This window comes from Kogia breviceps, chromosome 11, assembly GCF_026419965.1.
Source record: "Kogia breviceps isolate mKogBre1 chromosome 11, mKogBre1 haplotype 1, whole genome shotgun sequence".
NCBI lineage: Eukaryota > Metazoa > Chordata > Mammalia > Artiodactyla > Physeteridae > Kogia > Kogia breviceps.
Window position 1 is genome coordinate 41,319,631 of NC_081320.1, and position 119,882 is coordinate 41,439,512.

At 49.6% G+C, this 119,882-nt stretch overlaps 1 protein-coding gene across 8 annotated transcripts; it reads left to right on the forward strand.

The window, feature by feature from the left end:
• Positions 1-1,164: 1,164 nt before the first annotated feature.
• Positions 1,165-119,178, forward strand: SFXN5 (sideroflexin 5). Of its 8 annotated transcripts, none has more exons than XM_059078887.2 (14): positions 1,165-1,334; positions 12,760-12,828; positions 25,342-25,419; positions 40,547-40,573; positions 41,065-41,119; positions 43,091-43,116; positions 61,910-61,963; positions 62,980-63,036; positions 64,505-64,570; positions 75,080-75,170; positions 91,774-91,889; positions 93,889-93,974; positions 100,082-100,199; positions 116,043-119,178. In XM_059078887.2, exons 1-14 carry the CDS (start codon positions 1,221-1,223, stop codon positions 116,118-116,120), a joined length of 1,035 nt encoding a protein of 344 aa, XP_058934870.1. In that variant the 5' UTR covers positions 1,165-1,220; the 3' UTR covers positions 116,121-119,178. The 8 variants fall into 8 exon arrangements, with proteins under 8 accessions (XP_058934870.1, XP_066863492.1, XP_066863494.1 ...); XM_067007391.1 differs by lacking the exon at positions 116,043-119,178 and adding an exon at positions 106,300-108,019 and having other exon boundaries at positions 1,182-1,334; XM_067007393.1 differs by lacking the exons at positions 91,774-91,889; positions 93,889-93,974; positions 100,082-100,199; positions 116,043-119,178 and adding exons at positions 76,611-76,761; positions 88,085-88,149; positions 88,621-88,846 and having other exon boundaries at positions 1,182-1,334.
• The last annotated feature ends 704 nt before the right edge of the window (positions 119,179-119,882 follow it).

Below are 119,882 nucleotides of genomic sequence, written 5' to 3' on the forward strand. Positions count from 1 at the left end.
AGGTTCCTAAGGTCAAAAACCAAACATTTCTACTGTCCTCCGGGCAAAACAGGCAGCTGTCCCTCAGTCATTCCCATAGCCCTTCCCCCCAGTCTGGCTCACTGACCAGATATTTCAGCTAGGAATCTGCTACTCTAATCTGCATGGTTGTTTATTATCCCTGCTACTGCCTTGCTTTACAGTCTGCAGTACTCCCCCCTTACCTAAAGTCCTTGTAGCTGGCGCTTGTTAAGCACTTCTGAAACCCCCCCTCCCCCATCCCAGTTCTCTTCCAGCGCAGGAACTGGGCCCAGGAGAGATCTTCGGTTGCCCAGAGGAAGTGAAAGCTGCCAAGGCTCTTAGGTCCTTGCTGTTTAACTCATACAGCAACAAATACTTGAGTCTCTGCTGTGAGCCCTCTCAGCTAGCACTAAGGACTTAGCAATGAATCCAAAAGTCACAACTCCTGCCCTGTGGACCTCACAGTAGGAAAGGCAGATAGTCAAAACCACAAATAATTATAAATGGGCTGCGAAAAGGAAAGTGCTGGCTGCTATAGGAATATGTAGTGGATTTTGCGGAAGCAGGGCGAGGATTGGCAAATGCAATATTTAGGCTGAGACCAGAAAGAGTCAGCATCAGGCTAAGATTAAAAAGTTAAGGTCTTTTGGGTCAATGGCGCGGCGAGCGCCCAGCATGCGCCAGGAACTGAGTTGGAGAGCGAGGGTCGAGGGGCAGGGTGGCGACGGAAGGACCTGCATGAAGATTCTGCAGTGCAATTCTCTGTACAAAGTTTTCCAGGATTACCCTATTGCCCAACTGGTCCAAGGGTCGGACCCACTTCAGTAGGGCTCTTCTGCGCTGCAGCTCCAGGAGCGACGCCCACCGCAGCAACTCAAACTTCTAGGGGCAGGTAACCAGCGAGGGGTCGCCCGATGGGCCCCTATCGAGACCTTAAGAGTCGTACAGCACACTCCTCCCGGACTGCCGACGCCTGCAAAATTAGCGGCGGGAACCGAGACCCGGTCTGAGTCGGTTTAACTCTCCGCAGTCTAGGGTTGTCGAGCTCCGTGACTCTCCGCAGTCTAGGGTTGTCGAACTCCGAGAGTGTACTACACTCCCCACAACCCCTTGCGCCTCCGGCTTGCTGCGGTTGCTTACGGCCAATCGGGAGAGGCAGCTGTGGCGGGGGCCGAGGAGGGACATTTTAAAAGGGCCGGAGATTGCGGGCGTCAGTGGCCATGGCGGATACAGCGACTACAGCATCGGCGGCGGCGGCGGCGGCGGCAGCTAGTGCCGCTAACGCCTCGACCGATGCACCGCCTTTCCAGCTGGGCAAACCCCGCTTCCAGCAGGTGAGGACCGGGCTGTGGCTTGAAGGTCGGTGGGTCGCATAGGGAGGGCGAGCAAACTCCTCTCCAAAATCCTCTTTAGCCCTAGGGTCTCCGACCCGCGGCCACCAGGGAGCCTGCCGCTACTGCCTGGGGGAACCTCGGCCACAGCCGCCTTGTTCCCATTGGTCAGCGGGGTGGGCGAGGGCTCCCACCTTGGCTCACTATTGGCCATCGGCGCCGTCACTCCCCATCCGCCCGTGCCCTCCGGTCCTTCCCGCCAGAGGCTCTCTGTGATTGGCCACTGCCCGCCGCGGCCCGGGATCCGAGCTCTCGGGTCCCAGCCGATTCTGCAGGGTCTCTTGGGCAGCGCAGCCGCCCGCTTCAGACGGAAAGTTCGAGTCCGGCCCTGGGTGAGAAGTTGGCGTGGCCGAGATGCCTTCTAACTTTTTTCCCAGGTGGTGACCGACATTCTTTCCGAGCTGCCCGCGGAGCCTCTGGGCAACATCCGTGCCCCGCGGCCCCGCTCCCAGCCCTCCACCCCAAGCAGGTTCCGCGGTGGGGATGGGTGAGGGCCGCGAGCCGAGGGATACCCGCCGCCCGGCGACCCCTCTCTCCCCTCCGGCGGGCATTCACTGACGTAGCGAGTCGGCCGGCTGGTGCCTTGACGGAGATGGAGCGAGGACGTTCGGGGAGAGCCGGGGTGCGGAGGAAACGCTGTGTCATCCCAGGGGACTGCCGGCCGCTTGGAGGGTCCGCGTCCCCGGGAGCGTGCCCCAACCTCCTATCCCGCTGCGACCTCCACGGAGCGCTCTTCTCTGTCCGACCCGATATGGCTCTTAGGGGCACGGTGACAGTCGTCCTTTTCCTTCGGAACCCCAGACAGGGCGTCTCTAACTCGCCCTCGGCCCAGGAGACGGGGGATAGGATCCGCAGCCGGGACGTGCGGCCCGGGCTGGGGGTTGGGAAGGGCCGTCCCCACGCCGCATTCCCGGTCCCCCGCTGCCTCCAGCGCTGAGGAAATGGACTTTGTTAGGAAAAGGGGCAAAGAGACTCGGCTGAAGTGAACCAGGCTTGCCGGGGGTGGGGGGCAGTGGAGGCGGACGGAACGAAGTTTGCAGGAAGAAAGGGAAGTGTACAAAGGTCGGTGCAGTGGTTGATTGGTTGGTTGTTTTCATGATGGTGGGAGAGGGCACTGGTTCCAGCAAAGTGGTGCACCGAGCTTTGCTGATAATTAAGGAGTTGCGCTTATGAGCCTTCTGAGAAAATGTCCCCACTGTTTTTAAACAGGACTTTAATTCCTTTAAAAAATAAACCATCTCAGCATGTAGGTATCTGAGGCGAGACTGGTGTCATCCCGTCAGTGTAGGGTGCCACCTGGAACTGCCTGTCAGGCGTTCCTCTGCCTGGACTTGAGTGACACTTAATTAGCTGACCCCCTTCTCCGCCCTCCACACACATTCTGTTATACTAGTCCTTCAAGACTCAGGCCCTCCTCCTCCTAAACACTTCCTCCCTTCTTCCCCTTACCCCCTGGTGGGCCCAGGTTTCAGACTCCCTCCTGCCTGCCTCTTTGGCCACCCCAAGTGGGATCCTCAAAGGTCAGCCTTTACAACAGGCTGCCCTGTGGTTCTCTAATACTTCTCTGTGTGGTTACTTGGTCTCCTCAACACTTGTGAACATCTTTTGAGAGGAGGGGCTGATCTTGCCCTTCCCTTGTCTCCATCCTACCCTGAGGTGGGGCTTGGCGCATAGTAATGTGCTGAATAAAGATTTGTGGGTTCATTTTTTCCCATTACCTGTCCTGGGACATTCAGTCACTCAACAGATATTTGAGAACCTCCTAGTGGCTTTAATGACTGAGCCCTTTGCTGTGATCACCTCTGGAGCCGTAAATGCACATTTGAGGCTACTGTTCAGGCAGCCATTGCTGGTACCTCTTTTTGGCACCACTCCTGAGGGTAGCAAGTGTTTGTTATATTTGCTTTTGAAGCACCTCTCCCCAAGCATAGTGACCTGCATAAAGCGCAGTGCATGTGAAATTCATTCATGTTAAGGAACTTCCCTTTCCTCCAGATCTGCTCCTCCACACTACTCCCTGGTTGTGCAAGCAGCCCAACCTGCCACCCAGATGACTATCAAGAAACTGGGAGTCACCTGTATACTTGCCTTCCTCTCCTTCACCCTCTAAATGCAACCAGAGGCCCAGGGTTCTCATCTCAGATAGCTCGCAAGTCCACTTGTCTCCACTGCTGGAATCCTAGACTCAGCCCCCATCATCTATCTCCTGAGCCACGGCAGAAGCCTCCTAACAGGTCTCCCTACTTGCACTCTGGCCCCCTTCCAATCCCTTCCTCTTCCGCATGGCAGAGTCCCAACAATGCAGGTCTGATCAGGTGACGCCCCACCCTCTTGCCCAACACATATGTTCTTAAACACCTTCCAATGGCTTCCCCTGCTTCTGAGATAAAGACCTCTGTTTGGAAGGCCCCAAAGCCCTGCATGGCCCACCCCTGCTGACCTCTTCTTGCTCCAATGGAAACCCCACGCATCCCCTTGAACCCTGAGTGGCTCATAAACCAGGGCTCAGTCCCAGAGCCCAATCCAGGGACACCACTCTCAACCCCCAACCAGTATCACTGCTTTCTGCAAGACTGGGCAGGGTCTTTCCTTACTCCCTGGGGTCCCCCCAGAACCCTTCTTCCTTTCATTCCTCAAGGATCTCCCTGTGCAGGGGGTAGGGGGAGGAGGGGCACTGAGCAGTGTCAGAGGGTGGAGAAAGATAGCTTGCCTCGATGGGCTTTGGTCTGTTACCGTCTTTCTCCCCATAAGATGATAATGCTAGCCAAGCATCGTTCTAACCTTTTTGTGCATTGACCTCTTTAATTTTCATGACGACCGTGTGAGACAGGTACAGTTATCCCATGTATTATAGGTGAGAAGACCGGCACACAAACAGATTCAGTTACTTCCTAGGCAGTCTGGCTCCAGAGTCTACGTTTGTCTGTTTATTGTCAACTTTTTTATTATGCAGGCTTTCAAACACGCAAAAGTGGAGGCAATCGCCAATGAACTCCTGTGCACCCCTCACTCAGTTTCAACAGTTGCCAGTGTGAGGCCCACCTCATTTCACCTATATGCCCCTACCCCAACCAATGAATTATTTTAAAGCAAACCCCATTATTTCATTGTACCTGCTGTAGGTATCTCTCAAAAGTAAAGACTTTTTTGGTTAGCTTTTCTAAATAAACTTTAAAATTTTTGAAATAATTTTTTGTGTACAGAAGTCAAGTAGCAGAATTCCTGTATAACTTTCACCCAAGTTTCCCCTAATGTCATCATCTCAGATTACCACAGTACATTTGTTAGAACTAAGAAACCAACATTGGAACATTACTATTAACTACACTACAGACTTTGTTGGATTTCACAATTTTTTACACTAATGTTATCTTTCTGTTCCAGGATCCCACATTCCATTTGGTCATCATGTTTCCTCAGTCTCCCCTCGGGTCGATGACAGTTTCTCAGACTTACCTTGTGTTTGATGATCTTGACAGTTTTGAGAAGTACTGGTCAGATATTTTATAGAAGGTCTCTCAATTTGGGTTTGTCTAGTGTCTTTCTCATGGTTAGATGGTTATGGGTTTTAGGGGGAGAATGTCACAGAGGTGAAGTGCCTTCTTTTTCACATGGTATCAGAGGGTTTTTTGATTAGTTTTAACATAACCATCATACCACTAACACACCTGAAATAATTATTTCTTAATATCATCAAACCAGTCATTATTTGTCTTAGTCTGTTTGGGGTGCTATAACAAAATACCATAGATTGGGTAGCATATAAACAACAGAAATTTATTTTTCACAGTTCTCGAAGCTGGAAGTCCAAGATCAAGGCACTGGCAGATTCACTGTCTGATGAGAGTCAGCTTTCTTGTTCATAGATCACATCTTCTAGCTGTAACCTCCCATGGCAGAAGAGCGGAGGGATCTTTCTGGGGTCTCTTTTATAAGGGCACTAATCCTAATCATTAGGGCAACCTCATCACTTCCCAAAGACCCCACTTCCTAAAACAGTCACCTTGGAGGTTAGCATTTCAACATGTGACTTTAGGGCTGGGGTGGGGACAAGCATTCAGTCCATTGCACTATTCACATTTCCCCGATTGTCACATCATTTTAAAAATAATTGGTTTGTTTCATTCAGGATCCCACAAGGCCCACACATCATATTTGACTGATAGGTCCCTTTCATTTCTTCTGTTGGTTCTTCCCTCTTTCTTTCTATTTGTTGAAGAAACTGCGTTGTTTGTCCCGTACAATTTCCCTATTCTGAATGTGACTGAAAGTATTTCTGTGGTATAAGTTAAGATGTTCCTCTGTCCCCGGTTGTTCCTGTAAAGTTCAAGTCCATACTTTTAACCACTGCCCCATATTGCCAGGTGAAGGGAAGATGGCAGGAGTGCCTGGGGGAGCTCTGTGAACTGACTGCTCCCTTTCCTCCTGCTTTTCTGCTCATTTCCTTTCCTGAACCGACTCTTTTCTTCCTTCAGGCCCGACACCGTTTTTGGCAATTTGGGGCCCCAGGACAGGGAACAGACACACATGATTCTTCCCATTTGTGATTCAGTCTATCCAGAAATAAGTTTGCTTTATTTTTTTTTAAACTTCCTTGTTTCTTCAGGAATCTCACTTATCTGCTATGACGACTGGGGGTATGGGTGTGCTGTGTGTGTCCTGGGTCCAAAATCCACCAAGGCCTATGATAGCAGAGCAGGTGGGTTGCATAGGGCTCCCTCTGGGGTCCAGGGAGCTTGTGGGCTGGAAAATGTACTCTTCACTTCAAGATGGAGAGGTTTGTGTGGGCTGAGAGTCAGGAGGCAATGGGGAAGTTCCTCATATAGATTGCCTGAAATAAGTTATAAAGTGAAAATGCCTTGCAGGTAGTTATACATTTACGTTCTATAGGCTAGAGAGCGACTGTTTCCCTGGGCTGGTCCTGGGGCTTGTTTGTGCTGTGGACACGGTCAACACCTTCCAGTCCAGTGGCTCTCAACCCCTGCTGCACAGTAATCACCTGGACAGGTTTCTAAACAGACACTGATGCCTGGAGCCCACCCCAGGCCAATAGCATTCGAATCCCTGGGTGTACAGCCTGGATTTTAGAAAACCCAGGTGATTCAGTGTGTAGCCTGGTTGAGGACTACTGAGCTGGTCCAGGCTTTCCGCCTTTGGGCTGCAGGTTCAGTGATTTAGAGGTCTGGGTGCAGGCGGGCTGTCAGTTTCTTCTCAGGCCTTTGCCCTCAGCTGCTGCCTCAGAGGCAGCTCTCTGGCTCTGCTCTCCTGGGCCAGGCCCCGGAGTTAGGAAGGCAGCAGGCCTCGAGCCCCTGCTGAGAATTAGCTGACTCACCTTTCTTGTAAAGGGAAACGGAAGGAATTACTTGGCTGACTCATTCTTCCAGTGAAGCAAAAGGGAAGGAAAAACATCCACTGATTATCTGATGGGATAAAAGTGGGGTCTGAATTTTGGAGAGCAAAAAAAGGTCATACATATTAAACTGTTGAGAAAATAATAAAAACTAATCAGGCCGAGAAGGTAGAAACCTCCCCTGCTGCATTGTGCATCAGGCTGGAGGACAGACACATAAGGGCAGCTATAAAGAAGAGTGCTTCTGACTAGGGCCTACTCAGCCCTGAGGTATCCCAGCTACCTCCTTCTTTGGGGAGCCACTCTTTCGTACTCACTGAGAAATCACATTCTCCAAGATCATAGATTGCCAGAAACTTTGCTGTTTAAAATGTATCAGTAGTGTCAACTTAAAAAAAAAACAAACAAAAAACCCCCACAAAAACACAGAATGTAAGAACTGTTTATTTAGTGTCTTACTGAGGGCTATAGTCTGGAAGACACTGTCTCACAGAGCTCTGAGAAACTGCTCGGAAGAGGTAAAGGGGGAGGTCAGCATGTATATGATTTTGGCGAAGGGTACTTGTAATCAAGCACACATCTCGGGAGAAGGTTGCTGCCACCCATGAGGAACAGATATCTTAGTTAATGGTTTTAGTGCTTTTCTAAGTATGGGAAGATGCAAGAATCCATGTTCGTAAAGGATTTCTCCTGAAAATATTTAACTCTCTGAAGGCCTGTTCTGCCAATTTTCCCAGAGCACAGAGAGCCTCCTTCCTGATCTCTGCCCTGAACTCCTTTCAGGGTGTCTTGAAGGTTAGAGACTGCAGTGGCTAATGGCTCCATCATTGTAGAACCAGGTGACAGTAGGAATGACACATCTCCCTTTTGATTGGTGGGCCTATGGCACTTTGACTCAGAGAATCAACGCAAATGCAGAGCTTCAAATAAGGAGCTTTAACTTTATAGTTTAAAAAAAAAAAAACCCAAAAAACCCTACATCTACTTCTCAGTCCAGACCTATGTGGACCCCCTTCCCCACAGCCCTGCTTTGCTTCCAGCCTGTTAATGTATTGCTTCATTTAAATTTTACTCTACCTTTCCCCAGAATTCTGCACTAACTCAATTTTTTCCCTTTGTTGGACAAAATGCCTTATAGTTCCTCTACTTTGTGGCCTCCCTCATTGCAGTGAGTCAGTCAGCCTGACTTTGTCCCGGGGTAGTGGGGGAGGTTAGTCTGATTGGGTTAGGACATGTATGCCTAGCATTTCCAACTCAGAACCCCTTTCTTGAATCTCAGGCCTATATGTTTAAGTGTTTGATGAGAGGTTACATCTGGCAGGCCCTTTAAGTATCACAAGTGTACATGACCAATCCAGAACTGTTATCTTCCTCTCCACTAACTCAGTATGCTTCTTGCTTTCCTTATCCTGGTTAATAAGCATTAGTGTCTGACTAGAGATCTAGGCATTACCATGACTGTGTTATTCCTCATTCCCCTAGTCAGTTAACCTTGCTCTACTCCCAGGACCTAGCACAGTCTTAGGCACACAGTAGGTCTTCAGTAGCTATTTGGTGAATGAATGAAGAAACCACAGGAGCCTGGTGTAGTTTCTGACCCGAGCCTTCGTGCCTTTGAGCTCTTGCTGATACCCTTCTCTGTTAGGTAAACTCATCCATCCACTTATCACAGCTCCTCTGGGAAGCTTCCTGACTCACTAGGGAGAAATAAACTGTGTCCCCTGTGCCCATTATGATGCCTCATTTAGGCAGGGATCACAGTGTTTTATAGTTATCTGTTTACTTGTTTGTCTCTCTTGATGGTCTCAGCTCCTTGCGGGCTTGTTCGTCATGGTGTTCCCTCAGCTCGCCCAGTATGGGTTTGCAGGTATCAATGGAGCAGAATGTTTTACTTAGGACTCTCTCCCAGTGGCAGTGGTGGAGAGTAATACAAGAGGGCTAGAAGGGTCGGGACAGGATGAAGGCAGTGACAGACCACAGGGCAAGTCAGAGGCTGGATGTTTGCACTGGATCATCTTCAAGAAGCTGCTTCCCTCAGGCCATTCTCCTTCAGGCCCTTACCTCTGCCCCTGCTGGTCCTTTTCCCTCCTTGGGCTGCTAACTGCTATTTTTTTTTTTTTTTTTTTTTTGCGGTATGCGGGCCTCTCACTGTTGTGGCCTCTCCCGTTGTGGAGCACAGGCTCCGGACGCGCAGGCTCAGCGGCCATGGCTCACGGGCCCAGCCGCTCCGCGGCATGTGGGATCTTCCCGGACCGGGGCACGAACCCGTGACCCCTGCATCGGCAGGCAGGCTCTCAACCACTGCACCACCAGGGAAGCCCTAACTGCTATACTTTTGTCCCTTTCAAATCCTACCCTTCCTTCAAAGCCCAGCTGGGCCTCCCTCACTCCAGGAAGCCTCCAGGCCACTGACTGTTCACCGGCCCACTCATTCATTCCTGTGGCCAGTGTGTTTGTGGAGCCTCTTCTAGGTGTGTAACACAAGACCAGGAGCCAAGGAAGATAATACAGAAAGAATATCCAATGGCCCACATCCTTCAGGAGCTTATAATTGAGTAATAGACCAGTTTGTATTTTAATTTAAATACATATTTACAAAATAGAATATTACTTATTTATATTATACATAATACTGATTTATTTTTCATTTTAAAAGCAATATAAAAGATATGGAAATAAAAATCCTATTACCGAGAGGCAATCTGTTAACATTTTAATATACATTCATCTAGCTTTTTAAATAATATGATTTTGAAATCCTAATTTTGAAACAGTTTCAGTCTTACAGAAAAGTTGCAAGAAGAATACAGAGAAATTCCATATACCCTTTGCTTAGATCCACTAGTTTTTAACATTTTATCACATTTCCTTTATTATTCTTTGTTTACAGATGATCATAAAGTCCAGAAACATAGCAGATATACATGTTACCAAGAACATCTTCAATCTGTAAACAGAATAATAGTGCCTACATTTCCAGATTTTATTACCACCCTGTATATTTACACGTTATTTATTTATTTTAATATTTATTTATTTATTTTGGCTGCACTGGGTCTTAGTTGCAGCACGTGGGATCTTTAGTTGAGGTAAGTGGACTTCTTAGCTGTGGCATGCATGTGGGAACTAGTTCCCCGACCAGGGATCGAACCTGGGCCCCCTGCATTGGGAGCGCGGAGTCTTATCCACTGGACCACCAGGGAAGTTCCTATGCATGTTATTTTTTCTCAGCCATTTGAGAGTAGATTATATTCATTTATCCCATAATACTTCAGTGTATCCTTAAGAACAAGGACATTCTCTTACATCTCTTAGTCTGTTTGGGCTGTTATAATGAAAATACCATAGACTGGGTGCCTTATAAACAACAGAAATTAATTTCTCCCAGTTCTGAAGTCTGGGAAGTCTTAAGACTAAGGCACTGGCAGACTCAGTGTCTGCTGAGGGCCTGACTCCTGGTCATAGACAGCTCACTGTGCTCTTACATGGTGGAAAGAGCAAGGGATTTCTCTGGAGTCAGTATAACGGCATTAATGCCATTCATGAGGGCTCCCAAAGGCCTCACCTCCAAATACCATCACCTAGGGACTTAGGCTTTAACCTATGAGTTTTTTTTTTTTTTTTTTAAGGGAACTTTATTTTTATTTATTTATTTATTTATTTATTTTTGGCTGCATTGGGTCTTCGTTGCTGCGCAGGCTTTCTCTGGTTGCGGCAAGTGGGGGCTACTCTTCATTGTGGTGCATGGGCTTTTCATTGCTGTGGCTTCTCTTGTTGAGGAACACGGGCTCTAGGCACGTGGGCTTCAGTAGTTGTGGCACAAGAGCTCAGTAGTTGTGGCTCGCGGGCTCTAGAGTGCAGGCTCAGTAGTTGTGGTGCACGGGCTTAGTTGCTCCAAGGCATGTGGGATCTTCCCGGACCAGGGCTCGAACCCGTGTCCCCTGCCTTGGCAGGCAGATTTTTAACCACTGTGCCACCAGGGAAGCCCTAACATATGAATTTTGAGGGGACACTAATATTCAGTCTATAGCAATAACCACAGTACAGTTATTCAGGAAATTTAATTTGAGTACACTACTTTTAGTAATCTATAATCCTATTCCAATTTTGTCAGTTTTCTCAGCAATGTCCTTGAGTGCATTACCCCCTCTAGTCCAGGATTCAGTCGAAAATCATGCGTTGTATTCAGTTGTCTTGTCTCTTTAAGTTTCCTTTAATGTGGGGGCAGTTCTTCAGTCTTTCTTTGTCTTTCCTACATTGACATATTTGGTGAACAAGGCCAGTTATTTTATGGAATGCTCCTCAGTTTGGGTTTGTCTGATGTTTCCACATGATTAGACTCAATGCCTTCAGAATACTATGTGAGTGCTATTGGGAGCTTCTCAGAGGCACACAACGTCCATTTGCCTCTCGTTGGTCCTTTGAACATGCCCCATCATTTTGGGGTGTGGCATTTCGTTACTTTCTAGCACAACAGTATGTGCCAGTCTCATCGTGTACCTTCCCTGCCCCTGCCCTGGAATCAGCCACTTCTCTAAGGAACCCTGGCTTATTCTAGTGGATGTTATTCTGTCTCTTTGCTATCCATTTAATATCCATCTAGCTCTATTTATCTCCTATTAGGTTGGAATCATGCATTTTACATGCATTTTACAAATCATAAGCATTTTTGCATGTCATAAACATTGTCTGAAAACATGATTTTAAATGGCTGTGTAGTGTTCAATCATGTAAATGGATCGTCATTTTAATAATCTGCCTTTATAAATAATGCAGCAGTGAGTGTCCTCAGCATATACCCCTGACCACACCTCTGAACGTCTCTGATTGAGCATCATGTATAAGTTGGGAAATAGTTTGGGCCATTTGAGTTATAAGCAGTTAGAGAAGCAACTGTTTTAGTTAGGAATGGTGTGGAAGCTTGATGGGTCTGTGAAAGGCTGGGGGTGGAGAGGCTGCTCCATGCAGGGGGTGCCATGGTGAGCAGAGAGATGGAGGTGGCATGGGGCCTGGTGTGTGCAGGGGACCTTTTGGTGACCCGGGTCCTACTGTGGTCTTTATTGGGAAGCAGAAGGAGCAGAAATTGGCTGCAGGGTCTGGTGCCCTAGTGAGAAGGAAAAAGAGTGTGGAGGCTTCTTCCTCAACTGAGCGGAGGATGAGCTTGGAGAGCTGTGGGGCTCCAGGGAGGATTTGGGACACAGCCTGAGTGTAATGAGGCATGAACCCCCGGCGTTTGCAGCTTTCCCCTTTGTCCCCTAGCTCGGTGCCCTCTCTCCTCCCCTTGAGCTTGGCTTTGCCAAGCTGGCCCTGTCCTGAGGGCAGAAGGCCCAGCAGCAGTGTTGCTTGGTTTCTTTTCATTGTGCTCTAATGCCTGTGGCCTGTTTAGCACAAAGCCCCCTTTTCCAAGGCCCCTGCTCTGGGGCAAGGATAGGGGAGCTGGCCCCTTGTCCTGGGCCTCACAGCAGCAACGGGGCTATGGGGGAAGGAAGGCCTGAGGGCTGCGAGCTGGGCGCTACCGTGTTTGAGTTCCACCTGTGGGGAGCTTTCCCTGGGGGCAGAGCCTGTGCTGGACTTTGGGGAGGGACCGTACCTCACTCGAGGGTCCTAAGTAAAGCAGAGAGGCTGTGGTGGGCAGGAGAGACTGGGAGAGGGCTGGGCACCAGACCTCCCCTCCAGCCTGCGTGCTCAGTGGTGCCCGGGAGCTGCTGAAAGGGTTGGCGTAGATCTCAGGGTGTTGGGAGGAGAGGGAGGAGAATGGGAGGCACGTGGAAGAGACTTTGGGACAGTCACTGAGTGTCTTAATGGTCTTTCTGAGTTGACTTTAGAAAGCCCTCAGACCTGGGAAAGCTGCCCTCAGGTCACTGAGAAGCAAGGCTTCATTGGTGTTCCTCACCCGCGTGGGGAGTCCTGGGGACTGTGGGACACTGCAAGTAAGGATGAGCTGGGGGTGGTGTTCCCCGTTGTCTGGAGGATGGGGTACAGAAACTTATCCAGTCTCCTCTCCCACCCCTTCTCCAGACATCCTTCTACGGTCGCTTCAGGCACTTCTTGGACATCATCGACCCTCGCACACTCTTTGTCACTGAGGTGAGTCGTGGCTGTCACTCTCAATGGAGGCCCCTTGGCCTTTATACCTTGTGACTTTGGAAGGTCCACAGGTCATCTGTGTGTTTGCCTTGTACACATTATCTCATTTCATCTGACTCTCACCACGTCCCTTCAAGGTAGATATATGTCATTCTTACAAACTTCAATAAAATTATTACCAAGTACATGGATTATATTACAAAAGTTCATGCTGTACAGATGCATTTAAGTAGAACAAAAAAGGATCCTTCATACCCTCTCCCTACACAGTTCCCTCCTCGGATAGGTAAGACTCGGTATAAGGTATAATTTACCTTTTATGTGTGAACCATCCTATGAGTTTTGACAAACATATTGAGTCATATCCACACCATGATGAAGATGTAGAACGTTTCTATCACCCTAGCACATTCCTTTTGCCCATTTATAATCCATGTCCCACACCCCATGCTGAGCCCCTGGCAACCATTCATCTGTTTTCTGTCCCTGCTGTTTTGCTGTTTCTAGAACGTCATATAAGTGAAATCCTACAGTATGTAGCCTTGTGTGTCTGGCTTCTTTCCCTTAGCATGGTGCTTTTCAGATTCATCTATGTTGTTGCATGTATCAGTACTTCAGCCCTCCTGACTGCTGAGCAGCATTCCATTGAGAGGATGTTCCAGAATTTGTCTATCCATCCACTTGCTGATGAACACCTGGGCTGTTCCATTTTCTGATTATTATCAATAAAATTGCTCTGAGCATTCTTTGTGTGGACATATGCTTTCATTTCTCTTGTGCGAATAACTAGGACTGGGATTGCTGGCTCATACTGTAAATGTGGTAAGTATGTGTTTAACTTCATAGGAAACTGCCAAACTATCATTTAAAAATTGCTGTACATTTTACATTCTCATCTACAATGTTCTAGTTGCTCCACATCCTCACCAATCCTTGATATTATCAAATTTAAATGTATTGTCAGATTTATTTGAGCCATCCCAAGAAGTGTGTCTTTATATCCTTTGTATTGTATTTACAGATGTGTACAGGAATGCATACACATGTAAAGCAGCTAATATTTATTAAGCATTTTCTGTGAGCAAGGCAGTGTCATAAGCATTTTACATGTATAAACTTGTCAGATTATCTCAAAGCAACCCTATGAGGTAGATTCTATTCTAAGTTCTATTTTACAGATGAGGAAACAGACAGACAGAAGTTAAGTCTCATGCATATGGTGCTGGCCAGTGATGGAGCCAGGGTATGAACGCAGTTAAGCTTGTCTCCAGAACCCTTTGCATTCCTGTTCAGGTAACTTAAGTTTAGGGAACCCTCCCAAGATTACTCAGCTGGAAGAAGGCCTGAGCTCCCACTCTGGGTCCCCACATACGCTGAGGCAAGTCATTGAGCCTCTGAGTCAGCCCCCTGAGTAGACAGCACTTCTCTGCTCATCTTCTCTGTGCTGAGCATTGGCTTGCTTCAACTCTTGGAGGGAAAAGAAGCACACAGCCTGCTAGGTACCTGGACCTAGAACCATTCCCATTGTTCCTGGGAGAGCAGCCCAGTAATAGGCAATGTGGGAATTACCCTGATATGTGATTTCCTCCTGTATCTCAGGAAGGATGAAGGACTCAAGTATTTAACTGGCTGACTTTACCCCTGGATGTACTGCCTCTTAAGGGCAAGGCTATTGTACTTCTGGGCCCTGTCTAGATTCTCCTAAGCAGTAATCAAAGTGATTCCATAAAAATTTGGAAGAGCACCAAACTAGAGAAACTACTTACCTAGCCTAGGTTATGTGTCTTTCTTGAAAGCTCCCAAACGGTGCACAGCTAGATAGAGTTGCAACACAAATCCCAACATAAATGCCAGCTGCTTGATGGAGGAGGCAGTAAAGGCCAGTGCTTATTAAGGGTGGACTTCGAGGCACGTTGAGAGATGGTGGAGGGAGCCTTGGGAGGTCCGGAGGTTCTTCAGGGCTCCCCTGATTAACAGAAGCAGGCAGGGACTTTGGGGACGGGTGGGCAGCTGCAGAGCAGCACGCCGCCTGTGCTGCTGACAGCCCCCCCTCTCCAGTCCACCCTCCTCTCATTCCCAGACCATTTATTTTTACTGCTCTCTTCCTGTACCACATTTTTTTCTTCAACTCTTGCATTTTGAAAGGTCCCAGCATTCTTGTATATCACTAAACCATCTTTTCCCTATTTCCCCATCAGTAGATTAAAAAATCTCATACATTTTTTTATTATTAATTGAAATGTCAAGGAAACTTAACTATTTACTGACTAGGAAATAACCAGTGCAACAGAAATTTTAGAATATTTTTCAAATTTCACATGCTTCTTCCCCTCATCAAAGATTCTGATAGGCTTCCTGGAAAGAACTAGACCTCTCCCTCCTGCATCCCAGCTGGGAACTGTTTCCAATACTACTTGCTGGCCTTTTGGAAATTTTCTGCCCACAGAAAATCTTCTAGGCCCTAAAAAATCTGGAAGGGCCACGAGTGGGCCCTTCATGCCCTCCCTGGCTCTAGTCCAGGCAGGTTGCTTAGCAAAGCCATCTGCATGGAAACAGTGAGAAATTAGAGGCACCAAGAGGAAAGAATCTCTTACCTGAGCCCCTCCCCCCAAAACTATGGTGCTACCAGGAGGGCCAGTTCCCCCTCCTGCTGGGCTCAGTCCACAGACCATGGCTTATGTCTTCTAAGCACTGTTTCTCTCCCAGGGCCCTTGGCTGGTTGTCCTGGGAGGGAGCGTGGGGTGGTAGTTGCCCAGGGGGAGGAGATCTGGACAGGCCTGTTCATCTGTGAGGACGGGAGGAGAGTGGAGAACATGAGGAGGTGGCTCTGGAAGCCAGAGTGTCTTGAGGTGGAAAGATCCTGGGCAGCTTGAGCCTTCTGGTGACCCGGTTCTGAGGGACATTAGCTGAGTCAATGGATAGACTCATCTTGAGAGAGTTTTGCAGCTGTTTGTTGGCAGTTTATAACTGACCAAGCTTTAAAAGGATTCCAACCCTTGTATGTGTAATGAGGTGGAGCAAATTTTATTCACCATAATTTCTCTTAGGAAGAAGGCTGTCATTGTTCTAAGAATGTCTTGAGCAAGGCTTCAGAAAGGGAGGAGGTTGCCTGCTTGACAGAGGGGGAAGAATTGTGCTTTTTGATCCTCCCAAAGAGAGGAGAGAGAAGGAACAAGAGGGAAAAACAGTGGGAAGGAGAGTGAGTAACCATGATGAACTGAAAGGCTAGTGTCTGGGGGCCCTTTTGAGATTGGTCATACATGCTTTTGAAAGTTGCTGTCCCCTCTACCATCATTCCTGTGATATTGTCATAAAATCTGGTTCCTGAAGCCTGGTTCCTGAAGTCCAGCAAGAGTGAATTCTTTGGGGGATCTTGGGGGGCTGTGAGTCTACTGTCAGGGTGCCGTGTGTGCCGGATTGGGCCTGAGGAAGGAAACCACCAGGACCTGGCAGAAGCCCTAGATTTGTCCTTCCACATAGGTCATGGAATTAGATTTAGATCCCTAAGGGCAAGGCTGTACCAGCTGACATCTAAGTTACTTTAAATTATGAACTGAAGATGAAAGGGGTTTGCTGTTCTGAATTCAATAATTATTTAAGAGAATGAATGGTTGGCAGATTATCATTCTGAAGGACGTAGAAAACCAACTGAAACAGTGTTAATAACACCAACTGATTATTAGTATGGGTGTAGTAATCTGAAACTATTTTGGGTGTATCGTAGGACAGAATAAATCGTTATATTGATGTTGGGAACCAGGGTTCTCACCATGGGAGTAGGGAGGTACAAATATGGAGTAGGGGAAAAGACAAAAACTATGTGATATTGTATGTGAATTAGAGGTATCAATATGAACTTATGATTTATACACACACACACACACACACACACACACACACACACACACACACACACTTACATTTATATTTCTCAATTTCCTGGCTCTGTTCACTGAAAGGTCCATGATACCCCAGTAACAATGAACACACTTAGCACTCAGATCTTGGTTTCTAAATACCATTACTTACAAAAAGGACCCAGGGCTTCTTAGAGAGATGGCCAAATCCACACCCAAGGCAAAGAGACTTGCTACAGAAATTAAGAAATTGTTCATAGACTGATGGAGACACAGGAACAGGAAGCGGCTGCATCCCACTAGCCACATTTGGGACAATTCGAACATTAAGAAAAGGAAAAACAATGGATTATAATACATTGAATAATAAGAAAAAGAATCCATGAGTCCATAGTAAAACTAAAAATGTGAAAGAGGGAAGCTCATATTCACAGAAGAATGTCAGCTAATAAATGTAGAAGGAAATAAACATTGTGTAATCCTCAACAAAATAACTGATTTTGACAAGGATCATTAATGGATGCTATTTTCATAGAGTAAAAGTTGCTGGGAAACAGGATATTCTTTTGCTTTCAGGTAAGTCTCACCTCCAAATATTATTTAGCAATTACTAAGGGGAAAAGGTACCTTTACAGTGGAGAGCTTGGAGGACACCCCTTTAACCAGGTGACGAGGCAGCATCACTAACAATGAAAACAACTGATATTGTGGGCCTCTTGATGTGATGTGGGTAGTGATCTCTAAATATTAAAGTCTAAAGAAGAAAATAAAAACTGCTCATTATCTCACCTGCAAGAAATAATCACAATGAACAGTCTGGTATATGTATATGTACAAAATTAGGATGGTTTGTATAATGTGTATATAGATATAGATATAGATGTATCTATATCTCACTCTATCTCTGTACAGACAGTCCCCAACTTAAGATGGACTTTATGGTGGTGTGAAAGCGATACACATTCAGTAGAAACCATACTTCAAGTTGTGAATTTTGATCATGTCCCGGGCTAGTGATATGCGGTACAATACTCTCTCGTGTTGTTAGGCCATGGCAGCCACAGGTCCCAGTCAGCCACGTGATCACGAGGCGAAACCACCGATACACTTAGAACCATTCTGTACCCACACAGCCATTCTGTTTTTCACTCTTAGTACAGTATTCAATGAATTACATGAGATATTCATCATTTTATTATAAAGTAGCCTCTGTGTTAGATGATTTTGCCCAACTGTAGCTAATGTAAGTGTTCTGAGCACGTGTAAGGTGGGCCAAGCAAAGCTATGAGGTTCGGTGGGCTAGATGTATTAAATGCTTTTTCAACTTAAGATATGATATTTTCAGGAATTCCCTGGAGGTCCAGTGGTTAGGACTCCATGCTTCCACTGCAGGGGGCACAGGTTCGAACCCAGGTCGGGGAACTAAGATCCTGCATGCTGCGTGGCATGGCCAAAAAAAAAAAAAAGCTATTTTCGCTTATAGTGGATTTCTCGTGATGAACGCCATCATGAGTCAAGGAAGATCTGTGTGTATATTATGTATATATATGTATACATACATAAATATATATATTTAAAATCATATGTGATATATGTATACATGATATATATTGTTTTTTTCCATGTAGCTTATCATGAGCATTTTTCCTTGTCATTAAATGTTGTTTCAAAATGTGTTTAATAACTATAGTAATCCATCATGTGGCTAATTCTCTAACAATCATTTTCTCAATTGACCATTTGGGTGGTTTCAAGTCTTTTGCCATTATAAATAATATTGCAATATATATCCTTTGTACGTAAATCTCCCCATATTTCTCTTTATTTCCTTTGGATAAATTCCTGAAAGTAGAATTTCTGAATGAAAGGCATTTTAAGGCTTTTGATATATATTGCCAAATTGCCCTGTAAATTGTACCAACCTGTACCAAGATTATATCAGTTTATGCTCTCAGTAGCAGTAAGTAAGGATGTCCATTTAAATGCATTCTAGACAGCATCAGATAGTCTAATTAAAAATTTTTTTTTCTACTGCCTTTTTAAAAAAAAATTTATTTATTTATTTTTGGCTGTGTTGGGTCTTCGTTTCTGTGCGAGGGCTTTCTCTAATTGTGGCAAGCGGGGGCCACTCTTCATCGCGGTGCACGGGCCTCTCACTATCGCGGCCTCTCTTGTTGTGGAGCACAGGCTTCAGACGTGCAGGCTCAGTAGTTGTGGCTCACGGGCCCAGTTGCTCTGCGGCATGTGGGATCTTCCCAGACCAGGGCTCGAACCCGTGTCCCCTGCATTAGCAGGCAGATTCTCAACCACTGTGCCACCAGGGAAGCCCTAATTTTAAAATTTTTAATGGAATTTTTAATTTAAAAATTTCCAAATGTCAGTGCCTTTATACACTTTAGGTTTTTGCCCATCTGTATCTGTTTTTGGCATACTTATTACATTGAACACAGACTTTTTATCATCTATATCCAGGCCTGTATAATTTTGGGAAATCATGTCTTATAGTTTAAATAACCATCCCTGTTAGACTTTTAGGTCTAACAGGTAGGTTGTTTCCTACCTTTTGCTTTCCTGCATAAGATAGTCTCCGGCAAATCATTTTTCATTTCTGCTAAATTTATTTTTTAGAAAAAAATTCCCAAGAGTAGGGTATCCAGGCTGGAGATCATGATTGTTTTTATAGTTCTTGGGGTAGCTGGACAGATTTATTTTCTAAATGGCTGTACCACCTGTCATGCTGCCAGAATTATATGGGTTTACCTCACATCAGTGTCCTGAAGGTGACCAGAGGTCGGCCACAGGGAAACAGAGCTCTCCCCATGTGTCCCTGGTTTCCCCTTCCCTTGGGCCTCCCAGAGGGTAGCTCCTTCTTGGTGGGAGCCAAGAACCAGTCTCAGCACAGATAACCCCGTGGGTCCGCCGGGAGGGAAGGTGAAAGAAGGGCTTGAGAGTCTGCATGCACAGAAATCATTAGCTTTGGCCCCCAAATTCCACTACTTGGGAGCCACAAAGAAATGGTTTAAGCTGTGGTTGCAGACAAGGTAAGCATGCGCGGGCCTGCCCTTGTCAGATGCAAGACTGGCCCAGGTGAGAGCAATCAAATACTCAGCATCAGGGCAGGACATGAGGTAATCTGCAGGCCCCGCCCCCCGCCCCCGCTGCCAATTCATTCTCCCCAGACCATTGACACTCCCCTTCCTTCCTTCCTCCCTCCCCCCCCTTTTTTTTTTTAAAGTTCTGCAAGCTTTGAGTCTCCCTAACTTTTGACTGCCTGAAATGCCATGTTTCAATTGTACCACTTTCGCTAAACATGCTGTGCAATTTCTCTGTGTGCAATTTCTCCTTCCCTTTCTTACCTGGGGTGCCCGGCCCCAGTAGGCATCAGCTTTTCAGGATGCAGGCGTTGCTGTGGTTTCTCTGGGAGACCACCCCTCTCTCAGTTACGGACTGTCATGAGGACAGGAGGCTCTTCTGTGTTAATGTCTCATAGAAATGGCCCAGAGCTGGGATTGAGGGGACTTGGTGTTCCTAGGTGCCACCCACCCACTCTGTGACCCTGGGTGCCAAAATGCCCTTCCCGCTCGGGCCCCAAATGTCTCAGAGAAAGGAATGCCTACGGGATTCTGTAATATTCACACACAGGGGTATTCTCATCCACATCCTTTGTGAACTGGACATGCATGGCCTCTTGGAATCCCAGGATTCTGTAAAACCAGCATCATCATTGAGGAACTCTGGCCTGCTGCTTTGGAACCTGGATCCCTAACCCTGACCATACCCTTCACTTCTCCCCCCCAGCAGTCTCAGTCATTCCTTTTTGTTAAATGCTCATTATGTGTGGCCCTGTGCTGGTGATGGGCTGGGGTAGGTGTGTCCTGTAGTTCTGTAAAGATACCTAAAACCAGTCCCCTGCCCCCTGCACCTTGCAGTCTCTGACAGATAACATGGGCACATGCTGGTAAGTGGTCAGGGACCTCAGAGAGGTGCAAACCAAATGCTCTCTGGCTGTTCAGAGGACGGAGAGAACATTTCTGGAAGATTCCTGGAGAAGATGGCCCTGAGCCTTGAAGGATGGATGGGGATGGGGATAGACTGTTGGGGAGGAAGGATGTCCTTCTCCCCAAGGGGTGGGGGGGAACAGTATAGGCAAGATCAGGAGGTGGGAACCTGCAGGTGCCACCTGGGGAGTGGGTGCGTCCTTTATCAGAAGTGGAGGTGAAATGTTTCTGGGTGTTCCTCACATCCTGACCAGGTGCTGTCACTCCCATCGTATGTTTTAACATATTAAATATTATAATAAATATTTAAATCATTTTGACATCCTCCCTAGACAAGCATGGATTATACTCAGTCTCCATTGAGCTTGGGCATGGGCTACAGGGTACCCTCTTCCCTCAAAACTAGATTAGCTTTGCTTCTGATGACTTTCCTCATCTTTCTTTTCTGTGCCTTTCCTTCCTGTGTCCCACCATCCCCATTCCTGTCCAGCAGGGTCTCCTGCCTCTCTGCCACCACCCTAACACTCCATGCCTGCCCTTTTGCTTCTTTCTTCCCCTCAGGGCCTTGGAGTGGGACCTCTGTTCAAATTCTCTGCCCTGAAACAGACCTCCCAGGTGCCTGTTTCCTGAAGGAGTTTCCGGAGACCATGCCCCATCAAATACACGTGCTGTGACACTTTCTGGCAGTCTGGTGATGGAGTCTGGGAAGCAACATTGAGCCGTCCCTCCCCCAGCCCAGGGCTCCAGAGAAGAGCCTGCAGCCTTGTCTCCAAGCCAGCTGGGCCCCTCACCATCTTTGCATTGAGGGCCTAGCTGCCTGTTTGTTCCTGGTTGAAAAGACCTGCTACAAAGTTCACCCTGCCATTGACCTCCAGCTTTCCCCATCCCTCTCAAGCATCACAGTGCACTGGGGTGAGAGGAGGGTTTTAAAGCAAACCTATCCTTTAAGTCTCCCTGAAAACTATCCCCTTCTCTGCTGTGAGGAGTCCAGCTCCCAGGACAGCCAGCCCTCAGGGACCTCTCAAGACAAGTGACCTGGGGCCTTGCCTGTCCCACAGAGGCTCTAGGAGCCCCAACCCCTCAGCCTCTGACCTGGGGGGCCAAGCTGAGGCTTAGCAAGGCCCAGAGGCAGAAAAGCACATTCTAGCTTTCCCCAGTCCTGCATTCGCAGACTTGCCTTGAGAAACTTTGGATTTGGTTCTTTCTCAATGCATGCCAAGATCAGGGCTCTTTGGAACTTACTCCTGAGACAAGAGGCCTCCCTTTGATGACCGTGTCAAATGAGATGGAATCTGGCCAGGTTCTTAGAGGAACTCAGGAGAATCCCTGGAGTGGGAAAATAATGAGAAAGCGGGGCCATTCACCATTCAGGGTGGAAAGTAGAGCATTCATTGTCGGGGCAGAGGCTGAGGCTGGGAGGAAGCAGGCTTGGGGTGGGGAGCTGGCTGCATCACTAGGAAGTTTTGGGGGGTTACAGGGACAGCAAGGGTCTGACTAAACTCTGGGCTTGAATACTAAACCGCTCACTTTCTGTGTGACCCTAAGCAAGTTAAAACCAACAGTCAACATGAAAAACAAATGTATTAAGTCTAGAAGGAAAATCATCACTTTTGCAAGTGGTGTGTTTACAGGTGATTAAAATATTTTTGTGTGCTTTCAATTTTTCTGCCATTTTCTCTAAACAGCATGGGTTACTAGTATAACTGGCAAAACAAAAACAAAAAACACAAAGCTATCTGTACTTTGGAAACAAACAGATTCTGGGAAAGGACTCTGGAATGCAGGGATTGATATGCATATATTTGAAAGGGGAGAGGCAGTGCTTTCCAGCCGTCAGGCTACACCCAAGTGAGAAGTGTTCCTGGCCCTCTGACAGCCCGGCTGGCTTGTCTGGACTGGCAGTTAGTCCTGCTATTTCAGTACAGGAGGTGGCTGTTCATTTCCCATCCTATGTGACCACTGTCAGCCTGCTCAGCAAATGCCCCCCGGGGTGCCCTCCCTGGGGCTGCATGCTGCCTTTAGACCAGGGGCTTCTGTTGAGGTCTCTCTGTACTCCCTTCCTTAGCCAGGTTTGTCCCTTGGTCAAAGGGGAACACGGTGGCTTCCCTGGGTTTCTTCCCCCACGATGAGCATCCCTGACGCCTGGGTTCCTCATCTGACCTTGACATAGGCTGCCTTCTCTCACTGTTGTCACTGTTTATTGTTGATTTTTTGAGCTATAACCTACATTCAGGAAAATGCACAAATCTTAAGTGTATGGCCTAATGGATTTTGACATATGTTTATACCAAGTAACCACCAGTCAGATCAAGACATTGAACATTTCCATTATTCCAGAGGGTTCCCTCATGCCCTTTCCAAGTCAGTACCACCACCCCCCGCCCCACCCCAACGTAACACCATAATGACCTCTACCACCATAGCTGCATTTTGCCTGTTTTTGAATTTTATATATACTTTATTTATTTATTTATTTATTTAGGCTGCCCTGGGTCTTAGTTGCAGCACGTGGGATCTTCATAGTGGCATGTTTAGTTGTGGCATGCAGGATCTTTAGTTGCGTTGTGGCATGCGTGTGGGATCTAGTTCACCAACCAGGGATCGAACCCTGGCCCCCTGCACTGGGAGCGTGGAGTCTTCTTACCCACTGGACCACCAGGGAAGTCCCATGAATTTTATATATACTTTTCTGTGTTTACCTTCTTTTGCTTATCATTATGTGTATCAGCCTTCTATTATTATGTAACAAATCACCCCAAAATTTAGTGGCTTGAAACAACAAAAAGCAATTCTTTTCCTCACTGATCTTCAGTTTGGCCAGGGCTTAGAGGGGATGGTTTGTCTCTGCTCCATGCAGCTTCGGCTAGGGCAGCTTGACTGGGGAAGGTCCATTTCAAGATGGCTCACTTTCACGGCAGGCAAGTTGGTGCTGACCATTAGCTGGTGGCTTAACTGGAGCCCCAGGCCCTCAGTTCTTATCCATATGGGTCTCTCAGTAGTCTGACTGGGCTTCCTTACACTATGATGGCTGAGTTCCAAGAGAGTGAGCATCCCAAGAGAACAAGGTGGAAGTGCAAGGCATTTTTATGACCTAGCCTCAGAGGTCACATAGCCTCACCTTGGCTATACTCTATTGTTGAGGCAGTCATAAAGTCCTGCTCAGGATCAAGGGGAGGGGACATAGACTGTACCTCCGGATGGGGCATGTGGGAAAGTTCTAGAAGAATATGGGGGATGAGAGATATTGGGGTGCCAATCTGGAAGATTGTAACACATCCACATTGTAACATATATTTGTAGTTTGCTTTTTTAAATGCGGTATAATATTTCATTGTGTGCATAAACCACAGTTTACTTATCTAATCTACCACAGTTTACTTATCTAATCTATTACTGACATTTGAATTGTTTGCAGTTTGGGGCTGTTTGAAGAGTGCCACTATGAATATGGCAAGCCTTTCACTTACACAAGTCTTTCGGTGGATAAGGGCTGCCTTCTCTTACTGTTGCTGTCTCTTTAGCTTTTAAGATTTTTTTTTTTTTTTTTTTTTTTTTTTTTTGTGGTACGCGGGCCTATCACTGTTGTGGCCTCTCCCATTGCGGAGCACAGGCTCAGGACGCACAGACGCACAGGCTCACGGGCCATGGCTCATGGACCCAGCAGCTCAGTGGCATGTGGGATCTTCCCGGACCGGGGCATGAACCCGTGTCCCCTGCATCGGCAGGTGGATTCTCAACCACTGCGCCACCAGGGAAGCCCCTAAGATTTTAAAAATCATAACAATTCTATCCTTTTATTTTTTTCTTTCCCCATCAGTTACTGTGGCATATGTATTTTAGTATGTAAATCTCTGCTAGTGTCTTTTAAATGTTGGGGAAAAATTATATAAGTATTACATAAATATGTTCTCTTTATAAAAACATTCAATATTACAATTAAGATTAAAGTTCCTCCCGACACCGCTTGCCAAGTCTGAGCCCTTTCCTCCTACCCTGAGGTAACCCCTGTTACCAGTTTGGTGGGTCTCCTTCTAGAGCATTTTTTTTTTTTTTTTTTTGCGGGCCTCTCACTGTTGTGGCTTCTCCCATTGCGGAGCACAGGCTCCGGACGCCCAGGCTCAGCGGCCACGGCTCACGGGCCCAGCCGCTCAGCGGCACGCGGGATCCTCCCGGACCGGGGCACGAACCCGCGTCCCCCGCATCGGCAGGCGGACTCTCAACCACTGCGCCACCAGGGAAGCCCCTAGAGCATTTTTGATGCATCTTCTCACATAAGTATTCTCATAGGAAATATTGTTTTCTATGTGTGTGTGTTTTGTTTGTTTGGTACAATGAACGGCATCATACAGCTCTGCAATTTGCTTTCTCACTTAAAAAAAAATCTTGGAGATATGGCCATGTAGATCTACTTTACTTTTAAACTGTTGAATAACGTTCCATAGTATTATTATGCCACTGCCATTTAGCCATTTCCCTATGAAAGGACATTTAGGCTGTAGCCTTCTTTAATGTTTTGCGTGAGTCCCATGAACCGGAGGGCAGTCCTTGTACACTGTAAATATAGTCAGTGCTTGATCAGTACTGATGCACCCCTGCAAGGAAAGGGTTGCCGGAGCCCTGGATGTGTGTCCCTCAATGTCCCTTTTCTTTGCCTGCAGAGACGTCTCAGAGAGGCTGTGCAGCTGCTGGAAGACTACAAGCATGGGACCCTGCGTCCGGGGGTTACTAACGAGCAGGTAACTCTGCTAGAGGTGGGGAGGGAAAGGAAGGTGGCAAATTCACCACCCCCTCCCTGCAGCCAGAACCACTTCTCTTCCCTTCAGAATGCACTTCTACTGCTGCTCCATCCCTTGTGGACTTCTGGCTTTTTGGAAGGGATATTCAAGTCTCTCCTGTAACCTGGGTCTGGTAGGGAGGCTGATAAGGGCTAGAGAGGCCTAAGGCAGTAGTTTGCTGGAGCTAACGTGTGCATCTTTTCCCAATTCCACATTCAGTGACATCATAGTGATGGCTTGAAATAATCCACAATAGGAGAATTTACACCATGGAAATTGGCAAATACTATAAATCAGGACTTTTTTCTCGAAGGATCAAGTATTAAACATTTACCAGCATACCACTACCCAAAAGTTCAAATTGAGGGTGGGAAAGATTGGGGAGGATGGTGGGGAAGAGGCTAAAACACTGTAATTTCATTTTTTTTATATCATGTAGGAACTTGAATTAGAACTAATTGAAATGTTGATGGTTTTGTTTAGTTTGGGGGAAGGGTAGAGAGATGTAGTTTAGACGGCAGCTCTAGAGCTCTAGTGACTGTAGAGACAGATGGTTGATGTGCTGAAGTTTTTCTTTTTGTTCATAAGCTTTATTTTAAAATCTATTAAAAATTAATTTCACAGTTTTTTTTCAAAGTAGTCTATGTGCATAGTTCAAAAAGTCAAAGAGTACTAAAACACTTGTAAGGAAAAATAGTATGTTGCCCCATCCCTCCTCAATTCCCATTTCTATTCCCCAGAAGAAAATACTGTTAGCTGTTTCTTCAGTTAGAAACCTATATTTCAAACTAACATGCTTATCTATACCGCTATTTCTCAAGTAGTTCTTTTGTATTATCTATTATGGTAGTTGAGGATTCAGCTCTCTTATTATTCACTCCCATAAACACATTTCTCTCCCCTACCCTCATCACCCTCCCCAAATAGTTATCATAGTTTTGGGGTTTATGGATATTCAATATTCACATTATTACAATTATATGAGTAATATTACAACGTTGTTGTACATGATTATGTTTCCTCTCCTTTTTGACTTTATGTTGTACCTGGATTTAATAATTGCCTCACTTTTTCTCATTAACATAGTTTTCCTTGTACCATCTCAAATTCTTACTGCACCCTGTAGCAGCCTTTTGATATTTTCAGTGCCTCCTTTCAATCTGAAGACTCCTGTCCTTCAGTTCCATTATTTTTCTCTGAAATTTTCATTTCTGCAGCCCACCTCCCTCCAGCTCCAGGCCTTCCTTTTGGTATACACCTTCATTTTGGTGGAACACCTCTTCTGGTGGCTTCCTGAAAAAAAGGCAAATGGGAAGAAAATTTTGAATCCTTTTAGATCTGAAAAAAAGGTAATTTGTAATTGTAATTCTGCACTCAGCTTTAACTGACAGTTTGGCTGAGGAGAAAATTCCAATTTTTAGGTTGATAATCATTTTCCTTCAGAATTTTGAAGACATTGCTCTTCTGGCTTCCAGTCTAGCTGTTGAAAAAGCCAATGCTATTTTATTCCTGATTCTTTGCAAGTGACCTGTTTTCTCTCTTTTGGAATGTTTAGGATCTTCTCTTTATCTATACAGTTTATTTCTAAAATTCCACAATGCCATCTCTTTTAAAATTCATTATTTTGGGTTCCTGGTGACCTTTTTCAATCTGAAGACTCCTTTCTCTCAGTTCTGGCAACTTTTCTTATACTGTTTCTTTGATGATTTCTTCCCATTCTGGAATTCCTATTAGTCAAATATTCAACATATTAGCTTAACACTCAGATTTTCTTATCCTTTTCTTCTCTCCTATTCCTTCACTTTGTCCCTCTGCTTGGCTTTACAGGAAATTTCCTTGAGATTATATTCAACATGTCTATTGAATTTCTAACTTCAGCTAGTATAATTTTAATTTCTGAGAGCTATTTGATTGTTTCTTTTCTTTGTTCTTTTTAACAGGATCCTCTTCCTGTTTTGTAAATACAGTATCTTCTCATTGGTCTACATTCTGGAAGGCAAGTAGGGGAAGGAGGCTGGAGTCCCAATATTCACTTTGCAGATTTTCATTAATTTCCCTGCTTGTAGACTCACCTGCTCCCGCTCTCCACTGGGCTAGTGTTCCCAAGTCTGGAGTCACTTGGATTCAGTTTCTCCAGAAGGTTGATAAACTTCCTTTGTCTGGGGGATACAGGTGAGGGCGGTAAGAGTCACCTAGCTGTGTGGGGAAGGCCGAAGGGTTCTACTGCTTTGAATACAGATTTTCAACCAACTCCCTGTGTTTAGCCCTATGATTAACTCTTTGTTCCTGGGGTGCTTGGTCCCTCCAAGTCCTGAACTTTGCTGGTACCCTGGGGGTGGTGGCCTGGCTTCTTTTTATTTTAAGATTTTTTTTTTGATGTGGACCATTTTTAAAGTCTTTATTGAATTTGTTACAATATTGCTTCTGTTTTTATGTTTTGGTGTTTGGCGGCGAGGCATGTGGGATCTTAGCTCCCCGACCAGGGATCAAACCCGCCACCCCCTGCATTGGAACGTAAAGTCTTAACCACTGGACCACCAGGGAAGTCCCATGGCCCAGCTTCTTAAGTGTACCTTCTGTGGGCATTGAGGGGAGGCTTCCTCCTCTCTGCTGGATCAGTTACTAAAACTCTACTCATTCTCCATCCAAAACATGTTGCTGTCCCTCCTCTGCTGTTGTCTTCTCTTCTGTTCTGTTGGTGACTCTTTGAGACACCGCCCCTGCCTTCTAGCACCTTTAGGTACAAAGCCCAAGCTGCCACGTGACACACTAGTACCTGGTGGGGTGTTCCATAGGGTAGGTAGCTAAGCCATCAGCCCTCCCCAGTCCAGTTTGTTTCACTATGTATTTATGGAGCACCTACAGGCCAGTGTTGGTGCTAGGGCCTGGGGAGAGAGGAGGGGAGAAGCTAGAGGAGGGTCCTGCCTCGTGGACTCCCCAGAATCTAGGCAACGACAGTGAAAACACATGATGCTGTGGGAGAACGGAGGGAGGAGTAACCTGCCCAGACTAGGGGAGTCTGGAAGAGATTTCTAGCCTGAGATTTGAGGGATGAGCAGGGTCTGGTGAGGAGGAGGTGGTGGATAGGAGGAGTCCAGGTGAGGAAGCACATCATGGACACAGAGAGAATGGGGCCTCCAGAGGAAGGGACAGGCGAATGTGCTGGACTGCAGCCCACAACATGGAGGGAGGGCAGAGGTGCCAGCAGAGGCAGCCCCTTGGCCAGATGTCCTTGTGCGGGGCCCTGGAAGTGACGTGAGCCGCTGCAGTGCTGGTAAGGCAGGGTCCGTCTTCAGGTGTCTGCGCTGCCTGCTGAGTTGGGGGCAGCCGTCAGCAGGGAGGGCAGGCTGGGATCTCCCCATTCCTGAGCGTGGTGCTGCCCTCTGGCCGTGGGCACCGAGGAGCCTGGGTGGTGTGACCTGACACGCCCCCCTCTAGGCCAGAGTAGTCCTCAGACTGTGGCAGCTCCTCGTGCACGTGTCAGGGGTGGTCCAGCCTCCCGGCCCTTCCTGATCCTGTGTCTGCTCCTAGCCCAAGCTCCCCTCTAGCCTGTCTTCGCCCCTTGGGACTCCTTCCTGCTTTCAGAGTTTGGGGAATGAGGCCATGTTTCCCCTCTTTGCTCCCTTCAGTAGCTTAAAGCTGCCTGTCTTGTTTTCTGGGCCTCCTTTGTTTTCTATCCTGAAAGCCCCCATGTGCCTCCAGGGAGCTGAGGGGAGGGGAGGGGAGAGGGGAGAGGGTGGGGGGGCCCTGGCACTAGCTGTACTTCCCGGTTCTGGCTCACGCTGGTAATGCCTGCAGTGTCCATCTGGAGGCTGGGTAGAACAGTGCTCTAGGTGTGGGCCTGCTTCTCAGTCCCCCTAAGAAGCAGATTGCCCATCCCCCACCCTCCTGGCTCCCCAGAGCATTGGGATTGGGCTCTGCTGCAGATCTCACAGTGCTTTCCTCACTGGGCCTCATCTGCAGAGCCACAACCCCTCTGGCTTCCAGAGCCACAGGAAGAAAGGATGGGTGGTGACATACCAGCTCAGGATCTGGGGAAGCCTCAGCGGTCGGGAATTCATGAAGTCCCCATTCCTGGTTCAGGCTGGCCCTGCTCAAGGGTCATGCCTGTGCTGTCTGAAGAGGCCCAGGATGGTTCTTGACCTCATTGTGGAGGGCGGCCTTGTGTGTTCTTGGGCTCTGTGCCTGCCCTGATGTCCTTTTGCAGGTGTGTGAGTCAGAAGCCCGTGGCTGTGTCTTGATGCCTGTGGGCCTGTCCCAAGGTCATGGGCACCACTGGGTATCCTATGCGCTAATTTGTTATCTAACCTGCCCTCCAGTTACAACATCCCACCAGGGGGTTTGTGCAAGCAGATTGATAGTTTATTCTCCCCTGATGGCCTTGGTTAGCGGGTGACTGATATCTCCTCGAGAGACTGTTAACTTGTTGAAAGGTTGCTATACCGATGAAAAATTAGTCGTGAGGATAAAATAAAAATAAGTATAATTTACTCTTTGGGCTTGACAGGTAGAAATTTGATGGTCTAGGAACCCTAATAAGGACTGCAGCTATCAGTTAAACAACAAAGCCATAGATGAGAGCAAAAACGTAAGCCCGGGCAGCTACGTTTCTGGATGTTTGCTGTGCTGTGTGCATTTTATATGCCAGGGCCTTGCTGGAATGGTTTGACATGGATGGAGATGGATGGGGTTCAGTATGGAACGCTCCCACCGGGGTAACGAGCCACCACTCACCGCGAACTTACCAAGGGCCAGGAGCCGTGTTAATATTTACACTTTACAAGTATTATCTCAATTAATCTTCACAGAAACGCTGTTTGGTAGATACCTATATTAACCCCATTTTAAAGGTAAGAAAACTGAGACTCAGAGAGATTATATTACTTACCTCAGGTCACATAACTAGTATGTGGTGGGACAGGAACGCTGGGCCTGGAAGATCCAATGCCCACCTCTCACCCACTATCTGAAGGTGGATTTGGAAGGGAAGGTGATACTCTGGAGTGGAATGTGTATGCTAACGTGGGACGGAGTGAGCGGGTGGGGTAGGGGTGCTGTCAGAGGAGCTTGGTGTGTGTGCGTGTCTCGCAGCCCTAGTCACACCGTGCAGTTAACTCTGCCAGGCCAGGTCATGGGCATCTGCGGGGCACCTGGTACGTGAAAGGCACTGCAGCAGGTGGGCGCGGGGCAGGTCCCTGTCCTCACGCCGCCAGCTCCCACGCAGGTGCACAGGTAAGCAGATGCCTGGAGGTAGGCTGGTGGCGAGGCAGTTTGGAGTTATGCTACGGTAGTAGGAGTTCAGTGGTGAGAGACTCCTGAGAACGCAGGTGCTGAGGAAGGGCTTCATGCAGGGGAACGCAAGTGGTTGGATGTAGAACGTAGGGAGAGACCCAAGGCCTGGGAGGGATGTCCCCGTAAGTCACAGACAAAGGCCGAGAAGTAGAGAGGAGAGAGAGAGAGAGAGAGAGAGAGAGAGAGAGAGAGAGAGAGAGCGTGATGAGAGGAAGAGAGAGAGAGGGAGAGAAGTTGAGAGAGGAAGCTGGGAAGTTTCGGGCCAGGCTGTGAAAGTTTTTGAAACGCAGAGAGATGCTGGCTGTGTTGTACTGCAGCAAGGGAGGAGCAGGACAGTGGAACTGTGATCAGATCATTCTGTGCCAGGTAGATGGGGAGGGGTAATTGCCTATAAGGAAGCCAGCTTGGGAGCGACTGGGGTGGTCTGGAGTGAGGGGGCGGGTCTCTGGGGAGCCACTGTAGGTTTCTGAGTGGCTGTTCTGACCCATCATTACACATTCCCCAGAGGCTGGGAACCTGCCCACCTTACTCCGAGCCTACGCAGCACCCAGCATAGCATTTTGGTTGCTCAGAGGCCCCATGGAGATTGGATTCTGCCGGCAACCTGCCAAGAAAGGGCAGCAGAGATGTAAGAGATCCTGCCAGTCTCCTCCCCTGGCAGAGCAGAAATGGGGTCAGCTGTGTTTGGGCTTTGCTGAAAATAGAAGAGAAGATACTGGAGAGTTAAAAATACTTGCACCCTGAATCTTCTCTGGGTATCAGCAGGATTGTCAGAAGCTTGGCTGACATCCACCTCTTACCCTGACCCCTAGCCAGAGACTTCTGAGGTCCTGATCAGCACCCAGCCCCTCTGGGGCAGCTACAGGTTGGGCCTTATTGTTAGCACAAAATAGGCAAGTGATTAGTATTAGCTGAAGCATATGTATGATGTGCTAGGAGTTGTACTAGGTACTGTAGACTCATCTCTTGGCTGGGTCATTGTGGTGGCCTCCCGGGTGGTCTCCCCATTCTACCTGGGCCCCCTCTGCTCTTTCCCAATATAGTACTCGGGGTGATCTGTGAGAATATACATTACACGGTTCTCTGCTCCAGGGTTTCTCGGCCTCAGCACAATTGGCATTTGGGGCTGGATGGTTCTTTGTCGTGGGGGCTGTCCTGTGCACTGTAGGACATTTAGCAACACCCCTGGCTTCTACCCACTGGGTACCAATTAATGACAACCAGACATTTCCAGATGGCCCCTGGTGAAAAATTGCCCTCCTGTTAAGAACCACAGCTATAGTACTCAGAGTAAAAGCCACAGTCCTTAGCACAAGCTGCAACACCTCAATTCCTCTCTCATTTTGTCTCCTACTACTCTTTCCCTTATTCAGTCCACTTCAGTCACACTGGCCTCCTTGATGTCCCTCAAACATGCTTGGGAGGCCCACTCTGCCTCAGGGCCTTTGCACTGGCTGTTCTGCTGGACAGAATAATCTCCAACCAGATATCTGCATGGCTCACTCCCTCCTTCAGGTATTTCCTCCAAAGTCACCTCAATGAAAACTACCCTGACCACCTTACTATACATCATCCTACTTGAGAATTTCTCCGGGGAAAGAAAAGTCAAGGGAAGCAAAAGAAGGAGCCACTAGGGTCAGAGGCAGGACAAGAGATGGAATTTTGGGGGCCCATGGCCAGTGGGGGGGATCCAGGGACTAGAGATGCTTCTGGGGGTGGGGAGATGCAGCCTCAGTGTCTCCCCCTTCCCTCTACCACCCCAGCTCCAGCCCTGGTCTTTTCACCCCTCTCCCCTATGACAGGAGCTGTGGCCCTGGTCATGTCACTGTGTTCCTGTGTCCCCCGAGTATTCCCCATCCTTCACCCCTCCTTTTGCGAGGACCCTACTGCAATAAATTTTTTTAAAAATCCATCCTTGCTACTAGTACACACTCCCTATCCTTACCCTGTCCTACTTTCCCATGTTTCTTGAAGCCCTCATCCTTCTAACATATGAGAAAATTTACTTTTTATAGTTTTTATTGTTTGTCCACACAAGCATGTGAGCTCTACAGAAGCAGAGATTTTTGGTCTCTTTTTTCACTGATATATTCTTAGTGCCTAGAGCAGTGCCCAGCAAAAATAACAGGTGCTCAGTAAATATTTATTGGATAAATGAATTTTCTTTAATCGTCACAAGAACCTTGAAAGTAAGTATTCATATTCCTATATCACAAATGAGGAAATGGAGGCTCAGAAAGATTAAGTAAATTGCCCCAAATCACAAGTAGGAGATCTGGAATTCCAATTCCCAGAAAATGGTTTGACTGCAGGGTCTGGCCTCTTAAGAGAGAGAAGCTGTGTGTACACGGAAGTCGCGACTGCTAATGTGTGTTGTGTAGCAGAATGAGTGGGGATGTTCTTTCTCCTTTCATCTGTAGAACTGGGGAGTACCTTTGCCCCACTTAGATATGCATTTGTATCTATTACCTGGGAGTAACCATGGCAGCAAAATTAATGGTGAGGAATAATGGGATTGGCCCAAACGATAAATTATGAAGATTTCTTGTTGTTTTACGGAGGCATCCTCTGCCTTACAGAAGGATCCCCTTCAGGCTCTGTTTAATTACCTTCTGGAGGTTGTTTTAAATAGGCTCTGTCTTTGCTCCTTCAGAGGTTTGGAGAAGCATCTCGGAAGGAACCAGACTGGGGACAGGGCCTGGGCAGTGACTCCTCCATCTGGGGTCTGGGCACTAGAGGTCTCTGCCCTGAGAAGGCAGGGCTTCTCCTCCTGAAGCTTGTTTGGGGCCCGCTCTCTACCCCTCCCTTGGCTTCCACACTGGGTTTCTAATAGGTTCAGATGACAGCTCAGCTGAGACTTAGGCCATTTCTGAAATCAGCAAACTTCTACATTGTTCCAGCAACCTCTCACCCAACTATTTCCCCACACCCTCTGTGTCCTCATTCTCCAAGTTGAGAAATCAAGAAAGGTCCAATGTCTCACATCCACATTAGTTTGTCGCTGCAGCCAGTAAGTTCTAAGGGGTCAGGGCTGCACTTTTTAATGTTCAGCCAGAGGCACAGAGAGAGATGGCTGAGCCCAAAGGAGATCAGGTCACACTGAGGAATTGTACTTTAAAGTGGAACTGCTTTGGTGGGCTGACAGAAGACGCGGGGGCCTCCCCGTCCTAAATTCTCAATGTGGATGGACTGTCCATTGCATCTCCTTTGGCCTCCCATCAAATGCTTTACATTCCAGGACTATCCTTGCTTGTAACCTGTTTGCAGGGCTGGCTCATTAAACTGCAAACTAGCAACCAGCTCTTGGCTTGTGGGTGGTATCTGCTGCCATTTCTGCATCCAGCATCCGACCCATGGGTCCAGCTGGTTCCAGGGAAAAGCCCAGACCCAAAGAGTCAGACCTGAGTCCTTTTCCTGTGCTCTCTGTAAGCTGAGCCTTGCATCATCAGACGAGAAGGGACCCTGGAGGGACTAGCTTCCACCTCCTGTATGATTAAATTAAAAAAACAATGTAAGTCTAAGGAGTGAGGTGACTTGCACAGGAGGACTATGTGAGTTAGTGGCTAAGCCGGGCCCCAAATCTGCGACCCTGACTATTGTTGCTGCAGCCTGGAGATGGGATGAACCCAAATGAGATCAGGTCATGACTAGGAAGTTTAATTTAAAATGGAGCTGTCCCTCCCACCTCACCCCAAAACCTCCTGAGGTGGGAGCACTGCCAGATGCCATGAGAAGAGCCTCAATACTACTTAGTGCTCATTCCTTCCTCTCTCCGCTGGAAATGCTTCTCTGACATCATGGGAAACAGTTTCCCAAACTCCAAATGGATTACCTTAGTTAGGGTTATACTAACTGCTGTAATGAAATGATCTCAAAACACACCAGCTCAAATAAGATAGACGTTTATCTCTTCCATGTAATAGTTTGAGTTCCAGGTGGGCAGGTGGCTCTGCTCCACAGGATCATTCAGGAACCCAGGCTCCTTCCATCATGTTTCTCCACCATCTTCTTGGGTCCTCCTCTCTGCACAGCCCAGGCTGCACTGCAGCCACATCCTTGCTCTGGCTCACAGGCCGGTGACAGCAAATATAGGCCGGGAGGTGCTAGCCAGGGAAAGGCACATCTCACTTCCCCTCGGATGCCACTGGAGGACTCAGTCACATGGATAAGCCTAACTGCAAAGGAGGCTGGGAAATGTAGTGCAGCAGGTCAGCCACCTGCCCGCTACCTTTCTATTACTGTGGACGAAGGGGCATAGGTTTTGTCGGAAAGTTAACAGTCTATGCCATAGAGGTCAATAAGGGGCTTGGAAGTTGTGCCTGCTATTTCTCTTTTTCTAGTGGTTACTCTTACATTTTTAACAATCATTTTTGAGTAGGTAACATGTGAACAATCTACGGAATTCTAAAGCTATCAAAAAAGTATAGAATAAAAAATAAGTTTCCCTTTCCCTGTCTCCCAGTTTCCCACTTCTTCTTCCTAGAGTAACCATCAGTTTCTTCTGTATCCTTCCAGAGATATCTGCATACATTTATCCTTTTCCTTTAAGTGCTAATGATATAATAGTGACAACTCCAGGGACATTCAGTGGAGCATGGTTATAATAGCAAAAATTGGGACAGTCACAAAAGGACAAATATTGTATGATTCTACTTATATGAAATATCTAGAGTGGTCAAATTCACAGAGACGTAAAGTAGAATGGTAGTTGCCAGGAGCTGAGGGAAGGAGCACTGGGGTGTTAGTACTTACCGGGTACAGAGTTTCAGTTGGGGAAGATGAAAAAATTCTGGAGATAGCTGGTGGTGTACAACAATGTGAATGCATTTAATGCCACCGAACTGCCACTTAAAAATGGTTAAATGGTAAATTTAATGTTATTTATATTTTATCACCATAAAGAAAAGATGGGAAATAGTTTAAAAGTCCACCAATAGGGTGCAGTTTGCAATATATTCATTCAACGTGTCTGTTAGGAAGAATAAGACTGCTCTCCATGCTCTGATGTGGAAAGATCTCCACATATATATACTAGATGCCTAAAGGGACAGAACAGTATGCACTGGTATGCTAGCATTTAGAGATGGCACATGGGGATTCAAGAGTGGGGGTTATGGAACCGGACTGCTCGGGCTCAAATCCCAGTGCTGCCGTGGGATTTTGGGCAAATCACTAAATATCTCAGTGCCTCGGTTTCCACATCTATAAAATGGGTGATATACTAGTCCCTGCCTCATAGGGTTGTTGAGGAGATTAATAAGTTAATATGTACAAAGCCCTCAGAAAGGTGTCTGACACATAACACTTATTCACTAAATGTGACTGAATGAGTCTGTGTCCCAGGTCACGAGCTGTAGTTCTGGCTCCACCTTTGAGACCCTGGGCGTGGCTCTGAGCTTTACTTGCAAACAGATTTCTGAGTATGAGACTCAAATAGTTAATGGGACCATTGCCACTTATCTGTGACACTAGCCTGCCTGGGCGGTGTGTGGAGGTGTCATCGCGGTTGGAGAACACGCCTGTGAGCTCTGTGCTTCTGGCCTTGCCTGCTCACACCTATGCTGAACTTCTGCCTTTGCTGCCGAGCCGGTGCTGCCTGAGTCTCCATCACTGCTCTCTGGGTGGGGGCGGAGAGGCAGTCCTTTAACCTGAGGGACACAGATGCAGCTATGGATTACAAGGGCTGCTTGGCTGGACTTGGGCGGGAGGGGAGGAACAGGTGTTGGTGTTGGGGAGGAGCATCTGCTGCCCGGCTGCAAAGGGAGGTTCTGGGACCTCAGATGATGTCAGCCAAACTTCTTCCTCTTCTTGTGCCTCAGGCCTGGCTGTCACCCTGGCCGGACCAGACATCGGTGTGCTCCAGAGGGCCTCTGGAGAACAGGGGGGACACAAGTCTGGAGGCAAGGAGGCTTGGGTGCCCATCTCCATCCTGCCACGAGGCCCCTGGAACCATGACTGAGTCACTTAGTCTCTCTGAGATGAGTTGCCTTTTCTGAAAGTAGTCTACCCACCTCACAGGCATGTTGTAAGAATAAGACAATAGAGATGAAGTTATTTTGAAAAATAATTAAGTCCTTTTAAAAAATACTGCTCGGGCTTCCCTGGTGGCGCAGTGGTTGAGAGTCCGCCTGCCGATGCAGGGCACACGGGTTCATGCCCCGGTCCGGGAAGATCCCACATGCCGCGGAGCGGCTGGGCCCGTGAGCCATGGCCACTGAGCCTGCGCGTCCGGAGCCAGTGCTCCGCAACGGGAGAGGCCACAACAGTGACAGGCCCGCGTACCACAATACCGCTCATTTGACCGACTTCCCCTCTATGTTAGGCATTTATGGAACATGATCTAGGGGCCAAGTATTTCAGCTATGCATGTCTCGGTGAACCTCTGTATCGGTCGGTATAAGCCAAGTGCTGTAACAAACAACCCCTGGATTTCAGAGACTTACACAGTAAGGTCTGTTTCTCACTCGTGTCAGAGTCCAGTGCAGCTCAGGAACTTGGCACATGCCATTGTCCAGGGGCCAGGCTCCTTTTACCTTTGGCTTTACTGTCTTCTAGGGCCTCATTGTCCTCCTCTGGATCCTCTGTGGGAGGCTTTGGGGCCAAGCCTGGAAGTGGTGAACTCCACTTCCACCCACAGTCCATTAGCTAGTACCCGGACATGTGAGGCCATCTGACTGTGGGGGAGGCTGGAACGCATAGACTTAGCCGTGTGCCCAAAGTGAAATGCCAGCTGCCAGGAGCACCAAGCATAGTTCCCGCCCTGCCCTAACAACACCCCATGGTACTAATGGAGAAACTGAGGCATGGAGGCAAAGTAATTTGCCCAGGGCCACACATCCAGTAAGTGATTGGAATGCAGGCTGTCTGGTCCTAACACCTGCTCTTTACACTGTTCTTTAATGTCTTAGATCAGTGTTTTCAGCCCAGGCTGTTCGTCAGAATCATAGGGACTTTTTTCCTTTATTTATAAGAATTGTATGAAGAGACCTTGAGTTGTTTTTAAAAATAAATAGCTTTAGATTTGCTGTGTGCATGGCTCTAGGAGATGGTGGGGGCCGACACTCAAAGGCAGGCCCCTGCTCTGAGGAGCTGGGCTATGACTGTACAGGGTGAGGGGACCCGGACCCAGGAGATTCTGATTTGGGGTGGAGAGCGTGGGGTGTTAGGAGTCTGTGCCCAGGGCCTGGGGTCGCGCCTGGGATGATGCTGGGACGTGGTGAGATGCACTGCAGAAGGCACTTTCTGAGCAAAGAAAGATCAACCTTTTATCATTTTTTTTTACCTCTCTGCTGTTATGCTCTCACATACCATCTTTGGCTAACAGTGATTCTACATTTGGTTTTTCTTTCTTTAGTCCCCTCTGTTCCTCAAATATAATTAAGAAAAAAAATCTACTGCCGGGCTTCCCCGGTGGCGCAGTGGTTGAGAGTCTGCCTGCCGTTGCAGGGGACACGGTTTCATGCCCCGGTCCGGGAAGATCCCACATGCCGCGGAGCGGCTGGGCCCGTGAGCCATGGCCGCTGAGCCTGCGCGTCTGTAGCCTGTGCTCCGCAACGCGAGAGGCCACGACAGTGAGAGGCCCGCGTACCACACACACACACACACACACACACACACACACACACACACACACACACACAAAATCTACTGCCTCTAATCTTTCTGGGTCTGGAATAGCAGACAATCAAATATGTTTGAAATGTATCTAAACTCAGAGTGATTAGGCTGTGAATTAGGCTTAAGGGACCGCTGTTAGTAAAATGCATAAACTTTAATACAGATGGTCCTTGACTTACGATGACTCAACTTACAATTTATAGACTTTATGACTGTCTGAAAATGATATGTATTCAGTAGAAACTGTACTTTGAGTTGTGAATTTTGATCTTTTCCTGGCTAGTGTTACGTGGTCTGATACTCTCGTGATGCTGGGCAGGCAGCGAGCTGCATTTGTCAGTCAGCCACGAGATCGAGAGGGAAACCGCCCATACACTTAGAACCATTATGCACCCACACGACCAGTCTGTTTTTCACTTTCAGTACAGTATTCAATGAATTACATGAGATAGTCAGTACTATATTATGAAATAGCCTCTGTGTTAGATGACTTTGCCCAACTGTAGGCTAATGTAAGTGTTCTGTGCACATGTAAGGTGGGCCAGGCTAAGCTATGACGTTTGGTACTTTTGGTATGTTAAATAATTTCAACTTACAATGGGTTTTGTTGGCACATAACCCCACTGTAAGTCGAAGAAGATCTGTATATCAATTTTATAACTCTTATCGTTACCCAGTAGCATTCTGCAGCTTACTTTATATCGCAGATGACAACATTGCCGTATAAATGAAACATAACTATTCCGTTTTAGGGAATAGTTATAAACATCAATGCTGACCACGTCTCCCCTCTTACCTCATGCCCTTCTTGCTCTGTTAAAAATGCACTGGCCTTTGGCTTGCCCACAATGTAAAATTTTACTTGCCATATTTTCTTGATTCTAAAAAGGCTATTTTATCACATTTTATCATCTCTTAAATGGGATGAATCTTTTAACTGATGGACGTCTTGGCATTATGCCACTGTTTTTTAAAAAATTAATTAATTAATTAATTAATTTATGGCTGCATTGGGTTTTCGTTGCTGCATGCGGGCTTTTCTCTAGGTGCGGTGAGTGGGGGCTTTTCACTAGTTGCGGTGAGTGGGGGCTACTCTTCTGTTGCAGTGCGCGGCCTTCTCATGGCGGTGGCTTCTCTTGTTGAGGAGCACAGGCTCTAGGCACATGGGCTTCAGTAGTTATGGCACGCGGGCTCAGTAGTTGTGGCTCGTGGGCTGTAGAGCGTGGGCTCAGTAGTTGTGGCAAACGGGCTTAGTTGCTCCGTGGCATGTGAGATCTTCCCGGACCAGGGCTCAAACCCGTGTCTCCTGCATTGGCAGTCAGATTCTTAACCACTGCGCCACCAGGGAAGCCCCATAGTTTTCTTTCTTAGTGGCACATAATAGTATGTCTTAGGATCAACGATGTCTTAGAGTCAATGAAATGCAGTATTTTTATCATTTGAAGGAATTGACAAATTGTTCTCCAGCCCATCCCCACCATGCTATGCTGGAAGAGACAACCTCCTCAATCATTTGAAAGCACACAACCTTCTTATAACAATAACAAAAATAGGAATAATAATATATACAAGATTTAGCACTTGTAAAGCAACTACTATGTGTTCAGCACTGCTCCAGGCACTTTTCATATGCCTCTTCAACAATGTTAGAGCACAGCTATTATCTCCATTTTACAGATGAGGAAATTGAGGCTCAGAGGTAGAAGTGGCAAATCCAGGGATCCAGGCAGTCTGTGTAGCTCTGAAAAATTATGCTGTGCTGCCTCTAGTGATTCTGGGAGACAGCTGAAGTATCTTCATTTAAATCAGGGCTTCTTACCTGGCCACACCTTAAAATGAACTAGGGAGTGTTAGGAAAATGCTGGAAGAATTCTTCAAGTAATTTTACAGCGCAGCCAGAGTTGAGAACCCTTGGTTTAAATAATCTGTGTGAGATCCCCCAGCTCTGCTGTTCTGGGATCTCTGGCCTTCCTACCTACCCCCTGATGCCACCCTGCCTCCAGCCCAGGGTAGCTGCCAGACCTGGGGCAACCACGACAACCTGAGCCTCTTAAGGCCTTTGGAGCTGGATCCCTTGGTTAGAAAATGTGGCTTTGAGACCTTAAACTGATATGTGCTTTTAATCTTTGTTTTTTCTTTTCTTTTCCTTTCTCTCTCTCTTTCCCTTCCTTCCTTCCAGCTCTGGAGTGCACAGAAAATCAAGCAGGTAATTCAATTTTGGATTCTTTTCCTTCCCTTCTGCTGTTCTCAGAGACCCTGCCCTGCCCTGCCCTGGCCCGACCCCCCTTCTTTCTTCCCCAGCACCAGGGTCTGAATTTCTGAAGACTAGAGCTAAGGTCAGCCTGCCTTTCCCTGGGCCCCCTGAGCTCCTTCCCCACGGGCTCCTTCCACAAAACCCTTATTGTGGGCCTGTTGTGTGTGTGGCATGGGGGACAGAGGGCCTGCAAGGTAGACATGGTCTGCTCTGTGCTGCATTCAGCTTTGAGCACTAGTTAGGAGGAGAAGCTCTGTTTATGGCCCATGTTTGGTTTTCTCTTGCCCCAAGTGGTGGGAAGGATTGACTGGCCACAAGGCAAGGTGGGATACGGCCATTGGCCACCTAAGTCTTCCTGGGGGAGCTGTCCTCCCCCTCCCCTCTCCCATATCCCATCTCCCTCCCCAGCTGTCACCCTGTGCTCTGTTCCCGGCTCTTGCCAGGCTATTCTACACCCGGACACCAATGAGAAGATCTTCATGCCCTTTAGAATGTCAGGTAAGCCCTTGGGAACCTCTGGTTCTGCCTAGCCTGGGCCAATTACAATGGTCACAGCTCCAGGAGTGTCCAGATGCGCTTGGCCTGAGGGACGTACAGAGCCTGTTACACACACGACCACACTCGCACCTGCATGGTCACTTTGGCTCAACTATACAGGACTGGCCAGCCTCTGGAGCTTTTAAAATGTGCCTGTCTGCCTTTTCTGCCTGAGCAGTTGGGGTAGAGTCGAGGCCTCCACAGGTGAATCTGGTGCCCCCGATGCCAGGTTACACCCCACTCACTCAGCAGCAGCCCCAGGGTGACGCCTGCTAGGGCAAGCCCTGCCTTCCATGAGCCACTCCTCTCTTACTTGTGCACACTGCATGCCTTCCTTCCAAGCCCTGCTCCCTACTCAGTCTTTTCATGCAGTTAACCCCCAGACTAACTCCCTTGTCTCTGATCCTACTTTTAACCTGCGCTTCTGAATGTATGCACTACATTTGTACCACTACACACACAGGGAGGTGGATTCCCGTTCTTTGGAGACCAGTGGGCAGAGAGGGTAATGAGAGAATGGGTGTAAGATCCCTGCCCCCAGGAAGTCCCTACCCTGTGGTCACTAGAGGGACAGCTCTGTAATGTAGAGCTTAATGGCCTAGAAAGCACTTGCCCGTACACTGACTGGTGCCGGCGTGGTTGTCCTGCCTACGGTTCTGAGAGGCTAAGGGCCTTGTCCAGAGTCACACAGCGGAGGTCAGACTCACACCAGCGTGCTGATGCCTCCTCCATGCCGTTTCTCAGTGCAACGGAGTGTATCCCCCACCCCTGAGTCACAGGGCAGGTGGGAGGGCTGGTGGCTGCTGCCTTGGGAAGCCCTCAGGCGGCTGGAGGAAGGGTCCCTACCAGTGGGTGTTCTCAGTCCAGGAGGTTAGTCAGGGTCCCCACCCTCAGAGAGCCTGAACTCATGGGGCTGAGAGAATAGACAAGCACATGATGTCATTGTGCAAACGGGCAGTTAGTGCCCGGTGACCCTTGCTTTGCCGTGAGGAAATCCAAGGCGGTGAAGGCGCTTGTAGCTGTGGCTGTCGGTCCTCCCCAGTGCTGCGTGGGGCCATAGCAGGCTCTCCCCCTGAGACTGGCTTATTCTGCGACTCTCTGATCAGTCTTTGGGCCTCTCCCTGGAGGGTTGCAGGTAGGAGAGTGGAGGCTCATGTGTACAAATATGCACACACAGGACACCAACCTTTGCTCTAGATGTAACCCGTGCAAGTGTGGTTCCCTGCGAGTGGCTGCCGTAAGTTAGCGGCTGGGACAGGAGCATGCCCACCTACAGCAGTGAGGCTGGGGGAGGGGGCCTTGCCATAGTCTGGGGGCCCTGAGCCGTGGGGAGAGGGCCAGGGCCCAGCTGCACTTCATGCCAGCCCTTTCCTGCTCTGCTGAGGATGTCCAGCCAGGGCCCTAGAGATTCAAAGAGCTCTGGCACTTAGAGGCACACATCTCAGGTAGGTAGGGAACGCCCTTTCCAGAAATGGTCATGAAGCTGGGAAAGTAAGGGTGTGTTTTAGAAAGACAGGCTGAGGGAAGGAGGAGGACGTCCCAGGGCCTCCAGAGACATTGTGGTGAGGCTGGCGGGGCTTCGTGGCTCCCGGAGGAAATCGTGGGAGGAGGACCACCAAGTGCAGAGTGGCGGCGCCCCCGCTGCAGGTGCCTCCTTCAGGAATGTGCCTCTGGCTTTGGGGGCGAGTGAGGACTGAGGGGAACAGAGACAAGGAGGTCGGGGGACACAGGGGAGCCCTCTGTCTTGGGGAGGGCTGGGCTGGGAAGAGGTCTGGGGCTAGAGGTGCCTCCCGCTTAACTGACCTGAGCCCTCTCCCTGGGGCCACTGCCAAGACCAAGGCCAGAATTCTCTCTGGCCTCCCAGTTGAAAGGCAGGTGGGGCAGAGTCAGGTGGGATTATAAAACCCAACTCTCCTCTCTGTCCTCTTACAGGTTACATTCCTTTCGGGACGCCAATTGTAAGTATTACCTTCAAAGTGTTTTCTTTTCTAAAAAAATTTTTTAATGTATAACTTTACATCTCTGTTCATAAATATTTGAGTTGTTGATTTAGGATAAATTCCTGGAGGGGACTCACTGGAGAAAATATCATATATTTATTTTTAATTCTCTTGATGTGTATTGTCAAACCTCTTTCCATAGAAGGTGTGGCAATGTGCACCCAACAGGGCCTCAAAGTGCCTTCATCCCTGTATATTTCCCATTCCAAGTATTGTCGTTAATTAGGACATGCTGGTTTGTTTACAGGGAAGTTTTCCCAGAAAGCTTGGGAAGTCAGAAAGTAAGGGTGCCTTCTGAAAACTGGAAAATTCTGCATTATTTTTGTTCTGTTTTGAAGTCAGAATTAAGCTTACTGTTAATCTTTTTATATTGGAGTAAAACAAATGTACAGAAAGGGTGCATTTGTCATAAAGGTACAGCTTGATAATTTTCACAAAGTGCGCTCATCTAAGTAAATATCACTTAGATAAAGATATAGTGCATTACCAGTGTCTCAGATACCTCTTATGTACCCCTCTCAGTCACTAACCTCACAGGGAACCACTTTTCTGACTCCTTCATTATATTCTCATTTTGCCTGTTATTGAACTTTATATAAATGGAATCACTTATATAAATGTACTTTTTGGGGACTTGGCTTCTTTCATCCAATTGTTTATGAGACTTACTGTTATATGTAGTATTAGTTTGTTCTTTTTTGTGGCTGTATAATATTCCACTGCTATAACTATATTGAAATTTCTTTATTCATCCTACTGTTGGTAGACATTTGGGTTGTTTCCAGTTTGGAGTTTACAACAACATGCTTTGAACATGATTGTACAAGTCTTTTAGAGGATATATATAGAGATACACACACATGCACACACACATGCACACACACACACACACACACACACACACCCCTACACACATCCTCATTTCTCTTGCATTGTACCTAGGAGGCTAAAGAGATAACAACTAAATGCGGATTGTGATCCTAGAATTGGGATTGGGATCAGGGCAGGTGTATGTGGAAAACGGTATTGCAGTTTCTTATAAACATACACCTACAATGTGAGCCAGCAATCCTACATTTATGTATTTACTTCAAGAGAAATGAATACATATGTCTACACAAAGATCTATATATAAATGTTTATAGTAACTTATTTTCATCTTAGCCTAAAGCAGGAAACAGACAAGAATGACCAACAGATGTTAAAACCACTAAGTGAAAAACTGATTGGGAACAGGATATTTGCCTAGTCTGAAAGTTTCCTATATATTTCATAAATATCATTCATTCTATATTTATTAATTGGCAGCCTCCTGTAAATAAAGGTCTTCCCTTCTGCCTCCCATTTTTCTTGTTTTTTAAAACTATCAGTATGGTCTTGTATATTTTTTGTATTCAGTGGATAGGAATTTGCTTTTTTCATTATTCATTTTTATATACAAATTGTACCAAATTTGACCAATAGAAACCCTTTAAAGCAATTTCAGTGTCCATTTGACATGCCTTTTTTATGCTATGAGTACGTACTTCAATACTTTCTGGCACAATATATGGATATTCCAAACTCATCTTGTAGTTTCTCTGCCCCATTTCTCCAAAGAGCCCTGGTTCCTGTTAGAGGGGAATGGTATTTAGAAACCAAAATCTGGATAGTTAGGTGTGCTCATTGTTACTGGTGTGTCATTGTTTCTAGGCCCTCTTAGCAGACAGAGCTAGGACATACAACTTTTTAAAAATCATGACTTCACATGTACCAAAATGTTCATTGCAGCTCTGTTTACAATAGCTAGGACATGGAATCAACCTAAGTGTCCATCAACAGATGAATGGACAAAGAAGATGTGGCACATATATACAATGGAATATTACTCAGCCATAAAAAGAAATGAAACTGAGTTATTTGTAGTGAGGTGGATGGACCTGGATTCTGTCATACAGAGTGAAGTAAGTCAGAAGGAGAAAAACAAATACCGTGTACTAACACATATATATGGAATCTAAGAAAAAAAAATCTCATGAAGAGACTAGGGGTCGCTTCCATGTCCTGGCTATTGTAAATAGAGCTGCAATGAACATTTTGGTACATGACTCTTTTTGAATTACGCAACCTAAGTGTCCATCAACAGATGAATGGATAAAGAAGATGTGGCACATATATACAATGGAATATTACTCAGCCATAAAAAGAAATGAAACTGAGTTATTTGTAATGAGGTGGATGGACCTGGAGTCTGTCATACAGAGTGAAGTAAGTCAGAAGGAGAAAAACAAATACCGTATGCTAACACATATATATGGAATCTAAGAAAAAAAATGTCATGAAGAGATTAGTGGTAGGACTGGAATAAAACACAGACCTACTAGAGCATGGACTTGAGGATATGGGGAGGGGGAAGGGTAAGCTGTGACGATGTGAGAGAGTGGCAGGGACATATACACACTACCAAAAGTAAATTAGATAGCTAGTGGGAAGCTGCCGCATAGCACAGGGAGTTCACCTCTGTGCTTTGTGACCACCTAGAGGGGTGGGATAGGGAGGGTGGGAGGGAGGGTGACGCAAGAGGGAAGAGATATGGGAACATATGTATATGTATAACTGATTCACTTTGTTGTAAAGGAGAAACTAACACACTATTGTAAAACAGTTATACTCAAATAAAGATGTTTAAAAAAAAAAAATCTCATGAAGAGACTAGGGGTCGCTTCCATGTCCTGGCTATTGTAAATAGAGCTGCAATGAACATTTTGGTACATGACTCTTTTTGAATTACGCAACCTAAGTGTCCATCAACAGATGAATGGATAAAGAAGATGTGGCACATATATACAATGGAATATTACTCAGCCATAAAAAGAAATGAAATGGAGTTATTTGTAATGAGGTGGATAGAACTGGAGTCTGTCATACGGAGTGAAGTAAGTCAGAAGGAGAAAAACAAATACCGTATGCTAACACATATATATGGAATCTAAGAAAAAGAAATCTCATGAAGAGACTAGGGGTAGGACAGGAATAAAACACAGATCTACTAGAGCATGGCCTTGAGGATATGGGGAGGGGGAAGGGTAAGCTGTGACGAAGTGAGAGAGTGGCATGGACATATATACACTTCCAAACGTAGGGTGGATAGCTAGTGGGAAGCAGCCGCATGGCACAGGGAGATCAGCTAGGTGGTTTGTGACCACCTAGAGGGGTGGGATAGGGAGGGTGGGAGGGAGGGAGATGCAAGAGGGAAGAGATATGGGAACATATGTATATGTATAACTGATTCACTTTTTTGTAAAGCAGAAACTAACACACCATTGTAAAGCAACTATACTCCAATAAAGATGTTAAAAAAAAAAAAAGCTCACCAAGAGGTGGCTGATATGTAGAAAACAGCTAATTTGTATATATGCTTACACATATAGAAAAGAGAATAAATTGCGTTGATGCATTGAAAAATAAAAATAAATTTTAAAAAATAAAAATAAAAATCATGACTTCTTACTAATACTTCTAATTCCAATCCAACATCTCAGAGTTCTTCCCCTCCTTCCAGTCCATATCTACATCTTCTCCCTGAATGAGACTACAACAACATTGTATTTATTAAGTTACTAAATCTTATATATACAAATAAAATAATTTCAGAATTGCTACATTAATGCCACTCAAACATGTATTAATCCCCCCCCGCCAAATATATTAAGTAAAACTTGAGATTTCTTTGAAGTTCTTTTTGTCCATTGAATAGATCCTACTGAGAGTATACAGTCAGAGAACTGTGTTCAAAAGTTATTTGAATTTTTTTTAAAAAGTTATTTGTATTAATTATTTTCTTCTGTGTGTATATGTTATTTATTTGATATGCAGTTAGGTTTATTCATTTTTGTTGCCACTGAATTTCAGATGTTTCCCCATTCTTATTGATTTATTTTGGGAACCATATAAAATGTCAACATAGTTCAAAAGTCAAAAGCTATATAAAAAAGGCATAATAAAAGTCCCATTTCCCTCTCTATCCCTTCTACCTCCTTCCCACCTATCCTCTCTAAGTAAATAATTTTATCTTTCCTATTTCTTTTTGTAAAAATAAGCAAATACAAATACATTTCCCTTTCTTTTTTCTATAAAAAGTACCATATTATATAATCCTTTTGCACAATGGTTTTTTTTGCTTAATGACATATCCTGGAAATCACAGTGTATCAGTTTATAGCGATCTTCCTCATTCTTTTTTTAAAAAAATAGCTGCGTAGTAGTATACTACATGGAAGTACCATAATTTATTCAACTATTTTCCTACATATGGACATTTATTTCCATTATTTTGCCAATATGAATAATGCAAGAATAGATAGTCTTGTGCATGTGTTTTGATATTGTTGGAGATATATCTTGAGGGTAACTTCCTAGCTTCTGTGTAAGGACTAATTAAATAGACATTTCTGGCAATACTGGGCAAGAAAAAAGAGAGAAGATACAAATAAAAAATACTAGGACTAAAAAGTATAATAATTACAGATATAATAGAAGTTTAAAAGATCAAAATTCATTGAACAATCTGGGGCAGTAAATTTGAAGACTTAGAAAAAATGGATACATTTCTGAGAAAGTACAGGTTACCAAAAACTGCCTAGCAAGAGGAAATATAGAATTTGAAAAGACCTGTAAATAGAAAGAAATTAGATCAGTTGCTTAAAATATATGCACCAAAGAAGTAACAAACAAATCAAAAATTACCGCTAGGCTCCCATGATCTTTCAAGTGACTACACTCAAAGGAATAGCCAAACTCAATCTTTACAAAAGTCTTTAAAGAGAATAAAAAAGAGGAAATATTCCCCAATTCATTTATGAGGCACTTTGAAACCAATACCAAAGAAGTAAGTATGAGACAGAAAAATTATAGGCCAATATCACTTATGAAATTACACATAGTCTAAATGAAATAATAGCAAGTTGAATCCAGCACTGTATTAAAATATATCAAAAAAGATTTACCAAAAATGGTAACATTAGAGAATGTATTAATATAGTTCATCACATTAACAAATTGAAGGAGAAACATGATGGTCTCAGTAGATACAGAAAAATCATTTGATAAAACATAACTCCATTTATACTTTTTCTAAAGAGAGAAGGTCAGTTAGGTCTAAAAGGGAGCTTCATTAACTTAATACAGTATCTGTCAAAAAAAAAACAAAAAACAAAAGACCCCAACCCCATAGCAAGAACCATTCTTAAAGATGAATCAGATAAAGGTAAAATCTTAATGTCTGGGACAGGGTAAGAATACCTGATAGTAGTGCTTCTATCCAGCATTTTCCTAGGAGACTAACAAGTACAATAAGACATGAAAAAATAAATGACCAGTATTAGTATTGGAAAGGAAGAAACAAAATTTTTCATGAGAATAGGCAAACTATTGGAACTACTATTTTATAAGATTTCTGGATGTAAGACAAGTATACAAAATAATTGCTGTATGCCTGTAAACCTATAACAAACATCTAGAACATGATATTTTTTTTAAAAGAAAGCATTTATAATAGCACTTAGAATGATAAGTTACCAAAAATAAATTCAAGAAAGGATGTGCAAGATCTTTATGGAAAAACTTATAAAACTTTATTGAAGGACATTGGAGATCTAAATAAATGGAGAAATATATCACCTTGGGTGGGAATATTCGTTATCATGAAGATACCCATTTTCTTCAAATTATATTTAATTATATTCAATAAAATGCCAATCAAAATCTCAGCAGGATTTTTCATGGAACTTGACAAGTTGATACTAAAAATTATATGAACAAGCCAAGGGCCAAGAACAGCCAAGACAATTTTCAAGAATGAGGTGGTGGGACTTCCCTGGTGGCACAGTGATTAAGAATCCGCCTGCCAATGCAGGGGAAGTGGGTTTGATCCCTGGTCCGGGAAGATCCCACATGCCATGGAGCAACTAAGCCCGTATGCCACAACTACTGAGCCTGCGCTCTGAAGCCCGTGCGCCACAACTACTGAGCCCACGCCCAGCAGCTACTGAAGGCCGCGCGCCTCCAGCCTGTGCTCCGCAACAAGAGAAGCCACCACAATGAGAAGCCCGTGCACTGCAACGGAAACCCAACGCAGCCAAAAAAAAAAAAAAAAGAAAGAGGTGGTAAGAGGAGAGTCACCCTACTAAGTAAGTATAAGACAGTTTGGTTTTGGTTTGGAGATAAGCAAATAGATCATTGCAACAGAATAGAAAGTCTGGAAACATGCCCATACCCATATGGAAGCTTGATATTTGACAAATCAGTGGAGAAGAAGGATGGGCCATCTAACAAATGGTGCTACCTATGTGAAAAAGAAATAAAGTTAGATTTCACCTCATACACAAAACACATTAAATATGAAAAGAAAATATTTGCAGCATTGTTTATAATAGCAAAAAAAAAAAAGGAAATCACTGAAATGTCCATTAAGAGAATAGATATTTATGATTTAGTCATGCAATGGAATACTTAACACAGGAAATAAAATAATGAACAGGGCTACATTTATCAATATTGATAAATCTCAAAAACAATGATGAATGAAAAAACAGTAGCAGAGTAATAATACTGTCTGATGTCATTTATATAATGTTTTATTATGCAAAGCAGTATTATATATATATTTATGGGTATATTTTTCAAGGATCCATAAAAACATTCATGGGAACAGTTAGCAACAGATTCATGATACTACTTACCTCTGGAGAGAGAGAGAAGGCAATGGAATCTAGCAGAACAGGAGGTGCTTCATTTGTATCTGTTATGTTTCATCTTTTAAAAAGATAAAATTTTCACAAAATGGTAAGATTTGGCAGTATGTGGATATTCATTGTAGTATCCTCTAGACTTCTCTGTATGCTTGCAATGTTTCATTGTATACATATATTTTAAATATATATCAACATGTATAGGGAATATCATTCTCATCACGATCCTTCTGTAGTTTCCCTGAAACTTCTACATTGTTCTGAAATATTCTGAGAAAGTATTATGTTTCCCCCACTGTAATTGTGTGCGTTTAATTTCCTTGCATTTCTTATAGTTTTTGCTGTATATATTTCAGTGCAGTGGGGTTTGGTGTGTTCATGACATTTTTTACCTTCTTGATGTTATAATCTCCACCTTCCCACCTCTCTTTCTTTCACACACACGCACACACGCAATATCCTTGTTTCATTGAATATTGTTGTCTTGAATTCGACTTCATCTCATATTAATATTTCTATTCCCATTTTATTTGCCTCGTAAATTTTTTTTTTTTTTTTTTTTTTTTTTTTTTTTTTTTTTTTTTTTTTTCGGTATGCAGGCCTCTCACTGTTGTGGCCTCTCCCATTGCGGAGCACAGGCTCTGGATGCGCAGGCTCAGCGGCCATGGCTCACGGGCCCAGCCGCTCCGCGGCATATGGGATCTTCCTGGACCGGGGCACGAACCCGCGTCCCCTGCATCGGCAGGTGGACTCTCAACCACTGTGCCACCAGGGAAGCCCCTGCCTTGTAAATTATTGCCTACACATTTATATCAGAGTGATATTTAGTTTCTGTGTATATGTCACTTGTAGACAAAATTGAGCTGAATTCTCCTTTTTTTTTTTACCCAGTTTGAGAAACTGTCTTTAACTTTAATAATTAATGGAACCCATTCATATTTATTCTGCCACTGGTTGTTGTGAGCACTTATCCCAGCCATCAAGTAGCTTGTTTGTTGGTTTGCTTATCAAGTTTGTTATTGTTTCCATTTATTTTCCTGATTTGTACTAGAGTGGTAATTTTCATCGGTCCTTTTGATTTCTTAAGTAGTTTGGAAGGAGAGCATCCTAATCCTCTCTAATTACCATTCTCCTATAATATTTTATGAAGAGATTTCGCTGTATCTACCTTATCAATATCAATAATTGAATAGTAAATAGGACCTCCCCAACCCTACCCATAAAGGAAGAGACATTTAGCATACCGTTTTACCCTACTCTCTACCATTTCACCCGTACACACCTGTCAAGATTTTGGAAATAATCTGGAATCTCACCAGTTTTTTGAATCCTTGCTTAACACCTATATTAAACTTCACAGTTTTTTAGGCTTTGTGTGTGTGTGTGTGTGTGTGTGTGTGTGTGTGTGTGTGTGTGTTCTCTATGTTTTGCTAGAGTACTTCTTTGAATAATATTGAGTGTGTGGGCAATACTTTCTGAGTCCTTGCATATCTGAAATGACGTTTTTTCCCTCTTATACATGAACAATAGTTGGCCTGATTCTCTTTTTCTTTATGGGTAAACCTCCCCCATTCCCTTTGGGAGCTTTTGGTATTTTTTCTCTTTATCTTTGGAGTGCAGAAATATCCTTAGGATTAAAAAAAAACTTCTCCATGTATTTTATAAAATTATACAAGTAATACATGAATATGTTCTTTGGAATTCAAAAATATCACCAAGAATATTTTTAAAGAATATTTTTAACGTTATACAAGTAATACATGAATATATTCTCTCAGCTTAGAATTCAAACAATGCAAAAAAAAAAAGTAAAGTTCCTCTGACGACCCTCAACTCCAAATCTATTCCCAGACGTAACCTCTGTGAGAAGTCTGGTGTGAACTTTCAGGCTTTTTTCTAGGCATTTGCAAAGATATGAATCATCACTAAAAATTTGTTTTTAGATAGATATATTTTATAAGTAAAAATACACTTATTTATCTACAAATAGCTTAATTACACTTAGCAGTTTGCCTACATAAGGATCCCTTCCCTCCCTCCCTTCCTTCCTTCCTTCCTTCCTTCCTCCCTTCCTCCCTCCCGCCCTTCTTCCCTCCCTCCCTTCCTTCCTTCCTTCCGTCCTTTCTTCATTTTTCCTGCTGAGTAGCATTCTCTCCCATAGTGATGGATTTAGATTGTTTCTGATTATTTGCTATTAGAAATAACAGTGCTGTGAAAAATCCTTATAAAGTTCTTTTTGCACAAGTATGATGATTTCTTAAGGGCCCATTCCAGAAACTGAGTTTGCTATGTAAAAGGTAATGCACATTTCCCTGAACACCAAAAAGATCTCACTTCTTTTCATATATTTCTTGGCTATTTACATTTCCTCTTCCATGAATTAGCTGTTAACATCCTTTGTCCATTCTTCCATTTGCTATATTTTCCTAATTGATTTGTAAGCATTCCTTATATATTTTGGATATTAATCCTTTGAATTATCTATATTACAAATCTCTCTCCCAACTGTTCTTCCTTTACTCTCTGGTGTCTTTGTTGTAGAAAAGTTATAAGTATTGATTTTTAAAATATAATGATCTTTCCTTGGATTGAGTTTTGAGTCTTGTCCCCACTTCTCACCTCCATCTCCTTTATTAAAATAACTAGATTTGTGAGAGTTGTGTCTGGGAATCAGCTCTTAGATGTATCTATCAATTCTTCTGGTTTCATTTTCTAATTTATTCATTTTTGCTCTTGTTTTTATAATATCCACTTTTCCTCTTTGATTTGTTTGTGGCTGGTTTTTTAATCTTTTGCCTTGAATTTATTCTTATTTATTCTCATTCTTTCCTTCTAATGAAGCTGTTTAGGGCTCTGAATTTGCTTCTGAGTATATCGAATACTTGGCTATGTTTAATACATTTTCATATATAGTGATCTATGTTTTTATTTTCTAAATAAGTTTGAAATTATAGCTTTGAATCCTCTTTAGTCTGTTAGATAGTCAGAAGAATGCATTTTAAATTCCAAATGACTGGGTTTTTAAAGGATATATTATTTTGTTATTATTTTCTAGTTTATCTCATTTTCAGAGAGAGTGACCACTACAATTTTGCCATTTGAGATTTATTATGGTTTTCTTTGTAGCATAGTATATTATTATATCAGTTAGGAGTAGGACCACTTGTATATAACAGAAAGTTCAAAATAACAGTACCTTAAACAAAATAATTTCTTTCTCTCTCATACCAGAGAATTTTGGAGGTAGGCAGATCCCCACAGTCATCAGGAATCCAGGCTTCCATTTTTCTACACCATTCTCAGTGCTGCCTTCTAGTGTCAGTCACCTCATAGCCCAGAATAGCTGCTGAAGTTCCAGTCATCACAGCCACATCCCAGGGAGGAGAAAGAGGGAGAAGTAAAAGGATGTACCTCCTAGCTGAGTCATTTCCCTTTAAGTAGTCTTCTTCAAAGCATCACAGAACAGTTCTGTTTATATTCCATGTAGAACTTAGCTGGATATATAGTCAATCCCTAATTATAGGGATTCTGTTAGTGAGAAAGAAGTGAAGAATAGCTATAGGTAGGCAAACAAGAATCTGCCATAGTAATTTTAATAAATATTCCATCAATGCTTAAAAATAAAAAGATATATCTTTTGGCAGTATCATCTCTCCCAAGCGAGAGAAGTTGAGTTTGGGGCTTATTCCTCATAAGAGGCCAACTGGACCCTTTCAAAATTAATGGCTGCCATCAACTGGGATAAACTAGCTAACCCAAGGGATGCCAGCACTGTGTCTAGTTCACAGGTGTTATTGAGGACACCCCATATTTTTCCACTCTCTCCTCTTTGTAAGACAAATCAATCACTTCAGGGTCACTATGGCCTAGGCTTCATGGGAACTTGAGTGCTGATCCACTCCCATGCTGTTCAGAGGTTTACTGCTGAAGTAGACGCTGTGAATGTCCTATCAGGACTAGTCCTCTTCCAGCCTGAAGCAAACATCCCTCTGTGGATAAATGTGTAGGATGTGAGAATAGGAATCCCTGGAATCTGAGATCCTGTATGAACACTTGACTGAGGCGAATGGGCAGCATGACCTGGGATGGCGTCAGTGGCAGCCAGAGCCAAAATGACAGGCTCACCTAGCCTCACTCCCTAGTCCCGAATAGTTGTATATTGGGATTCAGAACAGCTGGGCCAGAGGCCAGGTCCCAAGAGGAGCCACTGGTTGTGGAGAACCTGTAGCCTTCCATCCAGGCACTTTGACGTGGATAAGCAATGTGAGGACTCGTTGGTCCCACTCCCTCCCGGGGCCACTGCCTCACCCAGTAAGGAGAGAGCACTGTGGCTGTCCCGGCACTTCCACCCAAGGCCTGGCTCCCACCAGCCACATCAGCTCCCCTAAGACCCTGCTGTCGTCTGGTAGCACTGAACATCTCAGCAAACGCCTGGTCTGAAGGCGAGTGAAGGTTCCAGTCCATGCCTTAGGGAAGCCCCTGCTGTGATAGAATGGGTAAGAAATATACACATGCAGAAACCACTAAAATGCTTACCAAAATAGAAATGGGGTGCCAGCGAATGTGCTAGAACTGGGTCCCTGAGTGATAAAGGGAAGGAGTGAGTAAGGCTGGCAGGTGCCTCGACTAAGATGCTTCTGGAAGCAACATCTAAACTGCCTCCTGCCCAGGTGAGCATCCCTGACTTGACCCCCCCCACGCTGTTGTCACCTTGCCTGAGAGTAACCCCGCCCCTACCCTGCTCACTCCCAGAGCTCAGGAGAAACGAGCTGGTTTTTTCCCAGAAGCTGGTGCCAGTTTAGTCAGCAGATTTCACAGATCTACTGGCACCCATGTAGTGTCTTATTTTAAGCTTAACATTTGAAGATGGAAACTTTTCCCCCTTTGATGTGTGGCAAAGAGATCCCAATTTATACACAAGCATGGCGGCTAAGCCAGTGCACCACCAAGGCTGTTCCCGAGGCTGGTGCAGTTCACGGCTCCCCTTTTTCAGGTACCTTCCCAGAAGAACCCCATCAACCGTGGTCACTTCTTATAATTGGCATCTCAATTCCCATGTTTCCCCTGAGAGGTGTGCAGCCCTGTCCTTTCCGGGCATGTGTGGCTGGGGAGAGGCAGGGCCAGGGTCCAGGCCCCCATCCCGTCCTCTCTGCATTTCCCCAGCTGCCAGCCTTTACCCTTGGCTCCCGTAATGTCTCGGGGCAAGGAGCTGGGTTTCTCTTGTGGGCCTGAGGTTCTCCCAGGTGACATCGTGCCTCCCCTCTCAGCCCTGAGCTCCCTGACACTGCTGTCCTCCTCTCCCCTCCCCCTGTCATTCTGGAAGTCTCAGAACTTAAGGCCAGAACCCCGCTATCCAGCTGGGAGACTGAGGAGGGCAGATTGGGAGCATTCTGTCAGTGAATCCAGAGGCCTCGGGTTATGTCCAAACCAGATTTCTGTCTTGGGACATTTGGAGCTTGGACTCTACTCTGAACCCTCTCATCTTAACACTGCAGATGATCGTGTGGACTTAGAAACTCCATTTCTCCAAAAGTGCTGGTGTAAATCAAGTCATCTCTGCAGGGAGGAAAGGTGGACCATGGAGGGTTCACTTATGTGAGGATTTGGCTGAGTCCCAGGGCCTTCCTGACACTTTCCAACCCTCCTCATCCCAGACTTGGATACCAGTTATTTTGGCTTAATTTATACCATCCAAGAGTTGTTGCTCATTAAGCTGGAATTGACCAGTCAGGGACAAACATTCATTTGACAAAAGATATTTTCTTTAACTGGTTGGGATCCTTTAAATAGCAGCACCCCTAATGCACCAAAGTGTTACTTTTCGATCATTAGCTATATAAATCAGAAGGTGGAGACAAAGTAGAAGGAAACAACAGGCAAATTGTTGAGTACTGGGGCCCATGGAAGGTCTTTTGAAAAGTAAGAGGAACATTTTAGAATTGAGTGAGTCAGTGTGGAGGAAAAGGGTATGATGCCAAAGCTGTTGCTTTGCCAGTGAGGACTCCCAGGTATTTGAGAAGTGAATGTCATATGGTCTCACCCCTCTGAAGCTTCTGGAAGCTCTCAAGGAAGATAGAATTTAAACAGATATTTACTACTGAGATGAATACTGCAAAGAAGGCAGGCAGAGTGCTGAGAGAGCATATAATCTAACATCATGTTGAGGGCCAGGGAAGGCTTCCTGGAGGAAGTGACAACTAAGCTGAAACCTGGAGGTTGAGGAGGGATTAGCCAAATGGAGATGGAGTGGAGGGTGGGAGGACCAGTTATTTCTGCCATTATCTTGCCAAGCATGGCAATTCTGTGCCCTGTGGTCTTCCGCTGACTTAAGTTTCACCATCCAGTTGTTTTGGCACACACCCTGCTTCCCCTCTGGATTTTTAAAATACTTTTAAAAAGTTTTCTTTTCCTTATTGCTTGAGTCACTTTCTTATGGGGTAGGGGGCTGCTCAGTTCTGAGTCCCAATATTACAGTGCACAGAATTGTGACCAGCGGCCTTGCTTCCTTGTCCTTGTCTTCAACTGTTCATGTCCCACTTCTGGCCAAGCAGATTGAGATATTTGGTGGTGCCTCTCTCTCACGCTGAGACCTCATCTCTCTGCAGAGGTTAGAACACTCTGACCGTGGAGGCCTGAAGCGAAGATGTGATTTTTCTTGTGAGCCAATTGCCATATGGGTGCAATTGGCCCCATTCCTGATTCTGTCCTGAGATGAGGCTCAAACACAAACTTCCCTTCTTCCTGGAGTAGTCAGGGAGGCCGCAGAGTTGGGCCAATGGTCACCAGGTGGAGTGGGTAGATAAGCTAGGCTGCTCAGGAACCAGTATCACTAGGGAAGATATAATTCAAGGTGCATTAGTAATGGTAAAGAATTTTTCTCAGAGAGGATAGCATATTCACTCTTCATATGTAGTAATCCGTGTATCAATCAGCTCTTGCTACTATAATGCTGTGTAACAAATATCCACAAAATTTCAGTGGCAGTCATAAGCATTCATTCTTAGGGATCTGCAGTTACCCAGGGTTTGGCTGATCTAGACTGGGCTTGACCGAGGCAGTTTTGCTTCTCACTGCAGGTCTGGGGTCAACTGGGAGTCAGCTCACCCAGGCTGGACTCTGCTCCTCACATCTTATCCTCAGATGAGGACACTAGTCAGGGAATGTCTCCTCTTGGCAATGTTAGGAGCACAGAGGGCCAGCAGAAACATATGAGGCCTCTGAGGCCTGGGCTTAGAACTGGCACTCTGCCACTTCCTCCCACATGCCATTGGCCAAAGCAAGTCATATGGCCAAGCACCACCAAGAGCATGGAAACAAATTCCTCCCCTGGCATGGGTATGGATGCAGGGAGGAGTGAAGAATTGGGACCAAAACTCAATTTGCCCCCCTCTCCAAAGACCAATAGTCTCATGCAATCAGACTTTAATAAAAGGACTAAGGAAGAGATGGGTGATGGTGGTCATTGTCACAATCCATCATGGATCTTTTCCCTAGCCGAGAATGAATTAATGTTCTTAATAATGAATTAGCAATGTTCTTCCAGTGTGTGGTGTGGGCCCAGCTTTGTGCTGAGTGCTTTGGGGGACATCAGAGAGAAAAGCCCTAATTCTACCATCAGGAACTTACTATCCTTTATGGGATAAGCCTTGTGTTCAAAGACAAGATTGGGGCTAAATGGTGCTCAATTGTGAATGTAGACTGTGGAGTTCAGAGAAATGAGAGACCAGCAAAGGCTAGAAAAGAATGAGGTAGAAGGAAAGGAATGATACTAGCATTTAACACCTAGTGAGCACGTGCTGTGTGCCAGACACTGTGCCAAATTCTTTCCACGCCTTACTTCCTCTCTTGATCATCCAGAGAGGTACCAGGATTGTCCCCATTTAACAGATGAAGAAACAGAGGCACAAAGCACTCAAGTAACTTGTGTGTGGTCACACAGCCGGTAAATACTAGAACCAGGATTTGAGTCCAGCTCCTCCCACCACCAGAGCCTGAGCGATGATCATCAGGGCCCATGGCCGGCCACCCAAGGGGAAGGGGAATCAAAGGCAGACAGATGTGCGGAGAGGACAGCTGCCGGGGGTGGGAGCTGTGGAGGGGACCCCAGTAGTGTTATGAACTATAAATGGGAGCAAAGATAGGATGTGCGATTTGGCCGAGGTCCTGCAGCAAGATAGGGTGCAGGCTGGGCTGGGAATTCTGGCTGTTGGCTCTCCTTCTACGTTCCCCGGTCCCAGCCGCTTTCTGGGCTCTCTCCACCCGCCACGCGGCCACGCCTGAAGCTTCTCCTTGGAAGAGGTGCAATCCACTGGCATTGAAGCCGGCGGACTGGCTCCCTCTCTCTATTCATCTCTTTCCTCCTTTCCCCTGCCATGTTCTGGAAAGGGCAGCATGAGGGAATGTGGGCAGGTTGCACCAGAGATATACATCTGAGAACTGAAGGAACATTTATTTTTAATTTAGACTTAAAAAGAAAAAAGGAAATTATAAAATATCTGCTCTTGCTCCTGGGATTGTGCAGATGGTGCTGCGTGTTGCCTAATAGGGAATGGGGCTGGCACCTGCGTGCTCGTGGCCCCACCAGCCTGATTGTAGGACCTGGAAGGCAGGATCCCTGTTCCTCTTGCCTCAGCCTCAGATGGCTCCCTGGGACCCCGTTTGGCCAATGTGGCATGGTGGTCCTCTGCCTTCTCACCTCACCCTCTCCGGACTCCCGTCTGCTGATTTCCTGAAGATCCAACTTCAATGAAGCCAGCCTCTCAGCTGTTCTTGCTCCCATGAGCACACACATGCACACCTCAGCTCCATCCTATCACCTCCTTTGGCAGATAGCCAGACCTCTCCCTTCCTGAACTCCTGCTTTGGATGTTAGAATTTATCAATTTTACACACATCCAGATACCTGTTTAAACCATCTTGTCATTTTCATGCCCAGGAGTTATAAAGGACATTTTCCTGTTTGGTCCTTGTGTTTATTGTGGTTAGATGCTACATATTCATCTCTTCTGGTAATCTCCACTGGGAGCGGTATGGGACTCGGTGCATAGAAGATGCTCGAAAATGGGCATAGAATGTGACTCTTCTTTTGTATTCAGGAGGGCGATCTGGAGAAGGAGCCCCTAAAATCAGAGAGTTGGGGCCCCCAAGCCAGGAATCAGGAGACCTGACTCTCTAACTTGCTTTAAAGCCTTGGGCAGATCACTGAATTTCTCTAAGTCTCTGTTGCCCCATTTGCAAAATATAGAAAGTAATCTCTATTTTATCTGAGCCCCAGAGTTATTTTTAATTTTTTTTAGGACATTATCATTTCTTTTTTTTTAACCTCTTTATTGGAGTATAATTGCTTTACAATGGTGTGTTAGTTTCTGCTGTATAACAAAGTGAATCAGCCCCAGAGTTATAATAAGGATCATGGCAAATGACATAAGGAGAAGCGCTTAGCAAAATCAATCAATCAATTCTTCTCTTTAAGAAAGCATGCGGAGTCAGAGGTGCCCAGCATGGACATCAGGCCCGTGTTTGGGCAGAAGTTAGGGACAAGAGGCTGGTCAGGTTGGCCAACAAAGTGAAAAACTCACTGGTTACACTTTGTGTGTATGTGTATTGCATAGCCTGGGTATTAGTTTGGTTTAGTTTAGGGCTACGGTTTGTTCTGAAAAAAACTTAATATCACATTAAAAAAATGCATGCCACAAGAAAAAACAAGTAAGATGACCTGGCCTGGGCATCTTGACAGTCAGTGCAAAGAGGGACACAGTTGAATGTCCAGTGTTTGCAAGACAGATGCAAACCAGATGTTCAGAAGTATAACTTTCTGATCCTGAGATCAGAAAAATTTCCTCCACGTGGATTCATAATGGGGTCCAACGTAATGAGCAGTGAGTGTCCTGGACAACAGTTGTCTGGTAAATACGAGTCCATGGACCACATCTTATGACGGTCCTGGTGAGCCAAGCACAGTTCAGGGGGTGCAAAGGGGATTGAGGGGGAGAATACAATGTAGTTCATAACACACCAGTGTTATATAAACCAACGGATTAGGGGGAATGATGTGCTGAGTTCCCAACAGTGGAAAACAGCTTTTATATCCTCAGGCTTTGTGAGGCAGTCAGACAAGCACATGTGTATACATACATCTACATGCATGCGAATGCACACACACAAATTCACACACACACACTTGCGGGCTCATGCTGTCTCTTCCCAGCTTTAGGCCTCTCTAGGCTCAGCTTCCTCACTATGGTCTGGCTCCTGACTGGGGCGCTAGGACGAGGCCCTGGGTCCCCTCGGGTTACTTCTTGGCAGGACTGGTGGGAAAATTCCCTTTACAGACGATGGGACCATCTGTACTGACTTCACACCTACTACCTGGAACCTGAGAATAGAATTTAAACTGAGACAGGACCTCCAAGGTCAACCTCTTCACTCTATAGGGGAGAAAGCTAGAACCCCAAAGGGGCATGTCTTCTGCTGGAGATCACACAGGGATGGAGCCTAGGCTAAGACCCAAGGTCTCCTGATTCTCACTCCAGCACTCTAAGCTGTCATTGCAAAGAAAAATCAAGTTGGGATCTTATTTTGGGGAGAAAAATATCATAAGGTAATTCTTCATTGGACTATGGAATGGATTTACATTATGTAATTTTATTCAAACTGATATGGGCCAATAAATATAACTGTGTGTGCGTGTTTGCTGTTTTAAAACATTTTAATGTTTAAAACATGATTTACTAATGCTGCTAAGGATGTCTAGAATTTGATTTACTGCATAGAATTGAATGTTTACACATTCCTTACAGAAATTCTTGCCAAAGAGCCATTTTATCTACAAGAATAATAAATAAGTCAATATGTGGATGGCTGTGCACATTTTTTCATATACAGCAGCACTTGGTAGATGTTATTTTGCACACAAGCACTCAAAAGGTAAATTTGAGAGACACACATGGATCCCCAAAGTCTAAGATTTGGTAAGTGTCAAGATCAGGCAATTAATCTTGACTTAAACCAAAAAAAACAAAGTCACTGAGTCTAGGTCTTAGGTGATATTTGGGCTTTGGGACTAATGGATCCACACTTAATGTAACCAGACTTGGTCATATGCGTGTATTTGTTCATTCATTCGCACACTCAACAAATACTTATTAGACATCTATGTTTCATTCAATAGCTTAAACATAGTGTAGGTGTTGCTTCATAGGGGCCCAGAGATAATATATAAATTTCCCTACTTGTCTCTGTAAAGCACTTAAGGCCTTTGAAATGATTCTTATTGAATCCTCACAAAAATCCTATTGGATGGCTAGGGTGTGACGGAGCCGGGTTAGCTGGGTGGAAGTAAAGGCATTCCTTTTGTGTGCGGGTTTGTTTTTACTGTTCCCCTGCCCACCAATTACGAAAATATTCATGTCCATTGTTAAAAAGAACACAGAGGGCTTCCCTGGTGGCGCAGTGTTTGAGAGTCCGCCTGCCGATGCAGGGGACACGGGTTCATGCCCCGGTCCAGGAGGATCCCACATGCTGCGGAGCAGCTGGGCCCGTGAGCCATGGCCGCTGAGCCTGCGCGTCCGGAGCCTGTGCTCCACAACGGGAGAGGCCACAACAGTGAGAGGCCCGCATACCGCAAAAAAAAAAAAAAAAAAAAAAAAAAAAAAAAAGAACACAGAAATATTCAAGAAGAATGTGAGAAAGTACCATGTTACCCGACCTCCAGGGACATCTACCTGCTGTGCTACAGATTTTTTCATGCCTGGAGATACATATATGTATGTGTGTTTGTGTATGTGGATATATCTGGTGAGATTTTTTTTTCTTTATAAAAATGGGATTATGTTGTCATATAATCTGCAACCAAGTTTTTTCATCGTACATCATCTCACTGTGGACAGTAGTTTGAATATACGTATCATACACATCAGTTTGTACAGATCCAGCTCACCTTTGTTCATGGCTGTGTCATTTTTCTTTGCAAAAGCGTAGGGCATTTCTTTTGCCTTCTTCAGCCATTTCTCTCTCTCTCATAGGTGGTTGGTCTTCTCTTGCCCAATCAGACATTGGCGTCCACTGTCTTCTGGCAGGTAACGGTTTCCCTGCAAGCCAGAGGGCTCCTGAAGGGGGCACCCAACAAGTGCTGGTTGGAACACCCTGTCCCAGTGTCTCCTCTCCATCCAGGCCCCTCGGGGAAAGTCACCCCACTTCCTACTCCTCCCTAACCCAGAAGCCACTGGGAGAAGCCCCAGGACTTCGGGACCACAGCCCAAGTCTTGGGCCATTATAGGTGCTCTGACTTTTGCACAGAGGTGATGAGGGCTGGCGGGTGCCCTCACCTGGATGCTTGTCCCATGGCCAGTGACCTTGAGCCCTACAGCCTCATTTTGACATCAGCCTTACCCAAATCTGTGGGGAAGGTAATCCACCCCCAACTCCAAGGTAGTGAGGTGGGTGAAAAGGCATCACGGACCCCGGTCTCTGCCCTTGGAGACAGTCTGGGGCGTGGCTCTCTGAAAACAGTAGAAGCTCGGTATGTATCTGTGTAGAGAGAGAAGGGCAGGAAGAAAAACCTGTCTGTCTGTCTTCAGGAGAAAATGTCAGAGTCTTCCTGGAAAAAAAAAAAACCTCCTAATAGTGTCTGTGTCTGGGCTCTGCGGGTGGTGTAGGGCACTGGGCTGGGGTATTTTGAAAGAGGCTCAGAGCTGTCGGGCATTCCAGGGACTTAAGTGTCCACCTTCTGTCCAGTCATTAATATAAAAAGGGTGATGTGGCAAAAGCAGTGGGGCCCATTTGGGGCAGTGAACACCAGAATTTTGGGAGAGGTGGCCATCTCTGGACTGAGATGGAGCTGGCCTGGGTGTGACCAGTGTCTTGGTTTGCCAGGAACTGAGGGGTTTCCCAGGACCGGGGCCTTTCAGTGCTAAAACTGCACCATCCTGGCGAACCAGGATCGTTGCTCACGCTAACTCAGGGGATGGATGGAACTACCGTGAACTAGACACCCGTGTCTTTCTGGAGGGGTGTGATCTCCCAGGTCCAGGCCTGCTTCCAGGGAGGTGACCATACCTTTCCTGACTTCTCCTCTCCCCACATTGCCTTTCAGTGGCTGAACCAGAGCCACAACGCTTGTGTCAACTACGCAAACCGGAACGCTACGAAGGTGAGCATCACAGACCACCACCCGGTGTCAGGCTTCAGGCTGGGGTGACCCTCTCCCTCCCTACAGTGCGGCATGCCACCATCAGGGCTTGTCCTCTGGGTTTTACTGCTAGGCCTTCAGGAGGGGCCCTGCTGGGGAGGGGCTGCTCACGTGAAGTGACGAAGGCCCAGAACGTGAGAATGGGGCGCGCACGGCCAAAGGGATGAGCTCTGCTGGCTTCAGAATTCTCCTTGGGCAGCGCTTATATCCAGATCTTGGATCAGGACAGATCCAAGGGGATCTCTTATTCTGGGGGGTTGCTGGCCAGTGTCAGGGGCTCTTGTGAGAGAGGAGAAAGGCTCTGTCGCCTCCTTCCTGCTCCTTATGACATCAGCCATGAGGGGACTGGCTTCCTCTAAACTTCCTCCGAGCTTGCCTGGAAGCTGCCTCAGTGCCCCAGGATTGTCAGCTGCAAAGCTAAAGGGCTGCTCTTGAGGGTGAGGGGTCTGAGAGGACTGGCACGTCCTCCCCAGAGTCCCCTGCACTCCTGGGACGAGCTCACAGTGGAGGTCCAACCACCCTTCTCTTGTCTAGGAAGGGGCTGGGCGCCTGCTTCGCTGGCAAGGCTGCCTTTCCCCTTGGTCCATTCTCCCACATTTCCATCCAAAGGCAGCAGAGGAGAGGAATCTAGTTCCCCTTGGAGGGCTGTCAGTTTGGGGAGGAGAGGATCTGGACATTTATAACTTTTGTGGGGAGTGATAGGGGAGTTATGAGCTGTCCTGGATGGTAGGAACTTCAGGGCCTGATACTCTGAGGACCTTTCGCCTCCTCCCATCTAAACCTTCGACCCATGCCTTGCTCATCTGCTTCGCACACGGACTTCTCTGCTTAGATGGCTCCCATTCACCTTAAACCAAATATCTCCAGACTTGCTATCGTAGTTCCTCAGCTCTTCCTTAATTTTCTGTATTGCAACTTGGGATCCATTTTCCCATAGAAATATTTAGCAACTGTCTCCTACCAGCCTGGAAGCCCTGCATGGCTGACCAGGCCTGTGAGAGCCAGCCAGGCTGTGGCCACCTTGACACTGCCATGTCCCCCGAGAAAATGCTCTGGGTGCCAAACAGCCCATTTGCCACATTTAGCCTTCCTAAACTGGATCTGCTCACCCCAGCCATAAACGGCCCACTTTGGCCCTTGCTATTTTCTACACGGAGCCAGCAGTGTCTGCCAAGGAACTTTCGAGAACAGGGCAGAAGGCCCTTCGGTGTCTCCCTGGACATAGCTGCCCTGTGTTTCCATGTTTGGAGCTGCGCCAAGGGAGGCCTGGATCCCTTTGGCTTCCAGAGGCCTTCCTCCTTGCCTGACCCTGCAGGCTGTGGGTCTGCGGGGGGCAGGATTGCCTCTTGCTGGTTGGGGCCATTTGCAAGGGTGGAGGGTGGGAGCTTGGGACACCCAGGGGACCTGAAATTCTATCTCTGTCTTCCAGCCTTCACCTGCATCCAAGTTCATCCAGGGCTACCTGGGAGCTGTCATCAGTGCCGTCTCCATCGCTGTGAGTAACCCCACACTCCCTGCCCCCTGGGCATCCTCTCCATCCTGGTGCTCTGTGACTGCCCCACCCAGCATCTCGGGCCAGACCTTATCTGAGGGTCAGGGCTGGGCAAGGGCCATGGGAGACAGGGTTTCTGGGTGGGGGCCATCAGGGCCGTCTTCCTAGGCGGAGAAGAGTAGACCCAGGTGATGCTTTCATAGAGGCGAGAGCACACGCCGGTGCTCCAGGTTTGGGAGGGTAGGCGGGGAGGGGACGCAGTGCCCGGGGGCTACACAAAGGGCTGCACACTCCAGCCGGGCGCAGGATGTCTGCTCTAGAGGGGCCCGTGTTTACCTGGCACCCTGCTCAGAAGAGCTGGTCTTCATGCCCGGTAATGCAGCCGATGCAGGAGTGGAGGGGCTCTCGATCCATCCCCAAGGTTGGCCCAGATGTCAGCTCCCCTTTGCCCTTTGCCTGAGTTCCCTGGGTCCCCTCTTGGTGGCCTCAGTCGTGTGGTCACAGGTCTAAGCCTTCCCGGAGTCCTGTGAATTCCTCAAGACAGGGGCAATAGGCTCATTTTGAATCCCACAGGGTTTTGAGAATATAGCAGCTACTAAGTAGGGGAGGTTTATAGACTGACTGTGTGAGGGTGTAAGGAGGTATCCCAGGTGACACAGCAAGGGACCTGGGCCAGAGCCAGAGTAGAAGCCCAAGCTCCCGAGACCTTGGCATGTTCATCTCACCCTGTACCTCCATCTGGTCCTCTCTCCATCCTGGCTGGGTGGTCTCCTATAGCCCGCTCCAGAGGTCAAAAGTCGCCTCACAACTTCATTACACGATAGATACATGTAATTGGTAAGAAAAGCAATTAGGAAATACAAATTAAGAAAACATTCACGTATAATAAAAAATTCACATCTAATAATCTTTTTGTAAAAGCCACTTTCTCATCTTTCCCATGTCATTAAATAAATGTAGTTGTTCACGCCTGTGTACTAACCCATTGTACCTACTGTGTACCGTCATTTATTTCACTGCTCTCCTAAGACAGCGATTTGGGGCTGTTCTGAGATGGCCTTGTTTACTCTGCTCCCATGTGGACCAGGTTCACCTCCAAACAGCTGTTAGGTGGGGGGGGTCCTTATTTCATGCCCAAGATCATCCTCCTTCCCTGAATCCTTATGTCTAACCCCAAGTATGAAGCCAGAATTGCCAACTCTATTTAGATAGCTCATCAAAAGACTGCTAACCCCACCCTGGTGGTCCCGCAACCCAGCATGAGACTTCATTTGAGGGTCAGACAAACTGGGGATCTCTGATTCTGGGGGGTTGCTGGCCAGTGTCAGGGGCTCTTGTGAGAGAGGAGAAAGGCTCTGTCGCCTCCTTCCTGCTCCTTATGACAAGAGGAGCCCATCACTTTGCCTAGTTTAGCAGCTTGAAAATCCCATGTTCCTTCTTTGAGATTTAAGGGACGGTGTGGAGGAGCTGGGAGGAGGAAGGCCCACGGGGAGAAGCCCGAGCGGCCTTGGCTCGGATGGGCTTGAGTGGAGGGGATGACTGTCCTGCTCGGACATCCTCCTCCTGCAGGCCTGGGGCTGTGGGGACACGGCTTCCTCCCAGGGCTCCGGGCTCTCTGCATCCACAGTCCTCACTGTCCCACCCTGGCGGTCCTCAGTCATTCCATCCTAACGGCTTCATAAGGCCAGAACTAGCCCAGATTGTGGGTTGGGGGTTCTGATGCCCAAGCTGCAGAGCTACTGGGGGCTGGGGCCCTCCGGGGCTCTCAGAGCCACAGTCTTACCCCCAGGGACGGGGACTCACGCTGGGCTGTCATGGCCGCCAGGGGTTGTGCCTTGCTGGGGACACCCTCCTTTCCCCTCCCCACCTAGCTGCAGAGCCCTTCCAGGAGGTGTTTCCCCAACCATGCCAGCCCCAAGTCGTAGAAGCTTCTGTCCTTCTCATGCACTCACTCAGTTACGCCCCATGTCCTGTCCACTCATTGTTCTACTGGATTTCAAGTTAACCAGGGATAGGCCCTGTGTCTTCTCCCCCACGGAGGAGGGTGCAGAGCAGTGCTCCATAAATACTTGTTAATTAGGTTGCTGATCGATTGCTGGCCTCAGGAGGCCCCTCTGCGCTCCATCCGCCAGGGGCTGCGTCCTCTGTCTGACGTCTGTGCACAGTAAGGGTCTAACTCTGGCAGATGGAGTGGAGTTTCTGACTTGGAAAATTTGCAGCTTGCTTGCTTTTCTTTTGTGTGTGTAAATCACAAAACCTCCAAAGAAAGAGGCTTTATTTTATTTTCCTTTCCCTTGTTCTCTGGAAGCCCAGGCCCTGCGGCCTCATTAACTGATCTCTGCTTCAGTTAGTGACAAATCCACCCCCCAGGGTGAGCCTGTTAGGAGGAGATGACCTGCAAACAAGTGTCACGGCCCCAGTGGTTGGCCCAGTTCTGGTATTAATTAAAGTGAGTCCCTACAAGCGGGTGGCGTGGATGGGGGCTAACAGGCCAAGGGCAGATCCCAGGGATTGAGGACCCGCTGGAGTAGAGGCCAGGCCCTGGGAGTCCAGCCTCCTCTCCGGACCTGGGAGAGCCCTTTCCCCTCTCAGAAGAGCCCCTGACCTTGGGCAGCAGCCCCAAGAATCAGGGATCCCTAGTATGCACCCCTAACTGCAGTCTCATGCTGGTGGCAGGACCACCGGCAGGGGGTTAGCAGCCTTTTGGTGAACCCTCTAAATAGATCTGGCAATGTCTGGTTTCTTGCTCGGGAATAAAAAAGAAATTTCGTCTTAAGTTATTTTTGAAATCTAGCAGTTTGCTGTCTTTTAACAAAGGAAGTTCTGTCAGCGCTTGCTGTGCTTTAGTTCGGGCTTTTGTGCTGAGCGCTTCTGTGGTCAACCCCGCTGAGCTCTGACTACCACAGAGGGAGACCCATTCTCTCCCTTCAGGGCTGCAAGTGTGCCGGGCACTTTGCAGGTGCTGGGGGGTCGCACAGACTGGTGTGTCCTTCAAGATGCCGAGAGGGGAAGCTGAGGGAACTCTGTGGTGTCACCAGAATTATGATGAGGTGACTTGGGTGAGGGGGGACCCAGGGGAATGCCCCCTAATTCACACAGGGCTGACTCTTAGAAGACAGACTGGAGAGAAGCGAAGGCAGGGTCCGGTGCTCCAGAAAGAGGGCACAGCACACAAAGAGGCGTGCAGGAGAAGGAGAGCATGACAGATTCCGGAAGCTGTCAGAAAGTGAGTGTGGCTGCCGTACCAGGAGTGATGGCGACCGGGTGACGCGGAAGCGGGAGGGGGCGGGGTAGTGGGGGCTGGTCATGAGTCATCATGGGTGCCTTGTCAGGAGTTAGGAGAGCCATGCCAGGAACCCCTGCCTGGGCTCAGGGACCCTGGGGTGTTGCAGGGGGTACAGGCAAAGAGGGCTGGGGGGAAAGTCGTGGGGGGTGGCCGGCCCAGCAGACGGGCCACCCTTGTGGACACGGAGTCCTGCATGAGAGTGGACTTGGGGCTGGAGAGGAAGGCTCAGGGCTAAAGTCCCACATGAGCGGTCAGGAGCTGGATGGTGGAGCCAGAGTATGAGAGTCGCATCCTCAGACGCTTCACCTTCAGCCAGGTCCACGCTGGCCAAAGACTTTCCCTGTTGGAGAAATGCTGACCTCTATTCCTAAAGGGCCTGCACCCTGGAGGGTCCCTTCTGTATAGGATGCAGTGACTGTGTGTCACCCTAGAGAGCAGGGCACAAGGAGGTATCCCAGGGGATCCCTGGGCTGAACCCCTGCCCCTCCCAGCCCCCATTGCTTACCGGAGCTCCATGTCCCTGTGATAGTCAGGCTGGCAAATAATCATAATGGCTAACACTTGTGGAGTGCCTGCAATGTGTCAGGCACCGTTTAGATGTCCATCTCCTAAAGCACACCCTGAGCTACACCCTCAAGCACAGAGTGACCCAGGTGCAGTCTTGCAGAAAGTCCAGGAACCAAGTACGAAGGTGGGTGGAAGTGCAACCCCTCGTTACTCTGAAAGGGCCCCTCAAAAATGTTCTCCCGGTCCCCACTGTCCTCAGGATACCTGGGAGGGACTTGTCTACCAGGGTGCATGGTAACAGTTCCTCCAGCTGGAAGCCAAGAACACTGCTTGGTTTTTCCCACCTTCTCATGCCACAGGGGAGCAGGAAGAAAAATGTGTCCTTTGTCAGCAGAATAGTGTCTGATTAAGCCAGCTCTGTCACTGACTTCACCTCTGTGCCTCAGCGTCCTCATTGGTGTCCTCGCCTGGTGTCTTCTGTGGTCCAGGGTGTAGCTCAGGCCCAGCTATTCTTCTCTGAGCCTGATGGAGGTAGGAGGTCAACAGCCTGAGAATCCAGACCAGACTGTTGTCTCACTGCTTTCACTCTGTGTGGCTTCCAGGTTGGAGGGCCCATGGTATGGACCCTGTATCAGAATCTGAAGTGTTCCAGAAGCTTGCAGATGGTGATGCTGGCAGTGGCAAGTCTGATGCAAATATCGGCTTCACATCTATTCTGGGGAGGACAAGTTGTTGTCCCTTCCTAGATGGAAGGGGTCTGATGTAATTGGCTTTCTAGCAGGTGGCCAACAGGTTCCTGTGGGGAATGGTTCAGGGGTCAGTGTTGGTCACTGTTGCTAGCAGAGAAGCCACACCGCTGCAGCTGAAGCTGACTGGTGTGTGAACCTGTGCATAACTGTGTCCTGGCTACCTTGGCCCTTTGCTCTTGAACCAGTTGCCAAATGACAGTCTGGTTGGGGTTGCAGGACTGTTGACCTCCAAAGAGGGTCAGGGTCCACTGGTTGTTTATTCTACAACGCATGCCCTCTGGTGGGCATTTTTGGTACCTCACAGATTCCTTGACCTGCCCCAGCCCTTGCCTCCACCAGGGCCCACAAAAATCCCTGACCACATAGTTATATTATTATCCACCACCCAAGAGTAGATCCTAAATTCTGACCTCATGCCATCCCTCCTTTCAGACATGCCCCTTCCATTGTTCTCCAGGGCCCCTTGGACCCCCTTATGGCAGGTGCCAGTAGAGTCTGCAAAGCCAGCTGCAGAAAACCTGGTATTTCATGCTTCTGAAGCCTGCTGAGTCCCCCTCCCTTCTTACCTGGCTGTGTCCTACTCTCCCTTAGGGCTCATTTGGGCATCCCCTTTCTCAGAAGACTTCACAGCCCTGGGGGCTGCCCCCTCAAGCCCCCTCCTCATGGCAGAGTGGGTGGACCATCCACTCAGGTGACCTTAGACTTGTGCATGGAGCATCTAGCCCCAGAGAGCTGTGCTTGCTGAGGTGGACAGCAGCGGCTGCATAAGGCGTCTCCTTCAGGGCCCTTTTTTTTCCTGCCTCAGAAATCAATCAATCACTTGATTTATCTAGAAACATTTATTAGGCACCTACTCATTTCACCAAGCACCAGAAATTCCATGAGGAATAAGAGAGTATATATACACTTGTATATATACTCAGCACTTAGAGCCTGTTGGGAGAGATGGATATTTAGTAAAGAGTCCACAGGTAAAAATACTTCTGTGCAATTCTGTTTCTCCTAATATACATGTGTTACTTTGATTCCCAACATTTTAAGAAGTAAATGAATATACTTAGGGACTGTAATAGGTACATGGAAGGAAGAATTCCAGGTTCTGTGAGAGGCTGCAAAAGGAGAGCCCCGAGTGAAGAGGAGGCCTCTTTGAGGGCTTGATGTTCAAGCTGAAAAGTGAGGAAGCCAAGGGACAGCAGGGCTTGAGAGAGAGGGAGGGAGGGAAGGAGAGAGGGAACTGGCTCGTTGGAGAGGCAGGGCGGCGGCGAGGTGGCTGGAGCCTTGCAAGCACGGCCTGGAGGTCAGGCAGGGCCCTGCGGGTCTTAACTGCAGTGAAGCCACTGAAAGACTAATGCAAGTTGCTATCCAGTTTTAGAAGTCCACTCTGGCTGCTGTGGATTATACAGTGGGTTAGAGGGGTCAGGGGTGCGAGTAGGGAGCCCAGTTAGGGTGAGAGCAGCTGTCCAGGGAGAAGTGATGGGTGCTTAAGCTAAGTGGTAGGAGCAGAGAGAGAGAAGTAGCTGCGTTCAAGACACCGAGCAGGTAGAACAGGGAGCTCTGCCCTGTGGGCTGGAGGTGGGGTGGCAGAGACTCCTGTCCAGGTAGACTTCTAGGTTTCTGGCTTGAGGAGCTGAGCTGGGAATGGGAGAGGCAGACCGGGTGTGGGTGAGGAGAAGAAAGATAACCTTCATTTGTGGTGTGTGCAGGTGGAGTGCCTGAAGTCTATTGAGACAGAGGCATCCCGCAGGGGACCAGATACGTAGGCTGGAGTGGAGGACACAGCCTGGGTGATGCAGGCATTGCCTCCATCCCATCCGAGGTCTCCTCTCAGGCCTTGCAGAAGCTAGGCTGGTGTTGGCCTGGAAGGACCTTCATACTCAAGGAGACAGTTATCAGCCATGTAGCACATGACACTGAAGGTCTTGTGACATGGAGCTCCCACCCCACCCCAATTCTTGGTACTGGTCAGCACTTATCTCCACCACAGTGGATGGCCTGGGAGCCAGTCCTCCCTCCTCTTCCTCTGACCTTCTCAGCTGCCCATGGCAAATTTACCCGCCTGGGAGCCAGAGCTTGGAGAGAGGTAGCCAGAGAATGTCCACTGCTTCCTCCGGCCAAATCTGATGTCCCATGGGTCCTGGGCTCTGGCTTCTCCCAGGACCCCTGTCTGCTGGCCACATGGGGAATTCTTATGCAAAATCTGCACCCCGTTTGTGTTCCTCTCCACCAAAATGCAACCCCTGTTTGGTTAATTTCTATTTTGTGGCTTATCTGGAGGCTGTTAAAACAGACCCCGGGGGACCCTCAGCAGTGATTGTTCCATATCTCATTATCTTTCCTGAACCCGATTGTTAGCTCAGATTTTTCTGATCGCTAGCTGCTGTTCGTGATGAGTTGTGTGCCATTAATGCCAGCTGGTTCCCTTAAACAGGACCCACCATGCCAGGGAAAGTGAGCTGGCATTCAGAGCCACCAGCCACTTGGCTTTTTAATTTTAATGGGCTCCACCAAATGTTCCAGGCCAAAGGGTCCCCAAGGAACCAGAACAGACAGGCTCCCAACCCAGTCAGAAGCCCACCCTGGTTCCTTCCCAGGCTGTGGCCATCCTAGCTGTTGGGACAGTAAGGTCTGGATTGGGGGCCTCCCCTGTATTCATGCCTTCTTGCCACCAGGCACATCCTTGATGAGAGGACGGCATGACCTCACTGGCTCCTAGCGAGCTTGCAACCACACATGTGCCTGGGCCTTCTCCCTACTTTGCTCGTCCCGGCCCCTTCCCACATGCTCAGGCATGTGGGCTGTGCACTTAGAAAAGTGTGTGTGCCTCACTAAATCTCACCCATCCATGTTGGGGAGACCCTGGTGGCTTCAGGGAAGGGGAGGCCAGAAGAGACCTGGGACCCAAGAATTGTTTTCTCTCTTCTTTCCTCCTCCCTACCCTGGGCTCCCACCTGGGGTGGTGGAGACAGGCTGGGTCACCACTCTGGGCTGTGCCAATCCTAGCTGGCGCGAAGAACAGCCAGCCAAGGAGGGGAAGGCTTGAGGGCAGTGGGCATGTCTGTTTGCTACAACCAATGACCACTATTCCTTCCTGCCCTCCCACCACCCTCCAGCCTGGCCTGCCCTCAAGAGGCTGCCAGGGAATGGTTCCAGCTCCCTGCTGGCTTTTCAGAGGATTCCTGCTCCCCATTCCTCCAGCACTTCCTGCATCTTTCCAAACAAATGTGCAGGGTTTTGAACCCAGACCTTCTATATTCTAGCTGCCGAGGGCAGAGGTGGCTCAAGACCCCTATCTTCTCTGCCTGGAGCTGCCTTCCAGTCATCTGGGCCCCAGCCCCAGGCTGGTCTTTTCAGGGAGGCTTTTGCTTTGCAAACAGCCAGTTTTAAATGGTTTGTAGTAATTTTAAAAAATGGCCTGTCAGACATTCCTCGTTGAGATGGAAGACAGTTGGAAAGTAAATAGCACAGTGGCTAAGAGCAAGGCTTTGGAATTAGCAGACCCTGGGTTTGAATCCTAGTTTCACCTGCCCCATAATAGTGTCTGTCCTTGGGCAAAGTTACTTAACCTATCTGAACCCGTCTGAACCTCTCTGAATCTGTTAAAAGGGGCAACACGCCCTATCTATAAGCCTGGTAGTGGGGATTTAATTAAGATATTTCATGCGGTGTGCCCAGCACTTGGCCTGGTATCTCCGCATGCCCCTTTCCTCTTCCTCACCGCTAACACCCGCCTGTGTGTCCTCTGGCCTCCCTCCACAGTGGCACCTTGTAGGAACATATTCCCTGGTATTTTGGGGGGTTGGGGGAACCATTTCTGAGTCACAGAGGTAGTCACTTGCTGCTGAAAGTGGGGACACCTGGCCTTGGGGAGTTCCATCTGAGCAGCAGGGGCAGCCTGGAAGCAGGGCCACAGGGCCCAGGGTGGGCGGGCAGCACCCCGCAGCCTGCCCCCACCCCCACCCCCCCACTGAAGTGTGTCCAAGCTGCCGCACGTCTCTGTGCCTCCCTGCCTCCCCTTGAGCAGGCAGAGGGGATAAGAATTCGACTCTGACCACCAGCTTGAGGCTTCAAATGGAGGCCAGGCACCTAAGGGCCCAGGCCGGCTTTGCCTGGCAGCACTCTGGCTCTGCGGGGTCCTGGACTGCCCAGGGGCTGGCGAGCTGGCTCTTCTTATCTTCCCAGGCCTCACAGTTACGGCCTGGGCTGGGCCATTCGTGCCGTGCCTGCCCTGATTTGACGGCTACGGGCACCCTGCAGCCCTAGAGGCTTTGCCAAGGTTCTTCATCTACCCCAACAATCCAGAAGGTTGAGGCCAGAGCCAGGGTGGCCTGCTGAACCACCAGGTGTGCCAGGCCGAGAGCAGGCTGTCCCCAGCCCCATCAGGTCCACAGTCCCACAGGGGAGGGCTGGCCCTGGCCTCAGTTTGGGGGAGCAAAGGCCTCTATACACCCATCTTCTGGTCTGGCCACAGACATCCTCTTTTGTCACCCCGTGCCTGTGCGCATGCGGTTTCCCCACCGAAACGTCCTTCTCCCCAGACTAACTCCACCTTCCTCTCCTCCAAGACGCCTCTCTTCCAGACTTTGCTGATCTCTCCATCCATTCATTTCTTTGTTGTTTGTTGCATTTATTCCTCAGCCACTGCTTTACTGAGCATGTACTCTGTGCCATCCCCTGCCCTAACGGCCAGGCATACAAAGAAGAAGAAGGCACAGTCCCTCCCTCTCAGTCCGACGGGGGCATTAGACCCACAAACAGGGTACTGAGTGCTGGGAAGGAGGGGCTGGTGATGCGCAAGGGAGTGACTTTCTGCCTGGGATTGGTGACGTCATTCTTACATAGATTCATTAATTGAGGCCTCTTACATGCCAAGCTCATGCTAAGCACTGTACATATATTCTTATAACAGCCCTGGGGTGCTGTAGACGTTACTGTCCCTTTTACAGATAAGGAAACGGAGGCAGAGAAAGGTTAAGTGACTCCCAGTGTTAATGACACTGGAGGTGGCACTCAGAGCTGGGCCTTAAAGAACAGGCATAGACTGAGCAGGGGAAGGAAGGGGTTCGGGGCACAGAGACCAGCAAGGGCGAAGGCCCTGAGGTGGGAAATGCACATAACGTTTCAGTTGACTGGACTCACGAAGAGAGAACGTGGGTGTTGGGGGAGTGGGGAAGGGCGGTTATGGAGGCCACAACTGCTGCATGGAGGAGACTCACCTACTTGCACAGGCCGTGGGGAGGAGCTGTCATGGCGGACAGGATTGGACCTGTGTTCTAGGAGGACGAGGGTTGGCATGGGGGATGGACTGGAGTGGGAGTGCCCAAGGCAAAGGCAAGGGGGGCCCAGGGGTCCTGTGCTGGGTGAGGGGAGCTGGAGTCTGAGTGAAGATGGACAGAGAACCCAGGATGCCTGATGCACTCCCGTCTTGCTCTGGGCGGCTCTACTTACCTCTCCAGTCACCTGTGAGTGCCCCTGTGCTGAGTCCTCCCTGTCTGGCCAGGCCCATGCCTGGGTCCACAGTGGGACGCCAGGAATGTGGTACTTAAGAAGCTGGGTGAGAATGAGGGGCATTCTACACTTCACTTATTTGCAGATTATAGATTCTTCTAACAGCAACTTCCCCACCATCCCTTTTCCTCTCCCCAGAGAGGCTATAGGTGTGCACGTGTGTGCATGTGTGTGTGTGTGCGTGTGCGTGTGTGTGTGTGTGTGTGTGTGTGTGTGTGTGTGTGTGTAGCTGATGCTTTTCCTCTCCCTCTTTCTCATGGGCCGGTTAACTGGGACAACTGGGCAGTGATGCTTTGAGGAGCCACACCGGGGCTCGGCAGCATCAGGTCATGCTGAGGATGTAGGGTCTGGAGTGCAGTTCCAGGGCAAGATGGTGCCCCTTGCTCTCTGCTCTTCCCCCATCCTGCCCCTTCCTCCCATGGGCCGCTGCAGCACCACACACTCTTTCTGTTTTCTCTTTCTAAGGTGGGCCTTAATGTCCTGGTTCAGAAAGCCAACAAGTTCACCCCGGCCACCCGCCTTCTCGTCCAGAGATTTGTGCCGTTCCCCGCCGTAGGTAAGCCTTGCACAGTGAGGAGTGTCTGTGCGTGTGTGCACAGGCGTGCATGTACCACCTGTGGGCGTGTGGGGCGGCCGGGCTCCGGGGCAGCTGGACAGCTCCTCCACGCCTCTCCTGACACTGGGTGGGGGGTGTCTCCTGGCTGGGGCGACTGGAACAAAATGTGTGTAGGTAGAAGAAAGGGTGTCTGAGGCCCCACTGACCAACTCTGTGCCTGAGATTCTGCTTTTAGCACAGGGATTCTTTTTTTTTTTTTTAACATCTTTATTGGAGTATAATTGCTTTACAATGGTGTGTTAGTTTCTGCTTTACAACAAAGTGAATCAGTTATACATATACATATGTTCCCATATCTCTTCCCTCTTGCATCTCCCTCCCTCCCACCCTCCCTATCCCACCCCTCTAGGTGGTCAAAAACCACCTAGCTGATCTCCCTGTGCCATGCGGCTGCTTCCCACTAGCTATCCACCCTACGTTTGGAAGTGTATATATGTCCATGCCACTCTCTCACTTCGTCACAGCTTACCCTTCCCCCTCCCCATATCCTCAAGGCCATGCTCTAGTAGGTCTGTGTTTTATTCCCGTCCTACCCCTAGTCTCTTCATGACATTTTTTTTTCTTAGATTCCATATATAAGTGTTAGCATACGGTATTTGTTTTTCTCCTTTTGACTTACTTCACTCTGTATGACAGACTCCAGGTCCATCCACCTCACTACAAATTACTCAATTTCGTTTCTTTTTATGGCTGAGTAATATTCCATTGTATATATGTGCCACATCTTCTTTATCCATTCATCTGTTGATGGACACTTAGGTTGCTTCCATGTCCTGGCTATAGTAAATAGAGCTGCAATGAACATTTTGGTACATGAATCATTTTGAATTATGGTTTTCTCAGGGTATATGCCCAGTAGTGGGATTGCTGGGTCGTATGGTAGTTCTGTTTGTAGTTTTTTAAGGAACCTCCATACTGTTCTCCATAGTGGCTGTATCAATTTACATTCCCACCAACAGTAGCACAGGGATTCTTAACCGAGGATCCCTAGACCCCCAAGGGGTCAGTAGATAGAATGCAGTAGATCTCGTGGACTTGGTTGGGGAAAATATTTATACTAACCTCTAACTGAAATTTAACATTTCCTTCCATTATGAATGTAGGCAGCAAATCACAGTAATAAGCAGGAATTGTGTCTGTCACCAGTAGAAATCACAGATATTTTCATGTCACATTACAGTTGTTACAGAGATCTTAAAATATCATTTATGCTCAACACTAATTCAAAATTATATTTAATAGATCCACCAGTAGATCTTGTTTTTTAATTAATTAGTTAAAAATCACATCTATTACTGTATCACAACTGAAAAAATATTTTGATAACTTATTTCAATATAATCCCTTTGTAATCCTACATATTTTGTTTTATGCACTTAGAGACATTATTTGGAGAGGGGTGCATAAGGCCTCACCAGCCTGTCACAGGGGTTCCTGACACAAAGGAAGGTTTAAGGCTACCGCTAGTCTGGTGCTCCAAGCCCTTGTGTGGTGGGCCCTTTACGTTTCAGGGGCCTCCAGTCATATTCAGGTAACTGTGCGTGCCTGTGTGTGTGTATGTGTGTGTGTGTGTGTGTGTGTGTGTGTGTGTTAGTAGGGGCTTTCGCTTGCTTTCAGCAGAGTCTTTGCTAGTCTTGGAGCCCTGAGCTTACAATAGGTGCCCCAGGCCTGGGTCCTGAGATCCCACAAAGCCCAGCCTGGCTCTTAAGAAGCCTACACCTTATTTGGAGAAAGGGCACAACAGTGAAAATTTTTTTAAAAACTAAAAAGAAATACACAACACTGACAGAGAAAGAAACACAAGGCTGACCACCATTAGTCATCAAAAGAGGAGAAGCAAGTGCTTGAACCATGACACTGAGTTTCCCCATCTCATGCCAGAAGACAAAGCTGGGGCAGGCCCAGGAGGGGCATGAGGTCCCATTACCTCCCTGGTACCAAGGCTCAGCCTGAAGAGCCAGGCATGAGACCCAAGCTCATGGTCCCAACCCTGTTTTTTCATCTCCAGGGCTCAGCTTCCCCATCTGTAAAATGGGGGCATCAGTACCTACCTTCCTACAGCCTTGAGCTGAGGATCAAATGAGACCACAGACCAGTTCCATTCATAGGAAAGTGCTTTGAAGCACCTGAAAAGCCCCTGTGAGTAGGTGGGAGATCATTATTGAGCAGCCCCACCTCCTTGTGGGCCCAGAGGCTAATGAACTCCCAGGACCAACCAGCCGGCTGATCCTCAGCCGACCCAGATAATTGCTATAGCAACTCCACACTTTTAATGAACTCTCAGCTATTTCTGGTGTGGGCCATTAATGGAATAACTCTTTAGATCTGACTTTGTTAAGGGGCCTAATTGAGTGAACACAGCTGCCGGTCTTGCGTTCCTAGCCATCCTGAGCTGGAGGGTCAGATGCAGCCTGAGGAGGGGGCAGCTCTCAGCTGCACTGGACTGGATTTTGGTCTCAGCTGAGATGTAATCTGTCCTTGAACCAAATTCAGATAAGGACTCCACCAGGGTCCCATTCCAGCCTTGCTTGGCCAGCCGTCTTACTGTGTGACCTTGAAAGTGGTCTTAACCTCTCTGGGGGCTCTTTCAGGAGGAGGGCCCCTGCTTTCAGGTTTGACCCTTTCTGCCCGCCCCCGCAACCTGAGACTTTCTGACCTGTCCCTTTTTGGGATCCAGCCGATTCCTCTCCTGTTTTCTTGTCAGGGAGGAGCTGCAGCCCCTCACGCTGGTCCAGCCATCATGGAGGGTCTTGCAATCCTGCATATCCCTAGCCAGTTGCTCAGGGTATACACGGTGTGGTTTGCAGTCCTGATAGTCCTTGCTCGCCAGGATCCTGAGAGCAGTAGGCCCTTTCTGGCTGCTTCCTCAGGCCCACTGCCCAAGTCCTGGCTGTGTGCCTGCCTGCCTTCCACCCACTCCCCCTGTCTCTCCTCCCCCACATGCGGGCTTCCATCTCTCTGGCCCCCGGTGTCCATCCCAGGCCCACCCGCAAATGGGCACTTGCCAACCCCCTGGGTGGACACTGACACAGTGGTGTACAGGGGGAACAGGCATGCACCTCACCCCCCAGGGGCTTAAAAGCCCCCTGGTCCTCTCAGGCCACTGACTAGTCCCTGCACTTGGCCTCTCTGCACCTTATCCCGCAGGGCCTCCGGCCGGATGGAGCATCTGTCGGCCCAACAGCACACTGGCAGGGCCTAGGTCCCTCCAGGTGTCCACCTCTGCTTTCCATGGCAGGTGAGACCAGACTGCGCCAGGCCACCATTAACGCCACTGAGAAGCCTGCTCAGGACTTGCCTTACTTTGTAGAGGGTCCTTTGGCTCTTTGGCCCCCTGGCCTGATGGAGAGACAGGACTCACGGAGCCCTGAGTGCACACGGGGAGTGGGTTGATGCAAGTGGAAGAGATCAGATGAAGCCCTAGTAGTTGGGGGTGGGGGCGGTGGGGGTGTGGAGCAGAAAGGGGGTCTTCAGTTCAGGGGAGAGCAGGTCCTGGAAGGGCCCATGTGCCCTGTGCTCAGTGGCCACACCCCTCCGCCCTCTCCCCTGGGCGGGCTGGCACTCAGGATCTGGGGAACAAGTTGGCTCCTGGGGTCAGCTACTTCTCCCCGCTGCTCTGCCCTGTCCTGCTCCAGCTTTAAGTCCGGGAGGTGCCCCACTGCTGCCCAGGAGAGAGGCTCGAGACTTCCGGGTACAGGATGCCTGATTCCTGCACCTGATTCGGCCGCTCCGACCGCTCTCTGGCCTCAGACCAGACCCTGTTTCAGCCCTTTCCAACGGAGGCCTCCGTGACAGTGGCTCTGGGCCTCCCGCGGGTTTGCAGAGCCCAGTGCGTCAGCGGCCCACGGCTCTCCACGTCTCCCCTGGCAGGCCTCTCTTCCCCCTCAGTTCTCCTCATTCTCTCTCTGGGAGGACCCTCTGGCAGAGTGAACCATCCCCGTTTTACAGAAGGATAGACAAATTCAGGCTTGCCGAAAGTTAACCTTAGTTGGCCAAAGCGCAGGCCTCCCAGGCTCAGGCCAGGGCTGCTTCAGGTTCACCTGGATACCTCCTTCACCCCTGCAGGGAGAAACTAACTGAGGGATGTGGTCCAGGGGCAGCTGGGGCTCCTCAGCATCCCACCAGAAGCACTCCACTAGTCGGCCCCTGGCTTTTCAGCTGGGGTTGTGTGCATGCATGTGTGCTGAGTACCTGGGAAGCCCCGAGGATGCTCACTACAGCCAATTCTCTCCCTCAAGGTGGTTTCAGAGCCTTGCTGTGCCCAGGTCTAGGACAGCAATCATGTGGGAAATCTCAGTTTCTATTTATACATGGAGATGTTAGGAAAGACGGTGAGCCCAGGAGCATGTGTGCTGGCGTTGGAATTGATTGGGGACTGGTAATTAATTTGTTTAGACCTTAATTAATTCTTCAGTTCTTTCTTATTTGTGGACTGTCACGCTTAATTGTGTTCAGGAGTTCAAGCTCGGAGCAGGCCCTCCATTAATTGATGTGTGGTTGCCGTGAGGTGGAAGTTAATGGTTTGGGGAGCTCGGCAAACAGTGTAATTAAAGGTCAATCGAGGAGGCATCGGAAAAATACCCCTGCCCCCAGGTCCAGCCACCAGTCTCCATGAGCGGAGTCCATTCCAGGGGAGGCAAGCTCCACAAACAGCCTTCTTGTGAGGCCTTGGGGTGGGAGCTGGAGGAGTGGCAGGCAGGATGGAGTGGCAGGTCCCAGGTGCCATGATGGGACACCAGGGAGAGGCTCAGACTTATCTTGTGAGGCATGGGCAGGGCGGGGACCCTGAGCTGGAGCTCAGGGCACGGCTGGGTACCCAGGCTCTGTGTCTGTGTATGTTGTGCTGAGGGCCAGACAGGAAGCTCTGAAGGTTGCCCCCAGGCTGCCTGGCTGAATCCATGTGGATCAGGGGACAAGCCGCGTGTGTGGTAGTAAACAGCCCCATCTGGGCCTGAGCTCCCGGCAGGGGAGGCCTGAGCTTCAGCACCGCCGCCAACTTCTTGCACAGGGAATAACCTTCCTGCGTGGACCGGAAATGGCAGCCTCATCATCCCTTTGTGGGAAGTGACCTCATCCTGCGCTGTTGGCGGCAGTCCCTTACATTAAATGTCACAGCTCACTTCATCGCCGTGAAGGAGTCTCTGTGTCCAGAAGTGAGTCTGCTCCTCGGGGTGTCTGGGCAGTGTTTGGGAGAGGTCTTCTGCTTGTTCACACCAGTGTGCCCCACCTCTGCCCCCATCTCCATGCTTCCCTTCACGCCCAGACCATGGGTCTTCCTGGCATTGGTTCCCCCTTCACTTTACCACTCTTCCCCTGGTGCCCAATCCACCCTGCTTTCTTCACCTGGGAGGTGGCCCTGGCAGTGTGCCTGAGCCTCCAGGGTCAGTCCCTAGGCCTCATCTCCTCCACCCTTCCTCCCTGTGGTTGGAAGACAGCAGAGTGCACCTGTGTCTGCTGTGTCCTGGGCCTTGTGATTTATGCTCCTTCTGTCCAGGTCAGTGGTACTTAATGTGGCGTCCACAGCACTTAAGGCCATCCTGGAGGCCCTCAAGCCGCTTCCTGGCCCTGGCCCTGCCCTTGCTCATACCCCATCACACTATGGCCAATGTTGTGACCTCCCTCCTGCCCTCTCGCTGGGCCCCAGGCCTTTGCACAAGGCCTGCTTGACTGGAGTGCCCACTCTTCCCCACTACCTCAGCTTCACACTCTGCCTTCTCTTGGCTTTCAGGCCTTTGTTTCTCACTTCAGACATCACCTCCTCCAGGAAGCCCTCCCTGGTAGCCCCAGTCAGGGTTAGACCACAGCACCCCGTGTGCCTATGTCTATCCTGGAACTACCCATTTTGTCTCCAAGTCTCCTTCCCTCATCAGATTCTGAACTCCCCAAGACAGGGACTAGACCTCATTCATCACCAACCCCCAACCCCCCTGTGTGCCTGCCACCCAATGTTCAGTGAACAAATGAATACTTTAGTAGAAATGGTTTGAAATTGGGCGCCCAGCAGTAAAACCCTACCCTGATGACATTGGTGACCACATTCTGTGGCTGCTTGGACATTTATTCTGGTATTTTTTTAAAAAAATTGTTCTTTAAATGTTCTGTTTTCTTATACAAGTTTTCGCTATCACTGTCATTCACTCAGTCAGCAGTCCTATCCTGGGCGCATTCTTTGGCCTTTCTGAGTTGGATCTGGAAGGGAAGGCTGGACTGGGTGCCAGAATCAGGGGCAGCCCGAGAATTGGCCTGGGGCCCCGGTGTGTGTCAGGCTCCAAGTGGACAGGGCCAGTGGGACCAAGTCAATCAGAGGGAAGTCTCCAGGGGTGTGTCCTAGGGCTCTGCCTTCAGTCTCATCCTCTTCAGTTATTTTATAACTGCCTTGGTCAGAGGAGGCCTACGGGATAGACTCAAGGAACAGGGCTAGCAACCTGGCAGTGATTATGAATTCACAGGCAGGAGTACCAGTCTCCAAAAAGATCTCACAAGGTTTGATGTAAGGCTTGCTGTTCAAAAAAATGCGGCTGCAAAAGTGTAGAGGTGCTGAGACCTGACTTGACCAGAGTACTTAGGATAACGATCTGGAGATTGTGTGGGCTGTATGCTTGGAATAGGTCTGCCGCGTGGTGTGTGGCTCTGAGGCTCCCTCTGACCTTAGCTGCATTATTAGACACAGAGTGGACAGAACAAAGGAGTCTGTTTAGTTCTGGATCCCACACATCCAGACTAGCACTGATAAGTGGAGCCAAACAAGAGTAGCAGGATCTTCTGAAAAACTGACCGTCTGTTAATGGAATGAGCTGCCTGACCCCTGGGTTAGGGAAGTGTCTGAGTAGTAAGTAGCCTGGTCCGAAAACCTGAGAGGGGCACTTATGTGTTTGCAACTCACCTGTGCTGGGCAGCTTGCCCAGGACCTGGCATATACATAGTAGGTGCTCAGAGAATGCTTACTGAATGAATGGCCTTCCAATTCAGATATCTTATAATTCCTGAAATACAGAAGTCCAGAGTCAGAGGAGGTGGAGAAGCACGAGGCAGGGGAGGAGGGGTTATGAACGTGGAAGGAGCAGGCCTGGTTGGGGTGGGTCAGGCCTGTTGGGGAAGGGGGAGGGGAAGGGGCATGATGGGGCCTTGAATACTAGCTGAGAGTTCAAACTTTAGCTTATGATTAATGGGGGACCATTGAAGAATCTCCAGCTAGGGAGTAGCTGTGATAAAAGGGTGCTTTTCAGAAGATGAATGTGTTAGCAGGAATCTTTTATTCGGAGATCCCTAACTTCAGAGTCAGCCTATACCTAAATCTACAGGCTGATTTTTCAATCCAGAAATTCCCAGTCCTGACTTTGTGACACTTCGGTATAGGTTGTGAAACTCCCCCCAAATTCTCAAGCTATTTAAAAGAAAATCTGTGCCATATAGCACTGCCTCTCAGGCAGAATGTTGGGGAATATCATGAAATCAAGGAAATATTAAGGTATACATCCTCATCTGATATATAGTCTGGTGCGATTCGAGTGTGTGTGTGTGTGTGTGTGTGTGTGTGTGTGTGTGTGTAAGGTGATGATGTACATACATGTCTGCTTGTAAATACATAGACCATGTCTGGCAGGGACATGAGAATCTGGCTACAGTGGTTGCCTCAGGGGAGGGAAGTGAAACTAAATTGGAAGGAGACTTTTTAAAAAAATAAATTTATTTATTTTATTTATTTATTTTTGGCTGCGTTGGGTCTAAGTTGCTGCGCACTGGCTTTCTCTAGTTGCAGTGAGCGGGGCTACTCTTTGTTGAGGTGCATGGACTTCTCATTGCTGTGGCTTCTCGTTGCAAGGCACGGGCTCTAGGCATGTGGGCTTCAGTAGTTGTGGCTCACGGGCTCAAGAGCGCAGGCTCAGTAGTTGTGGCACATGGGCTTATTAGTTGCTCTGAGGCATGTGGGATCTTCCCGGACCAGGGCTCAAACCCATGTCCCCTGCATTGGCAGGCGGATTCTTAACCCCTGAGCCACCCGGGAAGCCCAATCCTAACCTTACCTTTTATTATTTACCCTTTTATGTGATTTGGATTGTTTACCGATGTACTTGTTACCTAGAAAATAAAAGAGAGGGAGGAAGTGGAGTCTGGAGAACTTTGTTCAATGTCAACCTGGAGGCAAGGTGGGAGCTCACGTCTCCTGGGGTCCACTAGAGTGTTTTTGTTTTAATAAAAATCATTCTATTTTTGTTTCTGATAATACATGATTGTGATGTAAGTTAAACAATCGCCCTCCTCTCCCCAGAGATTAGTTTGGTATATATCCCTCCAAATTCAGATAAACATCTAAAAGTGTAGAAATCGGGCTTCCCTGGTGGCGCAGTGGTTGAGAGTCTGCCTGCCGATGCAGGGGATACGGGTTCGTGCCCTGGTCTGGGAAGATCCCACATGCCGCGGAGCGGCTGGGCCCGTGAGCCATGGCCCCTGAGCCTGCGCGTCCGGAGTCTGTGCTCCGCAACGGGAGAGGCCACAACAGTGAGAGGCCCGCGTACAGCTAAATAAATAAATAAATAAATAAAAGTGTAGAAATCGCTGCCTAGTTATTGTATCTATCTATAATATAAATATGCCTATATAAATATATATCTAATGCAAATGAGATCATACTGTGTACACTGTTTGTAAATCACTTTTTAACCTCACAGTAAATTTTGAATATCTTTCCATGACAGTCATAAAATCCCAACTTATCCTTTTGTTTTGTTTTGTTTTGTTTTGTGGTACACGGGCCTCTCATTGTTGTGGCCTCTCCGGTTGCGGAGCACAGGCTCCAGATGCACAGGCTCAGCGGCCATGGCTCATGGGCCTATCCGCTCCGTGGCATGTGGGATCTTCCTGGACCGGGGCACGAACCCGTGTCCCCTGCATTGGCAGGCAGATTCTCAACCACTGTGCCACCAGGGAAGCCCCCAACTTATCCTTTTAACAGCCACAGTAACTCATTCTGTGGCTGTTTTTTAAAGATTACGAAATGTTATGTCAAACACATGGAATATTATAGAAAATAGAGAATAAACTATTAGATGTACCCAAAGCCTTCTGTGCCCTCTGCCTTTTTGATTCTGGTTTCCTCCTTCTCTCTTGAGGAAGGCTGTTGACTTGCATCCTCCCCATTTGTGTTTTTATATTGTATATTATGTGTATATACCATAAACCAGAAATTGTATTGTTTGTGTGTTAAGTTTACATTAACTGTGTTGTGTTGTACGTATCCTTTTAAAACTTGCTCTTCATTGTAGTTTTGAGATTTATCTGTGTTAATACATATGCATTCATCTCAGCTGCTGTAAGCTGCGTGAGTCTTCCACAGACTAACTGGGGACATCTAGGTTGTTTCCAGTTTCTCACTATTATACGTAATACTGCACCAGACAGCCTTTTACACATGTCCATGTGCACATGAGTAGGAGCTTCTCCAGGCCAGAGGTTTTCAAACAACCACCTGGGGAGCTTTAAAGAGAAATGCAGACATCTGGGTCCTACCTCAGATTTGGTTCCAGTTGTGCAGCCAGTGTTGAGAATCAACAGTCTAGGGTCTGTACCTAGAAGTGGAATGACCATGTCAGAGGGAATGCCCATCTCTACCTTTACCAAATGAGCATACTGGCTTTTACTCTGCCTGCAAGGTTTGGATTTTTGTTTTCCTACGTCCTCTTCAACATTTGGTATTATCAATCTTTAAAAAATATTTGTCTATCTGAAATGGTTCTTCTCTCATTTTAATTGGCATTTTCCAATTCCCAGTATGGTTGAGAATCTTTTCTTAACTTTATTGGGCATTTGGGTTTCCAAATAGAAGAGAGAGAGAGAGAGAGAGTAGAATCCTTTTCATACCATCCACAAAAACAAATTCCAGATAGATTGAAGCCCTAAATGTGTAAAGTAAAATGTTAAAGCTTCTAGAAGGAACTATAGATGAACATTGGAGTAGAAACATAGAGTTTCTTTTTTTTTTTTTTTTTTTGATTATTTATTTATTTATGTTGGCTGCACCGGGTCTTAGCTGTGGCATGCGGAATCTTCATTGCAGCAGGCAGGATCTTTAGTTGCGGCATGTGGACTTCTTAGTGCAGCATGTGGACTCTTACTTGTGGCATGCATTCAGGATCTAGTTCCCCAACCAGGGATCGAATCCGGGCCTCCTGCATTGGGAGCACAGAGTCTTACCCACTGGACCACCAGGGAAGTCCCATGATAGATGACACAAAAAAGTATATACCAGAGAGGAAAGGATTGCTTATTTGATAATATATGTATATTAAACTGTATGACAGAAGACACCATCAACAGTGAGAAAACAAGCCACACACTATTTGTAAACCATTAAACCAATAAGGATTAGTCTCCAAAACATATAAAGAACTCCTGCAGATTGATTTTTTTTCTTAGATTCAAATATCAGTCTTTGACTATTAATAAGTTCATATTCATTGATTTTTAAAATATTTTAAAATATTTATTTTATGAATTTTTACTTGAATATTTTTTGGTGATTTTGATCACTGTATCTTTTTCTTTAATTTTTGTTTTATATTGGAGTATAGTTGATTGACAATGTTGTGTTAGTTTCAGGTGTACAGCATAGTGATTCAGTTATACATATATATGTATCTATTCTTTTTCAAGTTCTTTTCCCATTTAGTTTATTATAGAATATTGAACAGAGTTCCCTGTGTTATACAGTAGGTCCTTGTTGGTTATCTATTTTATTTTGTTATTTTATTTTATTTTTTAACATCTTTATTGGAGTATAATTGCTTTACAATGGTGTTGGTTATCTATTTTAAATATAGCAGTGTATACCTGTCAACTCCAAACTCCCAGTCTATCCCTTCCCCCATCCTTCCCCCAGGTAACCGTAAGTTCGTTCTCTAAGTCTGTTGATCACTATATCTTTTTCTTAATAATTGTTAAAACTCTTTATGCATTTTATGATCGTTTTTGGCCGAAAGTAACAGAAACCCTCAACTCAAACTGGCTTAAATAATAAAGCCTCTCTTATTACTTTACAGAGGTCAATTCTCCAGTGAGGCATCCAGGGCCATTCCTTCCATCTCTATGCTCTGCCAGGGGCTTCATCTTCAGACTTGCTCCCTTCATGGTTGTAAGATGGCAGCCTCAATTCCAAACATCAGATCAAGACCCACCACGGCCCAGAGGAGAGGAGGCTCTGCCTGCCACCTCTGCTTAAGTGGGAGGAGACTTTTCCCAGAAGTCCTGCAGACATCCCTCACTGGCTAGGATCAGTCACATGTCCCTTCCTAAATCAATCACTGGCAAGGGAGGGGTTATTATAATTAGTTTAGACTAATCTTTTGGGGTTAGAATAGCTATTGGGAGTCAGTCACCATGACCCTCCATAGATTAATATTGGTAGCCCTTTGTCATATATAATAAATATATATTTAAAGCTTCCCATTTCTTATAATATTGTTCATAAATAGGTATCAAATGCCATGTTTCTCAATTCTAAGATGCCTCAGTTATGAGGCATTAATGTAATGACCTTTCAGAAGAGGAGAGGACTATATTTCATATTCATTTGAAGGAATAAACAAGTGTTCACCACACATTCACTCCAAGTCACTTTTTTCAATACCACAGATTCTGAATCTCAGCCTTTTTCACATTTTACAATTCTCTTTTGGGCATTGATTTTTAAACACAGCATCATGGCCATCACTGCTTTTCGTAATCTCTGCCTGTAATCTTGACCCTTTTAGCCCCTTTTAAATTGACAGTATAATTTCAAAACATATGAAAGATTATTGGGATTATTTTCATTTCCTACTTTGTTATACTTGTGGTTTCATTTTATTCTTTACTTGAAGGAAAAAACTATTCTTGAAGTTAATCAGCTCCTTCAGGAAGTTTCTGAAACAGATGCCTAAGTGTAGGACCCATGAATAGGTCACGCCAACCCCTCCTGGCTTTAAAATTTTTATGATCTACTTCAAGAAGATTGGCATTTTCTTTTCAACTTTTAGACAAGTAAAGCATGGTTACATTTTCATTGTAAAAATGCAAACAGTATAGAAAAATTTAGGGTAAAAAAGTGGAAGTTCTTCAATAACCCCTAATTCCCAAATTTGGTTCTCTTCCCCAAGAAGATTACTCGGTGAGGTGTGACCCTTCTAGAACATTACCCAAGGATTTATGCACACACGTGTGTGTACCGGTTGTGGGGTTTTACGTTCAGTAAATCATCCTGTACGTACTCAATAACTTTGTTCACATAAGTTTGTTTTGGCGATCTTCCCACGTGAGTTCCCTAATGGTGGACATTTAGGTTGTTTCTAATTATTTGCTGTTACAAACAGTGCTATAATTAACATCCTTGTAAATGTCTCTTTGTGCATATGGGCAAGCATTTCTTTAGGGTAGCTATCTATGGTTTGGCAATTTCTGCTGCCTTTAATTGCATTGCCTGGTATCTGGCAGACGATCTTCTGCATGTACAATAACTTTTCGTGTCCATGCTCCATTATAGTGTAAGTTTTAAAAAGATGTTTTAGGCAACAATTAGGAATCTAAGTTTAAATTCTGTGTGGATTGCTGTGGGCAGCTGAGGTGACAGTTGCATAAACAGATACCTCTACACGTGGCTAAGTTCACCCATGCACAGACAGTTGTGATGAAGAGCAGGTAAGGTACCCCTGCAACATGCATTGTAAGGCACATGGTGATTTTTATAATGTTAAAATATGCGTAAATGCCTCTTAGAGCAGATGAGTTATGGTATTTGGTTTTCCCAGATGAATAGCCCATTGCTCCACCCCGTATTTAAATGGCCCTTTCCCTGCATTAACACAAATTCATTTCCCCTACAGCTGGGGGTGTTTCTGGACTATTAACTCCATTGATCTATGCCTCTGTTCCGGTGCTAGTTCAAGGGGTAAGCTCCCCTGTAGTCATATTTTTGAGAACTTACTTGCACACTTGTCTTTCTATCTACTGCTCTTTCTTCCCCCCGACACTGTACTTTTCACACAGGCGCTTCATTAGCTCTTCACAATCTGCATGATTTTGCATCATGATGTGTCTGATGTGAGAACATCTGCAGCAGGCAAGAGCATATTTTCCTCAGGCCTTGACACTGAGCTTGCCATCAGCATGAAGCAATCTCTCTCTCTCTCTCTCTCTCTCTCTCATCCACTGACATCTCCTAGCATCACTGCTCCAACATCAGTTATGCTTGAGTCTTGAATGGTGTCAATCTGAGTTGAAAATGTGCCAGCTTTCTTAACATTATCATTAACAGACTGCTTAATTAACCTGCTGATACTGTCAATAATGGATCTTGCTGGTGTGCTAGAAAGGAGACCCATAGCCCATATTTGGTCTCTCTCTCTTTTCATTTACTTAGTCTCTCAGTGTCTATGTCTCTGGAGTTGGACTGTCCAGGAGTGGGATGAAGGACCTGGGAGGGTTTGAAAGGAATATAGCAGAACTGAAAGTTCTGGAAGAGATCATGGAAATGAAATCACTGAAACAGGCTGGCATTCTCATTGCTCAATGGTAGGGATGGCTAGCAACCGGTGTATACAGCAAGCGCTTAATAAATGGATAACCACTGTACACAGTCAACAGAAGAGATTACAGGGCATGTGCTGTGTAAGCAGTAAGAACTGTGGGTGTTCCAAGGGAGGAGCCTGGGGTTGCCATCTTCTGAGGTGGCTTTCAGCGTTTTCTCTCTTTCCAGCCAGGCAGCTCAGATGAGAGGGGGACATTGTCATCCCCAAAAGCGTCCAGGACGGGAGGGAGGCTGGGTTTTCACTTCCTTTCATGCTTTGTCTTTCATCTCAAGTGGTTTTGTGTTTGAACCAAAGGCCTGCTCTGTCCTTCTGAGGCCACATCACACATTCGGAAATTTCAGAGAGCAGGCGAGATGCCACCGTGAGCCTGGGGCAGCTCCATCACCTCGAAAACCATGCTCTCTCCTGTCTCTGTCTCCATCACATGCACACACACACACACACACACACACAGTCAGGCTAGATATGTCTCAGCCGCCCCTGGCTTCCCTCTACCTGGAGATCCTGTAAGCTCAGACAGCATCCAGCAATCCCGTGGAGACACTAAATGCAGCCCCTCCTTTTATACTTGGGAAGCTGGGCAGGGGATGGGCTTTGCAGAGTCAGCTGTTGGCGCCTGGCTTTAAGCAGTTGCTCCTCCCCTGGACCACATTCCTGTAGCCTTGCCTTTCCTGGAATGGTGGTGGTGGTGGTGGAAAGGATCCTCAGAGGGCAGAGATTGATGCCTTTCGGGGCAGAAAACCCCAGTATTCTCTCCAAAGAGAGACTAATATTGGGTCTCCTGGGTACTGAGGGCCTGGCCATCCCAGGGGTGCGATGGGTGTAGTACATTCCTGCCACCACTAGAGGGCGAGTCACTGACACACAGGCCAAGTGCCCCTTCCCAAGGCCACTCTGGGGGCCCTGGGGCTGTCAGGAGATCACCTCTGAGGGCGGGGAGGGGGAGATGCAGAATCAGGATTGGAACCCAAGCCCAGCTGGCCTGAAACCCAGGCTCCCATTCTCTCTTCCTTTACCTCAGATTCACCTTCCTAACTCTGTCAGTCTGGACGTGTGTAAGACAAGGGTTTTTCAACGTCAGCTCCACTGACACGTTGGGCTGGAAAATTCTTTGTTCTGAGCGCTGTCCTGTGCATTGTAGGATGTTTAGTCGTCTTTGGTCTCTAGAGATCACACTAGATGCCAGTAGCAGCCCCCCGCCCCCGCATCCGCCAGGTTGTGATCCTCAAAAACATCTCCAAATATTGCCAAATGTCTCATAAAGATGGCCCCTGGTTGAGAGCCCCTGTGTAAGACAGGAGAGCAGGCCTGCTGTGGAGACAGGAGGAACTGATGCCGAAAAGGTCTGTGCATGGTCCCCACCGCTCCTGTGCATCGTGTGGAAACACAGAGCTACTCAGAGATGGCATATGTGCTGTAAATACATTTCGAAACTGTATTTGGTCTCCTGATTTTCTTCTCCAAAGACTGCAGAGGATCTCAGTCTTCCTCTCTGTTTATTCCACCTCCCCACTTTACTGAAACAGGAGATTGAGGCTCAGAGACCCCCAGGGCCTCAAGCCACCCCTCACCTGCAGAATCCTGTCCCCCAGCTGCAAGCGCCCTGGACCGCTCTGCTCCCCAGTGTTGGCTTGGGTACTGGGAGCATCTGTGGTCCTCCTCCCACTCCACCTGCCCACTAGGCCCTGCCGCCCTCCAGCTCCCCAAACCCTGGTGTCCCCCCCCCCACTGGAGGGAGTTGGGAAGCAGCAGGTGTTGATGCTAATCAGCGTTCACAGCCCAGAACTGCAGTCGCTCCCAGGCTCACACACTCCCCAAAATTAAACACTCATTATACAAAATTAATTGACATTAATTAGCAAAAATTAAAACTTTAAACACAGCAAGGCGCTTTTGGGGGAGGAGTGGAGCAGGCGGGCTCCAAATTTGTCACCCCCCGACTCCCCACCCTCCCGCCAACCCCAAGTCCCCCCACTTCCATCCTGGAACAGGGGGGGAGGAGTTCAGGCGAGGTCAGCACCCACACCCGCCCGAGCCCAGGGCCAGCCACGTGGATCCCCGGGGGAGGAGCCGAAAGAGGCCCCCTGTGCCAGCCACCAGCTGATGGGTGGCCGCCCAAACTCTGACACACAGTGCAGAACTAAGGAGCCAGGAACCCTCCCCTCAGCCCAGGTCCGCATGATCTCAGCTGAGATGGGGAGGCATGGCCAAAGGAGGAAACCCAACCATGTGAAGCAAGAACGTAGAAGGTATGCCTTTAGCCGTGCCTGACCCCCCCACCCCACACCGCCCCAAACTCTTCCATCTCCTGGGTACTCGAAGGATGAGGCACGGTAGCCTTTCAGCTCTGTCCCGCTTTGTTGTGTGACCTCAGATAAGTCACTCCCCATCTCTGAGCCTCAATTTTCCATCCATATGATACGGGGGCGGTGCCGGGTTAGCACTGAGGTTCCTGCCTGCTCTGGCACCTGTTGTCAGGGAAGCAAATCTCTGGGAACTTGATTCACTCTGAGGAAGGAGGGGCTAAATGTGGGGGGCTGGAATTCAAGAGGATGCCCGGAAAGGCAACCCAAGGGACTGAGGTGCTGATGGTGGAGCATCAGGCACCAGGGTGGGTGATGCGTCTTCAATCCCGAGAGCCCTCCCAGAATGGGCATCCACTTCGCCTGCCCGTGGGGCCTGTGCCTGAGGAGAGGAAAGCAGCGTCCTTGATAACTGGCTGCTCTCTAAGCTCTGAATAGTTTCCCTTTCCTTCCTAACACTGGTTATTATCCACCTTTGCTCTCCAGGTTCCCAAGGGCCCCCAAATCCTTCACCAGGCTGATATAGGCAGCAGAACCACACCTTCGCCCACTGTTTGAACAGACGTGACATGTATTCAGAGCCTTTGTTGCTTGGTGCGGGTGGAGCCCAGTGATCTCCTGCACAGCGTAGAATGCCATCCTCCCCCCTCACTCCTGCTCCCTGCTCCCCTGTCTCTCCAGCCAGCGCCAATATCTGCAACGTGGTCCTGATGCGGTACGGGGAGCTGGAGGAGGGGATTGACGTCCTGGACGGTGATGGCAACCTCGTGGGCTCCTCCAAGATCGCAGCCAGACATGTGGGTCGTCTGGGGGCTCGGGGGCTGGTAGGGAGGCTGTGGTCGGTTTTCCCTAGACGTTTTCATTCCCCAGGGCCTTGTGTCCTCAGCGCCCTTGCCTTGCCCTCTTGAGCTCTCCTCCTCACCCCATCCCCACCTCCACCCCCCATCAGTGTGAGCCCCGGGCCTCAGGTCTGGCCCCAGCCACACCTGCCCACCAGACACCCTTGCTTCTCTCCAGCCACCTCATCACTACTGGGAAACATTCCCATCTCTTGTCCCAGACCCTCAGGACGTGCTTTCTCTGATCTCTTACTTGGTAAGGGCAGAGGAGGCCCCCCCCCCAGAGCTTTCTTTCCCTTCCCCAGGACCTAGGTCCTAGGACCTTCATATCCTCCCGGGTGAGAAGAGGACGCATAGAAGCTGATGGTTTGTGGTTATGTGCTAATAGGCACTTCTGTGGGTGATACGTCACCAGGGAGTGAGTGTGGTCCAGGCAGAGGGATTTCGGGCTTGCAGGAAGCCACGGGCGTGGTTTGGGGAAGAATGTTTTGTTACAAGAAGGCCCTCTTTCACTTCTGGTTTCACCAGCCTCACCCATCTAGCAATTGTAATTAAAAAAAAAAAAAATTCCAGTCCGCTTGTATATCTATCTCCCTGTGCTTTCCAGCCTTCATCCTAATGGCAGTTAGTGGCTTGTCCTGCTCTGGACCCCAGGTGCTGGGTCCCCTCTGCTCCAGCCCTGTCCCTCATCAGCTCCCACATGGCCCCCCACCGCACCCTGTCACTGAGGCCTTCTCCATAAGCCTCTGATGTAGGAAGACCCTTCTCTTGTCCTGGTACTTCCCTCCCCACTGACTGCTCTCAGGGAAAGTAAGTGTCTGTCCAACACTTGTGAGGGGCAAGGGGCTAGGGGGTGCCAGTGCCAACACCGCATCCTCTGCTTCCTGCACAGGCTCTGGGCCCCCTGTCATCCCCACACCTGTTCAGAAGGCTGGAGGGACCTCTCCCAGGCCTTCCTGAGGCTGGTCATGAAGAACCCGAGTTCCTGGGAGAAATGTTTAGCCCTGAGCCCATCATCAGAGGGGATTTGGCCTCAATTTCCTACATCACCCTAACCTCCTATCCAACTCTACCCTCTTCCCTACTTGCTGTGAGGGAGGCCAACTGTGATAACTCCTCCTTGTGGTCCAAACGGCAGGGAACCCCAAGCTCTTCTGCAGCCTTGGGCTTCCCTTCTCCTGGCTCTATCAGCCCCTTGCCATTAGGGACTCCAGGGACCCATGGGTTACAAGCATCCCTTGAGCCTTCTCTGAGGGCTGGGAGCCCGTGGGGTTAAAGGAACTCATCACAATGACCATCAGGGTGCAGAACTGCCACTGAGCTGTGCCTTGACCCGCTCCCCCCACTCCCCAGGAATCCTGAGGGAGCCCCCAGAACAAGGCCCCAGGCAGACCCCATATGGGGACAGCAGACACTCAGCAGAAGCATTTCCCACTTACAAAGCTGACCTCTTGTCATTAAGAAAGACTCTCAGCCAGAGCCAGGAAATGGCAAGATCCTCCAAATCTTTGTCTTTAAGGGAAAAGAAAGTAAATCCCAGAATTCCTCTTCTCCTTGGGCACCAGGAGCCTCCCGTGGCTCAGCAGGCCACAGCTGTTTGTTCTGGCCCTTCCAGTGCCTGCTTTGTTTTCAGAGCATCTCAGGTCCTCCATATGTTTCCTCTCAGCCGCTGTACCCCGCCACCCGGTTCACCTCCCTGGGCGCGGGCCCCTTGCTGGGGCCGCTTCTGGGTTGCCTCCACTCCCCCACATGTGGCAGGTGATGGGGATCTGCGGTGAGAAGAGGGGGTGGCTTTTTGCTGTTTGGAATATGGCTTCGTGAGCCATTCCACGAATTATTCCGTTCAGCCAGATGCGGGCTTAGCAGTGGTGCAGACACCTAGGGGCTGGGTTTGCTGCCCCGAGGCTGTCCCACTCCCGCCCAGCCCCGCTCACCCCAGCCTCTGCTTGCCCCTCAGGCGCTGCTGGAGACTGCTCTGACGCGAGTGGCCCTCCCCATGCCTATCCTGATGCTGCCCCCGGCCATCATGTCCATGCTGGAGAGGTGAGTTGGGGCCCAGGACAGAGGCCATCATGGCGGAGAGGGTGGGGGAAGGGGGGCCTGCTGGCCCAGGGCAAGGGTCCTGGTTGGTTCAAACTCTCCCTGGTGGGGCTGCTGGAGTCATCCTGTGAGAATTCATGGACTTTGGCTGCTCAGCACCCTGTGCTAAGTTCTAGGAGGGATGTCCCGATGGACAAGGCTGGCCCTGCCCTGGAGCTGGCAGTTCTAGGGTGTGTGTGTGTGCGTGTGTGTGTGTGTGTGTGTGTGTGTGTGTGCATGCACACGCTCTATTCGTGCACAGCCCAGCACCAGTGGTGAAGAGAGAGTCTGAGGACTATGGTGGCAAGACTAGACTTGGGCCCAGTGCATCCCTTTCTGGCATCTGCCATGAGGCAAGTCACCACCTCACTGAGCCTCAGTTTCTTCATTTAGACAATAATTGTACTAACCTCCCTGCCGCCCTCAGAGGGATGTTCTGAGAACACATTGGTCCTGACCATAAAGAAATAAGGAGATACAATAATAAGAACGATGATGGAGTGATTCTATTAATTAATGAATGTGAAATTGAATCACAAAGACGGGAATGCTGCTGGAAGGAGAGGCTGAGGAGAGGAGGGAGGAAACAGGGCTGGTTTGGGCAGGCCCTGAGTGCTGGGGAAAGTCTAGGAGGAAGGCCAGGAGCAGGGAAGGGTTCCACGTGTGGAGAGCAAGATGAGCAAAGGCCTGGAGGTCTGGTGCAGGTAAAAGTGAAGAGGTGGGGCTTCCTTGGCGGCGCAGTGGTTGAGAGTCCACCTGCCAATGCAGGGGACACGGGTTCGTGCCCCGGTCTGGGAAGATCCCACATGCCGCGGAGCGGCTGGGCCCGTGAGCCATGGCCGCTGAGCCTGGGCGTCCGGAGCCTGTGCTCCGCAACGGGAGAGGCCACAACAGTGAGAGGCCCTCGTACCAAAAAAAAAAAAAATTGCCTGGGGGCCCAGCCTGGGAGGGGCACCTCAAGGCAGTGGATGGGCTTGGGGGCACTCCCTCTGGGGCTCTGGATCACGGGCTTCTCCCCAATTTGGGGACTTTCGTATTCCCACAAAACAAATTACAATAACAGCTAACGCTGAATAGCTAAGCACTGGCTGCATCCCAGTCCTCTCCCAGCCGGGTCCCCCACAAATGCCATCTCCTCAACGAGACTCTCCCTGACCACCCCATCGAGATTACAGCCACCAGGACTTCTTCCCCACTTACACTGCCTTATTTTTACTCACAGCACTTACCAATAGCTGAGATTCTTTATCTAGTTATATGCTATCTGTCTGCTTCATTAGAATGTCATCTCCATGGAGGCAGGTCAATTCCTTTTGTTTACTGCCCTGCACAGCCTCTAGCATAGTTCCTAGCACATAGTGATGCTCAGTGTTTGTTGAATGAATGAATGATCTCATTTAACCTACACAACAGTGCAAAGAGGTGAGCATGATGTCCCCATTTTACAGACAAGGCAAGGAAGGCAAAGAGAGGTTATATCATCTGCTTACAGTCACACACTAGGAAATGGCAGAGCCAGGCAGGGCCCGGGAATACGGCTGCAAAACTGGGCTCTTCCTACCACACTGGCTGCCTCTTGGATTTTTGGATCACAGCACATAATCAGCCTGTCTTTGGAATCCACTCCACATGGAGATGGGAGAGGGACAGATTTGGGGAACTGGCCTCAGAAAGCCTGTGTTTTGATAAGGGCGGGACCCACACACAGGTCAGCTGCAGGTGGGAACAGGGTCAGGGTGACCTTGAGGGGAGGGCTGGTCCAGAGGAAAGGGGCTGCAGCTGACACTGAGAGTAAGATAGGATTTTGGTGGAAGGGAGGGCTTTCTGGGCAAGGTGTGGGCCTGTTGCGTGGACCTTGAAGAGCCCAACCCAACAGAAGCAAAGCACACTCTCTCATTGGGCCTGCTGATAAGGGGCCCTGTGTCCCTTCGTCCCCTGGAAGAGTGGAGGAGGTGCATAGTGGGCATGGGTACCTGAGCAAGGGATGGGGTGTTGAACACTGAGACTTAAGAAAATTAATCTCCTCTGGAAGTTGCAAAAATAAACAAATCATGGGAAGCGATAGCTTTGGTGCCCCTGAACCTCATATACGCCGCTCTCTGGTGAACTGAGGCTGTCCCCAAATACCAGCGACTGCAAGTGCACGCAATGACACCACTGGGCAAATGAGGAAGGGAGGGCTTCTGTCTTAAGGCTACTGAATCTTGAACCTGGAATTTGGCGGGGAAAAATGTGGTCTGCGATGCCTTCTGGGTGCCATCTGAGCTGGGTTTGCAGAAAGTGGAGTGACGGTTAGTGTCCCATTGGTTGGGGGCATAAACTTAGCTTTGGGAGGCTTGGGAGGTGGGGTGGCATTGTACTAGTTCAGAACGTCCCAGCCTGGAATCAGCCTGGACTGCGGGTGCCCTGCATCTGGCTCAGCTCAGGGTCAAAGGAAGCCCCTCGGGTAGGTAGAAGACGGTTAGCCATTGGTCTCCTGGAAGCCTTGTTGGTCCTTCCCTGAAGCTTGTGGGGGGGTCTCTGAGGAGCAGAAAGAGTCCAGCCTGGGTTTCGCCCAGGAATATCAAGACAAACAAGACTCAGTTTGCACCCTCAAAGACATAATTAGGGCTTCCATGGTGGCGCAGTGGTTGAGAATCCGCCTGCCGATGCAGGGGACACGGGTTCGTGCCCCGGTCCGGGAAGATTCCACATGCCGCGGAGCGGCTGGGCCCGTGAGCCATGGCCGCTGAGCCTGGGCGTCCGGAGCCTGTGCTCCGCAATGGGAGAGGCCACAACAGTGAGAGGCGCGCAAAAAAAAAAAAAAAAAAAAAAGACATAATTAACCTCATATACATGGGGTTGCGGGGGAGCTGCCAGACTGTGAGGTGGGGGGCAGGGCAGGTCCAGGACCAACTGAGACTCCTGGCAGGAGTCTCGGGGGGGCTGGTCAGTTTCCCACCTGGAGAATGATGGCACCGCCCCCCTCACCACCTTGTCCACTGGAGCTTGGCACTTTGCACCATCCAGTGGGCCCCTGGCTCTTGGCTGGGGCCCCCCCTGCCGAGCACCCCACGGCCTTTCCATGCGGGGTGCTAATGGCAGGGCCTCTGCTGAGGAGGCTGACTGGGGAGGCAGCCCTACCCTCGACCCTGGGGAGCCCCGGTTGGGTGAGGGAGTCAGGACAGCCAGGGAAAAAAGACAAAAGAACACTTACAAAGCAGCCTGCTTGCAAATTAATGGAGCGCAAAAGTAAAACTGCTCCAAGTGCTGAGGGAATGCACGGCAATGGGGAGACAAGCTGTTGTGTCGTAGCGAGGCTGGCTTGGCCCCGGCCTCAGTTTCTCCTCTCTGGGAGGACCCTGGGTTTCCTGCTGGGATAGCAGAGGTGGGTGGCGTGTTCAGGTGTCCCTGTCTCTGAGATGAAAGGAAAAGGGTCTCCCGTCAGAAGCCGAGAATCCTCCACTCTGCTGAGCAGGGCCTCTCTCTGAGGGGTGCATGCCCCTCCCCTCACTCTCCACCGAACCTTCCCTCAGGCCCAGGGCTCCACTCCAGCTCCACTGTCCTGGGGAGGAAGCTGGTTTTGGACTCAGGGCCTGGAGAGCAGCCCCGCCCCCCAACTCGGAGGCAGCTGTTGGGGGTCTCTCCCCCAGCTCTGCATCCCTGGCCCTGGCCCGGGCCTGGACTTTTCTGCCCTCCCAGGCTGGGTCTCAGCTTGGTCAGGGTTCAGGCCACACCCTCCATGGGGTAGCTCCTGAGGCCGCTCCTCAGCCTCCCTCATTCCCGGGGATCCGGGTCTTTCCTCTCTCCCAGGCATTCGCACATCTCTCCATCTGCATATTTTAACTCCCCCAGCTGCCTTTCCAATTCCTCCCTGCCATTTCCCTCTCCTCCTCCCCTCCCCCTGTCCTGCTGTGTTCACTCTCCCGCCTGGGCTGGGACTTCAGAGGCTCCTGTTGGCTGCTGTCTGAGCCTTCCTCCTTCCTGAGTGGGGAGCACAGGCCTGGGACTTTCTGGAGCCCTTTCACAGTGGGGAGTTCAGCCAGCCACCCGGAGAGAGGAACCAAGGTCGCAGCCCCACGTAGAAGGGGTCTGTCCGGTGTCCCCACCGAATGAGTCCATGTTCTGCCCTTTCACCTGCCAGGGAGGGAACCTCCCTCCGTGATCCTCCCTCGGGGCTGTGCCTCCAGGGACCACGCACCCTCCTGTCCCCTCCCCCCTGCTCTGGCCAACCTCAGGGACTAAGGTCCCAGTCGCTGCCACAGGAGCAAGAGTACCCACCTTCTGGTCCTGCTGGAGAAGTTAATCTGAGCGGAAAACATCTCAGGACCCATCTCAGCCTTACTCCTAGCCCCTCCATGACTCCCATGGAAGAGGCCTCAGGCTGAGAGGGAGAAGGTGGGGGCACTGGACCAAGGCAGAGGGGATGCCAGAAGGGCTTGAGTTTGATTTGGGCACCTTTGTCCCCCTGTTCTTAATCCTGTGGAAATTCCCCTCCTCAATAGCTCAGTTCAGGCTTAATTCAACAACTGGATAGATCTTGGGGTCTTGGCCAGTGGGAAGGGCTGGAGGACAACCCAGCCACCAGGATCCTCCCTCCTTCCTGCTGGGAACAAGGGCAGTAACAACACCAATACTAACACTGAGCACTTACTGTGTCCAGGTCTTTTACTTGCATAGAATTTACAAGTAATTGGATTGTTATTGGTACCTTAGTAGGAACGTCCTGGGCCAGAGTTTCCCAGAAGTGTGGTCTGGGGATCACCTGTTTCAGACTCATGGAAGGTTCCCAGGTGTAGTACCAACTGAATCAGGATCTCATGGGGAAGTCTAGATACTAAATGAAACCTAGATACTAAAGTTTGAGAACTGCTGCTCCCAGTTTTGCCATCGCCTTAGAGCCAGCTGCTCTTGGGATTCATGTGCCAGGAGGTGAAGGTGGTGCGGGGTTTGCCTGCCCCGACACCGAGGCGCTGCCCCCAGAAGAGCCTCTCCCCTGCCTGTGGCCACAGCAGCCCTGCTCCAGGAGGGGAGGAGCAAGAGCCCTGGTTATAGCTTCTTCACACCAGGAGCCAGTCTCAGTCTGGTGGAGGCTGAGGCTTACCGAGGGCAGCATGTGTACCCACCCAACATCCCTTGGCAAATCATCCATCCTGCTGACACATCCCACCCCAGGCCTCCCCAAGTAGAATGCCTGGTGGCCTTCCCCAGGGCCTGGTGGATTATACAGAACGAAATGTTCTGATGGACAGCATGGTGAAGGTGGACTCGCCAGCTGCTATGGCCTCCACTCTGTCTGGAGAGGCCGTTTTGTCATGGGGCTGGGGGACCCAGGGCCCTGGAGGGAGGCTTTCGTACCCCTCAACTGCCCAAGAATCCCAGCTCGAATGCTCACCACGGGGAGGGGTGCCAACTGTGAACTGGGGATGCAGCGGGCAAAGGGTCCTTAAGGCAAGAGCCAGAGCAGCTCAGTGACAGCACTTTTAGGGAATCAGAGGAGCCCAGACAGCAGCCCTGCCTGCCTCCCGCAGACTTGGTCTTGGCCTTGGGCAAGTCACTGTGGCTCTCGGATCGAAGGTGACCAGGTGGTCATCAGGGTGTGTTCTGTCCCCATACCCAGAAGAGGTCATCCCCTCCTGGCTGTGCACACGTGCGTGTGCGTGCGTGTGCGTGAATGTGTGTGTAGTTTGTTCACTATTTCAATATGTGCTGCCTTCAAGGCCCATCTTCCTCCACTGTGTCCCCGCGTGGGCCCCCCACGCCCCTGCACAGAAGCAGGGGCCAACAGCCTCCTCTATCGTCTACCCCACACGTGGCCTTCTTTGCGCATGGCTGGACGCATGGTGGGGTGGGTGCCCCACAGGTGCTCATTTATGTTTTATGGTTGAGAATTTAAGCGGCAATGTCCTTCAGGGCAGGGCCTGGGGAGAGGGCTACCACTGGGAGACGGTCCCAAAGACAGAATTCCTCCACAGCTACTTAGCTATGGGCTGGGCCTAGCCCTCAGACCCAGTGGGACCCAGCATGGTGGCTAATGGCTAGGTCACCCTGTCTCCGGGTCTCACGGGGCCCCCCCTTCTCTCTCCCCACAGGACAGCTCTCCTGCAGGCGCGCCCCCGGCTGCTCCTCCCCGTGCAAAGCCTCGTGTGCCTGGCAGCCTTTGGCCTGGCCCTGCCGCTGGCCATCAGCCTCTTCCCTCAGATGTCAGAGGTCAGTGGAGGGAGGGGCTCAAGGGCAGGACAGGGAGGGTTGCCGTTCGGTCATTTATGAACCAATACCTACTCAGTGCTGACACCTTAGCACTGTGCTAGCTAGGTACTGGGGTTAGACCGTGAATGAGACGGGCCCAGGCTCTGACCTCTCAGGGCCAAGGGTCAAGCAGGGAACACAGCAATGAAATGGAATAGCATGTGAAGGGTGAGCAGTGTTAAGGTGGGAGGAGTTTGGCTGTGGGAGGAGACAGTAGGGGCCCAAACAGAGCTTAGAGAGAAGTGGCATTTCTTTGGGGCCTGAAAGATGGGCTAGAGTTGGTCAGGTGTGTAAGAGGTGAGGGGACACATAGGCTGAGGTCACCTGGTGTGAAGGGAGGCGGCACACAGCTGAGGAAAGCCTGCCTCTTGGGCAGAGAGTGGGGAAGATGGGGTGGGCCAGGTACGGGGGCCTGACGTCAGGGGGTGCCAGGAACTTGGAAGCCAGCGCAGTGGGTAAACGTTACCAGAAGAGCTGTGCAGAGCAGGACCACAGATTCCTGATTTTGAATGGTCCCCATGGCTATATGGTGAGGCTGCGTTGGAGCTCTGGAGAAGGAGGCTTCGGGAGGCGGTGGCGGGAGTCCAGCGAGAGATGATGGCGGCTTGGACCAGGCTGCTGGCAGCGGGCATGGAGGGAAGTGGGTTCTTTAAGAGAGAGTTAGGAGGCAGCTTCATCAGGATCTGATGAAGAACCGCATGTGGTGGGAGGACAGGGAGCCGGCAGGATGTGCGCCCTGCTTTCTGGTTTTGAACAACCCGGCAAGACGGAGATGAGGAGGGGCCGGCGTGCAGGAGGACAGCTTGTGGAGCTGGATGGACACGTGGGGCTTGAGGAACCTGTGGAACTTGTGAACAGAGGTGCCATGTGGAAGTTGGATTTGGGTCTAGAAGCCAGGAGAGAGGCCTGGGCTGGAGGGACAGAAGTAGGAGCCCCCAGCATAAGACAGTGATGGAAGCCAGGGTGGTGGGTGAGATCAGCCAAGGAGCGTGTGGAGAAAATAGGCCCTGGGGAGGGGAGCTGCCCAAGGACAAGTGGCCAGGGAGGTAAGGACAGAGCCAAGTGAGACTGGAGTTGGGGGGCATCCACAGGGTCAGACCCTCCCGAGAGGTCAAGCTCCATGGGGCTGAAGCGCGTCCATTGGTGTCTCAGTTCATGAAGGCAAACCCCATCCCGAGGGGTGGAGCCCAGCTGTGGGGTAAGGAAATGGGGTGGCAGGCTGACTGCTTGGTCTAGAGGCTTGGTACCAGGAGAAAAAAGAGAAGCAGACCCAGAGCTGGAATGAGATGTGGGATCAAGAGAGGCTTTTATTTATTTTCACTCTTTTAAAATGGGAGAGACTGGAGCTTGTGTAAATGCAAAGGGAAGGCACCAGGAGAGAAGAAGGATGCTGGAGGAGGAGGGCAGAGAGCAAAGTCCATGAAGCAGGGGAGTCAGAACGCAGACAAGGGGTTCAAAGGATTCGCCTGGGTGGGAAAGACCCCTCCCCACTTTAGCAGGGGGAGGCAAATGTTGGTTGGGGGGTGGATTTCGGCAGTGGGGAGGTTAAGGAAGTTGATCTGATAGCTCCTGTGTTCTCCTGACTGAGCAGAGAGGAAGAAGGTGGGTGGAAAGGGGGAGGTCAAAGGTCAGAGGACCATGGAGAAGGCTGGAGACCTTCAGAGGGGAGAACGGGGAACATAGTGAACTAAGGAAGTCAGAGAGCCTGGTGGGCAGTGCCAGGGGTCAGTGGAGGGGACGGCTGGGGGGTGGACACAGGTCTGTTGGGATGACCAGGACCTGTCTACCCAGAGGTACGGGGCCTGCTCCAGTTTTGTCTGGTTGGGTGAGGCATTCGAGAGGCTGGTAGGAGTTCAGGAGGAGCAAAGGACCCCAGAATCTTAGTTGGGTGGGGGTGAAGAAGCATGAGCAAGCCGAGTGGGAAAAGCAAGGTTTGGTGCAGAGGCAGACCCAAGGAGGGCAAAGAATGACCATGGTGTTTGGAGTTACAGAACTCATGGGAAGATGGGGGCTGTGGCTGCAGATGGACACTTCTGAATCTGTGACCGCAGGACTGACCCTGCGGGGCGGGAGGGGTGCAGGTTCCTCCAAGGGAGTTGGGGAAGGTGAAAATAAGGGTCCTGGGGTGTTACACTGGGACTGTGAGGACTGGAGACCCAGGGTCTTAGAGTAGGAGGTAGTGACCCAGCCTCCAGGCCCCGAAGAGGGTGAGGACTAGAGTCACTTGCCTCCACTGAGCCCCAGAGTTTCAGGAGGAAACTGTAATGGGATGGGGCTCCTATCTTGGGGGCCAGGCCAGTGCATACAGGATGGGAAGCTCAGCACTGTCCTCATACCCCCAGGGCCCAGCCTTGCCATGGAGCAGGGATACCCCTCCCCGTCCTTCCCCTCAACCCAAAAGCTGAACAGCTATATCCTGATGCTTGGGGACTCCAAATAGAGCTGGGGGCTCCAGGTTGCCTGGAAGCTCTGAAGACGAGAGGGAGGGCACTTCTCGGTGGTCCTGACATCCCCATCTGGAAGGCCTGGGCCCGTCACTCCCCAAAGCCACTGACGGCATCTCTTTATAACAGCTGGGCTGAGTCTGCAGTTCTGGGCAAGAGTCAGAGTGCCCCAGGTGCTTGCAGGCACCACTGTGTTCAGAAGCTTCTAGTAGCTAGCTCCCATAGCTCTACCTGTCTGCACAGGAGAGGGAGCCAGGGCAGAGAAACCCCATGAGCCTGTCCCACTGGAAGGATTTTCAAGGTCATCCAGTTTACCACCCTCCTGGCTCTGCTGGGGCAAATGGAGGCCCAGAGCAGCCAAGGGCCCGGCCCAAAGTCACAGAAGCCATGTGCTAATATGGAAGGACACCCCAGAGGCTCACTCCCAGTCCAGAGCTCCCAGGAGATGTTGCATCTGCTTGTTCTGTAGGATTTTCTCATCTCACTCTTCTCTCTTCGCCTACCCTGAGACAGAGGAGAGAGGAGGGAGTTGGGGCCTCCCTGTGGTGGGGAAGAGTCTAGGAGTGCTATGGGTCTAAGGGCGGGTGTTCCTTTGGGGCAAATGATGGAGAAATGGCCACAGTCCACCCACTCGGGCCTCCAGCTCTGGCTGCAGAGAGGTGGTCTATGTGAGCAGCCCTGGCCTAAGTGAGTCAACGTCCAGGCTCCTCCCTTCCCCCATGTCTGCCACAAATAGGCATGGAAGTTAGTTCTTCTGGGTGTCTAACCAAAATCCTTCTCGTTGCAACCCAAGCCTCCTTCTCTAGTTGGAAAGAATATAGTCATTTTGTAATAAGCCTGTTCTCTGGGAAAGGAGGGTAGGGACGTGCTCTTCAGAGCCCCCTCCTCACCTACATCAACCCCAACAGGATGCAGGCCGGCCTGTGCATAGTGGGGTGTTTCGCTGAGAGGACCTCGTTCCTCCATTCTTCCTCCCAATTAATTCTCTCTAACGAGGCGCTGCTTCTGCCATGTGGGGATCATGTCTCACATCCCAGAAGCCAATGTGATTTGCCACAATAAGTCTGGACCTGCTTGGGCTGACCCAGCCTTGCCAAGAGCCACCAAGGTTGTCAACAGGAGTAATCACTGGAACGCTAATTAATTAATTAGGTGACTTGGAGATGGAATTTAGGAACTGGTTCCTAGAATGGCTGGCCTGCAGTGATTGGTGTGGGGTTTCCAACCCACTAAACCCAGAGGTTGAAGAAAGAACTTCAATCCCCTCTTCAATTCCTGGGAGAGAGTTTTGGGGGTGTTTTTTAAGATTTTTTTTTTTGATGTGGACCATTTTTTAAAGTCTTTATTGAATTTGTTACAATATTGCTTCTGTTTTATGTTTTGGTTTTTTTGGCCGTGAGTCATGTAGGATCTTAGCTCCCAGACCAGGGATCAAACGCGCAGCCCCTGCAATGGAAAGAGAAGTCTTAACCACTGGCCCGCCATGGAAGTCCCTCTGGGAGAGAGTTTTGTCCGCGCTTTTCAAAGTAGTATTTCTGCCTATTAAAATTGTGCTAATTTTAAAATTAAAATTGCAAATAATAATAATACCTACCATTTGCTAAACATCTACTAGGCCAGGTAGCATGCCAGGAACTCTGCATGCCTTGTATTAAATCTTCCTAATGCCCCTCAAGTCCAGGGTATTACTGTTTATCAAAGGGTGTTGCCTAGACAGTTAGATGTGTGTGTCTCAGGCTCTGGGGTGAGATTTTGGCTGGGGAACAGGGAACCTTTGAGGCATCAGGGGGACTGAAGTCCTGGAAGGGTTGAGGTCTCTGTAGGAGGAAGAAAAGCTGTTTAAAAAGGGCAGGAGCAGGCAGGGGAGAACCCTGGACACTGAGGACAAGGGCATTTCGAGGAGGAGGGGGCTCCCTGCAAGTGAGCTGCCGCCCAGGGCACTAGAAGCAGTTGACAAGACTTGGCAACTGGGGAGTGTGGCTGGACGAGGCAGTCGAGGAGGCAAAATGGCAGTCAGGTTTCTCTCTTTGTTCAGAAAAATGAACTCAGGGGTGGGAAGCCATTGGAAAACAGCAAAGAAAATTTCACTCCTTGGTGTTCTGTGAGATGGGGGGTTGGAGGCCTGGAGAAAAGGCAGTGATGGGGAAGCAATCACACAGCCCAGGGTAGAAAGGCATGGCCTCCAAGGGGTCCTGGGGTCCAGTAAGTACAAGGGCCTGGTTGACTGTGGTGGTAAAATGCAGACCCAGACCATGACAGTCCTGTGAGGTTCATACCAGTATTATTCCACGTTTACAAATGAGAAAACTGAGGCACGTCAAGGTTAAGGACCTTGCCCAAGGTCCAAAGTTGGTAATAATGGAATAGGCTCTGTACCCACAAAAGGATTCCATAACCCTCCTCAGCCCACCCCCATCTCACTGTAAAATGAGACGGCCCAAGTCTGAGCCCCAGATGGCTCCTTGCTAATTTATCAGTAGGAACATTCCAGTGCCCTCACCCAGCCCTCCTCCTTCATGGGGAGTCCATGTTCAGGTTCACAGGGACCTTCTGAAGCAGGTGTTTGTGGCTCTGTTCTCTAACCCAGAGCTGAGGCAGGAGGCGGGGGTAGGGGGTCTATGGGCCAGCAGTCTGGGTAGGGAGCCTCCTTAGGAACTTGGGTGTGAGGACAGGGGAGCAAGGTCTGGCCTCCCTTCTGAGCCCCGGTCCTGTTGCCGGGAGTGTGGGGTCTGCCCCGGTGGACCCTGTGACCTTCAGATTAAGGCTGTAGGGCATTGGCCAAGGCCAGCTCAGCCAGGCATGGACGGGCCCATCTGCACCCAGATACTGGGGTGATTTCCCCTTTTTCTGGTAACTCGGAGGGCCATGTCATAGCCCCCTGCTCTCAGGGAACCTCTGTTCTGGGGGTGCAGACAGAAGCCAAATAACCAAGGAATGTCAGGTGATGGTGCAGCTATGATGGAAAGGAGAGGGCTGTGTTGGAGCTTGCCCAGGGCTGTGCTGGGTCAGGCGGGTTGCAGAGGCCTCCCTGTGGCATGTGGGGCCTGATTTGTGGTGACCTTTCTGGCCCTGCCCTCTCTGGAGATTGGGGCTCTGGACTCCAGGCCAATGTGGTCATCTCTGTCCTCCCCCAGACATACACACGCGTGCACGCGCGTGCACACACACACACACACACACACACACACACACACACACACACACACACACACATACTGGTGTCTCAGCTTCCTCGAGGGAGATGTCCAAGGTCCAGTCTCTGGACCCATGGGCTTGGCTGCCACAGGAGGCTGGACCTGGGGATGGTGAATGTCCCTCCAATTCTGACAGCCGGTGTTCCCCACCTGGGAGCGCTTCCAATCCCATTTAATGAACCTCGTTAAGGTTCAAGAAGCAGTACCTTGGCCAAGTACCCTGCCCATGGCCCTGCCTGTTTCTCTCTCTCTTTGTGCCTCTCTCCCTCGATTCCTCTGGGCTCTCCCCCACCCCATTCCCCTCTCTTTCCCTCGCGATTCCCCCCGGGAGCTCTGGGAAGGGGGGAGGCTGGGGAACTGGGCTGCACATACAAGCCGGTGCCATTGTTCGACAATCTGTTTTTGTCTTCATCTTGTTGGCAGGCGGCAGGAGAGGAGCAAAAGGTTAATGAGACACTGTGCAGCGGGATTACCGACGGCGAGCGGCGGGCGGGCGAGCCAGCCATGGTGACAGGGAACTAATTAGGAGCAGTTTAACAGGAGGAAAAAGTGAAATCTCCTCTTCACCAACTGTCAATAATTAGCTGATTTGGTGAGGTTGAAATGTGCCCACAGGAAAAGTTGGGGCTTTTCTGTGGATGAGTGAGGCTGTGGGTACGGGGGCCCCTGGGGGCTCCGCCCTGCCCCTAGGTGGGGCTCAGGCCGGGGGCTGCCACACATACCCCAGGTCTGCCCTCCTCCCGTCTGGCTGGCATCCCCCAGCCTCAACTCTCTGTATGACCTTGGTCTTCACCCTAAAGACCTCAGTTTCCCCTGCCATAAGATAAGGTGTTGTATGTAAGCTTTCTCCTGGTTCCGCCCATGAGGATTCTGGAAGTGAAACCATGAGACCGGCCCCTGGTACTAGAGCAGGGAGAGCCGATGGCGGGCTGTGTGACATTAAGTCCACTGCTGACCCTTGGATGCCTCTCCGGCAGCGTGGCTGTGCCACCCTCTCGGGCCAGGTGTGGCTTATGAATGGTGCTGAATGGCGAATGGGCAGAACCTTCCTTGGAACATGCCTTCTAGCCCCTGGACCCTCATTCAGCTCCTCTGTCCTCCCAGCAGCAATAGGGGCTGAGGTGGGGGCACAGGCAAGACGGGGCCGGGCTGCTGCCGTAGGGCTGGGGGCTCCTCGAGTGTGTGTGTCTCTCCCCCGGGCACCAGTTTTGCGGGGTCCACGTGAGGCCAAGGAGTCAGGTGCGCTGGCAGCAAGGGTTGTTGCCCTGCCATTGTCTATTGTCGGCTGTTGGTTTGCTGGCCCCTGCCCTTTGGCCTTCCCTGACACCTCAGTAGAGGACCCCCTCCCCACCCTCCCTCTGTCCTTCCAGCTTCTGCCAGACACCTTGACTGGAAGAAAAGGCAGCATCTGAGCCCCCCAGGGCTTGCTGCTCAGAGCCTCCCCTGTCAGCCCTGCTAACCCCCCAACCCCCTCCTTCTCAGCCCAGCCCCTCCTCACCTCAGCCTCGGAGGGTCCAGAGAACCAGAAACCTAGGCCCTCCTTATGTCCTCACACTAGTCACCCTGGCCCCAGAGGTTGGCTCTTAGAGGTCACACGCATGCTGTAGATGAGGTACCTGCTCAGCCATGCCCCTGCTCACTGCCCTACCTCTTCCAGCGCCCCCTTCCAGCTTCCATGGTTACGAAACAAAGAGGCACATCGTCCCTGTATGGGGAAAGAATGTGGGTACCCCCAGTGGGTACCAGAACCTCCACCATCTCTCTCCCCATCACCAGCCCTAAAGAAAATGGTAGTCTTGATGAACCAGCTTGGCCGGGAGCTGTGACCCAGCAGAAGCAAATGTCTCCCCCAGCTTGCCTCCATTTCTCTGAGAAAGCATTTGAACTCCCAACCAAGCACAGGGAAGAGTTGGGAGTGAGCTCAGGTCCACATTCAAGCTGTTCTAGAAGAGGTCCCTCCTCCAGGAAGTCCTCCCTGATGAGCCCCCCTAGGATCTGTCTCTCCCCACACATGGAGACTCTGGTCGCATGCATTTCCTGCGTCCCATCTCCCTCCCTTGGCTCGTAGGGTGTCCCTAAGGCTGAGAACTGGCACTATTTATCAACACCTAATACAGAGCGTGGCTCACCTGGGCTCACCTTGACTTCATTGCTTCCTGCTTCTCCCACTCTTCCAGGGCTGATATGAGGCCAGAAGCAATGTCTAGGGGGTAGTGTGTCCCTCTTGAGTCCACAGAGATTCACCATCTCCCAGAGCACGTGCCTCCTCCCCTCCAATCTCAAATCCTTCTCCTACTTTGCTTGGAGATGCTTGTTAGGGGCTTTTCTCCTTTACTGCTTTAATCAGTCCCTATTGAACTCTGAAGCGGGCTATTTTTGCCATCAGAAATCTGCCGCCTCCCTGCCCGCTGCTTTCTTGGAGTTTGCCCACAGGACCCCCCAGGAGGGACGGATGGGAATGGCAAAGCCGCTTGGAGCCCAGGAACGCCAACGCCACCTGTCACGTTGCCTGTTCCACACACCCCCACCCCGAACCTGCGCGTGCACGCAGGCCCACACACGAGCACGTGCACGAACATGCGCACACATGCCCTGGTGACAGGCCTCAGCAGGGCCACCTCTCAGCCCATCCCTCCCCACTTCTTTCTAGGACCTTCTAAAACACCTAGCCGAATAGAGGACACGGAGGGAGGAGGCTTGGTTGTGCAAAGCTTCTGCTGAGAGGATTAAACGCATCAGTATGTGTGAAGTATTTAGAACGTGCCTGGCCCACAGCAAGCGCTCGGCCCTGTGAGCCGTGAGGAGACACAGGCGAGCAAGCCCCGGCCTGGCGGTGGAATAGCCACGGGATCCTGCCTTCCTTTAGCAGGTTTTCTAAGCCTCCAAAGGGCCTTCTCATCCATTTCTTGGTATTATCCACATCCCAGCCCCAGGAGTAGAAAAATCTTTCCACCTCACATGTGGGGAAACTGAGACCTTGAGAAGATGGAGGACAGAGAATGATTCTGAGTTTGGTCCACCAGAGGGCACCCAGGAACAGTGCAAAGCTCCAAAATGGGCGAAGGGGGTGGTCCGAGCATTCTGTGGGTGCACATCGCACAGGGGGGATGGAAAAGTATGAGATAAGGATCCCTGAACTTGGGGAGTGCAGTTCAGTTTGATTCAGCTTTTACCGAGGGCTGACTATGCACATGGCACAGGGTGACTTGAGCTACCCCGAGTGGCTCACGCTGGGGTGGGGCCCAGCTGTATTCACAGCTGGCCTGCAGCTGGGGGTGTAATAGGTCGGGGGCACCAGAGGCAGCAGCAATGGATTTGGTCTGAGAAGATCAGGGGAAGCTTCCTGGAGGATTAGGCCTCAAAGCCTACACGTACAATGTACTGGGCATGAGAGCAGCCAGTGGGTGAGGAAGCTGGAGAAGGTCGCAGAAGACCTTGAATGTCCAGCCAAGGAGCCTGACATTCACTGGGAAGGCAGTGTGAGCCCAGAGCCAGCACCAGAGCCCTGACCCACCGATCTAGGCTCAGGCCTCAGCTGCTTCTCAGCTCTGGCCTAACACTCCTGTCCTCCAAGGACACTCAGGATAACACTCAGGCCTGGACGTGTGTTATCTGAGCAGGACCTGAGGCCCGCCTAGCCCTGGTGACAGAGGGTGGTATGTGGCCGCCCAGTAGGCAAGTTGGTTCCGGACCTGACAGAGGCCTCAGGCACACAGGGTCAGCCAGGTGCCGGCCTGGGCTTTGGACCTGTGTCAATGTCGCCACCACCTGCGGACCCGCAGAGGCCCAGACCCCTGGTCAGGAGCAGGAGGCCGCTTTGAGCCATGTCACAGGGTCATGCTGAACACCCCACCCCCCCAGCCCAATGCCTTTGAAAAGGAGGCAGAAAAGCCACCAGAAGAAAGGCAAGTAGGAGGAAGTTCTTTGTAGTAGGTAAAAGCCCCTGAAAATGGGGCACAGGCTGGGGATCCAGTTTCCTGTTTATGTCTCTGGCACCTTAGCTCCAGGTTCAAATATGTAAACTATCTGCTGGCTGCTGGCTGCAGGTGTGTATGTGCTCTGAGGCTGCAGAGGCAGAGGTGATCCCAAATGCATTCCTGACTCTGGCCCCCCACCCAGGATGAGCCAGGAGACAGAGGCAAATAGCTCAGGGTTAACCCTTCCAGCGCCACAAAGGAAGCCCTTCAGGCTACTCTGGGGGGGGGGGCTCTGGGGCCAGCTGGGCCTGGGGGTGCTCCAGAGAGGCTCGTGCTTTGTGTTTGCTGTCTCTGACCTTAGATGCAACCGGAAATCTGGGGCTGTCTGCTACAAGGGGCAGCAGGGTCTGAGCTGGGTCTGGAGGCTGGGGTTTGGGGCTCTGATAGGGTTAGAGTTAGGGTCTGAGAGGGGAGGGCATCCGGGTGGAGCTGTCTGGGAGCCAGGGTGCAGGTTCTGCCTGGGAGTCAGGGAGTGCTAGCTAGCAGGGCATTACTGCTCATCTCATGGCAAAGCGAGCCATTTCCACGAGGCCCACGTCTTCTTGGCACTCCCAGTTCTGGGGCTGGGTGGGTACCATCAACCAGTGCTGATTGATCACTTCAGCCAGGGCTCTGGCTCCCCATCCCAGACCCTGCCTTCCCTCGAGGTCCCCTGCTGACTGGCCATCAGGCACCTGGGGAGGAGTTCACCAGATGAATGGAGGGACCCACAGGTTCCTGCCGGCCCCCCACTGGCTGCCTGGACTGGGCCACCCCTTCTCCCTGTGGCCACTCCTTGCCCAGCCTTCCTTCTTGTCACCTTCTCCCAGAGGAGGCCCCCCTCAGAGCGCATCTGTGGTCAAGCCCCTGCCCTTGGCCTACTACCCTGGGGCTCTAGTCTTTTCTGGGCTGATGATAGTGACCCCTCCTTGCTGCATCCGCTCTTCTCACTGGGCCTTGGGATCTCCTTCTGTCCACAACCCACCTCTGAGCCAGTGTGGCCACCACGCCATTTGTTCTGCTGCTGCCCCAGCACATGAAGCCGGCTTCTGCTTCTTCCTTTACCCCAAATAGCAGGGGGACCCCAAGGGAACACACAGCCTGTCCCTACCTCTGGGACCCTGAAGCTGGTTAGTTGCCCTCACTCAGTACTTGAATCTCATTCATCTACCGGCGCAGCCCTGGATGTGATTTCTGTGGAGGGGACTCAGGCCTCCCACACCTCAGAGGGGTGATCTTCATGGGGTAGGCAGCATGCGGGTCCCTGCCCCAGCTTCCTCCGCTGAGCCCGGTGGTGAGGACCCTCAGTGGTCCCGACATCCATGAGCCATTGGCTCAACCCCCAGCTATGCTCCGAGAACTAGAGAGGTCTTAACGAATGCCCAGTTGAATTGGCCCAGGATGGAAGTGAGAGGCTGAGTGAGGGTTAGGAAATCTGGACTCTAGGGGGTCACCAAATCCCACCAGAATCCCTCTGACAAGACCAAAGCCTCTCAGCCCTCACCGGGGCCACATGGAGACTCTGTTTGCCTGGTGTTGCCATGCTGCCTGTTGTCTGTGGTGCCCTCCGTCACTGCCACCGCCCCTTGGGCTGGTCCCCCAAGGCTGCCCTCATGGGCTTGTTCCCTATACCCGCCCCTCAAATGTGCCTATTCCCCAGGCCTGGCGCCCTCCCCTGCCATCTGCTCTTCTGGGCAACTCCTCCACTCCAGGGCTCTGGCTGTGCTCACATAACCAGGGCTCACTCTTCTCCCCAGGCCCCTGCCCAGAGCTCCTCCCCCAAGACCTGTCCACCTCACCGGCTTCTCAACCTGGGGGACCCAGGCCTACCACCCTCCCACCCTGACCCCCCCACCCATATTCCCCTGCCTCTGAGAATGGCGTCACCAGCCACCCAGGCTCCTGAGCTAGAATTAGGAATCATCAACGCACAGTCATCCTCGACACCTCCCTCTCACCCCCACATGGAATTGGTCATCAACTCCTGTGGATTTCGTCTGAGAAAGGATCCCCAGCACATCCTCCCGTCAGCCCCCACTGGCAGCATCATAGGGCAGGACCCTGCCACCTCTCTCTCATTCCCTCAGCTGCCCCCTCACTCACCTCTCTGGTCCATCCTCCATGCTCACCACCAGCAGCAAGACAGGGATCTTGGACCGCCCCCCGCTGCTCGGAATCCTTCCGTGACTCCCCATTTCCCCCGGGTAAAATGCTGACACCTTCACGTGGCCGACGGGGACCTGCCTGCCCCGGCCCCACCTCCATTTCCAGCCACATTTCCAGCCTGCCCAGCATTGCCCACACCAAACATGCCATGCTGGCCAGCTTATGCTTTTCTCTTCCCCAGCAGGCTTTTCCTGCCCTCTCTTATCAAAACCTTCTGTTTCTTCCTGGCCTCCCTCCTCTGAGAAGTCTTCCTTCCTTGTTCTTTCATCAATGCACGGCAAGCCCCACCCCCTCCCAGTTTCCATGGCACTTGGTTTGTCTCTCTGGGATCCATCTGCTTTGCCTTTCTGACTCCTTCCCTAGACTTGAAGCTTCTCAAGGGCACGGGCTGCTCTGGTCCATCTCTGTGTGCCCAGCCCCTGGTGTATGGAGTTGGCAGCTATGAACATCTGCTGACTTGCAGGCCGATGGAATTGAAATGAGAGGAAAAGGCTTAGATGCCAGCTCTGTCCCTAAACGCCTGCTCCTGAGTTGAGGGCCTCGTCCACTGCCCTCCCCCGCAGCCTTCCCATTGCCTGCGTCTCCCCACCCTGCTTCCCTCCTACCTGCTGCCCTCAGCACGGTGGGGAGCCTGGGTCTGCAACAGCCCCGCTGGGAGGGTGAGGCCTCGGTCTCCACCAGGGCCAGTGCTCTCCAGGGAACGGGCCGAGTAGGCCGTGGCCCTGGCCCGTGGTCCTCCACTGTGGTGATGAGCAGCCTCTCCGATTTTAATGCGGGCCTCAGTGCTTCAGTGAAAGCCGGCATGGGAAGTTGCTAATAATGGCACTAAAATAAAATATGCTACATCTGTTATGGGTAGCAGAACAAAATTAGCTGCTCACACCTCTGACATCCAAGATGTCTTAACTTAAAATACTCCTTGGCTTACTTTACATCATTTACTGATTATATTTAAAAGAAATACAATTTTGCAATTACTGTTCTTTCCAGCGTGATATCTATGCATCATTTTCCTTTTATGTTTATATATTTCTCCTTCATTAGTGCAGTCTGAAGGGTGATTAGGATTCTTCAAACATTTTACAGAGGTTAAACGTTGATTAAGATTTAATTATTACTGTAAATAGCTTGGAATGACATATGGTGCAAAAGCCTGACATATGTGCATTTGAATAAATGAAGTGCTATTTCCCAGGATGCCTCAGTAGCTGTTTAACAGCTTTCCCGAAGGGTTATGTTACACCTCATGGTAAGATTGCTGGGATGTTATATTTTGTTGGTTTTTGCAGCTGAAAGCTAAGAACAGTTTTCCAGTTTTTTAAAAACATTGAATATTTTAAATACCTAAATTGTTTTGCACAAATTTTTGCTAATTTGTCTAACTAGGTTAAACATTTTCAAAAGCATTTAGATTTTTAAGCGTGGGCGCTGTGCATTGTGTCAGTGGCAGCATGGGGACGAGGAGAGCCGGTGGGGTGGAGGGGACTCGGAGGCCGGCAGGGGTATGGAGGGAGGAGGTGGTTTGAGGAGAGGGGGTGGGGAAGAGGCCTGGTCCCTGAGCCACGCTCTTGTCTCTTTGGCCCTCTCAGGTGGCCTGGGTATCGGGGTACCAGGGACTACAGGAAGAGGGTCCCCCTTCTCCAGGAACTTCACCGGGCCCACCAGCTGTAGTCCACACTGAATCCCCTCTTGTCTGGTCTCGGACATGACTGAGTTCTCTAAAAGCCCGTCCAGCCTATGGCACCTCCTGCCTACTGCCCGGGGTTGCCACGTCTTGATGTATAGCAGGTACCTGGGACCAAGCTCAGCGAGCCGAGTTTCAAAGGCCCGGTGCTCCCTTGACTCAGTCCAGGGCAGGTGTCAGGCTGGGGCCCCCCCCACAGAGGGAGCGCCTCCCTCCCGGCTCCCTCAGGTTTGGGGGCTCAGGTGTCCCCACCATATCAGTCCCTGGAGCTGCAGATCAACATCTGGGAGGCTCTGGAGCCTCCAGGGGGACCCCAAGCTCCCAGTACCCTCTGCCTCTCTTTTCGCTCATTGATTCAACACTTATGAACACCTACCGTCTCCCGGCACTGGGCCTTGAAGATGCAGGATGAACAAGATCACACGCTCGCTGCCTCATGGAGCTTGTGATCTAACGTGGAGAAGGGGGAGATGAGTGATCGGGCAGCCTTGAACCACATGCTACAACGGCTATACAAAGTGCAGGGGAGAGTGGGGCTGCAGACGTGGCCTTACCCAGCCTGGATGAGGGAAGATGTCTAAAGCTGAGGGAATCGGGGTTGGGGAGGAGAGGAGGTGGCAGAGGGCAGCTCAGGCGAAGACTCGGGGTGGGAATAACCCAGTGTATCTGAGGCACCGTGATAAGTGGGTGTGCCCTGTCTCCAGTCCAAGGGACTGGGTGGTGAGGGGGAGGCAGGGGCTGGATCTTGAGGGATCCAGGGATCCTGGATCCCTGAGGGCAGTGGGGCCAATGAGCCATTTCATAACAAAGAGAGGCATGGCCAGACTTGCAGCTGAGAAGGCTCCTGCTGGCTGTGATGGGGGAGGGACTGGAGTGGGTGAGACCTGAGGGGAGGGAAGGAGAGTGGAGGTCAGGAGGCGCCAGGGTCTCTGGCCAGAGCACCACTGGGTGGCCGTGTGGTTAGCAGGGGTGGGGGAGGAGGAGCTGAGGAATTCCATTCTACTCTGGATGGGTTGAGTTTAAGTACCTGTGGGGCTCTGTGCAGGGAAGAGGAACCCTGAGACCCTGAGAAGTGTCCAGTGGGTGTCGCACAAAGGGAGCTGGCAGGAACCTTGGAGAGGAGGATTTTTGTGGAGCATGGTAGGAACAGAGGCCAGATTTGCTGTGGGTTGGAGAGTCACTGGGAGGTGAGGAGATGGTGCTGGCCAGTGTGGACGACGCCTTGAAGAAATGTGGCTGTTGGAGGGGAGAGAGACCCGGTGGTAGCTGGAGCGTGACATGGGATCAAGCGGAGGTTTTATGGGACGGGAGGTTCTCTGCTGATGAGCAGGAGACAGTGGGCTGAAAAGGTGGGAAGGAGGGAGGGCAGTCCAGCAGTGGTCTCCAGAGTGCGGTCTTCGGGGGGAGGGATAGCCGCAGCGGGGCAGCTGGAGGGCAGGTCCAGAGCAGAGTGTGGACACAGGTAGGTCGTGGGTTTGATGAGAAGCTGAGCGGCGTCTTCTGATGCCTTCTGTTTTCACTCCGAAGTAGGAAGATGAGTGCGGAGCTGAGGGTGGGGATGGCTGAGGAGAGCAGAGGAGGTTTAAGGTGGCCTCTGTGGAGAATGGGAGAGAGAGTTGACCGGCCATGTGGCCCAGGGCTGGGGATTGTCTGGCCGCTGTGAGGGTCCAGCCAAAGTCAGGGGCAGTGAATGTTGAGTGGTCTCCGCTAGATGGTCAGGTTTAAGTGGAGAGAAGGTAGATGCATAATTGGGTTCCTCCAAAGCACAGCTTCTGCCAGTCAGGCCAGAAGGGCCTTGCAGCTCGGAGAGGCTGAAGTGGTTGGTCCTTCGCGTCCGGGTTGGAGGGGGAGGATGTGAAGACTGAGCCGTAGGGAGTCTGGGGCTGGGGTCTTGGTGGTCCGAAAACGGATAGGGAGAGTGAGTGGGGTGCTGGAAAGACAGGGGATGGTGGGGTCCAAGAGGGCGGGGTTTGGATTTAAGGAGTCTGGATGGAGCAGCCCTGGGGGTGACCAGGCCCAGGGTGTGTCCTGGGAGTGGTCTATGCAGCATCGGGGACAAGGTCCTTGGAGATGACGGAGACAGAGAACTCAGAGGGTAGGACGTTCCCCCACATGGACTTGCTGGCAGAGGAAGAGGCATGCCCTGGGCTGGAAGGGGTATCGTGAGCCCCCGGGCCGAAGAGTAGTAAAGAAGGAAGATGTAACACTAGGTAGCACACGTGGGCCCTGGCTGGGGTGCCAGGGGCAGAGGGGAGAAGTGTGGGCACCAGGTGGTCCTAACGGCTACTCCCAGCTCCCCACTCACCCCTTCCCTCCCATCCCCCTCACCTTTCCTCTCTCTGTTCTCACTCTCTTCACAGATCGAAACGACCCAGTTAGAGCCTGAGATTGCCCGGGCCACGAGCAGCCGGACAGTGGTGTACAACAAGGGGCTGTGAGCGGTGGCCGGCCGGCCTGGGGAACGGAGCGTTGTCCAGGCCGGGAGTTGGGGGCAGGGGAGGAGTCCTGTGGGCTGCACCTGCAGGGAGAGGCCAGCTGACCACCCCCAGTCCTGGACTACCTGTGGGAGCCCTCCCCCCACAGTGGTAGGGAGACTAACCTATTCACACTTTAACATAAGGGACAGGAATTCTGACACATTTACTATGAAAAATAATCAAGTGCATTTCTGGGCCTTACGTGGGGTTGTCAAAACTCTACTTAGCACAATTATGTGTGAAGCTGAAAAATTGTAGTGCCCACGGGGTAGGATTAGGATCCTTTTATACTTTGGTTTCTTTTTTCTTTTTCTTTTTTTATCAGAATCAAGCCTGGGTTGCAGCTGCCCGGATGCAACAGGTGGTGGGAGGAGTAGGCCTGGTGACCTGGGTGGCCTGGCTGGTAGATTTAAGATATGACTGTGGCCAGGCCCGATAGCTCCCTGGGCTGGGCTGGGCTGCGCTGGGCTGGACTAGGGAGGGGAGGGGAGGCAGTCTACACTTCACAGGATGAACCAGCTGTGACTGAGTTCCTCAGGAGGTGGCCCAGGAAGTCAAGGGGCACTGGAGGCCTCTAGAAGATTCCTTGGGCAGCTGGCTCTGAGTGTGCCCAGCCTTCATGCCACACCTGCAGAACCAGTTCCTCTGCATGAAGCCCAGAGACACACTGAGGCTGGAGTCACCCTCCACGGAGCCCTGATCCATTTGAGACCCCGAGATGACCCCAGCTCCAGGCAGGAAGTCCTAAGAAAGAACGATGTTTGGTGGGAACCGTGGCCTGCCCTTCTGCGGGAAGATCTTCCTTCCAGGCACAGGCTGGAAGCTGGGCATTGGGACTGAGGGTAGGGCTGGAGCCAGGCTGACTGCTGTCCTTTCCAGCCACCAGGCCATCTGCCCCGGCCCACCATTTCCTGAGCAGGAGGGTCTCGTGCCTGAGAGTGCAAAGCCCAGATCTCTAGGCATCTACCTGAGAGCATCAACCCAGGAACAGCAGGCCCCAGCTCTGGCACTAATGGGCTGTGTGACCTTGGACGTGTCCACTACCTTCGCTGAGTCTCCACTCCCTGTCCGGAACCAGGGGACTGGATTGAGGGGTTCCCACCTGCTCTTCCAGCTAGACTTTGTCTTTGCTTGTCCTGCTCAGATGCTGGGCATCCCAGGCATATCCCCGGTGTGGACACTGGACTGGGAATGGGGCAGGCTCCCTTGGAAATGGCCAGCTGTTGGCCTCAGAACCTGGACCTTGCCCTTCTGTATGTGAACACACATTCCTGGAGCACTTGACCTTTGCCGAACACTGTACAGGTCTAAGGGAAGAGGCAGCATGCATGCCTGGGCCTGAGTGTAGGCCCACATGCTCATGTCGCTGCCTCTCACCCTGCATGGGCCTCCGAGGCCCCTTGCTGCTGGCTCTCATTTGCAGGCCAGGAAAGGGGAGAGTGCTACAGGAGTTTGCAGAGGAAGCAGGGCCTGAGGTGGGGGTGAACAAGATAAGCCCCCTGACCCCCATCCGAAAGGCCCAAACAAAGAGGAAGCTTGGGCCTCCATGCATCCGTCACCTGACCCCAGCTTGAATGGAGCCCTTGATATGCAGCCAAAGGGCCTCTGCTTCCCTGGCGACTTCATCTGGGGAGAGACCTGGCTGGAGATGAACACATGCACTTGCAGGAAAAGGTTATTTGCAGGACGGCAAGGGCGTGGCCATGGGTGGCTCTTGCCATCTTTAGGGCGGGGTAGTTGTGAGGTGCATTGATACCACGCACTCCTCAGAAGCCCCTGCTGCCCTCACCACCCAGGCAGGCCCTGGTACCCCCAGCTAGCTCTGCAGGATGCTGCCCTGAGGGCTCCCCACTCTCCTAAGGAGCAGCCCACTCACTGCCCATCAGGAAAAGGAGACGGCAGAGACAGGCAAGGAGGACACAAGAGCAGAGGGGGTACCACAGTGTTGGAGGGGCGGGTCGTTTTTTAGCTAATCCTGCCATAATGTGAATGTGCCAGTGACTGGGGGCTGGGCATGTCTGGGTCCTCTTTTGAAAAGCTCACTTCAAGCTCACCTTGCCCCACCTCTCATAGGGTCTTGTTCTTTTGCCCTTTATACCTTGGGACCAAAACTGCCCACCCCAGCTCTACTCCCACCCCGTCCAGGGGCCTGGCAGAGATGGGGTCTTTCCAACTCTGCCTCTGTGCTGGTTGCCCCTGACCAGCCCCACCCCTGCCCGAGCCTTGGGAGCCCTGTGGCCTCGGCATCTCATAACCTACTTACTTCGTCTCCTGGATGCTTTCCAGTCATGCTCCCAATGCAATTTCACGTGAGCTAAGGGGGTTTCTCCTGGGGAGTGGGAGGGGTGGGTGGCAAAGGATCCTTGTAGCTCAGGGTAATTGTGACAGAGGTTCAGGCGACCATGCTGCTAAGTCCTGGTCTGGCTGCAAAAAATACCAGGAGGGGAAGCTTCTGGCCACCATCCATCCTCTACTCTGCTGAAGGGAGAGGAAGGGAGGCCTCGTGGGCAGATTGGTTCATAACTAGGAGTGGTGGGAAGGCTGAGCCGGGATCCACTGAGGGCTGGGCCTGGCCCAGCTGTGCCAGAAGACAGGCCACACCTGCAGCTGGCTCTCTCTCTAGCCCTGGTGTACCCTCCTCTGGTCACTTCAAACATTCCCTCAGGCTTGGGGATGCCCTTCTCCTATTCCAGAGAGCAATCTGAGAGTACAGGAACTAAAAGCCCAAGATGTCAAGATAACCAACAGACCCGTTTTCCAATTCCTGACTGTGAGCCAGCTGGTCTCCTGTCCTGGGCCTCTAGCCTGGGAGGAGGGTGACGTCCTGAGAGGACAAGGGCAGTGGACGGAAGCAAGGTGGTTTTCTAGCCCTGGGCCAGTGTGAATGAGACACCAGCACACACGCCTCGGCCACTCCCAGGGGACTTTGCAGTGTCTTTTTAACCTTCTCAGAAAATTTCTCAATCTCTGTGATTTATGTAATACTAATGAGCTGTGGGCAATAAATGATGGATTTAAAGCATCAGGGCTTGGCTTTGTGAATTGTGGGTGGGAGAGGTAGGGGTGGGGAAACAGTGGAAATAAGCCAAGAGCTGACTGAGGATTTTGTGAGAAGGCCCCTGAGGAAGGTGCAGACCCAGGTTCCAGGAGGGGTCAGGCGTGCTAGGAGGCCCAAAGGGAAAGACAGACAAAAGGACGGAGGGGCATGAGAGGGCAGGAAGCGGGACAAAGCGGGTGAGCTGAAACTCTGCAGAAAGACCCTTTACAGAGTGGTGGCTGAGTGGAGGGCTCACTAAGGGCCCCACTGCAAGGAACTGCGTAGGAAAGGGATCTGGGTAGATTCTTGGCTACTGATATCCAGGCGACTGGGGGGAGGCATGGGAGGGGCATTCTGGACTGCCTGGGGGCCCAGAGGGACTTCATAGGGAGAAGAGGTCTGAGCCCAGTGGAAAGGTACCTGATATTGGCAGCGGTGCATGGCCCCATCCCCGGGAACTCTGCCCCTTCCTAACTCCTCCACAGTCCCTCAGGGCCAGGCCTCAGCCACCTCCTGACAGCTCTGGCTCCTCCAATTCCAGGCAGCTCCCAGAGTTCCTGAGGGAGCGAGGCCTGGCCTCCTCTATGGGACCTCCAAGCATCTTCCAAGCCTGCAGGGAGAAGCTGATGGCCTCCTCTGCCGGGAGGACCGTGTAGTGGAGGTGGGGTTCATGGCTGGGGTAGGGC

Bases quoted from the DNA above. Each gene is read 5' to 3' on its own strand.
- SFXN5 (XM_067007391.1), top strand. From the start codon at position 1,221: ATGGCGGATACAGCGACTACAGCATCGGCGGCGGCGGCGGCGGCGGCA. The intron at 40,574-41,064 runs GTAATTCAATTT...GGCTCTTGCCAG, and splicing joins GTGCACAGAAAATCAAGCAG to GCTATTCTACACCCGGACAC. The intron at 75,171-91,773 runs GTAAGCCTTGCA...CTGTCTCTCCAG, and splicing joins TGTGCCGTTCCCCGCCGTAG to CCAGCGCCAATATCTGCAAC.